The sequence below is a fragment of the Abramis brama genome (assembly GCF_963993115.1).
Source record: "Abramis brama genome assembly, chromosome: 16".
Lineage (NCBI taxonomy): Eukaryota > Metazoa > Chordata > Actinopteri > Cypriniformes > Leuciscidae > Abramis > Abramis brama.
In genome coordinates, this window is record NC_139978.1 from 11,238,483 (window position 1) to 11,372,176 (window position 133,694).

At 39.7% G+C, this 133,694-nt stretch overlaps 2 protein-coding genes across 3 annotated transcripts; one reads left to right on the forward strand and one right to left on the reverse strand.

Moving 5' to 3' along the window:
* The first annotated feature begins 41,696 nt into the window (after positions 1-41,696).
* ywhabb (tyrosine 3-monooxygenase/tryptophan 5-monooxygenase activation protein, beta polypeptide b) lies at positions 41,697-77,161 on the forward strand. 2 transcript variants are annotated; one of them, XM_084087440.1, is made up of 6 exons: positions 41,697-41,846; positions 44,481-44,780; positions 56,871-56,994; positions 75,851-76,014; positions 76,347-76,442; positions 76,522-77,161. In XM_084087440.1, exons 2-6 carry the CDS (start codon positions 44,487-44,489, stop codon positions 76,570-76,572), a joined length of 729 nt encoding a protein of 242 aa, XP_083943566.1. In that variant the 5' UTR covers positions 41,697-41,846; positions 44,481-44,486; the 3' UTR covers positions 76,573-77,161. The 2 variants fall into 2 exon arrangements, with proteins under 2 accessions (XP_083943566.1, XP_083943567.1); XM_084087441.1 differs by having other exon boundaries at positions 41,728-41,822.
* Positions 77,162-78,774: 1,613 nt separating this feature from the next.
* LOC311066313 (L-rhamnose-binding lectin CSL3-like) lies at positions 78,775-88,372 on the reverse strand. The gene is made up of 7 exons (XM_084087442.1): positions 88,293-88,372; positions 87,638-87,753; positions 86,994-87,038; positions 86,715-86,853; positions 86,366-86,475; positions 85,829-86,215; positions 78,775-79,093 (listed from the first exon to the last, which is right to left on the reverse strand). Coding segments are annotated over exons 3-6 (288 nt in total). The 5' UTR covers positions 87,031-87,038; positions 87,638-87,753; positions 88,293-88,372; the 3' UTR covers positions 78,775-79,093; positions 85,829-86,213.
* Between the last annotated feature and the right edge of the window lie 45,322 nt (positions 88,373-133,694).

Here is a 133,694-nt window from a genome sequence, read left to right on the forward strand (position 1 = left end):
ATATCTCAAACGGTTTTGCTATGGCGAGGGATTAAATAATGTCCAAAAAGGAAACACTAAAAATCTTCTAAAAATGTAATTATATACCATTTATTTCTATATAAAAGTATACAAATATCACAACTAAACCCATTTTATTCTGTTTTTGCAATTCAAGAAGAATGAAAAAGTTAAAACAGGCTATTTAGTGCTATTTGGTTCAACAAAAAAGCAAACATAGGGCTATACTGCCCTCTTGTGTCCAAAAGGACATCAAAATAGTATATAAAACTTTTTACCAGGTAGGCCAATATTGTATTTAAATATACATGTATTAGGTATGTGTCTGAGGATATTTTCCCACCGGTTAATCGACGTGTGACACGAGTGGGTGCTTTTAAATCGCTAATATAATAGTGTAAGAAAAATAATGATAATGTTGCACACACAAATCACACACATGTGGGAAAGAATGATGCTTTTAAACAACACTAAACCGCCATTAGGTGTCGCCAGGCATCCATCTTAATAAGCGAGTCATTGATTCATTCGTTCAAACGATTCGTTCGAATGAGTCGATCATGATTAAGACAGATGTTTATGGATTGATCATTCAATCTTTGAGTCAACCGATTCGTTAAAAATGCTGAATCGTTCAGTTATGAGAAAACACGTGATGCGTGATGGTTCTGCCGTGATCTTTGTTTAACTATTTTCGCTGCTGAAACAGAACAAAAACAGTCAACATTGCATCTAAAATGTAAGTGACTTAATTGTAACTGTTTATTAACCTGTTGTATGAAATCTAGGGGTGGGAGAAAAAATTTATTCTTAGATGCATCGCGATGCGGACGTGGACGATTCTGAATCGATTCACAAATGTCAAAAAATCGATTCTCTAAAAAAATATTTTTCTAATAACGTAATATTGACGGAAGGCAAAAGGCGGAACTCTAAGCGGACGTGCGTGCAGTCTGTGGCGCGCACATAACAGAGAAGTTTCTTCTGCTCACCAAGGCTGCATTTATTTGATTAAAAATACAAACAAAAACAGTAATATTGTAAAATATTATTCCAATTTAAAACAGCTGCTTTCTATTTTAATATATTTTAAACTGTTATTTATTCCTGTGATCAAAGCTGAGTTTTCAGCATCATTACTCCAGTCGTCACTGTCACATGATCCTTCAGAAATTATTCTAATATGATGATTGATACTCAAGAAACATTCATTATTATTTTAAATGTCGAAAACAGTTGTGTACAGTCTTTGATGAATAGAAAGTTCAAAAGAACAGCATTTATCTGAAATCTAAAGCTTTTGTAACGTTAAACACTACCGCTCAAAAGTTTTGGGTTAGTAATAATTAAAATTTTATTTTTTGGGGAAATAAATAAAATAAATCAGTACTTTTATTTATGAAGGATGAGTTAAACTGATCAACAGTTACAGTAAAGACATTTATAATGTTAAAAATATATATATTTGAAATATATGCTGTTCTTTTGAACTTTACATTCATCAAAGCATTTTGAAAAAAAAAAAAATCTGTACACAACTGTTTTCAACATTGAAAATAATAATGAATATTTATTGAGCATCAATCATCATATTAGTATGATTTCTGAAGGATCATGTGACACTGAAGAGTGGAGTAATGATGCTGAAAACTCAACTTTGATCACAGAAATGAATTACTATGTAAAATATTTAAAAATTGAAAACAGCTGTTTTAAATTGGAATAATATTTCACAATATTACTGTTTTTGTTTGTATTTTTAATCAATAAATGCAGCCTTGGTGAGCAGAAGAGACTTCTCCTAAAAACATTAAAAATCTTACTGACCCCAAACTTTTGAACAATAATATATATATATATATATATATATATATGTATGTGTGTGTATATATATATATATATATATATATATATATATATATATATATATATATATATATATAAATATAGCTGCGAGCAGCGATGGAGGGCCAAAGCCGGCGGTACCGCCACCCCGGTGCCTTTAGGTAACTAAAGGCACCGGGGTTGCGGTGCCACCGGCTTGGGCCCGTAATCGCTGCTCGCAGCTATATTTATTATTATTATTATTATTATTATTATTATTTTGTCAACCTTTCGGGCACTTTTGGGGCCCTTAACATGCTCGAAAACTCTTGAAATTTTGCACACACGTCAGAACCCGCGGCCATCAGGGCCGGACTGAAGCTGGTACCCGGGCGTGGCAGGGGGGCTCGACAGCGCCCCCTGGAACGGGATCCAAACACGTGTCCATAAATCAAACACGCTTGCATGTAATAATATGAAACTCGGTACACATATAGATCTCATTGGGCCGAACAACTTTCGTGCTCTAAGTTTTACGCCAGCCAAACAGGAAGTTGGCTATTTAGCGTTGTTTGGAAACGCATGCTGTGGAATTTAATGTACTCCTCCTAGGGAATTCATCGATTCGCCTCCAAACTCGGTGTGCATGAAGTCAAGACATTGAGGATGCTAAATTGCGGACGGATTTTTGATATCTCGAACGGTTTGGCCGTGGCGAGGAAACAAATTTATGGCGAAAAAATGAAACAGGAAGTGTGTTATAACTTCTGCATACATTAACTGATCTTGATGAAACTTCAGCAGTGTGTTCGTTGTAAGAGGCCGATCACATGGATGTGACTATTGTGAGTCAAAGTTATAGCGCCACCAACAGGCAGCAGGAAGTACATCACTTTCAAAATGCTTTGAAATCAGTGTCTTATTTTTACCCGATTTGCTTCAAACTTTATGCGTACAATGTAGACACACGGCAGATGTAAACCTGTGAAAGGATTATTGATATCTTAGATACTGTTGCCGTGGCAACGCATCAAACTTTAATATTATTTTTTGATGCTTTTGAGACTCTTAACATACTTGAAATTGCATGAAACTCAACAGACACATCACATTTATTAGCCCGTAGACATGTGCAAAGTTTCAGAAACGGGCGTGGTGGAATGGCTCAGTAGCGCCACCTTTAGTCAAAAATGGGGGCTTAGTTTTTCCTAGAATCACAAAACTTGGTATGTGTATTGTTCTCATCAAGACGGACAACTTTCTAATTTACATGAACCATCTCCGACCAACAGGAAGAGAGATATTTTGGTTTGAATGTGGATTTTCTGAAGAATTTTCTCTCCCTCTCTCTGTGTCTGTGTGTGTGTGAGGGGAGGGGGGGATTTGACTATTGCTTTTATATTGTTAATCAAGGTTTCAGGGGCTTTTGGGGTCCTTAACGTGCTCAAAAACTCTTGAAACTTTGCACACAGGTCAGAACCCACGGCCATCAGGGCCGGGCTGAAGCTGGTACCCGGGCGTGGCTGGGGGGCTCAACAGCGCCCCCTTGAACGGGGTTCTAAAACTTGATCCATATATCAAACACGCTCGCATGAATTAATATGAAACTCGGTACACATATAGATCTCATCGGGCCGAACAACTTTACCCCGGTCAAGTTTTACGCCAGCCCAACAGGAAGTCGGCTATTATGGGTTGTTTGGAAAACGCTTGCTGTGGAATGTGAAATACTCCTCCTAGAAAATTCACCGTGTCCCCTTCAAACTCGGTGTGCATGTAGTCAAGACTTTGAGGATGCTAAATTGCGGACGGATTTTTGATATCTCGAACGGTTTGGCTGTGGCGAGGAATCGAATTTATGGCGAGAAAAGAGAAACACGGAAGTGGAATAACTTCTGCATACATTAACTGATCTTGATGAAACTTCAGCAGTGTGTTCGTGGTAAGAGGCCGATCAGATGGATGTAGCTATTGTGAGTCAAAGTTATAGCGCCACCAACTGGCAGCAGGAAGTGTGTCACTTTCAACATGCTTTTGACAAAAGTGGGGGGGTTAGTTTTAACTACAGTAAAGAAAAAACAGTTTGTATATTGTTCTCATCAAGCCGGACAACTTTCTAATTTACATTCAATAGCTCTGGCCATCAGGAAGTCAGATATTTTGGTCTGAATGTGAATTTTTTTGCAAAATCAGCCTCTGAATTTTTAGCCACTCCTCTTAAACTATTTATTTTATTCGTACCAAACTTTTTCAACATGATGAAACTACATTAAATATGCTAAATTGTGAATGGATAATAAATATCTCAAATGGTTTTGCTATGGCGAGGGATTAAAGTAATGTCCAAAAAGGAAACACTAAAAATCTTCTAAAAATGTAATTATATACCATTTATTTCTATATAAAAGAATACAAATATCACAACTAAACCCATTTTATTCTGTTTTTGCAATTCAAGAAGAATGAAAAAGTTAAAACAGGCTATTTAGTGCTATTTGGTTCAACAAAAAAGCAAACATAGGGCTATACTGCCCTCTTGTGTCCAAAAGGACATCAAAATAGTATATAAAACTTTTTACCAGGTAGGCCAATATTGTATTTAAATATACATTTATTAGGTATGTGTCTGAGGATATTTTCCCACCGGTTAATCGACGTGTGACACGAGTGGGTGCTTTTAAATCGCTAATATAATAGTGAAAGAAAAATAATGATAATGTTGCACACACAAATCACACACATGTGGGAAAGAATGATGCTTTTAAACAACACTAAACCGCCATTAGGTGTCGCCAGGCATCCATCTTAATAAGCGAGTCATTGATTCATTCGTTCAAACGATTCGTTCGAATGAGTCGATCATGATTAAGACAGATGTTTATGGATTGATCATTCAATCTTTGAGTCAACCGATTCGTTAAAAATGCTGAATCGTTCAGTTATGAGAAAACACGTGATGGTTCTGCCGTGATCTTTGTTTAACTATTTTCGCTGCTGAAACAGAACAAAAACAGTCAACATTGAATCTAAAATGTAAGTGACTTAACTGTAACTGTTTATTAACCTGTTGTATGAAATCTAGGGGTGGGAGAAAAAATGTATTCTTAGATGCATCGCGATGCGGACGTGGACGATTCTGAATCGATTCACAAATGTCAAAAAATCGATTCTCTAAAAAAATATTTTTCTAATAACGTAATATTGACGGAAGGCAAAAGGCGGAACTCTAAGCGGACGTGCGTGCAGTCTGTGGCGCGCACATAACAGAGAAGTTTCTTCTGCTCACCAAGGCTGCATTTATTTGATTAAAAATACAAACAAAAACAGTAATATTGTAAAATATTATTCCAATTTAAAACGGCTGCTTTCTATTTTAATATATTTTAAACTGTTATTTATTCCTGTGATCAAAGCTGAGTTTTCAGCATCATTACTCCAGTCGTCACTGTCACATGATCCTTCAGAAATTATTCTAATATGATGATTGATACTCAAGAAACATTCATTATTATTTTAAATGTCGAAAACAGTTGTGTACAGTCTTTGATGAATAGAAAGTTCAAAAGAACAGCATTTATCTGAAATCTAAAGCTTTTGTAACGTTAAACACTACCGCTCAAAAGTTTTGGGTTAGTAATAATTACAATTTTATTTTTTGGGGAAATAAATAAAATAAATCAGTACTTTTATTTATGAAGGATGAGTTAAACTGATCAACAGTTACAGTAAAGACATTTATAATGTTAAAAATATATATATTTGAAATATATGCTGTTCTTTTGAACTTTACATTCATCAAAGCATTTTGAAAAAAAAAATCTGTACACAACTGTTTTCAACATTGAAAATAATAATGAATATTTATTGAGCATCAATCATCATATTAGTATGATTTCTGAAGGATCATGTGACACTGAAGACTGGAGTAATGATGCTGAAAACTCAACTTTGATCACAGAAATGAATTACTATGTAAAATATTTAAAAATTGAAAACAGCTGTTTTAAATTGGAATAATATTTCACAATATTACTGTTTTTGTTTGTATTTTTAATCAATAAATGCAGCCTTGGTGAGCAGAAGAGACTTCTCCTAAAAACATTAAAAATCTTACTGACCCCAAACTTTTGAACAATAATATATATATATATATATATATATATATATATATATATATATATATATATATATATATGTGTGTGTGTGTGTGTGTGTGTGTATATATATATATATATATATATATATATATATATATAAATATAGCTGCAAGCAGCGATGGAGGGCCCAAGCCGGCGGTACCGCCACCCCGGTGCCTTTAGGTAACTAAAGGCACCGGGGTTGCGGTGCCACCGGCTTGGGCCCGTAATCGCTGCTCGCAGCTATATTTATTATTATTATTATTATTATTATTATTATTTTGTCAACCTTTCGGCCACTTTTGGGGCCCTTAACATGCTCGAAAACTCTTGAAATTTTGCACACAGGTCAGAACCCGCGGCCATCAGGGCCGGACTGAAGCTGGTACCCGGGCGTGGCAGGGGGGCTCGACAGCGCCCCCTGGAACGGGATCCGAACACTTGTCCATAAATCAGACACGCTTGCATGTAATAATATGAAACTCGGTACACATATAGAACTCATCGGGCCGAACAACTTTCGTGCTCTAAGTTTTACGCCAGCCCAACAGGAAGTCGGCTATTTAGGGTTGTTTGGAAACGCATGCTGTGGAATTTAATGTACTCCTCCTAGGGAATTCATCGATTCGCCTCCAAACTCGGTGTGCATGAAGTCAAGACATTGAGGATGCTAAATTGCGGACGGATTTTTGATATCTCGAACGGTTTGGCCGTGGCGAGGAAACGAATTTATGGCGAAAAAATGAAACAGGAAGTGTGTTATAACTTCTGCATACATTAACTGATCTTGATGAAACTTCAGCAGTGTGTTCGTTGTAAGAGGCCGATCGCACAGATGTGACTATTGTGAGTCAAAGTTATAGCGCCACCAACAGGCAGCAGGAAGTACATCACTATTAAAATGCTTTGAAATCACTGTCTTATTTTTACCAGATTTGCTTCAAACTTTATGTGTACAATGTAGACACACGGCAGATGTAAACCTGTGAAAGGATTATTGATATCTTAGATACTGTTGCCGTGGCAACGCATCAAACTTTAATATTCTTTTTTTATGCTTTTGAGACTCTTAACATACTTGAAATTGCATGAAACTCGACAGACACATCACATTTATTATCCAGTAGACATGTGCAAAGTTTCAGAAACGGGCGTGGTGAGGGGCTCAGTAGCGCCACCTTTAGTCATAAGTGGGGGTGTTAGTTTTATCAACAGCAACAAAACTTGGTATGTGTATTGTTCTCATCAAGACGGACAACTTTCTAATTTACATGAACCATCTCTGACCAACAGGAAGAGAGATATTTTGGTTTGAATGTGGATTTTCTGAAGAATTTTCTCTCCCTCTCTGTGTCTGTGTGTGTGTGAGGGGAGGGGGGGATTTGACTATTGCTTTTATATTGTTAATCAAGGTTTCAGGGGCTTTTGGGGTCCTTAACGTGCTCAAAAACTCTTGAAACTTTGCACACAGGTCAGAACCCACGGCCATCAGGGCCGGGCTGAAGCTGGGACCCGGGCGTGGCTGGGGGGCTCAACAGCGCCCCCTTGAACGGGGTTCTAAAACTTGATCCATATATCAAACACGCTCGCATGAATTAATATGAAACTCGGTACACATATAGATCTCATCGGGCCGAACAACTTTACCCCAGTCAAGTTTTACGCCAGCCCAACAGGAAGTCGGCTATTATGGGTTGTTTGGAAAACGCTTGCTGTGGAATGTGAAATACTCCTCCTAGAAAATTCACCGTGCCCCCTTCAAACTCGGTGTGGATGTAGTCAAGACATTGAGGATGCTAAATTGCGGACGGATTTTTGATATCTCGAACGGTTTGGCTGTGGCGAGGAATTGAATTTATGGCGAGAAAAGAGAAACACGGAAGTGGAATAACTTCTGCATACATTAACTGATCTTGATGAAACTTCAGCAGTGTGTTCGTGGTAAGAGGCCGATCAGATGGATGTAGCTATTGTGAGTCAAAGTTATAGCGCCACCAACTGGCAGCAGGAAGTGTGTCACTTTCAACATGCTTTTGACAAAAGTGGGGGGGTTAGTTTTAACTACAGTAAAGAAAAAATAGTTTGTATATTGTTCTCATCAAGCCGGACAACTTTCTAATTTACATTCAATAGCTCTGGCCATCAGGAAGTCAGATATTTTGGTCTGAATGTGGATTTTTTTGCAAAATCAGCCTCTGAATTTTTAGCCACTCCTCTTAAACTATTTATTTTATTCGTACCAAACTTTTTCAACATGATGAAACTACATTAAATATGCTAAATTGTGAATGGATAATAAATATCTCAAACGGTTTTGCTATGGCGAGGGATTAAATAATGTCCAAAAAGGAAACACTAAAAATCTTCTAAAAATGTAATTATATACCATTTATTTCTATATAAAAGTATACAAATATCACAACTAAACCCATTTTATTCTGTTTTTGCAATTCAAGAAGAATGAAAAAGTTAAAACAGGCTATTTAGTGCTATTTGGTTCAACAAAAAAGCAAACATAGGGCTATACTGCCCTCTTGTGTCCAAAAGGACATCAAAATAGTATATAAAACTTTTTACCAGGTAGGCCAATATTGTATTTAAATATACATGTATTAGGTATGTGTCTGAGGATATTTTCCCACCGGTTAATCGACGTGTGACACGAGTGGGTGCTTTTAAATCGCTAATATAATAGTGTAAGAAAAATAATGATAATGTTGCACACACAAATCACACACATGTGGGAAAGAATGATGCTTTTAAACAACACTAAACCGCCATTAGGTGTCGCCAGGCATCCATCTTAATAAGCGAGTCATTGATTCATTCGTTCAAACGATTCGTTCGAATGAGTCGATCATGATTAAGACAGATGTTTATGGATTGATCATTCAATCTTTGAGTCAACCGATTCGTTAAAAATGCTGAATCGTTCAGTTATGAGAAAACACGTGATGCGTGATGGTTCTGCCGTGATCTTTGTTTAACTATTTTCGCTGCTGAAACAGAACAAAAACAGTCAACATTGCATCTAAAATGTAAGTGACTTAATTGTAACTGTTTATTAACCTGTTGTATGAAATCTAGGGGTGGGAGAAAAAATTTATTCTTAGATGCATCGCGATGCGGACGTGGACGATTCTGAATCGATTCACAAATGTCAAAAAATCGATTCTCTAAAAAAATATTTTTCTAATAACGTAATATTGACGGAAGGCAAAAGGCGGAACTCTAAGCGGACGTGCGTGCAGTCTGTGGCGCGCACATAACAGAGAAGTTTCTTCTGCTCACCAAGGCTGCATTTATTTGATTAAAAATACAAACAAAAACAGTAATATTGTAAAATATTATTCCAATTTAAAACAGCTGCTTTCTATTTTAATATATTTTAAACTGTTATTTATTCCTGTGATCAAAGCTGAGTTTTCAGCATCATTACTCCAGTCGTCACTGTCACATGATCCTTCAGAAATTATTCTAATATGATGATTGATACTCAAGAAACATTCATTATTATTTTAAATGTCGAAAACAGTTGTGTACAGTCTTTGATGAATAGAAAGTTCAAAAGAACAGCATTTATCTGAAATCTAAAGCTTTTGTAACGTTAAACACTACCGCTCAAAAGTTTTGGGTTAGTAATAATTAAAATTTTATTTTTTGGGGAAATAAATAAAATAAATCAGTACTTTTATTTATGAAGGATGAGTTAAACTGATCAACAGTTACAGTAAAGACATTTATAATGTTAAAAATATATATATTTGAAATATATGCTGTTCTTTTGAACTTTACATTCATCAAAGCATTTTGAAAAAAAAAAAAATCTGTACACAACTGTTTTCAACATTGAAAATAATAATGAATATTTATTGAGCATCAATCATCATATTAGTATGATTTCTGAAGGATCATGTGACACTGAAGAGTGGAGTAATGATGCTGAAAACTCAACTTTGATCACAGAAATGAATTACTATGTAAAATATTTAAAAATTGAAAACAGCTGTTTTAAATTGGAATAATATTTCACAATATTACTGTTTTTGTTTGTATTTTTAATCAATAAATGCAGCCTTGGTGAGCAGAAGAGACTTCTCCTAAAAACATTAAAAATCTTACTGACCCCAAACTTTTGAACAATAATATATATATATATATATATATATATATGTATGTGTGTGTATATATATATATATATATATATATATATATATATATATATATATATATAAATATAGCTGCGAGCAGCGATGGAGGGCCAAAGCCGGCGGTACCGCCACCCCGGTGCCTTTAGGTAACTAAAGGCACCGGGGTTGCGGTGCCACCGGCTTGGGCCCGTAATCGCTGCTCGCAGCTATATTTATTATTATTATTATTATTATTATTATTATTTTGTCAACCTTTCGGGCACTTTTGGGGCCCTTAACATGCTCGAAAACTCTTGAAATTTTGCACACACGTCAGAACCCGCGGCCATCAGGGCCGGACTGAAGCTGGTACCCGGGCGTGGCAGGGGGGCTCGACAGCGCCCCCTGGAACGGGATCCAAACACGTGTCCATAAATCAAACACGCTTGCATGTAATAATATGAAACTCGGTACACATATAGATCTCATTGGGCCGAACAACTTTCGTGCTCTAAGTTTTACGCCAGCCAAACAGGAAGTTGGCTATTTAGCGTTGTTTGGAAACGCATGCTGTGGAATTTAATGTACTCCTCCTAGGGAATTCATCGATTCGCCTCCAAACTCGGTGTGCATGAAGTCAAGACATTGAGGATGCTAAATTGCGGACGGATTTTTGATATCTCGAACGGTTTGGCCGTGGCGAGGAAACAAATTTATGGCGAAAAAATGAAACAGGAAGTGTGTTTTAACTTCTGCATACATTAACTGATCTTGATGAAACTTCAGCAGTGTGTTCGTTGTAAGAGGCCGATCACATGGATGTGACTATTGTGAGTCAAAGTTATAGCGCCACCAACAGGCAGCAGGAAGTACATCACTTTCAAAATGCTTTGAAATCAGTGTCTTATTTTTACCCGATTTGCTTCAAACTTTATGCGTACAATGTAGACACACGGCAGATGTAAACCTGTGAAAGGATTATTGATATCTTAGATACTGTTGCCGTGGCAACGCATCAAACTTTAATATTATTTTTTGATGCTTTTGAGACTCTTAACATACTTGAAATTGCATGAAACTCAACAGACACATCACATTTATTAGCCCGTAGACATGTGCAAAGTTTCAGAAACGGGCGTGGTGGAATGGCTCAGTAGCGCCACCTTTAGTCAAAAATGGGGGCTTAGTTTTTCCTAGAATCACAAAACTTGGTATGTGTATTGTTCTCATCAAGACGGACAACTTTCTAATTTACATGAACCATCTCCGACCAACAGGAAGAGAGATATTTTGGTTTGAATGTGGATTTTCTGAAGAATTTTCTCTCCCTCTCTCTGTGTCTGTGTGTGTGTGAGGGGAGGGGGGGATTTGACTATTGCTTTTATATTGTTAATCAAGGTTTCAGGGGCTTTTGGGGTCCTTAACGTGCTCAAAAACTCTTGAAACTTTGCACACAGGTCAGAACCCACGGCCATCAGGGCCGGGCTGAAGCTGGTACCCGGGCGTGGCTGGGGGGCTCAACAGCGCCCCCTTGAACGGGGTTCTAAAACTTGATCCATATATCAAACACGCTCGCATGAATTAATATGAAACTCGGTACACATATAGATCTCATCGGGCCGAACAACTTTACCCCGGTCAAGTTTTACGCCAGCCCAACAGGAAGTCGGCTATTATGGGTTGTTTGGAAAACGCTTGCTGTGGAATGTGAAATACTCCTCCTAGAAAATTCACCGTGTCCCCTTCAAACTCGGTGTGCATGTAGTCAAGACTTTGAGGATGCTAAATTGCGGACGGATTTTTGATATCTCGAACGGTTTGGCTGTGGCGAGGAATCGAATTTATGGCGAGAAAAGAGAAACACGGAAGTGGAATAACTTCTGCATACATTAACTGATCTTGATGAAACTTCAGCAGTGTGTTCGTGGTAAGAGGCCGATCAGATGGATGTAGCTATTGTGAGTCAAAGTTATAGCGCCACCAACTGGCAGCAGGAAGTGTGTCACTTTCAACATGCTTTTGACAAAAGTGGGGGGGTTAGTTTTAACTACAGTAAAGAAAAAACAGTTTGTATATTGTTCTCATCAAGCCGGACAACTTTCTAATTTACATTCAATAGCTCTGGCCATCAGGAAGTCAGATATTTTGGTCTGAATGTGAATTTTTTTGCAAAATCAGCCTCTGAATTTTTAGCCACTCCTCTTAAACTATTTATTTTATTCGTACCAAACTTTTTCAACATGATGAAACTACATTAAATATGCTAAATTGTGAATGGATAATAAATATCTCAAATGGTTTTGCTATGGCGAGGGATTAAAGTAATGTCCAAAAAGGAAACACTAAAAATCTTCTAAAAATGTAATTATATACCATTTATTTCTATATAAAAGAATACAAATATCACAACTAAACCCATTTTATTCTGTTTTTGCAATTCAAGAAGAATGAAAAAGTTAAAACAGGCTATTTAGTGCTATTTGGTTCAACAAAAAAGCAAACATAGGGCTATACTGCCCTCTTGTGTCCAAAAGGACATCAAAATAGTATATAAAACTTTTTACCAGGTAGGCCAATATTGTATTTAAATATACATTTATTAGGTATGTGTCTGAGGATATTTTCCCACCGGTTAATCGACGTGTGACACGAGTGGGTGCTTTTAAATCGCTAATATAATAGTGAAAGAAAAATAATGATAATGTTGCACACACAAATCACACACATGTGGGAAAGAATGATGCTTTTAAACAACACTAAACCGCCATTAGGTGTCGCCAGGCATCCATCTTAATAAGCGAGTCATTGATTCATTCGTTCAAACGATTCGTTCGAATGAGTCGATCATGATTAAGACAGTTTATGGATTGATCATTCAATCTTTGAGTCAACCGATTCGTTAAAAATGCTGAATCGTTCAGTTATGAGAAAACACGTGATGGTTCTGCCGTGATCTTTGTTTAACTATTTTCGCTGCTGAAACAGAACAAAAACAGTCAACATTGAATCTAAAATGTAAGTGACTTAATTGTAACTGTTTATTAACCTGTTGTATGAAATCTAGGGGTGGGAGAAAAAATGTATTCTTAGATGCATCGCGATGCGGACGTGGACGATTCTGAATCGATTCACAAATGTCAAAAAATCGATTCTCTAAAAAAATATTTTTCTAATAACGTAATATTGACGGAAGGCAAAAGGCGGAACTCTAAGCGGACGTGCGTGCAGTCTGTGGCGCGCACATAACAGAGAAGTTTCTTCTGCTCACCAAGGCTGCATTTATTTGATTAAAAATACAAACAAAAACAGTAATATTGTAAAATATTATTCCAATTTAAAACGGCTGCTTTCTATTTTAATATATTTTAAACTGTTATTTATTCCTGTGATCAAAGCTGAGTTTTCAGCATCATTACTCCAGTCGTCACTGTCACATGATCCTTCAGAAATTATTCTAATATGATGATTGATACTCAAGAAACATTCATTATTATTTTAAATGTCGAAAACAGTTGTGTACAGTCTTTGATGAATAGAAAGTTCAAAAGAACAGCATTTATCTGAAATCTAAAGCTTTTGTAACGTTAAACACTACCGCTCAAAAGTTTTGGGTTAGTAATAATTACAATTTTATTTTTGGGGGAAATAAATAAAATAAATCAGTACTTTTATTTATGAAGGATGAGTTAAACTGATCAACAGTTACAGTAAAGACATTTATAATGTTAAAAATATATATATATTTGAAATATATGCTGTTCTTTTGAACTTAACATTCATCAAAGCATTTTGAAAAAAAAAATCTGTACACAACTGTTTTCAACATTGAAAATAATAATGAATATTTATTGAGCATCAATCATCATATTAGTATGATTTCTGAAGGATCATGTGACACTGAAGACTGGAGTAATGATGCTGAAAACTCAACTTTGATCACAGAAATTAATTACTATGTAAAATATTTAAAAATTGAAAACAGCTGTTTTAAATTGGAATAATATTTCACAATATTACTGTTTTTGTTTGTATTTTTAATCAATAAATGCAGCCTTGGTGAGCAGAAGAGACTTCTCCTAAAAACATTAAAAATCTTACTGACCCCAAACTTTTGAACAATAATATATATATATATATATATATATATACATATATATGTATGTGTGTGTATGTATGTATGTATATATATATATATATATATATATATATATATAAATATAGCTGCGAGCAGCGATGGAGGGCCCAAGCCGGCGGTACCGCCACCCCGGTGCCTTTAGGTAACTAAAGGCACCGGGGTTGCGGTGCCACCGGCTTGGGCCCGTAATCGCTGCTCGCAGCTATATTTATTATTATTATTATTATTTTGTCAACCTTTCGGGCACTTTTGGGGCCCTTAACATGCTCAAAAACTCTTGAAACTTTGCATACATGTCAGAACCCGCGGCCATCAGGGCCGGACCGAAGCTGGTACCCGGGCGTGGCAGGGGGGCTCGACAGCGCCCCCTGGAACGGGATCCGAACACTTGTCCATAAATCAAACACACTTGTATGTAATAATATGAAACTCGGCACACATATAGATCTCATCGGGCCGAACAACTTTCGTGCTCTAAGTTTTACGCCAGCCCAACAGGAAGTCGGCTATTATGGGTTGTTTGGAAACGCATGCTGTGGAATTTAATGTACTCCTCCTAGAGAAATCATCCAATCCCCTCGAAACTCGGTGTGTATGAAGTCAAGACATTGAGGATGCTAAATTGCGGACAGATTTTTGATATCTCGAACGGTTTGGCCGTGGCGAGGAAACTAATTTAGGGCGAATAATGGAAACAGGAAGTGTGTTATAACTTCAGCATACATAAACTGATCTTGATGAAACTTCAGCAGTGTGTTCGTTGTAAGAGGCCGATCACATGGATGTGACTATTGTGACTCAAAGTTATAGCGCCACCAACTGGCAGCAGGAAGTGTGTCACTATCAAAATGCTTTGAAATCACCCTCTTATTTTTATCCGATTTGCTTCAAACTTTATGTGTATAATGTAGACACATGGCAGATGTAGACCTGTGAAAGGATTATTGATATCTTAGATACTGTTGCCGTGGCAACGCATCAAACTTTAATGTTCTTTTCGGATGCTTTTGAGACTCTTCACATGCTTGAAAATGCATGAAACTCGACAGACACATCACATTTATTAGCCAGTAGACATGTTCAAAGTTTCAGAAATGGGCGTGGTGAGGGGCTCAGTAGCGCCACCTTTAGTCAAAAATAGGGGCTTAGTTTTTCCTAGAATCGCAAAAATCGGTATGTATATTGTTCTCATCGAGCCGGACAACTTTCTAATTTACACTTATAAGCTCCAACCAACAGGAAGTCAGATATTTTGGTTTGAATGTGGATTTTCTGAAGAATTTTCTCTCTCTCTCTGTGTGTCTGTGTGTGTCTGTGTGTGTGTGGGGGGGGGGTTGTCTATTCCATTTAATCTTTGTTTTTCAAGGTTTTAGGGGCTTTTGGCGCACTTAACGTGCTCAAAAACACTTGAAACTTTTCACACAGGTCAGAACCCACGGTCATCAGGACCGGGCTGAAGCTGGTACACGGGCGTGGCAGGGGGGCTCAACAGCGCCCCCTTGAACACGGTCTGAAAACTTGGTCCATATATCAAACACACTTGCATGAATTAATATGAAACTCGGTACACATATAGATCTCATCGGGCCGAACAACTTCCGCACTCTAAATTATTAGCTCCGCCCAACAGGAAGTCTGCTATTATGGGTTGTTTGAAAAACGCATGCTGTGGAATTTGAAACACTCATCCTAGAGAATTCATCCGATCCCCACCAAACTCGGTCAGCATGAAGTCAAGACATTGAGGATTCTAAATTGCGGACGGATTTTAGATATCTCGAATGGTTTGGCCGTGGCGAGGAAACGAATTTATGGCGAGAAAAGAGAAACACGAAGTGTTATAACTTCTGCATACATTAACTGATCTTGATGAAACTTCAGCAGTGTGTTCATGGTAAGAGGCCGGTCAGATGGATGTAACTATTTTGAGTCAAAGTTATAGCGCCACCAACTGGTAGCAGGAAGTGTGTCACTTTCAAAATGCTTTTGACAAAAGTGGGGGGGTTACTTTTACCCACAGTTACAAAAATCAGTACGCATATTGGTCTCATCGAGCCGGACAACTTTCTAATTTACAGTCATTAGCTCCGAGCAACAGGAAGTCAGATATTTTGGTTTGAATGTGGATTTTTTGGATATGTCAGACTCTGAGTTTTTAGTTACTCCTCCTAAGTGGTTTATTTTATTCACACCAAACTTTTTCAACATGATAAAAATACATTAAAGATATATATATATATATATATATATATATATATATATATATATATATATATAAATATAGCTGCGAGCAGCGATGAAGGGCCAAAGCCGGCGGCACCGCCACCCCGGTGCCTTTAGGTAACTAAAGGCATCGGGGTTGCGGTGCCACCGGCTTGGGCCCGTAATCGCTGCTCGCAGCTATATTTATTATTATTATTATTATTATTATTATTAGGGCCCAAGCCCTGAAAGGGCGAAGGCCCTATTGTTTTCGTTAGGATTATTAGGGCCCAAGCCCTGAAAGGGGGATTTGACTATTGCTTTTATATTGTTAATCAACCTTTCGGGCACTTTTGGGGCCCTTAACATGCTCGAAAACTCTTGAAATTTTGCACACACGTCAGAACCCGCGGCCATCAGGGCCGGACTGAAGCTGGTACCCGGGCGTGGCAGGGGGGCTCGACAGCGCCCCCTGGAACGGGATCCAAACACGTGTCCATAAATCAAACACGCTTGCATGTAATAATATGAAACTCGGTACACATATAGATCTCATTGGGCCGAACAACTTTCGTGCTCTAAGTTTTACGCCAGCCAAACAGGAAGTTGGCTATTTAGCGTTGTTTGGAAACGCATGCTGTGGAATTTAATGTACTCCTCCTAGGGAATTCATCGATTCGCCTCCAAACTCGGTGTGCATGAAGTCAAGACATTGAGGATGCTAAATTGCGGACGGATTTTTGATATCTCGAACGGTTTGGCCGTGGCGAGGAAACAAATTTATGGCGAAAACATGAAACAGGAAGTGTGTTATAACTTCTGCATACATTAACTGATCTTGATGAAACTTCAGCAGTGTGTTCGTTGTAAGAGGCCGATCACATGGATGTGACTATTGTGAGTCAAAGTTATAGCGCCACCAACAGGCAGCAGGAAGTACATCACTTTCAAAATGCTTTGAAATCAGTGTCTTATTTTTACCCGATTTGCTTCAAACTTTATGCGTACAATGTAGACACACGGCAGATGTAAACCTGTGAAAGGATTATTGATATCTTAGATACTGTTGCCGTGGCAACGCATCAAACTTTAATATTATTTTTTGATGCTTTTGAGACTCTTAACATACTTGAAATTGCATGAAACTCAACAGACACATCACATTTATTAGCCCGTAGACATGTGCAAAGTTTCAGAAACGGGCGTGGTGGAATGGCTCAGTAGCGCCACCTTTAGTCAAAAATGGGGGCTTAGTTTTTCCTAGAATCACAAAACTTGGTATGTGTATTGTTCTCATCAAGACGGACAACTTTCTAATTTACATGAACCATCTCCGACCAACAGGAAGAGAGATATTTTGGTTTGAATGTGGATTTTCTGAAGAATTTTCTCTCCCTCTCTCTGTGTCTGTGTGTGTGTGAGGGGAGGGGGGGATTTGACTATTGCTTTTATATTGTTAATCAAGGTTTCAGGGGCTTTTGGGGTCCTTAACGTGCTCAAAAACTCTTGAAATTTTGCACACAGGTCAGAACCCACGGCCATCAGGGCCGGGCTGAAGCTGGTACCCGGGCGTGGCTGGGGGGCTCAACAGCGCCCCCTTGAACGGGGTTCTAAAACTTGATCCATATATCAAACACGCTCGCATGAATTAATATGAAACTCGGTACACATATAGATCTCATCGGGCCGAACAACTTTACCCCGGTCAAGTTTTACGCCAGCCCAACAGGAAGTCGGCTATTATGGGTTGTTTGGAAAACGCTTGCTGTGGAATGTGAAATACTCCTCCTAGAAAATTCACCGTGTCCCCTTCAAACTCGGTGTGCATGTAGTCAAGACTTTGAGGATGCTAAATTGCGGACGGATTTTTGATATCTCGAACGGTTTGGCTGTGGCGAGGAATCGAATTTATGGCGAGAAAAGAGAAACACGGAAGTGGAATAACTTCTGCATACATTAACTGATCTTGATGAAACTTCAGCAGTGTGTTCGTGGTAAGAGGCCGATCAGATGGATGTAGCTATTGTGAGTCAAAGTTATAGCGCCACCAACTGGCAGCAGGAAGTGTGTCACTTTCAACATGCTTTTGACAAAAGTGGGGGGGTTAGTTTTAACTACAGTAAAGAAAAAACAGTTTGTATATTGTTCTCATCAAGCCGGACAACTTTCTAATTTACATTCAATAGCTCTGGCCATCAGGAAGTCAGATATTTTGGTCTGAATGTGAATTTTTTTGCAAAATCAGCCTCTGAATTTTTAGCCACTCCTCTTAAACTATTTATTTTATTCGTACCAAACTTTTTCAACATGATGAAACTACATTAAATATGCTAAATTGTGAATGGATAATAAATATCTCAAATGGTTTTGCTATGGCGAGGGATTAAAGTAATGTCCAAAAAGGAAACACTAAAAATCTTCTAAAAATGTAATTATATACCATTTATTTCTATATAAAAGAATACAAATATCACAACTAAACCCATTTTATTCTGTTTTTGCAATTCAAGAAGAATGAAAAAGTTAAAACAGGCTATTTAGTGCTATTTGGTTCAACAAAAAAGCAAACATAGGGCTATACTGCCCTCTTGTGTCCAAAAGGACATCAAAATAGTATATAAAACTTTTTACCAGGTAGGCCAATATTGTATTTAAATATACATTTATTAGGTATGTGTCTGAGGATATTTTCCCACCGGTTAATCGACGTGTGACACGAGTGGGTGCTTTTAAATCGCTAATATAATAGTGAAAGAAAAATAATGATAATGTTGCACACACAAATCACACACATGTGGGAAAGAATGATGCTTTTAAACAACACTAAACCGCCATTAGGTGTCGCCAGGCATCCATCTTAATAAGCGAGTCATTGATTCATTCGTTCAAACGATTCGTTCGAATGAGTCGATCATGATTAAGACAGATGTTTATGGATTGATCATTCAATCTTTGAGTCAACCGATTCGTTAAAAATGCTGAATCGTTCAGTTATGAGAAAACACGTGATGGTTCTGCCGTGATCTTTGTTTAACTATTTTCGCTGCTGAAACAGAACAAAAACAGTCAACATTGAATCTAAAATGTAAGTGACTTAATTGTAACTGTTTATTAACCTGTTGTATGAAATCTAGGGGTGGGAGAAAAAATGTATTCTTAGATGCATCGCGATGCGGACGTGGACGATTCTGAATCGATTCACAAATGTCAAAAAATCGATTCTCTAAAAAAATATTTTTCTAATAACGTAATATTGACGGAAGGCAAAAGGCGGAACTCTAAGCGGACGTGCGTGCAGTCTGTGGCGCGCACATAACAGAGAAGTTTCTTCTGCTCACCAAGGCTGCATTTATTTGATTAAAAATACAAACAAAAACAGTAATATTGTAAAATATTATTCCAATTTAAAACGGCTGCTTTCTATTTTAATATATTTTAAACTGTTATTTATTCCTGTGATCAAAGCTGAGTTTTCAGCATCATTACTCCAGTCGTCACTGTCACATGATCCTTCAGAAATTATTCTAATATGATGATTGATACTCAAGAAACATTCATTATTATTTTAAATGTCGAAAACAGTTGTGTACAGTCTTTGATGAATAGAAAGTTCAAAAGAACAGCATTTATCTGAAATCTAAAGCTTTTGTAACGTTAAACACTACCGCTCAAAAGTTTTGGGTTAGTAATAATTACAATTTTATTTTTGGGGGAAATAAATAAAATAAATCAGTACTTTTATTTATGAAGGATGAGTTAAACTGATCAACAGTTACAGTAAAGACATTTATAATGTTAAAAATATATATATTTGAAATATATGCTGTTCTTTTGAACTTAACATTCATCAAAGCATTTTGAAAAAAAAAATCTGTACACAACTGTTTTCAACATTGAAAATAATAATGAATATTTATTGAGCATCAATCATCATATTAGTATGATTTCTGAAGGATCATGTGACACTGAAGACTGGAGTAATGATGCTGAAAACTCAACTTTGATCACAGAAATGAATTACTATGTAAAATATTTAAAAATTGAAAACAGCTGTTTTAAATTGGAATAATATTTCACAATATTACTGTTTTTGTTTGTATTTTTAATCAATAAATGCAGCCTTGGTGAGCAGAAGAGACTTCTCCTAAAAACATTAAAAATCTTACTGACCCCAAACTTTTGAACAATAATATATATATATATATATATATATATATATATATATATATATATATATATATATATACATATATATGTATGTGTGTGTATGTATGTATGTATATATATATATATATATATATATATATATATATATATATATAAATATAGCTGCGAGCAGCGATGGAGGGCCCAAGCCGGCGGTACCGCCACCCCGGTGCCTTTAGGTAACTAAAGGCACCGGGGTTGCGGTGCCACCGGCTTGGGCCCGTAATCGCTGCTCGCAGCTATATTTTTTATTATTATTATTTTTTTTCTACTTCTCGGGCACTTTTGGGGGCCTTAACATGCTCGAAAACTCTTCAAACTTTGCACACAGGTCAGAACCCGCGGCCATCAGGGCCGGGCTGAAGCTGGTACCCGGGCGTGGCAGGGGGGCTCAACAGCGCCCCCTTGAATGGGGTCCGAAAACTTGGTCCATATATCAAACACGCTTGGATGAATTAATATGAAACTCGGTACACTTATAGATCTCATCGGGCCGAACAACTTCCGCGCTCTATGTTATTAGCTCCGCCCAACAGGAAGTCAGCTATTATGCGTTGTTTGAAAAACGCATGCTGTGGAATTTAATGTACTCCTCCTACAGAATTCATCCGATCCCCACCAAACTCGGTCAACGTGAAGTCAAGACATTGAAGATGCTAAATTGCGGACGGATTTTTGATATCTTGAACGGTTTGGCCGTGGCGAGGAAACGAATTTATGGCGAGAAAAGAGAAACAGGAAGTGTGTTATAACTTCTGCATACATTAACTGATCTTGATAAAACTTCAGCAGTGTGTTCGTTTTCAGAGGCCGATCACATTGATGTGACTATTGTGAGTCAAAGTTATAGCGCCACCAACTGGCAGCAGGAAGTGTGTCACTTTCAAAATTCTTTGAAGTCACCCTCTTATGTTTACCCGATTTGCTTCAAACTTTATGTGTATAATGTAGACACACGGCAGATGTAGACCTGTGAAAGGATTATTGATATCTTAGATACTGTTGCCGTGGCAACGCATCAAACTTTAATATTCTTTTCGGATGCGTTTGAGACTCTTAGCATGCATGAAATTGGATGAAACTCGACAGATACATCCCATTTATTAGCCAGTAGACATGTGAAAAGTTTCAGAAACGGGCGTGCCAGGGGGGCTCAACAGCGCCCCCTTGAACGGGGTCTGAAAACTTGGTCCATATATCAAACACGCTTGCATGAATTAATATGAAACTCGGTACACATATAGATCTCATCGGGCCGAACAACTTTCCCTCTGTCAAGTTTCACGCCAGCCCAACAGGAAGTCAGCTATTATGGGTTGTTTGGAAAACGCTTGCTGTGGAATGTGAAATACTCCTCCTAGAAAATTCATCCCATCCCCACCAAACTCGGTGTGCATGAAGTCAAGACATTGAGGATGCTAAATTGCGGACAGATTTTTGATATCTCGAACGGTTTGGCCGTGGCGAGGAAACAAATTTATGGCGAGAAAAGAGAGACACGAAGTGTTATAACTTCTGCAGACATTAACTGATCTTGATGAAACTTCAGCAGTGTGTTCGTGGTAAGAGGCCGGTCAGATGGATGCAACTATTGTGAGTCAAAGTTATAGCGCCACCAACTGGCAACAGGAACTGTGTCACTTTCAAAATGCTTTTGACAAAATGGGGGGGTTAGTTTTAAGTACAGTAAAAAAAAAATAGTTTTTATATTGTTCTCATCAAGCCGGACAACTTTCTAATTTACATTCATTAGCTCCGGCCATCAGGAAGTCAGATATTTTGGTCTGAATGTGGATTTTTTTTGCAAAATCAGCCTCTGAATTTTTAGCCACTCCTCTTACACTATTTATTTTATTCCCACCAGACTTTTTCAACGTGATGAAAATACATTAAATATGCTAAATTGTGAAAGAATAATAAATATCTCAAACGGTTTTGCTATGGCGAGGGATTAAAATAATGTCCAAAAAGGAAACACTAAAAGCCTAAAATCTTCTAAAAATGTAATTATATACCATTTATTTCTATATAAAAGTATACAAATATCACAACTAAACCCATTTTATCCTGTTTTTAAAAAGAATTTTATTCTAATTTTATTCTAAAATTAAAAACAGTAAATTAAAAAAAAAAAAAAAACAAGTCATACATAGGGCTATACTGCCCTCTTGTGTCCAAAAGCACATCAAAATAGTATATAAAACTTTTTACCAGGTAGGCCAATATTCTATTTAAAGATACATTTATTAGGTATGTGTCTGAGGATATTTTCCCACCGGTTATTCGACGTGTGACACAAGCGGGTGCTTTTAAATTGCTAATATAAAAGTGAAAGAAAAATACAGACTTCCACACTGACATTGATAATGTTGCACACACAAATCACACACACGTTGGAAAGAATGATGCTTTTAAACAACACTAAACCGCCATTAGGTGTCGCCAGGCATCCATCTTAATAAGCGAGTCATTGATTCAGTCGTTCAAACGATTCGTTCGAATGAGTCGATCATGATTAAGACAGATGTTTATGGATTGATCATTCAAACTTTGAGTCAACCGATTCCTTAAAAATGCTGAATCGTTCAGTTATGAGAAAACACGTGATGCGTGATGGTTCTGCTGTGATCTTTAACTATTTTCGCTGCTGAAACAGAACAAAAACAGTCAATACTGCATCTAAAATGTAAGTGACTTAATTGTAACTGTTTATTAACCTGTTGTATGAAATCTAGGGGTGGGAGAAAAAATTGATTCTTAGATGCATCGCGATGCGGACGTGGACGATTCTGAATCAATTCACAAATGTCAAAAAATCGATTCTCTAAAAAAATATTTTTCTAATAACGTAATATTGACGGAACGCAAAAGGCGGAACTCTTAAGCGGACGTGCGTGCAGTCTGTGGCGCGCACATAACAGAGAAGTTTCTTCTGCTCACCAAGGCTGCATTTATTTGATTTAAAAATACAAACAAAAACAGTAATATTGTAAAATATTATTCCAATTTAAAACAGCTGCTTTCTATTTTAATATATTTTAAACTGTTATTTATTCCTGTGATCAAAGCGGAGTCACTGTCACATGATCCTTCAGAAATTATTCTAATATGATGATTGATGCTCAAGAAACATTCATTATTATTTTAAATGTCGAAAACAGTTGTGTACAGTCTTTGATGAATAGAAAGTTCAAAAGAACAGCATTTATCTGAAATCTAAAGCTTTTGTAACATAACACTACCGCTCAAAAGTTTGGGGTTAGTAATAATTTAAATTTTATTTTTGGGGGAAAGAAATAAAATAAATCAATACTTTTATTTATGAAGGATGAGTTAAACTGATCAACAGTTACAGTAAAGATATTTATAATGTTAAAAAAATTATATTTGAAATAAATGCTGTTCTTTTGAACTTTACATTCATCAAAGCATTTTGATAAAAAAAATCTGTACACAACTGTTTTCAACATTGAAAATAATAATGAATATTTATTGAGCATCAATCATCATATTAGAATGATTTCTGAAGGATCATGTGACACTGAAGACTGGAGTAATGATGCTGAAAACTCAACTTTGATCACAGAAATTAATTACTATGTAAAATATTTTAAAATTGAAAATAGCTGTTTTAAATTGGAATAATATTTCACAATATTACAGTTTTTGTTTGTATTTTTAATCAAATAAATGCAGCCTTGGTAAGCAGAAGAGACTTCTCCTAAAAACATTAAAAATCTTACTGACCCCAAACTTTTGAACGGTAATATATATATATATATATATATATATATATATATATATATATATATATATATATATACATAAATATAGCTGCGAGCAGCGATGGAGGGCCAAAGCCGGCGGTACCGTTTTTACCTAAAGGCACCGGGGTTGCGGTGCCACCGGCTTGGGCCCGTAATCGCTGCTCGCAGCTATATTTATTATTATTATTATTATTTTGTCAACCTTTCGGGCACTTTTGGGGCCCTTAACATGCTCGAAAACTCTTGAAATTTTGCACACACGTCAGAACCCGCGGCCATCAGGGCCGGACTGAAGCTGGTACCCGGGCGTGGCAGGGGGGCTCGACAGCGCCCCCTGGAACGGGATCCAAACACGTGTCCATAAATCAAACACGCTTGCATGTAATAATATGAAACTCGGTACACATATAGATCTCATTGGGCCGAACAACTTTCGTGCTCTAAGTTTTACGCCAGCCAAACAGGAAGTTGGCTATTTAGCGTTGTTTGGAAACGCATGCTGTGGAATTTAATGTACTCCTCCTAGGGAATTCATCGATTCGCCTCCAAACTCGGTGTGCATGAAGTCAAGACATTGAGGATGCTAAATTGCGGACGGATTTTTGATATCTCGAACGGTTTGGCCGTGGCGAGGAAACAAATTTATGGCGAAAAAATGAAACAGGAAGTGTGTTATAACTTCTGCATACATTAACTGATCTTGATGAAACTTCAGCAGTGTGTTCGTTGTAAGAGGCCGATCACATGGATGTGACTATTGTGAGTCAAAGTTATAGCGCCACCAACAGGCAGCAGGAAGTACATCACTTTCAAAATGCTTTGAAATCAGTGTCTTATTTTTACCCGATTTGCTTCAAACTTTATGCGTACAATGTAGACACACGGCAGATGTAAACCTGTGAAAGGATTATTGATATCTTAGATACTGTTGCCGTGGCAACGCATCAAACTTTAATATTATTTTTTGATGCTTTTGAGACTCTTAACATACTTGAAATTGCATGAAACTCAACAGACACATCACATTTATTAGCCCGTAGACATGTGCAAAGTTTCAGAAACGGGCGTGGTGGAATGGCTCAGTAGCGCCACCTTTAGTCAAAAATGGGGGCTTAGTTTTTCCTAGAATCACAAAACTTGGTATGTGTATTGTTCTCATCAAGACGGACAACTTTCTAATTTACATGAACCATCTCCGACCAACAGGAAGAGAGATATTTTGGTTTGAATGTGGATTTTCTGAAGAATTTTCTCTCCCTCTCTCTGTGTCTGTGTGTGTGTGAGGGGAGGGGGGGATTTGACTATTGCTTTTATATTGTTAATCAAGGTTTCAGGGGCTTTTGGGGTCCTTAACGTGCTCAAAAACTCTTGAAACTTTGCACACAGGTCAGAACCCACGGCCATCAGGGCCGGGCTGAAGCTGGTACCCGGGCGTGGCTGGGGGGCTCAACAGCGCCCCCTTGAACGGGGTTCTAAAACTTGATCCATATATCAAACACGCTCGCATGAATTAATATGAAACTCGGTACACATATAGATCTCATCGGGCCGAACAACTTTACCCCGGTCAAGTTTTACGCCAGCCCAACAGGAAGTCGGCTATTATGGGTTGTTTGGAAAACGCTTGCTGTGGAATGTGAAATACTCCTCCTAGAAAATTCACCGTGTCCCCTTCAAACTCGGTGTGCATGTAGTCAAGACTTTGAGGATGCTAAATTGCGGACGGATTTTTGATATCTCGAACGGTTTGGCTGTGGCGAGGAATCGAATTTATGGCGAGAAAAGAGAAACACGGAAGTGGAATAACTTCTGCATACATTAACTGATCTTGATGAAACTTCAGCAGTGTGTTCGTGGTAAGAGGCCGATCAGATGGATGTAGCTATTGTGAGTCAAAGTTATAGCGCCACCAACTGGCAGCAGGAAGTGTGTCACTTTCAACATGCTTTTGACAAAAGTGGGGGGGTTAGTTTTAACTACAGTAAAGAAAAAACAGTTTGTATATTGTTCTCATCAAGCCGGACAACTTTCTAATTTACATTCAATAGCTCTGGCCATCAGGAAGTCAGATATTTTGGTCTGAATGTGAATTTTTTTGCAAAATCAGCCTCTGAATTTTTAGCCACTCCTCTTAAACTATTTATTTTATTCGTACCAAACTTTTTCAACATGATGAAACTACATTAAATATGCTAAATTGTGAATGGATAATAAATATCTCAAATGGTTTTGCTATGGCGAGGGATTAAAGTAATGTCCAAAAAGGAAACACTAAAAATCTTCTAAAAATGTAATTATATACCATTTATTTCTATATAAAAGAATACAAATATCACAACTAAACCCATTTTATTCTGTTTTTGCAATTCAAGAAGAATGAAAAAGTTAAAACAGGCTATTTAGTGCTATTTGGTTCAACAAAAAAGCAAACATAGGGCTATACTGCCCTCTTGTGTCCAAAAGGACATCAAAATAGTATATAAAACTTTTTACCAGGTAGGCCAATATTGTATTTAAATATACATTTATTAGGTATGTGTCTGAGGATATTTTCCCACCGGTTAATCGACGTGTGACACGAGTGGGTGCTTTTAAATCGCTAATATAATAGTGAAAGAAAAATAATGATAATGTTGCACACACAAATCACACACATGTGGGAAAGAATGATGCTTTTAAACAACACTAAACCGCCATTAGGTGTCGCCAGGCATCCATCTTAATAAGCGAGTCATTGATTCATTCGTTCAAACGATTCGTTCGAATGAGTCGATCATGATTAAGACAGATGTTTATGGATTGATCATTCAATCTTTGAGTCAACCGATTCGTTAAAAATGCTGAATCGTTCAGTTATGAGAAAACACGTGATGCGTGATGGTTCTGCCGTGATCTTTGTTTAACTATTTTCGCTGCTGAAACAGAACAAAAACAGTCAACATTGCATCTAAAATGTAAGTGACTTAATTGTAACTGTTTATTAACCTGTTGTATGAAATCTAGGGGTGGGAGAAAAAATTTATTCTTAGATGCATCGCGATGCGGACGTGGACGATTCTGAATCGATTCACAAATGTCAAAAAATCGATTCTCTAAAAAAATATTTTTCTAATAACGTAATATTGACGGAAGGCAAAAGGCGGAACTCTAAGCGGACGTGCGTGCAGTCTGTGGCGCGCACATAACAGAGAAGTTTCTTCTGCTCACCAAGGCTGCATTTATTTGATTAAAAATACAAACAAAAACAGTAATATTGTAAAATATTATTCCAATTTAAAACAGCTGCTTTCTATTTTAATATATTTTAAACTGTTATTTATTCCTGTGATCAAAGCTGAGTTTTCAGCATCATTACTCCAGTCGTCACTGTCACATGATCCTTCAGAAATTATTCTAATATGATGATTGATACTCAAGAAACATTCATTATTATTTTAAATGTCGAAAACAGTTGTGTACAGTCTTTGATGAATAGAAAGTTCAAAAGAACAGCATTTATCTGAAATCTAAAGCTTTTGTAACGTTAAACACTACCGCTCAAAAGTTTTGGGTTAGTAATAATTAAAATTTTATTTTTTGGGGAAATAAATAAAATAAATCAGTACTTTTATTTATGAAGGATGAGTTAAACTGATCAACAGTTACAGTAAAGACATTTATAATGTTAAAAATATATATATTTGAAATATATGCTGTTCTTTTGAACTTTACATTCATCAAAGCATTTTGAAAAAAAAAAAAATCTGTACACAACTGTTTTCAACATTGAAAATAATAATGAATATTTATTGAGCATCAATCATCATATTAGTATGATTTCTGAAGGATCATGTGACACTGAAGAGTGGAGTAATGATGCTGAAAACTCAACTTTGATCACAGAAATGAATTACTATGTAAAATATTTAAAAATTGAAAACAGCTGTTTTAAATTGGAATAATATTTCACAATATTACTGTTTTTGTTTGTATTTTTAATCAATAAATGCAGCCTTGGTGAGCAGAAGAGACTTCTCCTAAAAACATTAAAAATCTTACTGACCCCAAACTTTTGAACAATAATATATATATATATATATATATATATATATATATATATGTATGTGTGTGTATATATATATATATATATATATATATATATATATATATATATATATATATATATATATATATATAAATATAGCTGCGAGCAGCGATGGAGGGCCAAAGCCGGCGGTACCGCCACCCCGGTGCCTTTAGGTAACTAAAGGCACCGGGGTTGCGGTGCCACCGGCTTGGGCCCGTAATCGCTGCTCGCAGCTATATTTATTATTATTATTATTATTATTATTATTATTTTGTCAACCTTTCGGGCACTTTTGGGGCCCTTAACATGCTCGAAAACTCTTGAAATTTTGCACACACGTCAGAACCCGCGGCCATCAGGGCCGGACTGAAGCTGGTACCCGGGCGTGGCAGGGGGGCTCGACAGCGCCCCCTGGAACGGGATCCAAACACGTGTCCATAAATCAAACACGCTTGCATGTAATAATATGAAACTCGGTACACATATAGATCTCATTGGGCCGAACAACTTTCGTGCTCTAAGTTTTACGCCAGCCAAACAGGAAGTTGGCTATTTAGCGTTGTTTGGAAACGCATGCTGTGGAATTTAATGTACTCCTCCTAGGGAATTCATCGATTCGCCTCCAAACTCGGTGTGCATGAAGTCAAGACATTGAGGATGCTAAATTGCGGACGGATTTTTGATATCTCGAACGGTTTGGCCGTGGCGAGGAAACAAATTTATGGCGAAAAAATGAAACAGGAAGTGTGTTATAACTTCTGCATACATTAACTGATCTTGATGAAACTTCAGCAGTGTGTTCGTTGTAAGAGGCCGATCACATGGATGTGACTATTGTGAGTCAAAGTTATAGCGCCACCAACAGGCAGCAGGAAGTACATCACTTTCAAAATGCTTTGAAATCAGTGTCTTATTTTTACCCGATTTGCTTCAAACTTTATGCGTACAATGTAGACACACGGCAGATGTAAACCTGTGAAAGGATTATTGATATCTTAGATACTGTTGCCGTGGCAACGCATCAAACTTTAATATTATTTTTTGATGCTTTTGAGACTCTTAACATACTTGAAATTGCATGAAACTCAACAGACACATCACATTTATTAGCCCGTAGACATGTGCAAAGTTTCAGAAACGGGCGTGGTGGAATGGCTCAGTAGCGCCACCTTTAGTCAAAAATGGGGGCTTAGTTTTTCCTAGAATCACAAAACTTGGTATGTGTATTGTTCTCATCAAGACGGACAACTTTCTAATTTACATGAACCATCTCCGACCAACAGGAAGAGAGATATTTTGGTTTGAATGTGGATTTTCTGAAGAATTTTCTCTCCCTCTCTCTGTGTCTGTGTGTGTGTGAGGGGAGGGGGGGATTTGACTATTGCTTTTATATTGTTAATCAAGGTTTCAGGGGCTTTTGGGGTCCTTAACGTGCTCAAAAACTCTTGAAACTTTGCACACAGGTCAGAACCCACGGCCATCAGGGCCGGGCTGAAGCTGGTACCCGGGCGTGGCTGGGGGGCTCAACAGCGCCCCCTTGAACGGGGTTCTAAAACTTGATCCATATATCAAACACGCTCGCATGAATTAATATGAAACTCGGTACACATATAGATCTCATCGGGCCGAACAACTTTACCCCGGTCAAGTTTTACGCCAGCCCAACAGGAAGTCGGCTATTATGGGTTGTTTGGAAAACGCTTGCTGTGGAATGTGAAATACTCCTCCTAGAAAATTCACCGTGTCCCCTTCAAACTCGGTGTGCATGTAGTCAAGACTTTGAGGATGCTAAATTGCGGACGGATTTTTGATATCTCGAACGGTTTGGCTGTGGCGAGGAATCGAATTTATGGCGAGAAAAGAGAAACACGGAAGTGGAATAACTTCTGCATACATTAACTGATCTTGATGAAACTTCAGCAGTGTGTTCGTGGTAAGAGGCCGATCAGATGGATGTAGCTATTGTGAGTCAAAGTTATAGCGCCACCAACTGGCAGCAGGAAGTGTGTCACTTTCAACATGCTTTTGACAAAAGTGGGGGGGTTAGTTTTAACTACAGTAAAGAAAAAACAGTTTGTATATTGTTCTCATCAAGCCGGACAACTTTCTAATTTACATTCAATAGCTCTGGCCATCAGGAAGTCAGATATTTTGGTCTGAATGTGAATTTTTTTGCAAAATCAGCCTCTGAATTTTTAGCCACTCCTCTTAAACTATTTATTTTATTCGTACCAAACTTTTTCAACATGATGAAACTACATTAAATATGCTAAATTGTGAATGGATAATAAATATCTCAAATGGTTTTGCTATGGCGAGGGATTAAAGTAATGTCCAAAAAGGAAACACTAAAAATCTTCTAAAAATGTAATTATATACCATTTATTTCTATATAAAAGAATACAAATATCACAACTAAACCCATTTTATTCTGTTTTTGCAATTCAAGAAGAATGAAAAAGTTAAAACAGGCTATTTAGTGCTATTTGGTTCAACAAAAAAGCAAACATAGGGCTATACTGCCCTCTTGTGTCCAAAAGGACATCAAAATAGTATATAAAACTTTTTACCAGGTAGGCCAATATTGTATTTAAATATACATTTATTAGGTATGTGTCTGAGGATATTTTCCCACCGGTTAATCGACGTGTGACACGAGTGGGTGCTTTTAAATCGCTAATATAATAGTGAAAGAAAAATAATGATAATGTTGCACACACAAATCACACACATGTGGGAAAGAATGATGCTTTTAAACAACACTAAACCGCCATTAGGTGTCGCCAGGCATCCATCTTAATAAGCGAGTCATTGATTCATTCGTTCAAACGATTCGTTCGAATGAGTCGATCATGATTAAGACAGATGTTTATGGATTGATCATTCAATCTTTGAGTCAACCGATTCGTTAAAAATGCTGAATCGTTCAGTTATGAGAAAACACGTGATGGTTCTGCCGTGATCTTTGTTTAACTATTTTCGCTGCTGAAACAGAACAAAAACAGTCAACATTGAATCTAAAATGTAAGTGACTTAATTGTAACTGTTTATTAACCTGTTGTATGAAATCTAGGGGTGGGAGAAAAAATGTATTCTTAGATGCATCGCGATGCGGACGTGGACGATTCTGAATCGATTCACAAATGTCAAAAAATCGATTCTCTAAAAAAATATTTTTCTAATAACGTAATATTGACGGAAGGCAAAAGGCGGAACTCTAAGCGGACGTGCGTGCAGTCTGTGGCGCGCACATAACAGAGAAGTTTCTTCTGCTCACCAAGGCTGCATTTATTTGATTAAAAATACAAACAAAAACAGTAATATTGTAAAATATTATTCCAATTTAAAACGGCTGCTTTCTATTTTAATATATTTTAAACTGTTATTTATTCCTGTGATCAAAGCTGAGTTTTCAGCATCATTACTCCAGTCGTCACTGTCACATGATCCTTCAGAAATTATTCTAATATGATGATTGATACTCAAGAAACATTCATTATTATTTTAAATGTCGAAAACAGTTGTGTACAGTCTTTGATGAATAGAAAGTTCAAAAGAACAGCATTTATCTGAAATCTAAAGCTTTTGTAACGTTAAACACTACCGCTCAAAAGTTTTGGGTTAGTAATAATTACAATTTTATTTTTGGGGGAAATAAATAAAATAAATCAGTACTTTTATTTATGAAGGATGAGTTAAACTGATCAACAGTTACAGTAAAGACATTTATAATGTTAAAAATATATATATTTGAAATATATGCTGTTCTTTTGAACTTAACATTCATCAAAGCATTTTGAAAAAAAAAATCTGTACACAACTGTTTTCAACATTGAAAATAATAATGAATATTTATTGAGCATCAATCATCATATTAGTATGATTTCTGAAGGATCATGTGACACTGAAGACTGGAGTAATGATGCTGAAAACTCAACTTTGATCACAGAAATGAATTACTATGTAAAATATTTAAAAATTGAAAACAGCTGTTTTAAATTGGAATAATATTTCACAATATTACTGTTTTTGTTTGTATTTTTAATCAATAAATGCAGCCTTGGTGAGCAGAAGAGACTTCTCCTAAAAACATTAAAAATCTTACTGACCCCAAACTTTTGAACAATAATATATATATATATATATATATATATATATATATATATATATATATATATATATATACATATATATGTATGTGTGTGTATGTATATATATATATATATATATATATATATATATATATATATATATATATATAAATATAGCTGCGAGCAGCGATGGAGGGCCCAAGCCGGCGGTACCGCCACCCCGGTGCCTTTAGGTAACTAAAGGCACCGGGGTTGCGGTGCCACCGGCTTGGGCCCGTAATCGCTGCTCGCAGCTATATTTTTTATTATTATTATTTTTTTTCTACTTCTCGGGCACTTTTGGGGGCCTTAACATGCTCGAAAACTCTTCAAACTTTGCACACAGGTCAGAACCCGCGGCCATCAGGGCCGGGCTGAAGCTGGTACCCGGGCGTGGCAGGGGGGCTCAACAGCGCCCCCTTGAATGGGGTCCGAAAACTTGGTCCATATATCAAACACGCTTGGATGAATTAATATGAAACTCGGTACACTTATAGATCTCATCGGGCCGAACAACTTCCGCGCTCTATGTTATTAGCTCCGCCCAACAGGAAGTCAGCTATTATGCGTTGTTTGAAAAACGCATGCTGTGGAATTTAATGTACTCCTCCTACAGAATTCATCCGATCCCCACCAAACTCGGTCAACGTGAAGTCAAGACATTGAAGATGCTAAATTGCGGACGGATTTTTGATATCTTGAACGGTTTGGCCGTGGCGAGGAAACGAATTTATGGCGAGAAAAGAGAAACAGGAAGTGTGTTATAACTTCTGCATACATTAACTGATCTTGATAAAACTTCAGCAGTGTGTTCGTTTTCAGAGGCCGATCACATTGATGTGACTATTGTGAGTCAAAGTTATAGCGCCACCAACTGGCAGCAGGAAGTGTGTCACTTTCAAAATTCTTTGAAGTCACCCTCTTATGTTTACCCGATTTGCTTCAAACTTTATGTGTATAATGTAGACACACGGCAGATGTAGACCTGTGAAAGGATTATTGATATCTTAGATACTGTTGCCGTGGCAACGCATCAAACTTTAATATTCTTTTCGGATGCGTTTGAGACTCTTAGCATGCATGAAATTGGATGAAACTCGACAGATACATCCCATTTATTAGCCAGTAGACATGTGAAAAGTTTCAGAAACGGGCGTGCCAGGGGGGCTCAACAGCGCCCCCTTGAACGGGGTCTGAAAACTTGGTCCATATATCAAACACGCTTGCATGAATTAATATGAAACTCGGTACACATATAGATCTCATCGGGCCGAACAACTTTCCCTCTGTCAAGTTTCACGCCAGCCCAACAGGAAGTCAGCTATTATGGGTTGTTTGGAAAACGCTTGCTGTGGAATGTGAAATACTCCTCCTAGAAAATTCATCCCATCCCCACCAAACTCGGTGTGCATGAAGTCAAGACATTGAGGATGCTAAATTGCGGACAGATTTTTGATATCTCGAACGGTTTGGCCGTGGCGAGGAAACAAATTTATGGCGAGAAAAGAGAGACACGAAGTGTTATAACTTCTGCAGACATTAACTGATCTTGATGAAACTTCAGCAGTGTGTTCGTGGTAAGAGGCCGGTCAGATGGATGCAACTATTGTGAGTCAAAGTTATAGCGCCACCAACTGGCAACAGGAACTGTGTCACTTTCAAAATGCTTTTGACAAAATGGGGGGGTTAGTTTTAAGTACAGTAAAAAAAAAATAGTTTTTATATTGTTCTCATCAAGCCGGACAACTTTCTAATTTACATTCATTAGCTCCGGCCATCAGGAAGTCAGATATTTTGGTCTGAATGTGGATTTTTTTTGCAAAATCAGCCTCTGAATTTTTAGCCACTCCTCTTACACTATTTATTTTATTCCCACCAGACTTTTTCAACGTGATGAAAATACATTAAATATGCTAAATTGTGAAAGAATAATAAATATCTCAAACGGTTTTGCTATGGCGAGGGATTAAAATAATGTCCAAAAAGGAAACACTAAAAGCCTAAAATCTTCTAAAAATGTAATTATATACCATTTATTTCTATATAAAAGTATACAAATATCACAACTAAACCCATTTTATCCTGTTTTTAAAAAGAATTTTATTCTAATTTTATTCTAAAATTAAAAACAGTAAATTAAAAAAAAAAAAAAAACAAGTCATACATAGGGCTATACTGCCCTCTTGTGTCCAAAAGCACATCAAAATAGTATATAAAACTTTTTACCAGGTAGGCCAATATTCTATTTAAAGATACATTTATTAGGTATGTGTCTGAGGATATTTTCCCACCGGTTATTCGACGTGTGACACAAGCGGGTGCTTTTAAATTGCTAATATAAAAGTGAAAGAAAAATACAGACTTCCACACTGACATTGATAATGTTGCACACACAAATCACACACACGTTGGAAAGAATGATGCTTTTAAACAACACTAAACCGCCATTAGGTGTCGCCAGGCATCCATCTTAATAAGCGAGTCATTGATTCAGTCGTTCAAACGATTCGTTCGAATGAGTCGATCATGATTAAGACAGATGTTTATGGATTGATCATTCAAACTTTGAGTCAACCGATTCCTTAAAAATGCTGAATCGTTCAGTTATGAGAAAACACGTGATGCGTGATGGTTCTGCTGTGATCTTTAACTATTTTCGCTGCTGAAACAGAACAAAAACAGTCAATACTGCATCTAAAATGTAAGTGACTTAATTGTAACTGTTTATTAACCTGTTGTATGAAATCTAGGGGTGGGAGAAAAAATTGATTCTTAGATGCATCGCGATGCGGACGTGGACGATTCTGAATCAATTCACAAATGTCAAAAAATCGATTCTCTAAAAAAATATTTTTCTAATAACGTAATATTGACGGAACGCAAAAGGCGGAACTCTTAAGCGGACGTGCGTGCAGTCTGTGGCGCGCACATAACAGAGAAGTTTCTTCTGCTCACCAAGGCTGCATTTATTTGATTTAAAAATACAAACAAAAACAGTAATATTGTAAAATATTATTCCAATTTAAAACAGCTGCTTTCTATTTTAATATATTTTAAACTGTTATTTATTCCTGTGATCAAAGCGGAGTCACTGTCACATGATCCTTCAGAAATTATTCTAATATGATGATTGATGCTCAAGAAACATTCATTATTATTTTAAATGTCGAAAACAGTTGTGTACAGTCTTTGATGAATAGAAAGTTCAAAAGAACAGCATTTATCTGAAATCTAAAGCTTTTGTAACATAACACTACCGCTCAAAAGTTTGGGGTTAGTAATAATTTAAATTTTATTTTTGGGGGAAAGAAATAAAATAAATCAATACTTTTATTTATGAAGGATGAGTTAAACTGATCAACAGTTACAGTAAAGATATTTATAATGTTAAAAAAATTATATTTGAAATAAATGCTGTTCTTTTGAACTTTACATTCATCAAAGCATTTTGATAAAAAAAATCTGTACACAACTGTTTTCAACATTGAAAATAATAATGAATATTTATTGAGCATCAATCATCATATTAGAATGATTTCTGAAGGATCATGTGACACTGAAGACTGGAGTAATGATGCTGAAAACTCAACTTTGATCACAGAAATTAATTACTATGTAAAATATTTTAAAATTGAAAATAGCTGTTTTAAATTGGAATAATATTTCACAATATTACAGTTTTTGTTTGTATTTTTAATCAAATAAATGCAGCCTTGGTAAGCAGAAGAGACTTCTCCTAAAAACATTAAAAATCTTACTGACCCCAAACTTTTGAACGGTAATATATATATATATATATATATATATATATATATACATAAATATAGCTGCGAGCAGCGATGGAGGGCCAAAGCCGGCGGTACCGTTTTTACCTAAAGGCACCGGGGTTGCGGTGCCACCGGCTTGGGCCCGTAATCGCTGCTCGCAGCTATATTTATTATTATTATTATTATTTTGTCAACCTTTCGGGCACTTTTGGGGCCCTTAACATGCTCGAAAACTCTTGAAATTTTGCACACACGTCAGAACCCGCGGCCATCAGGGCCGGACTGAAGCTGGTACCCGGGCGTGGCAGGGGGGCTCGACAGCGCCCCCTGGAACGGGATCCAAACACGTGTCCATAAATCAAACACGCTTGCATGTAATAATATGAAACTCGGTACACATATAGATCTCATTGGGCCGAACAACTTTCGTGCTCTAAGTTTTACGCCAGCCAAACAGGAAGTTGGCTATTTAGCGTTGTTTGGAAACGCATGCTGTGGAATTTAATGTACTCCTCCTAGGGAATTCATCGATTCGCCTCCAAACTCGGTGTGCATGAAGTCAAGACATTGAGGATGCTAAATTGCGGACGGATTTTTGATATCTCGAACGGTTTGGCCGTGGCGAGGAAACAAATTTATGGCGAAAAAATGAAACAGGAAGTGTGTTATAACTTCTGCATACATTAACTGATCTTGATGAAACTTCAGCAGTGTGTTCGTTGTAAGAGGCCGATCACATGGATGTGACCATTGTGAGTCAAAGTTATAGCGCCACCAACAGGCAGCAGGAAGTACATCACTTTCAAAATGCTTTGAAATCAGTGTCTTATTTTTACCCGATTTGCTTCAAACTTTATGCGTACAATGTAGACACACGGCAGATGTAAACCTGTGAAAGGATTATTGATATCTTAGATACTGTTGCCGTGGCAACGCATCAAACTTTAATATTATTTTTTGATGCTTTTGAGACTCTTAACATACTTGAAATTGCATGAAACTCAACAGACACATCACATTTATTAGCCCGTAGACATGTGCAAAGTTTCAGAAACGGGCGTGGTGGAATGGCTCAGTAGCGCCACCTTTAGTCAAAAATGGGGGCTTAGTTTTTCCTAGAATCACAAAACTTGGTATGTGTATTGTTCTCATCAAGACGGACAACTTTCTAATTTACATGAACCATCTCCGACCAACAGGAAGAGAGATATTTTGGTTTGAATGTGGATTTTCTGAAGAATTTTCTCTCCCTCTCTCTGTGTCTGTGTGTGTGTGAGGGGAGGGGGGGATTTGACTATTGCTTTTATATTGTTAATCAAGGTTTCAGGGGCTTTTGGGGTCCTTAACGTGCTCAAAAACTCTTGAAACTTTGCACACAGGTCAGAACCCACGGCCATCAGGGCCGGGCTGAAGCTGGTACCCGGGCGTGGCTGGGGGGCTCAACAGCGCCCCCTTGAACGGGGTTCTAAAACTTGATCCATATATCAAACACGCTCGCATGAATTAATATGAAACTCGGTACACATATAGATCTCATCGGGCCGAACAACTTTACCCCGGTCAAGTTTTACGCCAGCCCAACAGGAAGTCGGCTATTATGGGTTGTTTGGAAAACGCTTGCTGTGGAATGTGAAATACTCCTCCTAGAAAATTCACCGTGTCCCCTTCAAACTCGGTGTGCATGTAGTCAAGACTTTGAGGATGCTAAATTGCGGACGGATTTTTGATATCTCGAACGGTTTGGCTGTGGCGAGGAATCGAATTTATGGCGAGAAAAGAGAAACACGGAAGTGGAATAACTTCTGCATACATTAACTGATCTTGATGAAACTTCAGCAGTGTGTTCGTGGTAAGAGGCCGATCAGATGGATGTAGCTATTGTGAGTCAAAGTTATAGCGCCACCAACTGGCAGCAGGAAGTGTGTCACTTTCAACATGCTTTTGACAAAAGTGGGGGGGTTAGTTTTAACTACAGTAAAGAAAAAACAGTTTGTATATTGTTCTCATCAAGCCGGACAACTTTCTAATTTACATTCAATAGCTCTGGCCATCAGGAAGTCAGATATTTTGGTCTGAATGTGAATTTTTTTGCAAAATCAGCCTCTGAATTTTTAGCCACTCCTCTTAAACTATTTATTTTATTCGTACCAAACTTTTTCAACATGATGAAACTACATTAAATATGCTAAATTGTGAATGGATAATAAATATCTCAAATGGTTTTGTTATGGCGAGGGATTAAAGTAATGTCCAAAAAGGAAACACTAAAAATCTTCTAAAAATGTAATTATATACCATTTATTTCTATATAAAAGAATACAAATATCACAACTAAACCCATTTTATTCTGTTTTTGCAATTCAAGAAGAATGAAAAAGTTAAAACAGGCTATTTAGTGCTATTTGGTTCAACAAAAAAGCAAACATAGGGCTATACTGCCCTCTTGTGTCCAAAAGGACATCAAAATAGTATATAAAACTTTTTACCAGGTAGGCCAATATTGTATTTAAATATACATTTATTAGGTATGTGTCTGAGGATATTTTCCCACCGGTTAATCGACGTGTGACACGAGTGGGTGCTTTTAAATCGCTAATATAATAGTGAAAGAAAAATAATGATAATGTTGCACACACAAATCACACACATGTGGGAAAGAATGATGCTTTTAAACAACACTAAACCGCCATTAGGTGTCGCCAGGCATCCATCTTAATAAGCGAGTCATTGATTCATTCGTTCAAACGATTCGTTCGAATGAGTCGATCATGATTAAGACAGATGTTTATGGATTGATCATTCAATCTTTGAGTCAACCGATTCGTTAAAAATGCTGAATCGTTCAGTTATGAGAAAACAAGTGATGGTTCTGCCGTGATCTTTGTTTAACTATTTTCGCTGCTGAAACAGAACAAAAACAGTCAACATTGAATCTAAAATGTAAGTGACTTAATTGTAACTGTTTATTAACCTGTTGTATGAAATCTAGGGGTGGGAGAAAAAATGTATTCTTAGATGCATCGCGATGCGGACGTGGACGATTCTGAATCGATTCACAAATGTCAAAAAATCGATTCTCTAAAAAAATATTTTTCTAATAACGTAATATTGACGGAAGGCAAAAGGCGGAACTCTAAGCGGACGTGCGTGCAGTCTGTGGCGCGCACATAACAGAGAAGTTTCTTCTGCTCACCAAGGCTGCATTTATTTGATTAAAAATACAAACAAAAACAGTAATATTGTAAAATATTATTCCAATTTAAAACGGCTGCTTTCTATTTTAATATATTTTAAACTGTTATTTATTCCTGTGATCAAAGCTGAGTTTTCAGCATCATTACTCCAGTCGTCACTGTCACATGATCCTTCAGAAATTATTCTAATATGATGATTGATACTCAAGAAACATTCATTATTATTTTAAATGTCGAAAACAGTTGTGTACAGTCTTTGATGAATAGAAAGTTCAAAAGAACAGCATTTATCTGAAATCTAAAGCTTTTGTAACGTTAAACACTACCGCTCAAAAGTTTTGGGTTAGTAATAATTACAATTTTATTTTTGGGGGAAATAAATAAAATAAATCAGTACTTTTATTTATGAAGGATGAGTTAAACTGATCAACAGTTACAGTAAAGACATTTATAATGTTAAAAATATATATATTTGAAATATATGCTGTTCTTTTGAACTTAACATTCATCAAAGCATTTTGAAAAAAAAAATCTGTACACAACTGTTTTCAACATTGAAAATAATAATGAATATTTATTGAGCATCAATCATCATATTAGTATGATTTCTGAAGGATCATGTGACACTGAAGACTGGAGTAATGATGCTGAAAACTCAACTTTGATCACAGAAATGAATTACTATGTAAAATATTTAAAAATTGAAAACAGCTGTTTTAAATTGGAATAATATTTCACAATATTACTGTTTTTGTTTGTATTTTTAATCAATAAATGCAGCCTTGGTGAGCAGAAGAGACTTCTCCTAAAAACATTAAAAATCTTACTGACCCCAAACTTTTGAACAATAATATATATATATATATATATATATATATATATATATATATATATATATATATATATACATATATATGTATGTGTGTGTATGTATGTATGTATATATATATATATATATATATATATAAATATAGCTGCGAGCAGCGATGGAGGGCCCAAGCCGGCGGTACCGCCACCCCGGTGCCTTTAGGTAACTAAAGGCACCGGGGTTGCGGTGCCACCGGCTTGGGCCCGTAATCGCTGCTCGCAGCTATATTTATATATATATATATATATATATATATTTGTAATTTAATTCTTGAAATCTGGAAGTCATAGAAAGTATACATTTATTTCTTAAAATCTTCATATTTTGTTTATCTTCATTCATTAAAAAGTGTTCTATCATTATTAGGTATACACAACAGTCAATCATCATTCAAATAAATCATTAAAATAAATCAACAGAAAATGCATGTCTACATTACAATTTAGAGGGATATGTCATCAGAGGTGACTGTGTCCGACTCCAAGTTATGTATTTCAGAAATGTACAAATCACAAAGTTAGCTAATAATGTATTAATTTAAACAATGTATTAAAGGCCGAAACAATTAGCTCATTGAAGTAATGAATAAATGTTTGTTAACAAATGCAGGATATATAGAAAAATGTATCACTGGTGCATGCTGATTCAGAGCTTGCTTCATCTGAAGTCCTTGCAGGAGCTGGCATTCTCTCTCCACATTACAATTCAAGCCTAATTGTTTTATTGAAACGATGAAACCTGGAAGCCATAGAGAGAACGTATAATTTTTTTAACAACAATATAGTACAATATTTGTAATTAAAATTGTACATTTAGTCTTTATTCTTAAACATGCATTATATCAGCATCAGTCTTATTACAATTAAATCCAAAATTATTATAATTGGTAAAACGTGAAAGCAAAAAATACTTTTTTTTAAAAATTAAAAAAAAAAGAAAGAAAGAAAGAAAACATCTATATTGTATATTTTCTTTAGGCAATATACAATAGGCCTACTACTCAATATTATTACGCCTATTATTAAATACTACAACACATTTACTGATGGTTATGCCGTAAATGGATCCCACCTATCACGACATTCCCTACTCGGACTTCTCTTGGATAAAAAAATGTAGGCTACCATTGTAAAATCTATATATGTCAAAAATAAAAATAAAAACTATTAGCGTAAAATGCTGAACATTAGAGGACAGGACTGCGTACAGCTTTTACGCTTCTCTGTTGGCTACATGGTTGGCTATAAGTGGCATTGGTTGAAATTAGGGTTAGGGCTCTCCGACTGGCTTGCACGCAGGAAGCGGAAGTGTCAATGTAAGCGAAAGAGGTACTGCCCAGAACAACCGAAGAGCAAGGCGGAGCACGGAAACAGAATTGTGTCTTTTTAGCGATTAAAGTAAGAGTAAACGCCGTTCAGAACGTGAGTGTACTTTCCTTTTTCGTTATATCCCTCCCCATGTGTCTTGCATAACGTGTTTTCATTCCCTTGATTGCGTAACTGTCATATTGCCCCTTTTTTTTTTTTGCGGGCAGCGAAGGGATTTAGCAGGTTGCTAAGTGCTTCAGGCCTCACTGTCTGCCAGACGCGGTGAATAGTTACAATGAAATATACGAGCTTACTGCTTGTATTTTGTGTTTTATTATAGTATAATGTTTAGCAGTATTGTTTTGAAGGTTGACAATCATTACACATTCTATAAGAATTTTGTTATTTTTTAATGAGGATGTGTGGTTAGCCTGCTAGTTCACGTCAGCAGAGCATGACTGAGTTAAATTGAATCGAGTGGCTGAACTTCACGACCGAGAAACTGACAAATTATGAAAGTTGCGGCACAGTCCTATTCAAATAACGTTACGCATTTTTCATGTTATTTGCCCTTAAGCAGACTTTTTAAATGTAAATGTGTGACAAGTGAGTAACTTCGTTTGTCGTTCAGATGAACTTTGCAGACATTTTACATTCATAAACCTATATATTATACACTGCATGAAATAATAATATTCGAAAAAGCATAATGGGGGAAGTTAAACATGATGCCATAATGTTTTCTGCTGGTATCGCATTACATTTTTGTCAGTTTCCTCTCACTTTCTTCTCTGTGACTGTGAGAGATCACAAACCTGTGTAGGGATGGGTATTGACAGATTTCACGATTCGTTTCCGATTCACAAGCTCATTCGTTTTAGTTATCAATTTGTTGGCGAACATCCCTACACCGCCCATGGTGCTGGTAGCTGTTAAACGTTAAACATGTGCTGCACGCTTTTCTTGCTATAACAAAATAAAGTAGGGATGCACTAATATGATAATTTTGGCATATATCTATAATTATTTATATTAAAAAGTAATTAACCAATATATTGGCTGATAAAGCTAATTCCAAATTTTTATATAATTTTTTGAAAACCTGATTACAAAAATAAGGCTCACCATTAAAAGCCATGTCCCAAGCGCTTCAACTTCAACATAAATAGTACAGTAGCCTATTGTGAACCAGTGTAAGATTACTTATCTTTTAAAATGATTTTTTACACTCCTGTGGCCAACTTTCATTATCATAAAAACTAAAAACTTTTGCCTTACAAAAAAAGCCAGAATAATGCAGACATGTAAATAAATTACTTGCATATAAAGAATCAAAATGCATGTGCAAAAATGAAATGGAATAGCCCATGCACAGAAAATAATGAAATGATTTGAATTAAACCACATTGTTAATTAAACTATGAAATATTTTATAAAAAATAAAGATCTAAAATTAATATTACTGTTTCAAATAACAGCACTAAGCTGAAGCTGAAAAATGAACACCGGTAAACTGAAGTGCTTTGTGGGTTAATTATCTCAACGAAATGCATCCTATATGAGATTAAAGGGTTAGTTCACCCAAAAATGAAAACTGTCAGTAATTACTCACCCTCATGTTGTTCCAACCCCGTAAGACTTTCGTTCATCTTCGGAACACAAATTAAGATATTTTTGATGAAATCTGAGAGCTGGCTCACTTCTTCATAGGCTTCTGGGCAATTTCATTCTGCTGGTCCAGAAAAGTTAGTAAAAACATCGTTAAAATAGTCCAAGTGATTACAGTGGCTCCATTCTTAAGTTTATCAAGTGACAAGAATACTTCTTGTGTGCACAAAACAAACAAAAATAATGACTTTATTCAACTATTCATTTTCTTCTGTGTGGGCCTCTGACGTGAGTTCACTAGAGCGCCAAGATGCACGCGCGAGAACTGAGAAGATGATGCTCACGATCATTTGATGGGAAAGTGTGAAAGGTAAGCCATTGATTTTGCGACATTTGTAAGGCACTTTTACGTTTTCTTGTTGGTTTCTCACGATTCGGACATCCAGGAAATGCACATTTTAGAACCTTTTTAAACGCTACATCGGGACCCATCTGTGTCATCATCTCAGTTCTCGCACATGCGTCGTGGCGCTCTCATGAACTCCCATCAGAGGCCCACACAGAAGAAAATGAATAGTTGAATAAAGTCGTTATTTTAGGGGTTTTTTTGCGCACAAAAAGTATTCTTGTCACTTGATAAACTTAAGGTTGAGCTACTGTAGTCACTTGGACTATTTTAACGATGTTTTTACTAACTTTTCTGGACCGGCAGAATGAAATTGCCTAGAAGCCTATGGAGTGAGACAGCTCTCAGATTTCATCAAACATATCTTAATTTGTGTTCCGAAGATGAACGAAAGTCTTACTGGGTTGGAACAACATGAGGGTGAGTAATTATTGACAGAATTTTCATTTTTGGGTGAACTAACCCTTTAATCGGCTATTTATACAACATAATATTACAACTTGTATCTGCACAAAATGACAAGCTGTTACAAACTCCAAACGAACTTCCTTTTGGCTTGATTTTATTAAAATTTGTCACACCAATGCTTTCTTTGGTTTTTTTTCGCTTGAAATTTATCGGGGTCTTGAGTGTGTTGCATGTTTCTGTCTTGTGCTTTCAAAACCTTAAATTCCATTTAATTTAGTGGTTTATGTGAAATACTGTCCTCATACCAAGTCGTATCTGATTCTCAGTGTAAAATGGACAAGAGTGACCTGGTGCAGAAAGCCAAGCTCGCTGAACAGGCCGAGCGCTATGATGACATGGCAGCAGCTATGAAGGCTGTTACCGAGGGCGGCGTGGAGCTTTCGAATGAAGAGCGCAACCTGCTCTCCGTGGCGTACAAGAACGTGGTAGGCGCCCGCCGCTCCTCCTGGCGTGTCATCTCGAGCATTGAGCAGAAAACCGAGGGGAATGAGAAGAAGCAGCAAATGGCACGCGAGTACCGTGAAAAAATTGAGACTGAACTGCAGGACATCTGCAATGATGTGCTGGTATCTTCATTTCTTTCTCTTGACTTTCTAAACCTTTTATGATGACATCAAATGTAGGGCTGCAAAAACAAATCGATTATTACCGATAATGAAAATAATCAACAATGAATTTGATTATCGATTAGTCGCGTCTGCAAGCTGTGCTCGGAAACCATCATCCAGTCAAATTGCTTTACAGTGCTGAAAAAGTAATGATCTATTTCTATAAGTGGTCGACCGATATATATATATTTTTTTTATGCCCGATTCCGATATCTTAGAGAGCAGGGTGGCCGATATAGCCTCTATAATTAAAAAAAATAAAAAATTATACAATATTTAATAAATTAGAAAACAAATATTTACCGACCGTCACTCGCAGTAACACGTTTATGAGAGCTGGCTCACTCCTTCATAGGCTTCTGGGCAATTTCATTCTGCTGGTCCAGAAAAGTTAGTAAAAACATTGTTAAAATAGTCCAAGTGATTACAGTATATTAATATTAAATATTTGGTCGGTAACAAAATATTTACCGACCGTCACTCGCAGTAACACGTTTATGCAGGCTACAAATGCACCCTTCACAAGATATCACAGCTGGATTCCATTTAATCTGCAAGCTTTGTTAAATTAAATGTTTATTAGATATTCAGAGATTTGTTTAAATGATGTAGATGCGCATTTGCTGAATGTTGATGGTAAATGAGAAAGTATTTTAGCCTGATTGTTTGCCTTTTCTGTTACAAATAATATAAAAGCAAACGCTTTAATTTTTCGCATACCATTTACTTTTTGTTTACCAGTTCTATGGAAGTATAATAATGACAAATGTTTTTGAAACAAAAGCTTGTTGAATTGCACTATTTGAAAATGCATTGCATTAACCCTGCTTGCATTTTTAAGCATTGTATTTTCAGGGCTTGCATTTTTATGGGCTGAAATTCAACATGGTTGTATATTTAAGCTGGGAATATTTCAATTCAAAACATTTCACTCACATTTTCATTATTAAAAATTCAATAATCCATATTCACCTTTCAGATTTCACTTCCAAAATGTTCATTCTGTTTAAAAATACAACCTATAATATTCGACCGGCAATTTTCGGTCCATTTTATTTCGCTTTACAAATTCACTTCCACAAATTCAGTGGTTCAAATTCGACAGAAAATTCAACATTTGACATCCGGGAACGGCAGGAATATCAGTAGATTGCCGATTGATGATCTCCATAGCTGTTAGTTGGTCTCACCAGCAGGGGGTGCAAGCGGCTGTTGACGAAGAAATCTATAGAGCTACGGGTGAGAGACTCATTCATTCGTTGAATTACAGAAATGGAGCAAGCAGTAGGCTATTTGTGACTATTATCAGGGCGATGAATTGTGATGATTATCATATGGAAAAGCTGATAAAGACACAAAAGCTGTGTTTACATTGAAGTCTTCACTGTTACTTTTGTACATGTAAGTTTTGCACAGCTTTCTCTGTCGTGACCGAAATTATGTTATTCCCCGATGCTGATGTACAGATCAAATGTTAAATCTGAGGTAGTAGACACATATTTCTCTTGGTTGTTTAGTTTTCTTAACTTTATATTGAGGCGCTGTGTTGCAGAACTGGGTATTCCCTCAATACATCACTCTCCAGGATTCCCCTGCGGTCTCAGGACGCTCAAAGTAACTCAATGGACAAAATACAGTGATACGAAAGACCAAACTCCCACCTTATTGGGGATGTAGGCTATATTAATAGTAGGGCTGCAACAAACGATTAGAACGATTAATCGACTAATCGTCGATTATTTTGCTGACTAATCAGTAAGTTTGGAACGATTATTCAGCCTTTTCAATTAGTTAAAACACTGAGTTATACATATTCTAACTATAATACTGTATAAAAAAAGAAAATCACTTCAGCTTTTGAAATGGTTGTTTTAATGAACTTTGAGCCAACTAAACAGGTCATTCTCTTTAAGTTTTCAGATTTCTGTCCAACTCAAATCACACACAAATGCTCTCTAAGCATTGGTTAAATATTCTGTTCTCTTTAAATAGAAAAAAAAAATCCAAAAAAAAAATTCAGCTGCATTACAGACAAACTTAATCTGCAAACAATTATTATAAGAATTCAAAAAAAAAATTGACATGACAATTGAGCTGAGCTGACAGAGACATTCTCATTCACCTTTTAAATTACAGTATAAAAAATTAACTGACATGATATTCTTCATAACATCTTTTGTAAGTCTTCATGAATATGGAACAAAATACAGGCAAGTGATAAGACTGTAATAACGTTACCTAATAGAGTTACAATAATAAAAACAGCCCTGACTCCTATATTATTATTGTTAATATTATTGCTATTATTAGTAGTATTGCATTCTCTAATAAAGAGATTTACTGCTAACGTTAGTTATTTAGCTCCAGCTGGAGAACATTCACCTCTCACCAGCTCGTCTTGTGCCGGGGTGTTTCTTCTTTAAGTGCTTTAACATGCATGTTGTGCTCCCGTGAAAAGCAAGTTCAACCTAGCATGTATTGCACACGACAGCATTCTTGGTTTGAAGTTTTGTGAAACTTTCACACACCTTGCTAGTTCGGATTCGTTTGCACTCCGTCATAATTCGCACTGTTCTCTTACGAGAGGTTCTCTCGTATTGCGTAAGTTTAGCTTACACTACGGGAAAGTTGTCTTTTCTCGAGATCTGAAGCCAAAAAATTATCCTTAATTTTGTATTTATTGTCAACGCAGTGTGACGGCCGGCAGACCATGGCAAGCTACGTAAGCGTGCTCATTGGCTGTCCAGCGGCAACTGCTCGAGCCTACCAGTGAGCCCTATGTGACGTCACGCTCAATGAGGAAGCCGGCCTTCAGCCATCCGTGCCTGCTACGCCATCCGGCGACATATCCTTTTCTTTGCTGTGTGTGCTCGCCCCTGCGTCACACACCTCTCTCACTCTCTAAAAGAGCACGAGGCGTTTTTCTCAAAATGCCTCGTTTTTCCTGTGCCTCGTGCCGCGCCCCGCTCAGCAACGGAGACCGCCACCTCATCTGCGCTCTCTGCCTGGGCCGCGAGTACGCCGCCACCGCACTCTCTACGGGCGGCTGCCCCGGGTGCGAAGAACTTTCAATGTCGACCCTGCGGGCTCGACTTGAAGTTTTTGACCAAGCTGTCGCTCCGCCTACCTCTGCCGGGCCGCACAGATAGAACAGCGAGAACTGGTCCACCGCTTCCTCATCAGTCCAGGATTCCGGCCGCACTCGAGCGGGCGAGGACGCAGAGCTTTTGCGCCTCCTCACCAAGGCCGTTGACCAGCTGGGCCTCGAGTGGTCTCTTCCAAAAGAGCCAGCGCCGAACAGACTCGACGGCTGCTTTCTGCATCGCCGCCGCCGAACACCGGCATCCAGGACTGCACCCTTTCTGCCTGAGCTCCACAGCGAGCTTTCTAAATCGTGGAATGCACCATTCTCCGCGAGAGTCTCTTCCCACACCTCATCGACGCTCTCACAGGTTGACAGCGCCCTTGAGAAGAGGTACAATGCCATTCTCCCCGTGGAAGAGGCGGTTGCAGCGCACCTTTGCCCGCCTTCTGGATGGCGCTCAAAGGCTGCCCTCCCGTCAAAGGCTTGCAGGACCACATCAGCCCTCGTCGGCCACGCTTTTACCGCCGCCGGACAGGCTGCATCCGCCTTGCACTCTATGGCCGTGCTGCAGATTCTCCAAGCTGATCTTCTCCGTGATCTGGACGAGAGAGGCTCGGAGTCTGCTTCCATTACGGATCTACGTAGCGCGACGGATCTTTCACTTCGCGCCACGAAATCCACTGCCCAGGCCTTAGGAAGGTGCATGGCCTCTCTGACGGTGACAGAGAGGCATCTCTGGCTGACGCTCGCCGACATGAGAGAGTCAGAGCGCGCTGTGTTTTTAAACGCTCCTCTCTCCCCCACCGGTCTGTTCGGCCCAGCGGTAAACGGGATCGTGGACCGCTTCTCGGAGGTGCAGAAGACCACCCAGGCAATGAACCTCTTTTTGCCTCGACGCTCGAGCTCAGCTGCACGCCGTCCTCTCGACCAGCCCGCGCAACGCTCCACACAGCGCCCTGCTCGACCTCCGTCCTCGCAGCGACGACAGGGCGGCCGCCCTAGATCGCGCTCGACCAGCCGAAACAGACCGCCTCCCCCGCGGGGACCCCGGCCGAGGATAGCGGTGAAACCTGAGCCCGCGAAGTCCTCCTAGCCCGAAGAAGAAAAAGACGGTTGAGTCCCGCTGCGGCCGGACCACCGTCAAAGCTTCACGCTCTGTCAGTCCCCGTTGCCACGGCTACTGCAGATGTTTATCTCGCAGCCAACGAGCCGGTAAAACTACCTTCTCGCCTGCACACAACCCGAAGAAGGTTTCGGGTTCTGAAACCCAGAGAAATCTCAAAAAGAGTACAATGTCTGGTTGCACGGCTCACGCCGCATGTGTTTTAAGTGTAGTGAATGTGCCCACGTTTCTGTGTTCACCCCTGCACAAAAGCACTATAAATCCCGTGTCTCTCACAGAGCCCACTCTCATAAAGCGGACAAAAGCCGCTCGAGTGTTAGAAGTAGGTCACGTGTCTCACTGCCCGCTCTGTCACACGGCCTCTGCGAGCTGCCGTATTCAAGCACCGAGCGCGCTTGCTGCGCCCACGCCTCCATATCAAGCTCTCGAGCCCGTGACGCGCGGCAATTAGAGCCCGGAGACCATTCTGCCTCTGGCGGCACACGCGAAAGCGTGGGAAGCTATTCCAGGCGCGTCAGAATGGGTGCTGAGCACAGTAAAAAATGGCTATACTCTGCAGTTCGCTCGCCGCCCCCCGCGCTTTCTAGCGCGAACCAAGACGAGAGTGAATGGGGAAGTAGCACATCTACTTCGAGCAGAAATGGCGACACTTCTGTGCGAAGGGGCTATAGAACCGGTATCCCCTTCTCTGAGCGAGTCAGGCTTTTACAGCCGTTATTTCCTCGTTCCCAAGAAGGATGGAGCTCTCAGACCAATTTTAGATCTGAGACATTTGAACAAAGCTCTTATGAGAAGACCTTTCAAAATGCTCACAACCAGGCAGATCCTCGTGCAGATTCGCCCGAGAGACTGGTTTATTTCCCTCGATCTGAAGGACGCTTACTTTCAGATCCAGATAATACCCCGTCACAGGCCATTCTTGAGATTCGCCTTCGGCAGTCAGGTACATCAATACACCGTCCTGCCGTTCGGCCTGTCTTTAGCACACCATACATTCACGAAGTGCATGGACACGGCTCTCGCTCCCCTGAGGGGTCAGGAAATGCAAATTTTGAACTATTTGGACGATTGGCTCATTCTAGCACAGTCAGAGGGAGAGCTTATCGCTCACAGAACAGTGCTTCTCAGCCACCTGGAAAGCCTGGGTCTCACGGTCAACTGGACCAAGAGCTCTTTACTGCCCAGTCAGTCAACCTCCTTCCTGGGTATGGAACTGGACTCTGTGGCAATGACGGCCCGCCTGTCGACACAGCGTGCGCGCTGTATCCGACACCTGGCCGCGTCTTTCCAGTCGGGCAGCACCGCACCTCTCAAGACATTTCAGAGGATGCTGGGATGTATGGCTTCAGCTGCAGCAGTGCTTCAGCTGGGTCTACTGCAAATGCGCCCGTTGCAACGCTGGTTGAACGCCCGAGTGCCTCACAGAGCCTGGGCCTCCGGCAGCATTCGAATCAGAGTGACTCAGAGCTGCGTTTCAGCACTGAAGCCCTGGTTAGCGGCCGACTGGTACCAGCGGGGAGTGACAATGGGAGCCGTCTCGCACCGCAAAGTTATCTCGACGGACGCATCCAACTTAGGTTGGGGCGCTCTTTTCGAGGGCAAACCGGTCTTTGGCCTGTGGTCAGACCAGGAGAAATGCCTCCACATAAACTGTTTGGAGATGATAGCGGTCGAGAACGCGCTCAAGCGCTTCCTCCCACTCATACGGGATCACCACGTGCTAGTCCGTTCGGACAACATGTCCGTGGTGTCCTATGTGAACAGACAGGGCGGTGTCAGATCCAGGAACCTCTGCAAGCTGACAGAACGCCTTCTCGTGTGGGCTCATCACTCGTTGCGCTCGCTGAGAGCTGCGCACGTGCCGGGCCACCTGAACGTCGGCCCAGACAGACTGTCCAGAGACAACATTCCCCCGGTAGAATGGTCTCTGCACCCTCAGACAGTCCAGTCACTCTGGCGCCTATTCGGCAGGGCGAAAGTCGACCTCTTTGCGTCAAAAGACAACGCCCACTGCCCGATGTTCTTCTCGAAAAGCGAGGACGCGCTGGCCCAGACCTGGCCCAGCCTCCCGCTGTATGCTTTCCCTCCGATCTCCCTGTTACCACAGGTCATCAAGAGGATCAGGGAAACACACCACCCAGTGCTCCTAATAGCCCCGCGGTGGGAGAACCAAATCTGGTACCCAGAACTAGTGAGGCTGTCGCACTTAGCCCCATGGCCGATCCCGCTGAGAAAGGATCTCCTCTCTCAAGCCGGTGGATCAATCTGGCATCCCCATCCAGAGCGCTGGTCTCTGCATGCGTGGTTAATCAATGGATACCCGTTGATCTGCCAGAAGGAGTCATAAACACGATCACGCAGTCTAGAGCCCCTGCCACAAGAAGGCTCTATGCGTCTAAATGGTCTGTGTTCTCTGAATGGTGCGCTACTAAGTGCCTGGATCCACGTACATGTGGGGTCCCACGGGTGCTCTCCTTCCTACAAGAGCTGTTGGACAAGGGCAGGTCCCCCTCCACGCTCAAAGTATATGTTGCAGCTATCGCAGCGTTCGTAGAGACGACGCGCGGCCGCACAATAGGAAGAGATGAGCTTATCATCCGCTTCCTCAGAGGAGCCAGACGGATGAACCCACCGCGGCCCCCCTCGGTTCCTATTTGGGATCTGTCCTTGGTCCTGGAGGCCCTGAAGGCTTTTCCCTTTGAACCGCTTGAATCCGTGGATCTGAAATACCTCTCGTTCAAAACCGTTTTTCTGATAGCTCTGTCTTCAGTAAAACGCGTGGGGGATCTACACGCGCTGTCTGTTAACCCCGCGTGTCTTGAGTTCGGACCTAATGACTCTAAAGTCATCCTCAAACCGAGACACGGTTACATCCCCAAAGCGATGGGTACTCCCTTTAGGGCGCAAATCATCTCCCTGTCGGCTCTGCCAGTATCCGATAGCGAGGACGGTGATAACCTCCTTTGCCCCGTCAGGGCGCTGAGGGTTTACATCACGCGCCACCTTTAGGCGTTCTGAGCAGCTCTTTGTTTCGTTTGGTGGACGCACCAAGGGTCTCGCCGCCTCGAAACAGAGTTTGTTCAGGTGGATAGTGGACGCGATCACGCCAGCTTACGCCTCCAAACACCTGCAGTGCCCTATGGGCATCAGAGCCCACTCCACTAGAGGCATGGCCTCGTCGTGGGCTTGGTCCAGGGGGATTTCTATTCACGATATTTGCATGGCGGCGGGCTGGGCCTCCCCATCTACATTCGTGAGGTTTTATAACCTGGAAGTTCCCGCTCTGCAGGCTAAACTGTTATCAGTATAAGTGATATGTATGTTCTGCCCAGTCACGCATGTGCAGACTACGTTCATGTACTGTTAATATACTTCTGGTAATGACACCAAGGGAAGAGCCTTGTGTACACAGACCGGCTGGGCCGCTCTGTCTTTTTTGCCCCCTTATGCGCACGTGTATTAGTGCGGGCCCGCGCTGCTGGCCGCCTATTCTTCACTCGGTTGCGCTGGGGATTATTCTCTCTATACATAGACCGACGAGACTGCTCTATTTTCCCCTATAATGTGCTTATGTATTATGCTGGCCCGCGCTGCTGGCCACATCGTATGAATTGATATATATCTTATATGAAGTGTTTATTACATGTGCTGGCCCGTCTCTCCGACTGGCCACCTGTTCTAGCATGTGATTTTCCCTGGTTCCCCTGGGACTCATGCACTGATGCTCATGCACTGATGCTCGGCGCACACGACGTTGACAAGGGGTTCCCGTAGCGTAAGCTAAACTTACGCAATACGAGAGAACCTCTCGTAAGAGAACGTACTCGGTTACCTAATGTAACCCTCGGTTCTCTCTAGAAGAGGGAACGAGTATTGCGTAACCTGCCGTGTCGCGCCACGAGCTTTTGTGCTTCAGACTGTGAAAACCAGATATTCAGCCTACGAGCCCTTGCTTATATACACGCTAGCCACGCCCACCTTGACGGTTAGAGGGGCGCGGAGGGCGCGAAGCGCCCTCATTGAGCGTGACGTCACATAGGGCTCACTGGTAGGCTCGAGCAGTTGCCGCTGGACAGCCAATGAGCACGCTTACATAGCTTGCCATGGTCTGCCGGCCGTCACACTGCGTTGACAATAAATACAAAATTAAGGATCATTTTTTGGCTTCAGATCTCGAGAAAAGACAACTTTCCCATAGCGTAAGCTAAACTTACGCAATACTCGTTCCCTCTTCTAGAGAGAACCGAGGTTACATTAGGTAACCGAGTACGTTTTCTTCTACCGCAATAACATTTGTAACGGCTGCATTACACTCTAGCGCTACAGCGCCGTAGCGGTCAAATCGCGATATTGCAGGCCCTTACATTAGGTCACGTGAGATCAAACGACTACTCGACAACAAAGATATTTGTCGACAATTTTTTATTGTCAACTAATTGTTTCAGCCCTAATTAATAGGCTACAGGCAAGCAGATGGACCAGAATATGAACGCAACGTGCAAAGTTTCATGCTAAGTGATTCCCAGTGAAGTACTGACATAAGTTCACCTGACACTGGATATTCGGACATTTAGGGACCGTCTCTAAAGTTACATATGACATTGGTACACACGTTTCTAACTTCAATAATATTTGAAGAGAATGACTTAGTGATACAACCAACTGTAAAGTGTTCATGTAGGTGTCATGATGCACACTTTTTTAGATAGTTGATATTAAAATAAATATGAGCTCATGTGGTACTGAAAAAATAGCAATATGTAGGCCTACACATGATTTGACAGTTTATTTGATTAAATATCAAAAATTTAAAAGTGTGCATCATTTCTGGCACCAACATGACCACTTTACAGTTCAATGCTATTGAAGTTAGAAACGTGTGTACTTTATGTAACTTTAGAGATGGTCCCTAAACGTGCGAAATATCCAGTGTCAGGCGAACAGTATATCACTGGGAAATGCTTAGCGTGAAACTTTGCACGTTACGTTCATATTCTGGTCCATCTGCTTGCCTGAAACCTATTAATATAGCTTACATCCCCAATAAGGTGGGAGTTTGGTCTTTTATATCACTGTATTTTGTCCATTGAGTTACTTTTGGCGCTTTTCCACTACACAGTACCGCCTCGCCTCAACTCTGTTTTGTTTGGTTTTCCACTGTGTAAAAGTTGTACCTGTACCTGCTTCCAGGTACTTTTTTTCGTACCACCTCCGGCGAGGCTCTGAGCGAGCTGAGGCGATACTAAAATGTGACGTGAAAACACGGCTTGACCATGGATTGGTCAGAGAGAATCGTCACTATTCACTGCGTCATCATTGCACGCGCCAGACCGAGTATCCTGAATAAAAAAACGCAAAAACAAAAACATCCAAAACAGCATACACTCAATTTCCTCCAATGTCCTGTGTGTGTGGGTAGCGGGTGTGTCTCGCGTAGAAGATTTAAGTCATGGCAGTTTCCTGCGGCGTCGCTATGACGACCAGGTACTATTGTGGAGGTACTATCTGCAATGGAAAACGGAGCGAAAAGTGAGCCGAGTCGAGTTGAGCTGGTACAGGTAATGGAAAAGCGCCATAAGAGTGTCCTTAGACCGCAGGGGAATCCTGGAGAGTATTGAGATGTATTGAGGGAATACCCAGTTCTGCAGCACAGCGCCTCAATATAAAGTTAAGAAAACTAAACAACCAATAGAAATATGTGTCTGCTACCTCAGATTTAACATTTGATCTGTACATCAGCATCGGGAATAACATAATTTCGGTCACGACAGAGAAAGCTGTGCAAAACTTACATGTACAAAAGTAACAGTGAAGACTTCAATGTAAACACAGCTTTTGTGTCTTTATCAGCTTTTCCATATGATAATCATCACAATTCATCGCCCTGATAATAATCACAAATAGCCTACTGCTTGCTCCATTTCTGTAATTCAACGAATGAATGAGTCTCTCACCTGTTGCTCTATAGTTTTCTTCGTCAACAGCCGCTTGCACCCCCTGCTGGTGAGGCCAACTAACAGCTATGGAGATCATCAATCGGCAATCTACTGATATTCCTGCCGTTCCCGGATGTCAAATTTTGAATTTTCTGTCGAATTTGAACCACTGAATTTGTGGAAGCGAATTTGTAAAGCGAAAATAAAATGGACCGAAAATTGCCGGTCGAATATTATAGGTTGGATTTTTAAACAGAATGAACATTTTGGAAGTGAAATCTGAAAGGTGAATATGGATTATTGAATTTTTAATAATAAAAACGTGTATGAAATGTTTTGAATTGAAATATTTACAGCTTAAATATACAAACATGTTGAATTTCAGCCCATAAAAATGCAAGCCCTGAAAATACAATGCATTAATATGCAAGCAGGGTTAGTGCAATGCATATTTTTTCGAGTAGTGCAATTCAACAAGCTTTTGTTTCAAAAACATTTGTCATTATTTTACTTCCATACAGTTCTGTCTAACAAAGTATTAGATATGACTGACAGAGATGGTAAACTAATGAAGAAGGATACTGCGAGTGGGCGCTGTGTGATCAGGCGCTGCCTTTCTCTTCTCAGGGGGTGGTGTTCTTAGCGCCAGCCGTCAAAATAAAAGTCTGGAGCGACTCTCTTCCAACCCTCTTCCAACACATCAGCCAATTAGAAAAACTTATCGGCTGATGCCGATATTTAAAAAATGGCAAATATCGGCCGATACTTCGGCCTTGGCGATATATCAGTCGACCACTAATTTCTATTAACAAAATGCATATGGAAAATAGCAGCGGACACAGAGTGAGCTGCTGTACATGATCCAAGTTGTCCGAAACATGAGAATGCTTTATATTTGTTTACCACCTTGCTTTGTCGTGCTTTGACAGATGAGTGTGCTGTTTAACTTAAACTTTATGGTTATATCCTTTTAGAAAGTCCTGTGATGATTTCCTATTAGCATATTCGGACTTCAAGGGTCTTGTTAAACTTCAGTGTTCAATGAACGAGTGTCGGTGGGTGCATGCGCGTCAAACAGACGGAGCACAGTAGAATAGAGCGCAATAATTATAAAATACACATTTTGCTAAAATATTTTATTTAATTCTACATGTAACCCAAGTAATCATATTGATGAGAGCAGTAACAGTAAATACACTATTGTATTAGTCTGACTAATATACACATTTTGCTAAAATATTTTTTTTGTTAGAAATAAGTGTAGGTTTAAAATTCTTCATGTAACAAGTAATCATATTAATGAGAGCAGTAATAAATGCACTGTTGTTGGAATAGCACATTAATGTAATATTGTGTGTTCTTCATACATCATATAAGTTCAGTTTTTGTGCTTTTGTTTATCATCATTTTTAATTTAGTTGTTTTAATTTTTGCATTAAAATAGTAAGCAATCAGTTGATTTTAGGTTTAGAATGTAATGTTTGAAAACATGTAATGTTTGTAACAAATTTCTTTCTTGTAATGAATAGTATAGTCTACATAGATACATTCACTATATTTGTTTTCATAGCCTTAATATTACAATTTGTTTGGAAGACGACATTGGCATGATGTTGGATAACGTTTAAAATAATGGATTAATTTGGAAAATTAATGGACAGATTAATCGATAATCAAAATAATCATTAGTTGCAGCCCTGATCAAATGATTGTGAATATGTTCATTCTTAAACACATTTTCTTAAATAAAATATATTTCTTGTTCAGTTGTCAAAGAACACTTAATTTCATTTTAATTTAACAATAAGATTCAAATGTCATTCATTATTTTTAACCTTCCTAAGAAAGATAGGGACATTTTCCACAATATTAGCCATCCTGATGCTCCCAACTTGTCTTAACAGGGTCTTTTGGAGAAGTTCTTAATTCCCAATGCTTCTCAAGCAGAGAGCAAGGTGTTTTATCTGAAAATGAAAGGTGATTACTATAGATACTTATCTGAGGTTGCATCTGGAGAAACTAAGACCGGTAAGTGCATTGTAAAATTGGTTTCACTTTTACTTAAATAAAAATGGTCATTGGTTGATTCTCTCTCTCTCTCTCTCTCTCTCTCTCTCTCTCTCTCTCTCTCTCTCTCTCTCTCTCTCTCTCTCTCTCTCTCTCTCTCTCCATCTATAATCATTTATCGGTCTATCTATTAGACAGATGGCGTCATACGGTAATACGTTATATCACGTTAATAAACATGCATGTTATTTTTATCGTGGACACTAGTGCTGTCATGATACTGAAATTTCTATATTTCGATATGATACCATGAAAAATATAAATATTCTATAATATTTCTGATCCCATAGGGAAAACTGGAATATATATACATATATATATATATATATATATATATATATATATATATATATATATATATACTGCCATACAGATATTTTTATTATCTCTTATACTACAGGGCCGTTGAATGCTTGAATCTAATTGGTTGACAAACGTTCTAAGATGTGCATTATTTTCAGGGAAACGCACAGCTAAAGTAGTTCCAGGCAGGTCTTGACCGCATTACAGTTCCATATCACTTCGCGTAGTCAACTGTAATAACGGAAAATAGGATACAATTCATAACAAGAAAAAACATTTAGCCCCATGCGTTTGATCTGCAATTTTCAATGTCTAGCTTCACAATCAATGGAAACATGCAGTTTAATTTTAATAAATAAAGTATACAGTCCTATAATCAATAGAAAATTAAATTGAATATAGGCTAAATAAATGGATAGTCCTGCAGCACGGATTTTTATTGCAGATAATATAACAAATAAATAATTATTGATAAGGCCTACTTGTTAAAAGGGCTTTGTGTTTCATTTATTTGGCTAGTCTAGGTACTGTCAATAATAGAAAAAAAAAGAATGAACGAATTAATTAAAACGAATTGAATTAATAAATAAATAATAATATTGACGCACATGCTTTTCTGTCTCATTATTGCAACATCTCTCTCTAATAACTGCATTAATAACTGCATAAAGCCGGGGACACACTTTAAGGCCGGTTATGAATGTAATTTGATACTTATGACTGATCATGGCCAAACGCGTGTTCAATGCTTTCAGTCTGTGTTCAAAGTCGGTGTTTAAAATCTGCTGCAGTCGATGATGTCAGCTAGTCATGTGTCCCCAGCATTAGTCTGCTATCAGTGGCTCAAACCTCCGTTACTAACTCTAAAATGACGTTTTGGAATTGGCAACGGAGGCATGGGATTAGATGCGTAAGAAATTAGTCCTACATACAAGAGCGTTTTAATGACAAAAACTTTACAAATGTCTTGAAATACATAATCTGAACAATGTTTCGAGGTGTGGTAACTGTAGTATAAGCGGAATAATTGACTTCAAGCCGTTGAATTATTAGAAAAATAATGCACACCCGAGGTGTAACGGCCACTCCGCTTCGTGACTGCATTAACCACCTCGGGTGTGCATTATTTTTCTAATAATTCAACGGCCTGTCGTCAATTATTCCTTACATATTTCTTTTTATAATTTGGGTAATTTGTTGCAATGGCTTACACAGAGCACAGGTTTTATTTGAAACTTTGAACTAAATTTACAAAAAAAAAGTAAACTGTCAGTAATAAAATAAGAGCAAATATCAAACAATAGCACAATCATGCAGTACATTACAGTGCATTTTTGTTACATTGTGACAATTTTGTTGCAAAATAGCTGACACGGCACAAGCCTAATTTCAATTGTTGATTTGAATGAAAAAAAAAACAAGTAAACAGTTAGTAATAAAATAAGTACAAATAAACAGAAGCAATACAAATAAATAGAATGCAAAACAATAAAGATGCAAATGAAATACACAGTGCTTTAAGTTGTTTTGTTTTTTTCCAGGTAGGTCTAACAGTAGTATTGAATAAAGAATCAAATGTAAAATAAAATACTGGATAGTCTTCCCTGCATAAATTAAATGGTTAAATCCTTAAAATTAAAGTTACAAATGTTAATCATTCAAGAGCAGTGTGCAGAGTGTCTTTATTGTTAACCAAACATCAAAAGACAAAGAGAAAATCAGAGAAAATTCCATCAGAGCTGGCCCATTGCATAAGCGAACTAAGTGGCTGAGAGCATAATTTTTTGCATGTGCTTTGGTGGTTAAGCATTTTGTTCACGTGCTCTTCTGACATGCGCTTTTTCTGAGTGTGTACACACGAAGCGCACGCTCACTAGAAGCCTATCAAACAGCGCCCGATTACAATTTTCGCGACTGATTGCTTTAATACTGTTAAACTACACAGTTGACAGAAAATCGGATGCTTATATGCAAGTTAGGTGCATGCAGGTCTTAAAGTGACATCAGCCTAATAGTAAACATGGTGCCCCTTGTCCTTAAAGGGGATAGTTCACCACAAAATGAAAATTTTGTCTTTATTTACTCGCTCTCATGTTGTTCCAAACCTGTATTCATTTCTTTCCTGTGCTGAACACAAAAAGAAGATAATTTGAAGAATGTGGGTAACCAAACAGTTGTTGGTCCCCATTGACTTCCATAGTATAAAAATATACAGTGGGGGAAATAATTATTTGATCGCTTGCTGATTTTGTAAGTTCGCCCATTTACAAAGAAATGAAGGGTCTATAATTTTTATGGAAGGTTTATTTTAACGGATAGAGACAGAATATGAACCAAAAATCCAGAAAAACACATTATATATATATATATATATATATATATATATATATATATATATATATATATATATATATATATATGTATGTATATATATGTATATATATATGTATGTATATGTGTGTGTTTTAAATTGGGCAAACTTACAAAATCAGCAGGGGATCAAATAATTATTTCCCCTACTGTACTTTGGAAGTCACTGGGGACCAGCAACTGTTTGGTTACCCATATTCTTCAAATAACTTATGTTCAACAGAAATAAAGAAATTCAAAATAATTCCTTTGTTAATAATTTGTTACACAGAACTTTATTATATTAAATATTAATCAAAAATGATTCACACCTTCACAAAATCCAAACATTCAGTGTAAGAACATTATTTATAATAAGTTGACGCTGCCAAACTGCCGAGGAGAGGCTTCAGTGTTAGAATTAGCACACAAAAGCATGTTAACCATATTTGCATGCTAAGCTATCTTAATGCTAATGTAGCTTATGGTTAACCTGATAGCTGAAGAGCCACATTGCATTCGTAAAGTGTAGCATTTAATATCATGATATTATATTGTAATTAATGGCAATGTCCTTGTTTTCTATTATAGCGCCACCAAGGGGTGCAGTTCTACCGCTTTTTGTATGTGTTCTAAGAGTGAGTCCATACGTGTCAATTTTGGTGAATATCAAATTTTGTTTTAGAGTTATAGACATTTATATGAATGAGAGCATAAATTACCCATGGGCGACTTTGATTAGATTTATTTGCCACTTACTATCCAGGTGTGCCTGACCTCAGTAACAATAATCAGACACACCTGGATTAATCAGTTTGTCCAATAATGGCCGACAGGAAACAGAGGAGCTGGCTGAAGTTCAGGAAGTAGTGCAGCTGGGCATAAAGCCAATTGCTGCATTTTGAAACGTAAGTGGGGCTAATGTCAATTAACAAGGATGAAATACTACAACTATGGTAATTTCCAAATAAGCCTACAACAAACTATTGACATTTGCTGTACACTAATGAAACAATGAATAATTTTATTATTAAATAAAGAAAATTTGGTTAATGTTTCAACAAACGATACATACATATAGACTATTGTTTGAACGAACAGCGAACTATTATAATAATCTGATTATTAAAACACACAAGGTCTTGTAAAAAACTTCTTTTTTTTTTAGAAATAATATCGTTTTTTTTTTTAAATTGCCTATTAGGCTACAACAGAATTAGTTACATTTAACGAAAGCAAAAGTTCAATATGTAAAATTACATTTTAAACGAGAACAATCTTAGAACAGAAAAATAGAATAAAAAGTTAAAAATAGAGATGACAACAATATAGCCTATTTCATACTGTAGACATCGGTGGGCAACAGAAAAATCATAGGCCAAATAAATTGGTTGCAATGACGGTGATTATTTTTACTATTCTATTGAGGAATGTGACAAATGAAGAGCACTTTTCTGTTGTGTACACGGACACACTGACTGATGGACAACCGAACTTCTGGGCTTTCTAGTAAATTCGTGGTCGAGTAGTATAATTTAGGTTTCAGTAATTTAGATGACACTGGTTCAAATCCCAAACAAACATGGGCTACTGTAATTTTTATTTTTATTAATGCAGAGATTCGTCTAGTTCTAAAACTGTTACACCATATAGTTTGCTGTTTGCACCATATATATTGCTTGTATTTATAAAATAAAATGATCATGCATTTCCATTTTACACTAAAGAACAAATATTATCTAACAGAATGACTGAATTTACATTTGTATAATAATTTCAATCATAATTTCAAAAGCAGTTCTGTTAAAAAAAAAAATGTATGGGGTTGGTAAATCGCAAGGTGCGATTTGCCAGGGGGGGACGGGGATTTCCATTTGGTCTAAATATCCTTGCTTCTGCTGAATTATTTGTACCACGACGAGTGGCGCTACGCGTTGTTCTAAAATCTGGTTTTATTCTGGCATGTTGAATTAGCGTTCGACAGACGCAGCGTCGCTTTCATTTGGATTTATTTTTCTCATAACAGCTAAAAGAACCTAATATACTCTGCCATTTTTTGTTCTTACAGATAAGAGTATATCATTCAAAACTGTAAACTTTTAGTCATGTACACTCACAATAGGCTAACAACAAAACGTTTTCTGTGGTCTCTGTCTCCGGGAACTGTGCGTCACAAGAATGAACCGAAAGCCACTTGCCTCAGCTCAGTCAGAATAAGAAATGTCAAAAGCTTTAAATGTCTAAATATTTAATAAATGTTATCTGATTTTATAATCAATATGAAACCGAGAGGTACAGAGGATCTGCTCAAACATGTTTATCATGTGTATGAAAGCGTCCCAATGAGGAAAGGACAAGGTAAGAGTGAAAATCTCACTCTAATTAAATGTAAAATCAGATCATTTATTTGTCGAAATGTTGCGATATTGTTTCATTTAATTGTGTTGCAGGCCTCTGCTCAGGAGACCGATCTGACAGATTAACAAAGCAGTAATACCAATATTCATAATGAGATTTAGTATGAATTTACTTCATATGTACTGTGAAAGTGTGTATTTCAAAAGATACTTGCTTCTTAAAACCATTGTGAAACACAATTCACTCTTTTACTTGCATAGGAGTGGATTTATGATGGATACACAGAGAGTTAGTGGCTTTCTATGCTCTCTTCAGTGCCTGGTCACGTGACTGGCAAGCACGCCAAATGCGATCACAGAGTGAGCATCAAAGATGCACTTAATGCTACCTATTAACTCATTAACATGAGCAAACAAACTTTTTATGATCCAAAAACTATTAATACAACTAGGGATGTTAACCGATGACCGTTTGACCGATGGTTGACCGTATCAACGTTAACCGATCAAAGTTGTCGGTAGTCGGTTAAAAAAAAAAAGAAGTGATCTCTAAATTAGGCTATTATAGACAGTGGACTAAACGCTAATACAGTTAGCCATCTCATTCCAAGATCTTTTTGTGTGAAGTGAACAAATACCTCAAACTCAATTTTTCATAACTCGTCTGTTTGTATTTAATAAACCAATAAAAACATTTGCCGCGAGGGTTTTGGGTTCGCGCGTTCACAAGGTTTGCGAAAAGTACAGGCTAAAACACTCGAGGTTAGAGCCAGGGCAGACAACAGGATGAAGCGTGCAAAGAAAAGTAGTGTGTGGGACCATTTCACCAAAAAGAATGACACAGATGTAAGTTGCAACTTGTGTGATACAGTGCTTAAATACAGTAGTAGCACATCATCTATGATGTATCACCTGAAAACGCGACACCTGATGATCATCATCTTTCTTTATTGTTGTTAGCACTACCTCAAACTAAAGCGGCGTCTCTTCGTCTGTCATTTTCTTAAATGAGCCGCGGCAATGTTTCAAATGAGCTTCTAACGCTAGACAAATGCCTTTATTTTTAACGCGATCAACTTGTACCCAAACCATTTCGAAACTAAGGAGCCATTTGTCCTCCGATTACATACAAGCTCCTCTGCGCCGCGTTTGCGGGACTCATGTTTCGCGCTGTAGGGGATTTAAAAAAACGTGATGTGAGTGGAAGGGCCGGGAGGCAGAGCGGCAGAGAGATGCGACAGAGTTGCGAAATTGCAGGCGCGGCTCGAAATGGCTGTTATTTCAAATAGAGTAGCATATTGTAAACTAATCGGTTAACCGGTTTCAACCGGCTAATGAGGTTTGGTGGTCGGTCAAGAAAATTTTTAGTTTTCGCCATCCCTAAATACAACACTAGTTACATATAATGACCACTGGAGCATACTTGTATAATTTTCCTCATATTATAGTGAGCATATATCAAGTCCAACTAAAACAATTTTAACACTTTACATTCACCATACATGGTAATAGTGCAATCACTGTCGTATAGTTAAAGGTTCCTCTTTTGAATGTCCATGTTTTTTTTACCTGTAAAACAGGATAAAATGTGAAGAACGAGAAGGTCGCGTCTGCTCTTTCACAGCTCCTCTGCAGATATGAGGGAGCATGTGCAGTTCACTGTTCTGTTTGCGACTCTCCAACTAAAATATCAAAATAAGAGTCTTTTTTTTCTGTCCATTTAAATGTAAATATACATTTGTTAATTTGCACATCAACACTGCATAAGAAAATAATGCAATCATTTTACTCATAACAATATACATATTCAAAGAAGAAGCAAAGAAAAAAAACACAATTGTATACATACTTTATCACACTCTCCCTGACAAAATAAGAAAAGCTACAGTGGTCAACCTCTTACCTCCCATATGTGCAATCAACACACAGGCACAGTGAAATTGTAATTGTGTGAGGAGTGTATGAATTGGGATAACCAATTTGTGGTAAGTAACTATTTATACCCCATACAGGTATATGTGTGATCAGATAAGCTGTCACTGCATTAAGTGTTTGCTATGGCTGTAGCACAGGCTGACTTAAAGCGTCATAAGTGTAAATCTGTCGTGGCCTTTTCTCTTTAGTAGACATTCTCACTGCAGCTTCAAGGATTCTGACAAGCACTCGGTCTACCACTTTCAGTTCCACTCCTCTCGCCTTTCGGTCGTATTGAGCCTTCCCTCTCACACTTACTTGACGGCTATTTCCTTCAGCAATCTTGTATGCCTCAGCCATCCGCGCCGCCCACAGATTTGCATATCCCTTTGGAGCGACTCTGTCCATTGGCTCCACCAGGCCGAAGATCAGGTCTACTGGAAGGTGAGGATGCCGCCCGTACAACAGGTAAAAGGGAGAATATCCAGTGGACTCGTGCCGCGTGCAGGTGTAGGCATGCACAATTTGAGGTAAGTGCTCTTTCCACCTTTCTTTTTCTTTGTCTGCCAGTGTCCTCAACATCTGTAGTAGGGTCCGATTAAACCTCTTGACTGGGTTTCCTTGGGGGTGGTTTGGCGACGTTCGAGAGTGGCTGATACCAGCGAACTGTTGAAGAGTGCGAAAAAGTTCATTCTCAAACTCACGACCCTGGTTGTGATGTAACTTGGCCAGATATCCAAAGCGCGGAATGTAATCTTGGAACAAGCGCTCAGCTGCAGTCTGCCCTGTCTTGTTCTTGGTTGGGTAGGCTTGGGCAAACCTTGTGAAATGGTCCATAACGACCAGGATATATTCAAATCCTCCACGGCTCGACTCCAGGTGCATGTAGTCAATGCAGACCAGCTCAATAGCTGAGTGTGTTGTGATGTTACCCATGAGTGCTCGTACATGTAGAGTCGGTTTCTTCTGTTTTATACACGGGCACTTTCTGGTCACATATTCTTCCACTTCAGCTTTCATGTATGGCCAGTATGTCAGGGGGTGGTTGTTGGTGTACACTGTGAAGTGTGGGGCGTAGAACAGGTAGTCTCTGAACTTCTCGCACACTGCCCACTTAAATGCCAGGAACTCAAGTTTACCACTGTGTAATCTGTAGTTCCTCTCCGTCATTGTCAATGTTCTGGATCCGTACCCTGTTACTCTCAACCTCCCGTCTTGTCGCTGGTATAGGATGGTACCTGGATGCCATCCTATACCAGCGACAAGACGGGGTGTTGAGAGTCCTTTCGGATGATTAAGTGTGGATTGTGAAGGATAAGTTGAAGTCCGGATATGACAGTATAGGTGTGCTTGCTAACATATGATCTGGCGGTGGTCCCTGGTCCATTCTACTGGAGTTCTGGAGGGAATTTGTGGGCCTTTAGCTTTCTTCCTGCTGTGAGTATCCTATGTTGTTCCAGACTTTGCCTGCAGCAGTTCGTACAAGGGTGTTGCTGTCCTGGAAAAGTCTTGAATGAAGGCACTGTAGTAGCTGAGGAACCCAAGTAACCACCTCACATCACCTACTGTCTGGGGAGTCCTGATTGTTAAGGACCAAACAGCCTCCAGGTCCTTAGAATCTATCCGCATTCCTTCTGCTGACACTAGCCGTCCTACGTACCTGACTTCACTCCGGAACATTTCACACTTTTCAGGTTTCAGATTTACACCTTGATACTGGAGGGCCCTCAACACTCTACGGATACTCTCAACATGCTCCTCAAAGGACCTCGCATAGCATAAGACATCATCTAAATACGGAATGCAGCACTCATCCCTGAGCGAGTCAAACATTTCTTCCATACTGCGTTGGAAGGCAGCAGGTGCATTGGACAACCCAAAGGGGATTTGGACCCACTCATAAAGCCCCCAGGGTGCAATGAATGCTGTCATGTGTCTGAATCCCTCTGCAATGTATTCCTGGTGGTACACTTTGCCTTGGTTGAGAATGTTGAACCAGGAGTATCCCCCAAGGGTGTCATTCAGATCCTGTATCCTTGGTAATGGGTGATGGTCAGAGATAGTTTTCCTGTTCAGGAGATGGTAATCAACACAGAGCCTCAGCTTGCCATCCTTCTTGCAGACAAAGACTACTGGAGCAGTGTATGGTGACTTTGATTTGACTATCCATCTTTTTGCTAGGGGATCCTGTATGTAGCTCTTCACCTCGTTAAACAGGTTTTGGTACTGATGAGTACGCCCTCTAAACTGGGATGTCGTCCATAAGTGTGATTGGCATCTGCAAGTTGGGTATGCAACCAACGTAATTGTCATCTCTGCTGAAGGCACCAGACTCCTCTTACAACATCCTTTGAACAACCTCTCGTTGGCCCTCTTCCAGGTTGAAGGTTGAATGCCACGATGATGCTTTCACCTCATCCTCTCGAGTGGTCGCAGCTTGGATCATTGTCTGCCTTGGCTCACTTGTTTCACCAGGCTCCACTAGTATCCTCTCAATCCGCTGTAATGTTCCAATCACTGTGCCACGTGGCAGGGTCACATCACCCACTGTGCTATTTCCGATGGGTATGGAAAACACAAGGGTCACTTTGGGGTTGTAATCCTAAGAGCCCCTCTCCAATGTCCAAGAATCTTAATGGTCACTATTTTCATGAGGCTCAAATAAGACCACCGAGTCAGACTGTGCCATCTTCAAAGGGATTCTGCACTTCATGTCAAGTCATGTCACCTTCATTCATATAGCGCTTTTAACAATAAAGCAAGCTTTACAGTGATAATAGAAATTACAGTAACAGATTGTTTTGGCTTTACAGCAACTCTAGGATAAAGTTACTGTCCAGCTAAAGTTAGTTTTGATTGACTCACTTCCGTTGTGAAGATCATTAGTTATTAACTTAGGGGCCGCTAACACAACACCGTTCTAACAGAAAACCCTCAACGCGCTCCAGCTGTGCATCCACACAAAATGGAAGAACGCACTCCCGGAAATAGGTTTCAAGGTGCAAATGATTATCAGTTATCTCTGCGCAAACCTACACAACCTCTGCACAAACACTGACGTCGCAGACATGCGCATCACATGTTCAGTCCATAGGTATGCGCGTTTGAATATATGTGTGCAGGCGTGTAGTCCTTCTTTAAAAAGTCTTTTTACAGAACCTTCATCAGATCTGGATACAGCCTGGATCCGGCAGACTGCAGTAAACCTCGGGATAAACAGAGAGACTAATATTAGCGTAGACGCCATCCTTATGATGTAACAAGTACATCAGGATTTATGGGAAGTGTTCCCGGTTCCGACTGACCTAAATTATGCTGCCTAACATTGAATTGTATGAGTCTGTAATGAGTTGTGTATACTAGGCCAAAGATGTGTGTTTTTAGTCTAGATTTGAACTGACAAGTGTGTCTGCTTCCCGGACAATGTTGGTGCTAAATAGGAAAAGGATCTACCGGCAGCAGTTGCTTTTGATATTCTAGATATTATCAACTGGCCGGAATTTTGAGATCGCAATAGACGTGAAGGACTATAATGCGTTAAGAGTTCGCTCAAGTACTGGGGAGCTAAACCATTTAGTGCTTTGTAAGTAATCAGCAATATTTTAAAATCTATACGATGTTTAATAGGGAGCCAATGCAGTGTCGACAGAACCGGGCTAATATGGTCATACTTCCTGGTTCTGTTGAGAACTGTAGCTGCTGCATTTTGGACCAGCTGTAGTTTTACTAAGTATACAGGGCAACCACCCATAATAGCATTACAATAATCTTGCCTTGATGTCATGAATGCATGAACTAATTGTTCCACATTTGTCATTGAGAGCATATGATGTAATTTAGATATATTTTAAAGATGGAAAAATGCGGTTTTATAGATGCTAGACACGTGACTTTCAAATGAAAGATTGGTATCAAAGAGCACACCCAGGTTCCTAACTGACGACAAAGACTCGACAGAGCAGCCATCAAGTGTTAGACAGTATTCTAGGTTATTGCGTGTGAAAGTTTTTTGTCCAATAAATAGAATCTCTGTTTTTTCAGAATTAAGTAGTAGGAAATTACTAGTCATCTAGTTTTTTATAGTCATCTATGCATTCCATTAATTTTGTGAATTGGTAAGTTTCATCAGGGCGTGAAGATTTTTTCTTCACCCTAGTTACCTGTCCTGCTCGGATAACTACTCCTCTTGGACCAACCTTCAAGTGCCCATCTCCGTCATCATCTTCAGCAGCTTGGATCACCTTGACTAAAGTTTGTGCCTTTTCGCGAGGGATTATCAATGGCTCCAGCTAGTAGTGAGGTAAGTGTTGGCATCAACTGCTTTAGACTGCCCTTCAATCAGTTCTTCAACTGAGTTGAAACCTAGGAGTGGTCTCTCTATTGGCATCTTACTTACCAGGAATGGGACATTAATAGATAGACTTAGGTCCTCATTTCCTAGCAGGTGATCGCCCAGTCGTCAAATGGGATAAGATTTCCATTTACAGCGTAGACTTTCAGATCATTTTGACACCCAAGAAGCTCCCGAAGCGGCCTCACCTCAACACTTTGCCGATATTTCTCTTTCCACTCATGGTTCACCTTGCTTACTTGGGCACCTGTGTCGAGTAATGCCCTTACGGTTAAGCCATTCAAATTGCAATGGGTCAGTGCCTTGCTTCCGATCAGTTTGATGTTGTTATTTTTGGACTTACAGGGGCCCAGAACACTTGCTCCTTGACTCATGTCGCCTTGGCTACTGCAGTTCATTGGAACGAAACCGTAGCCAAGGCGACATCTAGTGTATATATCTATACCCGCCCGCGCCCTCAGATCATTTGGACGCGGCTGTGTTCAAGAGGTAACAACGATATAAATACTGTTCGTTTTCTCACACAAACCGCTCGTTTCGTGTCTTAGGCCATCAATGTGTACTTACGATGGGGAATTGTTTAATTTGGACGATGTGGAATTGTTTTAATTTGGACTCTGTGCTTACTCTTTGAGGTGGTGACCATAGACCTGCATTATTTGACTGACAGACAAGAACGGTTTGACCTAAAAATATCAAAATTGAAACTACTGCGGAAAAAAAGACACCTACATCTTGGATGCCCTTGAGGTAAGCTAAAACATACCAAAATTTAATTTCAAAGTGAACTATCCCTTTAACAGAAGTCGCCTACATCGAACGGCCCGTTTGGACTACATCCCTCTACTTCCTTCTTTAATGACGTCAGTAGAACAGTTTTTTGACTAACCTCCGCCCACAGGAATGCTCCCTCAACTCTACCGAAATTCGTTTATGTACTTGCGCACTTCTTATAACTTACTGTTTACTCAGCTCTTACGGTGATTTTCTGAAGTAAAACTGATGCTTCATCTTTTGTGTGATGTACAATAAACTTTATTAAACTCATCAGTATATGTTTGATCATCATTCGGACCTGGTCCGAAACAGCAGACTTGTAGGCTATTAATAAATAATGGATACATACAAGCAGATGACAAATACGTTATAATAACCGTAATTAAACTACTAAACTATACCTGTTCCATCTCTATACAGCACTCTGACTCTGTAGGCATTATTGTCCGACTCGAAATGAACACCGTTACTGAGAGTTTCTGATATTATCATCATTCCGTGAGATGAAATTGTCCTGAGAGACTGAGCGCGAGCTCATGAAGCTCCGTCCCCTGGGTCGTCCAGCAGCTTATTTGCATTTAAAGGGCACACACTAAAACAGCGTGTTTTTCTGAGCCCCAAAAAATGACAATTTAAACATGCTGTAAAAAATGATCTGTTGGGTATTTTGAGCTGAAACTTCACATACACACTCTGGGGACATCAGAGACTTATTTTACATCTTGTGAAAAGGGGCATAATACGGGACCTTTAATAATTCGTTACCTATTTAAGCATCAAGAACGGTAAAACATAAATGCTATCAGCCAACATCGGTTAACAGCATAGGCTATGTTATCGTCAAAACGCATATTGATAAAAATGAAAGACCTTTAATAACAAAGCTCCGAAAAGTGTTTCGGATGAATAAATTAACATTTCAGAAGGTTTTTTTTTTTTTTTTGACAAATATCCTATTAAACTAGAAACAAAATAATGAAGATGGTAGAGCTGAGATTTGAACTCGGACCGCTTGAAAGCACCGCAAAGCACGTTGAAGTGTGGACCACACAGCTATCGTCTGAACGCTGTAATATGAGCATGAGCTTAACGTCTTATGCTTACGCAAAGCCTCATTAATGTGACGTTTTTCTATTGCAATGTTTAATGTTGAGATGTTTTAATTATTTATCATAACCTACTGTAAGCCTATTTAATTCTTAATGCTAAAACACGACTAACATAGTTTAGCAAGTCCTAACAGTTTTTTCATTTTATGATAATTTAGTTTATTTTTTGTACTTGTACAAATTTGTACTGTAATTACAGTATTGGGATTGAGTTCGTTTAACTACAATGTTTCACTTGAACTTATCTGCTAGCAGTTCTCAATGTGCCGTGGCAGATTACGCAATAGAATAAACTGACACTTTTCAAAGTTTGTGATTGTAGCGCCTCTTAGCAGTAAAAGGCAGCAAATACATCCCGTTTTACAGCTGCTGTAAAAGTATTATTCTGGTTGAGTGCCAACTGTACATTAGACCCTCACAAACAAATGAGCCCGCCTCCAAGTTTTCTTCAAAATAGGGCAGCAGTTTTACTTATAATTTCCAAGCAGTGCTGTCGGATTTTGTGACATTGAGAGGCATATTCTATTCCCATTGTCATTGTAGTAATTTTGACGGACAAATCTTTTAGCCAATGTCAAGATGATTCCAACAACGTGTACTGTTTATTTTCCGCATAGAGGCGGTTTTATGATTATTTACAGCTGTCTGGGCCATTCAGAAATCAGAGCTCATTTGACAGCTGCATCTGTCACTAGTCACGTCACAGTTATTGTCACAACATGTCTGTATGTATTGAGAAGACCAATTTTTTTGGAGACTAAATGCTGTCTTTTGCCTGAATGATTGGCCATCGATGAGATAATAGTTTGTATAGCCTCCAATTTTTTTTGTTTTTTTTGTGTAAAGCTATGTTTGTGTGAATTTAGTAATGAACTCACTAAAATCGTGTACACAGATTTAAAAGTAAAAAATAAATAAATAAAAAAACGATCAAGTGGCACTTTAGAGCTCCAAGTGGCCATTTTTCAAGACACTAGTCAGAGGAAAAACCTTGCAAGAACTTCAAAGCGCTCATTGCAAAGTATATGTCCTTCGTGTCAGTATGTCATAAATTGAACGAGGCATCAGTTTACTGTCGGAGATTTGTCACTCGCGACCACATTCAGTGTAGACAGAATCACTGTTTATTATAAGTTGTATTGCTTTTAGTCGTGCTGCTCACGTCTGATCAAAGTCCCTTTCAAGTAAAGTCTGTTCTCTCGCCACCCATATTTGCAACGCCTCTGGGCAGCTATTTCGAGCATCCAAGACCAAGTTCTATTTATTTGAATGGGGGAATCCTGAAATCTCAAAAACTGCTTTCCGAGTTCACAATTAAAAAATAACGTATTTCAAATCAGCAACAAAATCTGACATGAACTGTCCCATAAATGTTGTTTCTTATGCTCAAATAGCGTTAAAAAAGCTTTGCAGTCCTAATTAAAAAAAAAAAGTCTTGTGACGGCAGCTGCAGTGGCGCTATAACTTTACCAATCAACGCATGGCTCTTTTACTTTAGAAAGTGGGACTATTCCGTCATATTGCGCATTGCGGTTTCTCCCATTCATGAGTAATAGGAGTGAACAGTCTTCCTGTATCTATAGTCTTTGGACAAGGTATGTTTTTTTTTTGTTTTTTTTTTACTTGTATTTAGGGATGCACCGATCCACATTTTTTCACTTCCGATCCCGATACCTGAATTTAGATATCGGCCGATACCGATACTATTCCGATACCAGAGCTGTGTTTGCTTTAATATTTTTGTTATCATTATTGTTTATTTTATATGATGCTGAAATAAACTTCTCTCAACATGCAAGTATGATATGTATGTATGTATGCATGTATGTCCCAAAAGGCAACTTGAGGTAAATTATAAGGTCAGAAAAGGAAGTAAAAAAACAGGAAATACTGTTAACAGGAAAAATCCCATTCTGAAAACAAATATGCAACTTTAAGGGTTTCAAATTGATTGTAATGTCAATATTTATTACATTCACAAAATGTCAAATACTAGAGTCTTGAAATATAAGAAAAGTGCAAGTGTAAACAGCTTACACACACACACACACACACACACACACACACACACACACTATCTGAAGGGTGATCCTCGCTCCGATGCAGTAACTCTCTCGATGAATGCTCGATCAACATCAGCATCTTGCGAACAGACGGATTTCACCTCAGACGCGCGTCAATTTCGCACTGGACGCGCGAATGGATTCAAAATATTCAAGCGTCCAACTAGACGTGAATTTGACGCGCTATTCGCGTTTGGTGTGAACGCACAGTAACGTAGTGCTTTTTTAAATGTTTGCGTTCGCTGTGTTGTACGACGCGAGGGAGCTTTAAAGAGCTCTGAATCACGGCTTTGCAAACATTGCATTTAACGTTAGCTGCTAGCTGTCTTGCTCTGCGGCGTTTCCAGTGTGAAGTATTTACACAAAGCGGACATGTGGCTAGCCGCAAACTGCGGAACGGATTTCTCTCATAACTCTGTGTCTCATTGAGCCGCGCCTCCGTTCAGGAAATCCATTCCGCAGTTTGCTGCCAGCTAGCAGACTCGCCGGCGGGAATGACTTTGAGTCATTTCAGCAGAACATTAAAGCGCAGACATGACTCATGGATATCGGATATCTCCGCAGGTTGGATCGGGAAAATCCGATACGTGAATTACGCTGGTATCGGGTCCCGATACCGATACTGGATCGGATCGGCCCCATCCCTACTTGTATTAATTCTGAAACTTGGAAAATAAAGCTACATTTGTCTTCTTTAAAATTATATCGCAAAGGAAAGACAAGCATTTGAGTTCAAGCATGTCATTTTCCTGTTTTGGGCTTAAAGGGGTTTTGTGCTTGAAGGGGTTAAGTGTCAAGTCACCACAGATTGTATCAAAGCAGCTTCACATTGATAACATGAAAATAATACAACAGTTTGTTTCTAGAAGAAAATTGCATCATCGTCCACCCTAAATAAGGCAGATCAATAATATTGTTGAATATTAAACAATATTTTAGTGTCTTTGTGAATACAAAATGGATAAGCTACTACAGGAAAACATGTCAGCAATGTTGATGCACTTTTTTGTGACCAAAAATGATGCTAATTTGCAATATCAGGGTGTCCGCGCGGTAGTAAAAAGTAGTAAAAGGTAGTAAAAAGAATCTACCAAAATTAAGGCCCTTGAAAGGTAGTAAAAGGTAACAAACGCAATTTGACTTGGTAGTAAATTTTTCATCACCACCTCAATATATGAGTTTCCATTTTTTTGCTTAATATTTGTGTCTCCATATTTTAACTTAATCTAGCATAATTTAAAAATATATACGGTGCTAACAACAACAGGACCTGACGGGCTCGACATTAACGCTTGTCCGGGACAAGTGGATTTTTTTGAAGGGACAAGTAAAAGAGAATTTTACTTGCCCGACCGGACAAGTAGCCTGATTAAACGTCAATAACAAAAAAAAATAAAAATAACTAGGGAATCACTAAAATGAGAGAATGATTCTGTTTGTATTATTATATTTATTGTAAGTTGCGATCGATAGTGGATAAGTATTACTGACGGTAAGGTTGCACTGTTGAGGCTTGCGCAGCCTCACGAGCAGAAGTCCAAACAAATGTAAACTCAGTTTAAACTCAGTTAACAACATACTGCCAGTGCCAAAATTCAAAATGTGTTTTAATATTTTTAACATATGATACAGTTTAGCAACCTCACACGACGAGTGCCGTTTTCCTTAATACCATCACGACTGAAAATGTGACATTGCTTTCATACAACAGTTCAATAAACAGTTCGAATTAAGTCACTTACATTTTAGACACAATATTGACTGTTTTTGTTCTGTTTCAGCCGCGAAAATAGTTCCAAACAAAGATCACAGCAACACTTAACCGTGTTTCATTACTGAATGATTCAGCGTTTTGAACGAATTGGCTGAGTCAAAGATTCAGTGTCCCATTCATAAACATGTCTCATTCTTGAATGAATCAGTTGTTTGAACGAATCGTTTGAATGAATGACTCAATGACTCGCTCATTAAGACGGTCGTCTGCCGCCTCCTACTGGCGGTTTACTTTCATGTTTAAAAGTATCATTCTTTCCAACGTTTCTTATTTGTATATTCCAAAATATTTAAAACGATCTCATATTCATAACATTATTTAATGCAGTTGTACATTTTCAGTGTAAATGATTTAATTTGATCAGCCCTACCTAGGGTAACAACAGCCCTATATCTTATTAGGATATTCCAATTTAATCTATTGATAAAATTTAAAACTAAAGATGAAGCATACATTTAATAAGATTTGGGGGGTGGGGTGGGGGCACCATATCTGCACCTTTAAAGCCCTTTAAAGGTGCAGATATGACAATATGCAGATTTAAATATATCAGAGCTGATTGAACACAGATGAGGATATTTCTTCAGAATAAATTATATTTACAGCACACACACACCAAAAAAATTCCGGACAAGCAACTTTTTTACTCGGACAAGTGAATGACAGATTTACTTGTCTAAAGGACAAGCACATGAAAAGGCTTAATGTCGAGCCCTGAGTGAGTCGGAGTTGATAGCAATGACAAAGTGGCAAGGTTATTATTCACCTTATTAGGGCTAAGGGCTATGGTTAGGATAACTCAAGGGCTAGGGTTAAGATAAGGACAACTGAAACTCAACTCGACACTACAAAAAAAAAACATAATTGACAATGACAATACTTAATGATCACAATTAAACATTAGTGTACCTAATATGTATGATGGGTGTGGTGCTTTGCATACCCCTCCCACCCCCCCAAAAAAGGTCTGCTGCTTGATGTCGTGTTGGTAGTAAAAAATATTGTGGAGGTGGTAAAAAAGGTAGTAAAAGGTAGTAAATTCATCTCTATGATTCCTGCATATACCCTGAATATGTAACATTTGTTCAGCTGAAATATATAAAGGCGGATTGTTGTCGAAGATCTTCACTACGACTGGTTTAATTTATCACCTGAGAATACAATCCCCTGAACATCATGAAGAGTTCAGTTACCCAAATTTAATTCAAGATACTTTATTTTTGGTTTTTCAGCTAAATGTAAACTCAACTTTTGTTTTCTGCAAAAGAAATCACTATTGTGTCTCTATTATTCATTTGACAGTATTACATTTTCATGTTATGATAATTGCTATAGCTGAAATTTAAAAATGTTTAAATATGAAAATAAATAATTTGCTATTAAATTTAAGTTTGGTGCTGTGATGAACACCATTGCGAATTCAAAAATCCAAATGGCTGTTTAAAACATTTAAATACTGTTCAGAAACAGAATGTAGCACAGCTGCTTTGTTTATGGGGGTTACTGGGGTAAAATCTGCATTTCTGCTGTTCCATAAGAGAGTGAACGTGCATTTTTATTCAGTTGCACCTCCACTCGATCTGCTGGCCTCCCATCCGTGTTCTAAAAATCTGAATAATTCGTAAGGTCCACTATAGAGATCCGTACTAGTGCCCACAATAACAGTACAGTGTATGTTTATTATCGTGCTATATTGTATTACCTTATATCAGGAAATGTCTCCTATCTGTCTCTCTGTGTAACATTTACACTAAATTAATTATAAAGTATATTTGGCTTTTATGAATGTGATCAATACAAAATTATTTTGTTCTTCTCAGCCACAGTTGAGAGCTCTCAGAAGGCTTACCAGGATGCTTTTGAGATAAGCAAGAAGGACATGCAGCCCACGCACCCCATACGGTTGGGTCTTGCCCTCAACTTTTCAGTTTTTTACTACGAGATCCTCAACTCTCCTGAGAATGCCTGTCACCTCGCCAAGACAGTTAGTATCGAAATGACTAGCAGCATAAGGGCTGTTCACACAAGTTCTTGTCTTTAACAAAAGCTGTATTTTTTTCAACTTGCCAAACATTGAGACAAGGGACAGTCGCCAAAAACAGCCATGCATGTTTACATTTTGTTTTGTTTTTATCTCAGATAGATGTAACAACTCATCCTGTGTTAACAGCCTCTAGTCTATACACTTCATCACATAAATGTGTATTTTATTCCTTTTACTACATTGAATGATTTTTTAGCTGTGTCCATTAGAAGCACCTGTATATTTCACTCATTTAGCCCAAATGAGAAATTTGAGCTTTTTTTTTATTACAGGCTTTTGATGAAGCTATTGCTGAGCTTGACACTTTAAATGAGGACTCCTACAAAGACAGCACATTGATCATGCAGCTTCTAAGGGACAACCTCACTGTGAGTCCTCCATCACACATACTGCACCAGTTATGTTTAAGTGCTTTATTAATTAATATATTGATTCTTATGCCTGCAGCTTTGGACGTCAGAAAACCAAGGTGACGAAGCAGGCGATAATGAGAACTAGGGGAAGCTGCACTGATCTCCAAACACTCACACATCCATTTTAAATACACAAATGGCTTCCACCAACCCTTCACCTCATTCCACCCAAAACCACCCACCCCTCTCCATTCAGTACCTAGCCCCTTCCCCTATACCTTCTGATTGATGATCAGCACCCACAGAAAGATGCTCAGCAAAGCCCATTACAGACACCAGTGGCTGGGAGGGGGGTGGGTCACAGGGAGACATGCTGACATTATAGCAGGTCCAGTCATTTTGTTTGTGAATTTAATGTGTACTGATTATTTAACCCTGTCCATTATGTGTCTCTGAGTGTCTGTAAGTGACTATTGCTAACAGAGAGTAACTGAGTGGCTGTGTGAGTATGTGTGTTTGTATGTAGTGAGTGTAAGAGTGAGTGTATTGGGGATCAGGGGTTGTGAACTCTAATCGTCCTTCCTGATAATTCCCTTTGTTCCACTTTAGCTGGTTGTGTATTATTTTTTTTTATTTTTATTTTTTACAATCATATTTTTTAGTATAATTCATTGGTATTTACAGGTTTTATTGTATGGTTATTAAACTGGCAGTTTATTTTCACCAAATACTAATTCTGACTTCTCTGCTTTCTTGTTTGAATCTGTTCTGATTAAGCTGTATTTTTTTTACTTCATATTTGAATCTGTTCTGATTAAGCTGTATTTTTTTACTTCATATTCTTAAGCACAAGTCATTTCATTTTTTAACATTGATAAGAGGACACTATTGTATTTCATATACTATTTAAATGGTAGTAACTTGAATGAGTAAAGACAGCTTTTAAGTTCTCTTGCAAACAAAAGCCCTATGTGTTAAATAGTTTCTGCTTCGACATTATACTCATATAAAACCTGACAGTCAATATAAATCAACAGAAGTTAAATATTTAAACATGTTTTAACATGAGGCTGGAATGACGTGTTTGAAAAGTCCCATATTTTTTGCCACTAGGTATGAGTTCGATTTCTATTTTGAAAGAAATTACTACTTTTATTCAACACAGATGCATTAAATTGGTCAAAAGGGACAGTTTAAGATATTTGTTACCAAAGATTTCTATTTTAAATAATTGTTTTAAACATTGATCATTATTTTATTTTATATATATATATATAATTTTTTTTTTTTTTTAACATTAGAATGATTTCTTTATTGTAAGGATGCTTAAAACTCAGCTTTGTCATTACAGGAATAAATTAAATCTTAAAATGTACATAAATAGAAAACAGTAGTAAACAGAAAATAGTTATGTTAAATTGCTATATTTCACAATATTACTATATCAAAATAATATCACAATATCAAATAAATGCAGTCTTGGTGACCATACAAGACTTCTTTCTTAAACATTAAAAAAAATCTTACTGACCCCAAATGGTAGAGTAAGCTGGGGTACTCTGGGTTCAGGCCGAACTCCGAGCTCGAAGCCCTCCCCCCGGACAGAACGCCAAATACGCATTAAACTTTACCCCCTTCTAATTGTATGGAAGTGTGAACTCATGAAACAGTGCCTGGTGGCTCGAGAACGCAAACCTAACCTATTTGGGTTAAAAGGTGCAAGCCTTGAACATGTGCGCAGGCGTGCAGTCCTTTACAAACCAACCCTCAACAAACTACTTGTCTGGCCTTAAAAATGTATAATGGGCAATTCCGCGCAAAACTGTCACATCCATAACACCAACACAATGCCATTGTATTTAGTTGGCGTTATGGATGTGACCGTTTTGCGTGGAATTGCCCTAATACAGAATTATTTATCGCTTCCGCGTAGCCACGTGAACCGGAATTATCTCGACAACGTTTTATCTGTACAGAGATAAAGGGAAGGAGGCCTTCACAGGGGAGAGACTAGTTGACACGTCAGGACTGCGTTGTCGTCGTGTCCAGTTGCACGATATAAAAAAGTTCGCAAGGTTGAACCTTACAGCTGGCATTTAGTTTTTCTTAGACAATCAAAGATATGTTTGTGATGGGAATGATTTGCACTTCATATGTAATAGGATATGTTGGCTGAATTTCAACCAGCTTTATGTTGTTCCAATGTCAGTAGTAGGCCTATATGTAAATCAAGTAGCTTTACAGTGATTACAGGAAAATTATGCATTTCGGCTGTTGTTCAGCTGAAGTCAGTCCAGTGTTAATTCAGTTCTGTTGATTAGTTCAGTGTGCAAATTTTTTATTTTAATTAATTAATTAATTTTATTTTTTATTGTCATCGTCCAGCTCGGTTCATTTCTCATACAACAGCATCAGTACAGACAGATCATTAAAACTGTTGAATATTAAGTGTCCCAAATTAAAGCCAGAGGTACATAAATAAACAGTGTACTCTTTTAGATTCTATTTCTAAATACTTGCTAAATGACAAAGCTGGTGTGTACAAACTCTGTGCTTAAAAGTAAAAAGTAAAAATTAAAAAAATCTTATATTGTTATGGATTGTTGCAGAATATATTATAAATTATTTATGTATGCACATTATTATTATTTCTTTAATTCATATGCCTGGCAGGTGTAAGAATTGATAAATTAGGAAATTCCAAACAGTCTGTTTTGGGGGTGACCAGGCCCTGAGAGGACAAAAGGACCTCTCTGGAGATTAGCATTTGAACTGGCCCTCGTGCACCATCGAGACGAAAGTCTCACCTCCGAGTCATCTAATCTACATCTCTTTCCCTATCCCCTCACCCCATCTCTCTCATGCTCAAATGATCACCTGATTTCTCCCAAGAAAATGTATAGTTTAATGTAAATGATTATCACAGAGTATTTTCATGTTTGGTATCATTTAAAATGTCACAGTGCGACTGGTACAGATGTCCTATTTCCAGAATAAGTAAAACACAAGGTAATAAGGTTTTTGAAGGTTTATGGATAACTAGCATACAAGGAGGGGTTGGTCTCTCAAGCAAATGGTCACGCACCCCCAAGAGGTGCTACAGAGTACCTCTGAATGCAAATTTCTATTGTTAGTGCTCACATGGTTCCAGGTGAAAAGGCTTGTCTATTTAAGGAAGTGCAGCAGGGAGATCGGGGCCTTTTTCTGTATTTCAGATGGGTCCGTTAGGCTGGGAGATGTAGATCTCTCAGCCTAACGTATTTCTTAAATGTTGGGTTTGCATCTTATCTCTATTCCAGAGCATTTGATGTTTTGTATCGATTATCTTTGAATTGATTATGAAATTGGCATGATACATTTACCTGACATAATAAATTGTTACATTTGATTATTCTAACTGACTTTGACATTATTTTCATTGAAGAGTTAAACGGAATAGTCAAACATTCGCTCACTTTTAGTGAGGCACAGATATTATTAAACCCTTTCATTTATGGAGTCAGATGAATTAACGAGAGAATACATAACTAAATGTATTGTAAATTTAACCAACCAATATTCTGCACGAGTAAGGACAGAACACGTGAGACCTTCCCCGTGTATTGGCGAACCGGCAGATTGGACCAATTTCACGGGCCTTACAAAATGGTGACCTCGCGACGTGATCTCAAAACAGATCAAAACAGTTTCACGAGAAACGTCCTTTCCAGCAAGTATTGGGATTTTAAAATCAACAAGAGGTTGAGAACATCTTCTCTTTCTTCTGCGGTTGTGGTAAGTCCATTTTCTTTGCATTTTTAGAAGTGTTGAAGGAATGTTTGATGCGGCAGCCAGATGAAGATTGATTAGATTTTAAAGATCTCCTTGTTTTGCCTTAAGCAACAGGAAGCAAAATCTAAAATAAGAATAACATCTTCCAAATAATTAATAACTCGATGAAGAGCTGAAAAAAGTAAAGCCTAAAAAGTTTTAAAATCAGCCGCATGTTTTCCGGCCATTGTTGTATCTGGGCTTGTTAAACAAACCAGCAACACGTGAAGAGAATGAGCAAACTAACAAGAAACAGAGAAAGAAAAATCTACGTTTGTAAACAATCAGAAAACACATGATTTTATAAATAAAAAGGCAGATCGATGCATTGTTTATGGAAAGAAAATTTTGGGAAAACAGGATGATATGATGTACAGGCTAAAACTCAAATATCAAGGATAATGCTAAATGCTATTGTCCATGTTGCTTTCAAAACGCTCAAGGCTACGCTAAATGCTAAAGCCATGCTGCGCTCAAGGCTAACGCTAAATGCTATTGTCCATGCTGTTTTCAAAATGCTCAAGGCTAATGCTAAATGCTAAAGCCATGCTGTGTTGGTTTGTGTCACTGGCTGACTGATAGGCAATATCCTATACTAAACCAAAACTAATCTTGACAAACTCTATATTGAATTTAAAAGCTTAAACTTTAACATTGATGGAATTAAATTAAGATATTCAATTTAATTTGGCTTATTTCAGTTCCTCTGAAAAGTAAACCTCTAAAGTATTTGATATGCTATCTAGTCAAAAATTCGGGAAAATTAGAAAATTTTGCTTGGTTATCACTGTTAGGTGGTTGGGGATATGGCGAGACTGTAAAAACGATGGCAGAGTAATCTCTAAAATATATCCAACACAACTGACAGGAGCTGTTAAATGTGGCGAGTCTGTAAAAACGATGGCAGAATAAACTCTAAAACATTGTAACACGCTGGGGTAATACAAGTATAAAAAGGCGCCGTTATAACTAGCTATGATCACGCGCATCCTGATTTTGATGTCAAGCTGTTCAAATATTTGAGGATACTATTCTGAGCGATGCATATTCTGTTTGGATTTTCAAATTTGTAGTTGTGCTTGACACATTGTGCTAGAACACACTTTATAGTTGTTTGTGCTACGAAAATGTGCACATAGGCTAGTTGAGTTTATTCTTTAAAAACACAAGATTGCTTTACTGTAAGTGTTGTAGAAAACACTTAGGTAAAAGGTTGTAGATGCCATGCATGCTAGGCCACGTGTCTTGTGTAAACTGGATTAAATATCAAGTGTGTTTGTTGAATTTGTTTGTCTCCTAACAGGAGCATAGGATTGCCATGTGGCCACAATGTAAATCATAAGACAAACAAATCGGAAAATCAGAAACGAATGCATCTCATTAATCCTGAAACAAAAACCTTTTTATATTTAAGGCTTCAGAGAACTAAATATTGTTATGTTTGAATGTATTCTGAATTACTCTTGAGATTTGTTTTTTCCAAAATAGATTACCGGATTCGTATATTTCCACAAGTTTGCGTCAGACATTAGTGACGACTAATACTGGATATCAGATTCAAGTGTACTTGAATGAGGGGGACGAGTTAATTTCCGTCCAGAATCAGCTAATGCTGTTTGATCAACCTGGATTCGGGTGCGTTCCATAACCTCTGTTCTAATTTAATGTTCTTTTAGATAAGTGTACGTGGGTATCCCACGGGCTTGACTAAACCAAAGCCATTTTAAGAAAAGTAAGTTGATCGGCTAACGTCTTTTAATGGTGGTCTTGACCTCTACTAATTGAAACGATTGAATTAAGTTCCTGAGGTGGCATTCAAGGGGGCTATTAAAGTGTCTGTTATTTTGTACGTGTGAATACGGCAGATTCCAGATATTTAGCCAATTACCTCTGTTTTGGTAAGTCAGACTGGCGAGATTGTGTCGTGCATCCTTAGGAGAAGGACTGCAAAGCGATATAGTTTCCTAAATCTATAAACGGAAAAATATAAAGTAAGAGCAAATAGAATAATCAAACATTAAAATGGCCATTTAAAAAGACTAAATGAGAAGAAAAGGTATTTGAAACCTAGCAAAGAAAAAAGAGAAATAGCGAATGTACATCTTATCAGCCCAGAGCCAAAAAAGCCTTTTCATATTCAAATGTATTGACATGAGAACAAGCTGAGATTTGACCATGCGTTGTTGTTCCAGAGACTCTTCAGAGACCGAAAACAATATAATTTGACTTGTATTGTTAAAGAATATAATTATATTATAACTTGAATTATAATAAACATTATATTACACTCGCCGAGCAGGACAATAATTGGAGAAGTGTGACTTTCGTCATTAAAATTGAATTTCTGAAACAGAATTTTATTTGTGTGCTACCCAGTGCCAAAAAAGGGGAGGGGTATGCCTTTATTTTTCACCGTTAGAAAACACGGCTAGAATTGTGGCACAGGTAATAGCAAACCAAATTGTGCAACAACTAAAATGTAATCTAATCAGAGAAGTAAATTTACAAGGAGGGAGTGAAATGCTAAACAGCAGACAGAAGTACCACAGTCTTTTGCAGGTCAAAAAAAAAAATATCTGCACTAACTAAAATGTGTGAACGACACCATAAACAGCAAAATGCTAACCAGACAACCCAGAGATCTGGCTGTAATGAGAGAAAGCAATGAGCATTGCACATGCAGCAGACTGAAGGCTGAACTGAAAAAGCAGCTTCAGGTGTCACAACACACTGAAACAACAGCAACAATTCAGACGTGGTCAATGAAACTCGGTTTCATGTGACATCTGGAATTAAAATTGCAACTGACATGATAATGGAACAAGTAAAAGAATTCCACACGTCTGAATTTAATGTTTTTGAAATATTGGAATTATCTGTCTGTGGTTCGCTCTCCTCTGTTTTATGTCTCAGGTTTACTTCTGCAAATTCCTCGAAGGACGGACGCCAGGATGGGCCGGACCCCACCTGGATCAAGGCCAGGACAGCGGAATTGTTAGAACATAACCTCGGGAGATGGGTGAAAAGACACTTCAAGAGGCCATTCACACTCACAATAGTACATCACTGAATAAATATGGCCTCCCAGTTTAGAACTGGAACTAAATTTACAACACAATTGTTATAGATTAGATTACACCCATCTCCTAGAAGTGAACACTGAACACACACCTCCATCACTATACCCTCACAAATGAACACTACACATAATAAGAAGATGTGTCATCTTCACACAAACAGATCCAGATAGCTTCACACACATAGGTTGGTCATGACAGTCTAAAAGAGACAAACATAGCATACGCTATTCACAACACACTGCCAACTCATTGAAAAACACTGAAATATACATATGAATGACTACAGTCACAAGTCAATGATGCAAAGTATAAAGCAGAGACAGACCTGCTATAAAATTTAAAAATGTTCAAACTTTCTGATTGTTATTAAGGTGGTTGGAAAATCAGAGGGCCCCTGATTTCTCAACTTACCACTAATAACAGAAATATCATAAAAACGGATAGATCTGAAGTGTGAGCACTTCAATCAATTACAAAATTTACAATTTAGCCCTGTCATCGACTGTGACTTAGCCAGCTCTCTCTCTCTCTCACTCTCTCACACACACACACACACACACACACACACACACACACACACACACACACACACACACACTCACACTCTCTCTCTCGCACCAACACAAACACACACACACACAACACTGTTGCAATGAATGAACAATCTCCATTCTTATATGCTTAAACATGTTCCAAGTCACTTCTTAGATCTGCATAGGTGGCTTGCATTGGAGGATTCATGAACAAAGTGATTATTATATTGAATATTATTATTGCTGTTATTTATTTAGGTTACACCGACCTCTTGCTGCATTTCCTTTGAATAATTCAGATCAAGAATAATTAAATTCCACTACCATTTAACATCACAGTGGTAGTGAAGAATTGGATATTTAAAAATGAGACCATTCTACATGACCCTGAGAAACATTTGAGACCAGATGTACCATTCGCACTTGCTGACATGAACATGATAGTTTATATAAGGCATGACATGATTTTGTTTTGTTGCATTATGTGTTCCCATGCATTTCCATACGACTTCAAGTTCATAAGTGCTCAATCGTGAAGTGGACATTTAAGATGCTTTTCAGGTGTCTCAAGCTTTTCACACAAAGCAGTGTGAACCAAGGAGAAGCCCTTCATCCACTGAGGTCTGCCCAGACAACCGCACCGCTGGAGGTCACAGGATTGGTCAAGAAGGGTCAGATCATCATCGTGGAGAAGGTGCCAGAGAAGCAGAAGTTTCTCCATGGAGGAATGACACGTCAACTGAACAAGTCACAAAGGTCCAGATTGACTCTACGAATTTTGCTCGCATCACAGGAAGAGAACCTGAATGCATTCATCCACCTGCTGGACTCAAGCAACATACACCTGGTGAGACCAGGTGTTCTGCAGGTGAACACAGCCCTCTGCAAGCTTCTACAGATGCTAACATTGAAAAGACAATTTTTGGGTGACATCTCAAGAATGACAACAGACGTTTATCAGTGACTCCATAGGAGCTCATTTGAATTTGACCCACGGAGTCAAGGAGGGAAAACTGTAAGAATTGATAAATTAGGAAATTCCAAACAGTCTGTTTTGGGGGTGACCAGGCCCTGAGAGGACAAAAGGACCTCTCTGGAGATTAGCATTTGAACTGGCCCTCGTGCACCATCGAGACGAAAGTCTCACCTCCGAGTCATCTAATCTACATCTCTTTCCCTATCCCCTCACCCCATCTCTCTCATGCTCAAATGATCACCTGATTTCTCCCAAGAAAATGTATAGTTTAATGTAAATGATTATCACAGAGTATTTTCATGTTTGGTATCATTTAAAATGTCACAGTGCGACTGGTACAGATGTCCTATTTCCAGAATAAGTAAAACACAAGGTAATAAGGTTTTTGAAGGTTTATGGATAACTAGCATACAAGGAGGGGTTGGTCTCTCAAGCAAATGGTCACGCACCCCCAAGAGGTGCTACAGAGTACCTCTGAATGCAAATTTCTATTGTTAGCACATGGTTCCAGGTGAAAAGGCTTGTCTATTTAAGGAAGTGCAGCAGGGAGATCGGGGCCTTTTTCTGTATTTCAGATGGGTCCGTTAGGCTGGGAGATGTAGATCTCTCAGCCTAACGTATTTCTTAAATGTTGGGTTTGCATCTTATCTCTATTCCAGAGCATTTGATGTTTTGTATCGATTATCTTTGAATTGATTATGAAATTGGCATGATACATTTACCTGACATAATAAATTGTTACATTTGATTATTCTAACTGACTTTGACATTATTTTCATTGAAGAGTTAAACGGAATAGTCAAACATTCGCTCACTTTTAGTGAGGCACAGATATTATTAAACCCTTTCATTTATGGAGTCAGATGAATTAATGAGAGAATACATAACTAAATGTATTGTAAATTTAACCAACCAATATTCTGCACGAGTAAGGACAGAACACGTGAGACCTTCCCCGTGTATTGGCGAACCGGCAGATTGGACCAATTTCACGGGCCTTACACAGGGATATCAAAATAAAGTTCTGCCCTATGTTTTCTCTTGTTTGAGAAACCGTTTCAATCGGATGTGTCACAATAGGGAAGAAATTACTATCACAACTTCTGTTTCATGCAAACTTTCAGAACAGGGATGCACACAGATTCTCATTTTCAAAGCATTTATTGTGAGGAAATTAGTGTAAGCAAAGAATCAGAATAGCATACTATTATTCTACTATTACTATTTCTGCTATATCTTTACATTAGGAAAGATGTCATATTTTATTTCCCAAGACGGCATATTACAGAGGCGTTAACAAGAAATTGATTTAGTTTCAGCTCATCAAAAGTGGAAAAGATATTGATAGAGAACTGAAGAGCCCAAATCCTTAAGAACAGCTAACGTATTCTGCAAGACAAGAAAAAAATATCATCAGTAATAATCAATCTAGCCTGATAAGTGAGTTCAGGAGTTGGCTAAAACCAAATCAAAACTAATCAACAGATTAGAAAACTATCTCAAGTATGCAAATTCATTGCTCTGTACAGTAACACTTACACTTGGATACGCAGGAGTATGAGATATACAGGTATTTGAATGTGCCGACACACGGATCCGAGAAGACACTGTTGGAGGCTAAAATGGAGCATCCGTTTTTCCCTTCACATCTACACCATAAAAATACCAATTGATAAACAAAAACTTGATTAAAAAACTTAGCTTGATTCTATTATTGTTAAAATAATTGTATTACCCTGCTGGGAAGAAACACTTAAACTAGCCTATAGGCTGGTCTTAGGTGGTCTCCCAGCCTGATCAGCATAGTTTGGTTTGTTTGTTGTTTGTTTTTATCAGAGCAAAGACTGAATTACCTGTGGAAATGTGTACATTGTGTATGTAAACTGACCCATTAGTGACTATTGTCTGTGAATTTAAGGCGTAGCAGTCAGTTCTGGCAAGCTGAGAAACAGGTCGTCCAGTAGAACACGTGCTGCTATCAGTTCGCCCCCAGTTAGCGCTGTGAATGTGTATGGCTGTTCCATCCTCTGAAAACAACAGTTCCACCTTTTACAATCTCTTGGATGAAAAAAAGTAATGATATACTATACGTTTTACCATTTAGTAATAAACTCTGGATTAACAGATGAAACAGTAAAAATAAGCAAGTCAACAACGGAACACACACCACCCTTCAAGTCATTAGTCTCTTGTTCACAGACCATACTTGAACCTACAGAAAAAGGAGAGATGTTGTAAAGCAATAAAAAATAAAGTATATTTCAAATAGAAGTAAAACAGTCTATGTGAGTTATTGTGTATACTGTGATCATGCCTTTTAAAAGCATATCAAATGGAGACTGTGGTTTATGTGTTTTATCTAGTGAAAAAGAAGTGTGCTTAGCTGTACTGATTGTGCACTTGTAGTGTACTTCAAATCTTACTTTTTTTTTAAACTGTACTTGCAGATAATGTAATATTAATTAAATTAAAGGCCAGTTAAGTACAAGAGAGAACACTTTCATGACTGTTTTTTTTATAGCACACAACACAAAATGAAGAAAATGCACTTTGTAATAATCTAAAGTTAACAGTCTTACTTTACACATTAACCATATTTCAAAGATAACAGTAATTTAATTTATATGTAATATTTAAATTACATTTAAAGCTGTACTTAAATCCTACTTAAGTTGGCTAAAAATCATCATAAAGATCAGTTAATTGAATTTAAGCTATTTAATTGCAATTAAAATGCAATTAAGTAGCTAAAAACATTGCATTCTGTGCAAACAGGATAAAACAGTAGCTAACAGGTTAAGAAATACTCACGAATTTCAGGTGGAAGGCAAAAATAGGAGATTGTAAGGTACTTGTATATGCCAGGGCAGGGATCAGTAAAGACCGTATCTGTCACAAAAACCTCACAGCTTTTCAGGCCATTGCAGCTTTACATGTCAAAGAAAGAGGCTTACATTAGTCATTGCATATTTATACCAACTAACAAAATATGCTTGAAGAACATTTAAAAACATTATTTCTGAATGTTCTCTGAATGTTTTTAAACATGTCATTCAACGTTAGAGAAAACAATATAGGAATATTACTTTTAAATGTTTCAAACTGAGGCACAGAATCAGTTTTCCACATTTGTGAAATCAGCCTCTTGGCAATTATTATACCAAATAATATAGCTTGTCTTTCATGTATATCAACCTTCTCGAAATTACCAGATATCCCAAGAATAGCTGAGAGTAGACTTGGTTTGATTATTATTATTATTATTATTTTTTTATACTTCAGAAAACAATGAAACAATGAATGTTCTATTAACGTTACTGGAGGAACGTTTGTTCATAACTTTGAGAGAGCCGTGCCAGAATGTTTAGAGAATGTCCCTTAGCTGGGATGGTATTTGAAGAAGACCAAGAATATAAATGTACCTACAAATTACCAAATTAAATTTAAAGCATGTTGATCCATCTACCTTTTCGACACAGGAGCCAGTGCATTGGGAGAATAGCACTTGTTGTTTTGGAGCTCAATGGATGGACGTCCTTCCGAGCATGTTATGCAGGTAAGAGAGGACCCAATAGCGAATTAACAAAAATAGTCTTTAATGAGAACACAGGGTAGCAACACTGGGTGGCAATAATGTAGAACACAAATCCTCTTCTTGAGAGATAATGGCAAAACAGGCAACCCGCAGAGAGGGCGATATAAAACAAAACAAAAATACTTTTGTGAAAGAAAAATCAGAAAAGATCAAAAAGAGTCTTGTTGTGGAAAAATTCATCTTTTCTTTGTATTTTATTTTCAACGATTTAACAAACGAATGCCATGCGTTCTTTGGCTGTATTTTGAGTTTCTTTTATGATATTGATACAGCTGCAGGGTGTGTGTGTGTGAGATTTCAGAGGTAAGGAGATTCCCGTGCTGGGGAGGGGTCAAGGGGGGTCCCTTTTGTTCCTTGTGCTGTGAAGGGTGACAAGAGATAACACTATAAAAATGCTGGCCAACCTCTGCTCTGGGTCTCATTCCGCCTGCAGCTGGACTGTGGATGGACTGGGAACATTCTTGCAAGAATAAATATCTTTTAAGGACAATTTGAATCCTGATGTCTCTTATGCCTGATGCTATTTTGTTAGTTACTTGTTTTTGCCTCAACAAGTTGGTGTCAGAAGTGCGAACCATGAGGTTTCTTCTGGCCCTGAGAAAGCGTATTGACGGACTGATCACCCTAAAGCACAAAAGGCTTTAGTCTTACCTCGCCGAATTGAGAGAGAAGAGCCAAAACTGCTATCAGGGCCAGGAGGAACCCACTGGATTCAGAAAGAACTCGGAGGCAGTAAAAGCATCTAGGGTAAGAGACAGTTAAATTATTTTGATAATTGTGAGTGAACGTGAACCATGTTGGCTGAGTTTTGCTTTTTTGGTACGAGCGAGAGGTGAGTCAGTTAATCACAAATGTTTATGGGGAGAAATTGATCTGACAAAGCAGACCAGTTTCTGCCTCACTTAGCTCGTTAGTGGACAGGGGATCCACTGGTGATTCAGAGAAATCACAGCTGCTGAGATGATTACATTCTACTCGAAATTTATGTAAGCCTTAGAGAAAGTTTCTGGGTAATTGTGTGCTACTCAAGGTTTCACCACATTGAATTAAGTCAAGCGAAAAAGCGCAGGTGAGAGAACTTTGAGTGGAGCGTAATTACAAGACCAGGTTGAATTAATCAAGTAAAACAGAATTGAGCAAGCGAATAAGCGCACGTGAGAAAACTTTGGGTAGAACGTAAACAAGCAGAGGTCCGTCCGATCTCGGAGTAAAAGATCGGGTCTGTCGAAGACGTTTGACAGATTCTGTAAGACACGTGTCGAATTGTGAAATCCAGAAAAGAGGAACTCAGCCAAAATGGGGTCATCTAACAGTAAACCAGATCGTTTTTATACACCAATTTATCATCAAATATCACGATTTTCCCGAAGCGGAAACCTTGAGTAAGATAAGACTTAATGTCGTAAAAGAGTCAGTAGAAAAGAACGAGGGAAAACAGAATGGCTGCTGTGTGTGTGTTAAACGTGTGTAAAAACTGTGAACGGACAGTGAATTGTTGGATGGGAAAGAAGCAGATAAAAGAGAACAGAGTCGATGCAGAAGGAACTGGCATGTAGGGGAAGATAGGATGTTTTTCCTGATGGAAAAAGTGAATTGTTGGATTGAACAGATACAGAAGGAAGTGGCATGTAGGGAAAGATACAATTCATATTTACAGTATGAACGCCTGTTAAGTCAAATTAAGTTGAAATTGTATGAAGTGAATTTTAGATAAAATAAGGCATTGAGTATGATTAACAGGGATTAACATGATATAAAAGATAAGGAATCATGTACGCAAATGTAAGCAAAACGGGAAAAATTCTATATTTTAGAGATAAAATAATGATTGAAATTACGATGTGAATGCTTTATTGTATTAATGATATGAAACCAAGAGTATTGAAGAATAGATTGCCATATTTTTGTAAAAAGAGTTGAAGGTGCAAGCATCTAGGATAGCTGTGTGTAATTTAGAGACTGAGAACAAGATTTAGGGAATCTTGTGGTTTCTGTGAAACAGTAGAGATAAGTGGGACTGAATAATTATAATACAATTTTGTGATTTAAGTTGAATCTGCAAACTAACCATTTGATAGAAGAATAAGCTTTTAAAACCAGTGTTGATGAAATTAATGACACGTTAAAGTTTTAATACTGTATGAAGAGTAACTGAACAGTCCTGATAAATAGTGAGATAAAAGAGAGCAAATGCTGTAAGCAGTTCTGCTCATGCTCTGAAGAGATTTGCAGATGATGTTTAGTAAAAGTTTGATTGTAATTGGAAAGATAAACAATAACTTAACTGGCTCCAAAGAAAGAAAGTGCCAAAATGACACAAATTTAAAGAAAAGTCTGTGTTAATATGGGTTAGAAAGTAGATCAATGTTAATATGATGAAGATTATAATTTGGCTATTGTAATTGAATTTGCAACTGTAAAAGAAAAGACAGAGAACTGCTTATCAATGGCTCTGTTTGCATTTCCTGAATACAACACAATGTTTCAGAAGTGCAAAATAGGGTGAAGCTGTTAGAAAGATAAAAGGCAGAATAACAGAGAGTGTTTTATTGCAGTCAGCTGGGTCATTCAGTGACTGTATGCGCACTGTATGACTGTAAAAGTAAATGAGGGAGAAATAAAGTTCATAGTTGGAACTTTTGAAAGTTGTAAGAAGATTGAAAGATTTAAGTGTAAGGAATTCCTTTTGAAAGGAAAGAACTATAAAAAGTACCGGTTGACGTAAAATTACGGATAAGACTAAATGAGTTGCAAAATATTTTAAAAGTACCGGTCACTAAAAGGATGATTGTGTCTTGAATGAAACGCTTTGATAAGGTTTTAGATGGTATGGAGAGACAAATCTAATGAATGATTTATAATGATAATCAAAAAAAATTTTTATCACAAGCAGAGAGCGCAGCCTCAAAAGTTGAATCATAGAAGCAGATTGATAAACTCCTAGAGAAAACATTGAAGTCAGGTATTAAATTATGGCAATTGAAAACCTGACAACTAAAATTGAAATGAAATTGTTATTAAGAACTAGAATAATTCTTATTATTTCTTTAAGATAAAATAAACAGAAGCAGTGTTACAGGATTAACAGTTGCTAAATGTAAAATGTGTAAAAGGCATTTGATTAAACAAAGGCTTGTTAATGTTGATTTTAAAAGATAAGAATGTGATTAGGCCAAAACAGGTTTGCTTATCTAAATCTGGCATGTGCTGTGACTGAAACTGCCACAGTTTCAGTGCAACAGAGACTCATTCTGAGTGGAAATTTGTAATGTCTAAATTACAATACATGTAATTTATGGAAAAAATGCCTTAAGATGGGCTACAGTTAAAGAAAAGATGGCAGATAAAGTCTGATGTTAAAAGTTTATGAGAATGCAGTGTACCAGTCCTGATGCCTCAAGAGTCTCTCTCTCTCATTCAATGTCAGCTGAAAGCTGTTGTCTGAGCCTGTGTAAAGCACAGTGTTTCAGTTGAACAGATTCATAGATGCGGAAAAGCTAAAACAAATCATGCTACAGGCAGTTCAGATTTGACAAATTTAGAGGACAATTTGTAAATGTTTTAGAAGTAAACCTGAATGACTTTAGAAGTCTTTACAATAACACTGTTTAGGACTTGCTTATTTTAGGACCAGAGACTTTTAGCTCTCATTTTAGCTTCCACCATAAAACAGGGTCGATGGCTCCGGCTATAGAAGTAACAGTACACTGAATGTACGATTGTGATCTAAATTCACTGACTATAATCTAAGCAGGTTGCTACCTTTAAGATGATTAATGAATTTAAGTGATTAAATACTGTTGTTATTAACTTGTCTCCCTGTGAGCACTATTAGGTCCGAATGGCTCTGATGACTCTTGAATGCGCCTTTTCCTAAGCTCCAGAAAACAACAGATTATGTTGAAGAAAACGGTCACAGATTCTGTGATGGGAAAGAGTGGTAACCAAGTGTGTACGAAGTGTTTACCCCAGAGACGGGTAAGACCCTCTGGCCAAAGGGCAACCTAAGACAGGGGAATTCACGCCACAAACACTGGGCATCTCCTGATGGAGGTGTTTTTATGTGAGAAAGGTATTAGAGTTGAGCGGTGACTGTGAGGCCAGCAGCATCAGCAAATCATTGAGAGGCGAGATGAGCTGTAAGAAGTTACGGCCGTCTGACCCAGAAAATGTGAGTTCCTCTATATACCACTCACCAGAAACCGCGTTGATTGTATGGCTTGTTTTTCTGACAAGTGTCTGCAACTATGCCAGGGGACAACACCCTGAAGAAAAGACAATTATAGGTTAAGAGCTGATCTGAATGGGCATTCAGGAGCCAGCAGAGACCATTGAACTAATGGTTATCTGTTGTGGAGACAGTTAAAAAAAAAAAAAAAAAAAAAGTTGTAATGTTAGTTGCCTGATGGGCAAGGAAAACACAGAGATTTGTGTTGATGCTGAACTAATGTGTCAGTTCTGACTCCTGTAGATCATTTAGACATGACAAAGGACCACTATAAGACATGGTGGTGGCTAAAGATGACTCAAGAGAATTTTCTGGAAAACAAAGGTTAGGTAAATTGAGTATTTAAACTAAAGATAACCTTAGAAAAGATCATAGAACGATTGAATATGACTATGATTATTTTAGTTACAGTCCTAGGAGGCTGTTGAAAAGATTATTTGCTTATAGTGAGAGTGAAAGAGACTGCTTGGGATGGTACTCTGTCTGTTCTTCTGTTATCAGTCAGCCAAAGAAAGCTGAAGCAAAGTAATAATTATGCACCAAAACAATCCAGCTGACTTTTCTAAAATCAGATGGATAATGAACAGACATGCTTTGAAACTGGTTAAGAGGCCATAAAAACATTAGATAAAAGATACAGGAAAATGTAAGGTTAAAATGTCATTTAAAATTTAAATCTTTTTAGAGAAAAGATATGAATAAGAAATATGAGCAGTTCATAGTCAGGGATGAGTGTGAGTGTTAATTCATGTTTTGTACAGTATGTGTAAGTTTAGGACAACTGTTCTGTCTGAATAGTGTGTATAAATTTGTCATTAACCTCTGGAAAGAGTGTTTTAGCATTATAGATGGGTTAAGGCAAATGACAAATTTGAAAGTAAGCTGAGGATTGTGAGTCAATCTGATGAGAAGGCAACACAGAACAGGATGAGCTTTAAGTTGATTGATCATCGAGCTCTGTCTGTTAATTATTATTTTGGTCATTCATGATGTGCAGTAGATTTGAATTACTTTCTGGACAGGTTTAAGTATTGATAAATTAGAATTGTGAAGTCGTAGATAGCCGTCAGTCATGTGTTGAGAAAAAGTTATAGATTTGACAGCAACAAAACACGTAGGCTAAGTAAATATCAGATTATCCAGAGAGCCCTTAACAGTTATGTATTGTAAAAAAGGGGGAGATTGCTATTCGACTGACGTTGACGAAGTGTGCACACCACGACCTGACCTGACCAATTGATGACCTGGAGAATGTTCGTAGATGACAGTTGCTTAAGAGACCAAACAATAGGCCTGAAAAGCAAGAAACGCTGTGAAACTAGGGGCCTTAAAACAATTTGATAAGAAGATGAAATTGTGGCTTTAAGTAATATTTTTATTTCAGAGGCAGAGAAAGATGTCTAAAAGAAATTTGGCTTAAGGACAACGTTTGGGTTAGCAAACTTTATCCAAACAAATGTTACCAAATAAATATTAACAAATATTGCAGGTTTTCCTATAGCTCAAACAGTAGAGCGTTAGCGCTTGTAACGCCAAAGTCATGGGTTCAATTTCCGAGGGAAAGCAAGAATTGATAAGAATGTAAATGTGTACCTTGAAATGTAAGTCGCTTTGGATAAAAGCGTCTGATAAAAGTAAGAGAATTTTATTATGTTAAATTTATGCACGAGATGGGTGTTGTGCATCAAGAGGAGGATGAATATGCTCATGGCGGGAACAAGAGAACGCACAGTAAAACAAGTGGTCAGATGAGTCTTTGAACTTTTTAGTATGGATAATTTGTATTCAGGCCACAAACAAAGACATTTCGGCCTCACAGGTGGGAAAACAGTAAATCCAGGGGGGAGGGCTAAACCCATTGTCTTCACAGCAGGCTGAGAGGTTATCTAGCTTTGACCTCATCGGTATATGAGGACAGTAAAAGTCCAGGAGGGGTTTATTTGAAGAACTTTATTTGTATTAACCAGCTAGATCTGGTTTACTAAGGGGTTCACATTTGCTGAAAGCCATCGCACAGGTGGGAAGATAAATGTTGGGAGGACATTGGGTTTAATTGTGTGCATTGTTTGTATTTTAAGTGTGCTAATAACAAGAATTGTTTTGACAGGAAACGCCGGAGCAGATGTGGCAGCACAGCAGACAAAAGAAAACTATGTGACAATAACCTCAACATTTGTTTTTCTTTACAGAAGATGCAGACTTTTGCGCATGGCATGAGCAAAGTGAAGAAACAGTGCCTAACCCTGTGTAATGCCTAACTTAAAATTTTCATTTTGCAGGATGTCAGGATGGATTGAACCAAACAGAACTGATTCTGTATTGTTTTTTTAACATGAACAACATGGGTTGAATGTTTTTTTTCAGGGGAACAAGGACCCTGAGTGCTATTCAATGAGCAAGAAATTATCCGGTGATATGTTTCAGGTTGAAAATTTCACAGGTCACACCAAAGGGACGACAAGACACGCGCTCACTAACAAAATCACTTAAGGCCTCCATTCGCAGGTGACAGTAGACAGTAAATGACTCATTCCAGTGGGGGTGCGATCGTGATCTAAGGGAAAATCTTGTAAGGATTTGAAAATGATTGAAGGATGTTAGACCTGGGTCCAAGCATCTGACCTAAACTATACCAACCAACATCAACAACCTCACACGCCAGCGCAAAGAATAAAGTAGGGGATCAATGATATGTGCTAGAAACATATCTCCCCTGCCGTTGGAAAAAAAAAAAAAAAAAAAATCCTCTCTACGGCATGCAAAGTGTCATATTGGTGAAGATGGAACGTCCATGAGGCAACGAGATGATCAACATATCTGGAGAAAATGTTGACCAATTAATGGTTGAAGAAAAGTTTTGCGATTTTATTTGATTGAATCAAATTAGGGCTTAGTATTGATATACATGAAGGGTAAAACTGTTCTTGAATTAAGACTTGAATTAATTCTATTCTTAAAGATTTAATAGTATAATGGGTTTGATTAGAAAACAAGAGTGAATTTTTCTATGTTGTTTATCAGAGAATGATAAAGAGGAGGAATTGTTGTGGAAAAATTCATCTTTTCTTTGTATTTTATTTTCAACGATTTAACAAACGAATGCCATGCGTTCTTTGGCTGTATTTTGAGTTTCTTTTATGATATTGATACAGCTGCAGGGTGTGTGTGTGTGAGATTTCAGAGGTAAGGAGATTCCCGTGCTGGGGAGGGGTCAAGGGGGGTCCCTTTTGTTCCTTGTGCTGTGAAGGGTGACAAGAGATAACACTATAAAAATGCTGGCCAACCTCTGCTCTGGGTCTCATTCCGCCTGCAGCTGGACTGTGGATGGACTGGGAACATTCTTGCAAGAATAAATATCTTTTAAGGACAATTTGAATCCTGATGTCTCTTATGCCTGATGCTATTTTGTTAGTTACTTGTTTTTGCCTCAACAGTCTCTTTTGACAGCAGACAGAGATGACTGTGATAGCGGTGACAGGCTGCGGGTCTCTCAGTGTAGACAAGGCTCAGATCACAACTGTGGTTACCAGATCTCTTTCAGCATCAGATGAACTGGACAGAATACAAAGATCAAGATGATTACTATGGTATAGATCGCGCTCACCAGGCAGATGCCAACAGGACAGGACAGGACTCGGACAAGACAAACAGGACTGTTGTTCATTTCTTGCATGAGAAAATCAAGTGAGAATCCGACAAGGAAAGAAGCAGAAACAGACAGAGAAATAGGGACCTAATCAGAGGGGAGAGGGAACAGGTGGGAAGAGAGTAAACGAGGTAGTTAGAGAAGATGAGGAACAGCTGGAGGAAGGGAGAAGGGAAAGAAACAGTAACTCCAAAACCCCAGCAGAGGGAGACAGAGTAGAGACAAAGATCAAGAACAAGACATAACATGACAAGACATGACAATACATGACAGTATCCCCCCCCGTCAATGAGCGCCCCGTGGCGCTCCCGAGGAGGGAACCTGGTGGCTACGGAGGAAATCATCGATGAGAGACCGGTCCAGCACGTCCCGAGAGGGAACCCAACTTCTCTCCTCGGGCCCGTACCCCTCCCAATCTACCAGATATTGATGACCACGACCCCGGGGACGCATGTCCAGAATCTTGCGGACCCTATAGATAGGAGCGCCCTCGACAAAAATAGGGGCGGGAGGGAGGACGAGTGGGAGCACGAAGAGCGGGTTTAACACAAGAGACGTGGAAGACCGGGTGGATACGGCGAAGGTAACGAGGGAGAAGAAGTCGCACCGCGACAGGACTAATGATCTGAGAAATACGGAACGGACCGATGAAACGCGGGGTCAACTTACGAGACGCAGACTTAAGAGGAAGATTGAGAGTGGAGAGCCATACCTTCTGGCCACGAGAATATCTAGGGCTCTTAGTTCTACGCTTGTTAGCAGCTCTCACACTCTGATCTCTATAACGGCAAAGAGCAGATCTGACTCTCCTCCACGTGCGCTTACAACGTTGGACAAAAGCTTGAGCGGAGGGAACGCAAGAATCGGCGAGCTGAGACGAGAACAGCGGAGGTTGGTACCCAAGACTACTCTGAAAAGGTGACAGACCGGTCGCAGACGAAGGAAGCGAGTTATGGGCGTATTCAGCCCAGGGAAGCTGCTCTGACCAAGACGCAGGGTTACGGAAGGCAAGGCTGCGTAAAATGCGACCAACAGTCTGATTAGCCCGTTCGGCTTGCCCATTAGATTGGGGGTGGAAGCCGGACAAGAGACTGACGGAAGCCCCAATCAAACGAGAAAACTCCCTCCAAAACTGAGACGTGAACTGCGGACCTCTGTCCGAAACGATGTCCGACGGGAGACCATGAATTCTGAAAATATTTTCGATGACAATTTGCGCCGTCTCTTTAGCAGAAGGAAGTTTTGCGAGGGGAATAAAATGAGCCGCCTTAGAGAACCGATCTATAACCGTGAGAATAACCGTCTTGCCCACCGACGGAGGAAGTCCGGTTATAAAATCTAAGGCGATGTGTGACCACGGTCGTGAAGGAATTGGATTGCCTGCTAATTTGGAAGAGTGGGCCCACTGAAGAACGGCCAGACGAGTCGGGACAGGAACAAAAAGAAGGTTCTTCGGACAGGCGCGCGGCGAGGGAGTGTGAGCGAGCGCTCGTTTAACTTGCCTCTCAATTCCCCAGACAGTCAATCCGACGACACGCCCCTCAGGGATAATTCCCTCGTGGTCCATTGAGACTTCAGAGGAATTAAAGAGACGAGATAACGCATCAGGCTTGGTGTTTTTAGAGCCTGGACGATAGGAAATTACAAATTCGAAACGAGCAAAAAACATTGCCCAACGAGCCTGACGCGCGTTTAGTCATTTGGCAGAACGAATATACTCAAGGTTCCTATGGTCTGTCCAAACGATAAAAGGAACGGTCGCTCCCTCCAACCACTGTCGCCATTCGCCTAGGGCTAAGCGGATGGCGAGCAGTTCGCGATTTCCCACATCATAGTTACGTTCAGATGGCGACAGGCGATGAGAGAAATACGCGCAAGGGTGGATCTTGTTGTCAGAGAGAGAGCGCTGAGAAAGAATAGCACCCACGCCCACCTCTGACGCGTCGACTTCAACAATGAAATGTCTAGAAATGTCAGGTGTAACAAGGATAGGCGCGGACGTAAAGCGTTTCTTGAGAAGATCAAAAGCCCCCTGGGCAGAATCGGACCAACAAAAGCGCGTCTTGACAGATGTAAGAGCTGTCAGAGGGACAGCCACCTGACTGAAATTACGGATAAAGCGTCGATAAAAATTAGCGAAGCCGAGAAAACGCTGAAGCTCGACGCGTGACTTTGGAACGGGCCAATCAATGACACCTTCTGCAGAAATAACAGAACCGAGAAACGTGACGGAAGAGGCATGAAAAGTGCACTTCTCAGCCTTTACATAAAGACGGTTCTCTAAAAGGCGCTGGAGGACGCGTCGGACATGCTGGACATGGATCTGGAGTGACGGCGAAAAGACCAGGATATCGTCAAGGTAAACGAAAACAAAAATGTTCAGCATGTCTCTCAGGACGTCATTTATCAGTGCCTGAAAGACAGCTGGAGCGTTGACGAGGCCGAAAGGAAGGACCCGATATTCAAAGTGCCCTAACGGAGTGTTAAACGCCGTCTTCCACTCGTCCCCCTCCCTGATGCGCACGAGATGGTAAGCGTTACGAAGGTCCAGTTTAGTAAAAAATTTAGCTCCCTGCAAGATCTCGAAAGCTGATGACATAAGAGGGAGCGGGTAACGATTCTTAACCGTTATGTCATTCAGCCCTCGATAATCGATGCAAGGACGTAAGGATCCGTCCTTCTTTTGAACAAAGAAAAACCCTGCTCCGGCGGGAGAGGAGGAGGGAACAATAGTACCGGCGTCGAGGGCTACGGATAAATAATCTTCGAGAGCCTTACGTTCAGGACCTGACAACGAGTATAGTCTTCCCCGGGGGGGAGTAGTTCCCGGGAGAAGATCTATACTACAATCATACGAACGGTGTGGAGGGAGAGAAGTGGCCCGGGACCTACTGAACACCGTCTGGAGATCGTGATACTCCTCCGGCACCCCCGTCAAATCACCAGACTCCTCCTGAGAAATAGAGACAGAAGAAATGGGGGGGAATAGCAGACATTAGACACTCAACATGACAAGAAATGCTCCAAGAAAGGATAGTATTCTTAGCCCAATTAATCGAGGGATTATGACGGACTAGCCAGGGATGGCCTAAAACAATAGGAGTGAAAGGTGACTGAAAAATTAAAAAAGAAATGGTCTCGCTATGATTACCAGAGACAGTGAGGGTTAAAGGCAGCGTCTCACGCTGAATCCTGGGGAGAGAACTACCGTCCAAAGCGAACAGGGCCGTGGGATCTTCTAATTCCTTGAGAGGAATATCATGTTCTCGAGCCCAGTTCTCATCCATAAAACAGCCTTCCGCCCCAGAGTCTATCAAAGCGCTGCAAGTAGCCGACGGTCCAGCGGAGATGGACCGAAAAAGTAGTGCTGGACCTTGAAGGAGAGACCAGAGTAGTCGCGCTCACCAGTAGCTCCCCTCTTACTGGTGAGCTCAGCCAATGTGAGTGATTCCTTCAGAGTGAACACGGGTGAATCTGACTGCAGTAGATGTGAAAGATATGAATAAAAATGATGTTATTTCAGCCAGCGCACATACCTGTATTTACATCCTGTTTTCGGTCGAAGTCCATAGTAATCGATTGTCGAGTTCACGCACATATATAGGTTTAGTTACCTATGATCACGCGCGTGAACTCGACAATCGACTACTGTGGACTTCGACCGAAAACAGGATGTAAATACAGGTATGTGCGCTGGCTGAAATAACATCATTTTTATTCATATCTTTCACATCTACTGCAGTCAGATTCACCGTGTTCACTCTGAAGGAATCACTCACATTGGCTGTGCACTTGTAATGACACATCAAGGATGTTAAGAGGCTAAAAGCAGGTTTAAAACTGGCCCCATTGAAGTCAACAGGGTGCAAATTTTAAAAAGAGGATAACACGGTGTAGGCAACACCGATTTTTGTCGTTGTTCTCTGTATTGACAGCACTCCAAATTTACAAAAAAATGAGCTCAATGTTAAAATTGACCGGAGTTCTCCTTTAACTCACACTCTCTCAGTCCATCACATCTTTTAAAGGATAATAAATAAGTCAATATCACTAACAAATCAACTAACTAACCACAGAATAATCTGTAACGACTGAGACAAATCAGACACAAATATTTGTTATAGTTTAACAAATAATATTTAAAACTCACTCTGGGATCTGTGGTCCCATCCCCCCAACAAGGGCAAGAAGGTCTTAGTTACCATGACCACGATCAGATAAGTTGGTTTTATGGCTGTTAAAAATGTGTCACTGGTCAAGACAGAGACAATGGGGAAGACAGAAACAGACTTTAAAACAGACTTTGCTGCATTAATCTGATCTATAAATGAACATGCATCCCAGTAAATTGTGTGAATGATTTACTGTCTTGTGTAGTGTTTTTAATTCTATAATTGTTTTGATACTGTGTATTTTATGATAGAACCAATGGTCATGTAACCTCACCTATACCATGTTTGGTCTCTATAAATTGGTACTTTGAAGATCGAAATGATTGTGTACATGATATGCCGATAGCTGCGCAACATATTAGTATTACAAGAATCTTTCTTAGTTTCTTCATCAGAAACCAATCCAGCTGCACATGCAAATGAGCACGCTTAAAACAAAGATTCATAAATCAATCACAGAGGAATTTTCCCGCTTGGAAATTCCACCCTTCTCATTGGTCAAGCAAACTCGGAGAGGTGTGGCCTTTCTCAGGCTTTATTAGAGACAAATTCACAGTGATCCTCCTCTCTCTTCTTCTGGCTCTCTACTGCTGCTTCTTCGGGGTTGATGTCTGTGGGGACCCCCACCGACTACCGCCCGCTATGCTTTCACTCTCCCAAAGTAGTCAGACTGTCTTTTCTTCAATCCAACTCAGAAGAAAACTGCAACCTTACCATCACTGAATGGGCAACGATCAACTCTTGGCCTTCACAGTACGTTCAGGGTGCCGTGCTGTCCAGCGTGGCCTCAGCAGGTCCCAGGGCAGCAGGCCTTGACTTACAACCAGCCATGTGCTCATTCAGGAGAGAGAGGACTCTCTCAACCACAACAGAATCAAGGACAACCTCAGGAGTTTGGCTCAACGTCTTCTTTCAATGCAGAAGAAGTCCATCGCAACTCCCACCATTTACTCTGCGTGTCCTCTCCGGCCCAGGGCCGGCAGGCCACAATCTGCACTCCAACCAGAACAGAGTCGAACTATCCATGCAAGTTCATCATATCTTCTTCATCCAATGGAGAAGAAAACGATTGCAACTACAATGTTTGACACTCAAAGGAAACATCAACATCCTTTTCCACGATCTTCAAGAAATGTGTCCGCTGCAAATGCCATGCAAGTATATACATTTAATGAGGTACTTTGAAAATTATAAGCTGATGGTTATTTTCATAGTTAAATGGATCTTTCCCATAGTTCCATTTCCTGCTTCCGATTCCATTCTGTCACTCACCCTTTTACCCGTATATGTATGTATGTGTTTAGATTAGATATGTTTGTGATTTAGTTAATGAAACTTGTGCACAATACATGATTCTGATTCTCTGCTTGCAACAAAGTTTACTTTACGATTTACTTTATGATTTAGATTTTGACTACAGGCTCTTAGTACTGTACAGTAAGAAAGACATTTCCCTTCCCCGGAAATGAATATTTCTTAGAATTAATAAACAATTTACGCTGAGTGTTCACGGGACGAACAGGTGGGTTGATTGTAATATGAATTTTACTACATTAAGTTAATTATATTAACTGATCCAAATATTCATAATCAATTATAACCAAATATTATTGATTATTAATATTTCATAGAGCTAATTCATTACAAAGCAATAGACTCTAATCTGGAGTCACAAGCAAAAAGACAATGAAAAAGATCATTACAGTTTAGAGACCGCAGGAACATCAATTGAACACTGAGTATTAGATGTTTCACCTTGTGGTCGTCCAACACTGCAAATGTTGCTGCATGTGCAGCCATATGTTGCTGATTGTACACTGATCACACCAGAGTCTGAATATAAGAGAAGCATCATTAATGGATTAATGTTAAAACAATAACAAAAATAGTATATGTAATAAATAACTTAGTTGATTGTAACTACAGCATCTTACCACAATTGAGAGGCTGGACAGACCCATAACACGTAACTATTGTCTCTGTTAAAAAAATTAAAAATTAAAAATTTAAAAGCCCACCTTGAAGGTATTATTTGTCATTTGTAACAAGGTGATTGGCAAACTATACTATTGATTTGAGTATTCAGTTCCCTTTCAAAACGGCCTCTTACGTTGTGTGAAGATGCTTATGGGGAAGTTTACCCAGTTTACTCTGAATACTGTAGCCTGATTTGTTAACGTTTGTGTATCTGCATGAACAAATGGCATTTCAGCTCGAATAAATGGGTGGAGCACACTGCCAAATGCCATTATATCAGAATTTTCACCTTCAGCATGCGGACTCTAATCACCATTGAAGAGCCCGGGAGGCGGAAAGACGCTTCTCTTCAGCGCTTCTCCCCTGCAGCCATCCAGTGATCTCAAAGTGCAAATTTCCAGAGTAAATTTCAGCTGTTATTTCAAATGTCACGCCAAGAGTGTGGCTCAAGTAGAACACCCCTGCACGCTTTAGACGGGCACAGTAAGTACGTCGCTTGCCTGGGCCGCTCCCACGATGAGGCTCCGCTTGCTGAGATGGACTGCTCTCACTGCAAAAGCATGAATCTCTCTTGAACCTCTTTCCTAAGAGCTAGGGCCCCCGTTGGACCCTGTTCCGTACAAACATCGTATAAGTTTAAAAATATTGCTGATTACTTACAAAGCACTAAATGGTTTAGCTCCCGAGTACTTGAGCAAGCTCTGAATATCTAGAATATCAAAATCGACTGCTGGCGGCAGATACTTTTACTGTTTAGCAGCTAAACTTTGGAACAATCTTCCTAACATTGTCCGGGAAGCAGACACACTCTGTCAGTTTAAATCTAGACTAAAAACACATGTCTTTTACCTAGCATTCACATAACACATTATCAACTTCTATTATTCAATAATAGGTTGCATAGATTAGGTCAGCCGGAACTGGGAACACTTCCCATAAATCCTTATGTACACGTGGCATCAAAAGAAGAATGATGCCACGAGCTCTACGCTAATATTAGTCTCTCTGTTTACCGCGGTCCGCCGGATCCAGACTGTATCTGATGAAGGACCTGCGCCTGGACACGACGAAGTGTCAACTAGTCTCTCCCCTGTGAAGGCCTCCTTCCCTTCCCCTTACCTCTGTACAGATAAAACGTTGTTAAAATGATTCCAGTTCACATGGATACGCGGAAGCGACAAAAAATTCTGTATTATGAATTTTTAAGGCCAGACAAGTAATTTGGTGAGGTCAATTTGTAAAGAGAGACTACATGCCGCCTGCGCACATATATATTCATATGCGCATACCTATAGACTGAACACGTAATATGCATGTGCATGCCGTCAGCGTTTTCACAGATTCGTGTTTTTGAAGCTTACGTGGAGATGATTAAGTTTTTCAAACTTTTCAACGCTTGCACCTTGGAAGATATTTCAAGGTTTGCGTTCTCGAGCCACCAGGCACTGTTGTTGTGCAAATGAGCAGACCGGATCGCATTAAGGGTTTTCTGTGAGAACGGTATCATGTAAGCAGCCCCCAAGTTACTGGGTTCTGCAGACTATAGAACGAGGCTACTCACTCCAGTTGGCCCGCAGACCCCCTCGTTTCAGAGGTATTATTTGAACTTCGGTTCAGAACAGTGATGTACACGTTCTCCAATCCGAAGTGCACAGTCTGTTATCAAAACGCATAGTGGAGACGGTTCTGCCAGCGAGTAGTGAGTCAGGATTTTACAGCCACTACTTCCTTGTTCCCAAGAAAGACGGTGGGCTCAGGCCCATCCTTGATCTCAGAGACCTGAACCGTGCCCTTACGTCTGTGGTCATGAAGTTGTTTAAAAGACTGGTGTTGGCCTACCTGAAGAACATTTCTGGACCCTTGCCTACGGAGCAAACAGGTCTGTGGATGATGCAGTCAACATGGGACTGCATTATATCCTGCAACATGTGGACAGACCAGGGACTTATGCATGGATCCTGTTTGTGGACTTCAGTTCAACGTTCAATACCATCATGCCTGATCTTTTCACAGCCAAACTGACCCAGCTCTCCGTGCCAACCCCAATCTGTCAGTGGATCATGTTATCTTTATATTATTTTCAGATTTAATTTTTACTGTGTAACTCCTATGCATGTCTGCACTATCATGTATGTCTGTACTTCTGCACTGGAAGCTCCTGTCACCAAGATAAATTCCTTGTGAGTGTAAACATACTTGGCAAATAATGCTCATTCTCATTCAGCGGGTCGCTTTCCTGGGAACAGTTATCGTTCATTTCTCTTCCCCTCAAATCATTGCAGAGGATGCTCGGCCTGATGTTGGTTGCCTCCTCTGTGATTCCACTGGGCCTGCTTCACATGTGGCCCCTTCAATTTTGGCTCAAGGCCCATGTTCCGTAAACATTTGCTGCCTTGGACACCTTCGCCTGAAGGTGAACCAGCTCTGTATCAGAGCTGTGACCTTTTCACCAGTACCAAACAGGCAACCAATTGGGACTGACCTCCAGAAGGAAGGTGGTTATGACAGATACCTCCAACTCAGGTTGGGGAGCTCTGTGTGAGGGCAGACCGGTGTTCAGCTCTTGGTCCAGCCTTAGAGCAGATCCTGCATATCAACTGCCTCGAAATGATGGCAGTTTTTCTGGCCCTAAAAACCTTCCTGCCAGCCCTAAAGGGGCACCACATCCTTGTCTGTTCAGACAACATGGCGGTGATGGCCTTCATAAATCACCAAGGCGGCCTCAGGTCTAAGTCCCTCTACAAGATGGCAAGACGCCTACCTACTCACACACTACAACCTCTTCACAGTACAAAGTCTTCGGGAGGGTAGAGGTGGACTTCTTCGCCTTAGAAGACAACTCTCACTGCCAAACATTTTACCAAAGGGCCGAGATGCCCTGGCCCACGACTGGCCCAGTGCTCACCTGTATGCTTTCCCTCCAATTGCCCTACTCCCTAAGGGTCATCAGATGAATCAGGGAAGTCAGAGGCTCTGTGCTCCTGGTGGCCCCACTCTGGCGGAACCAGACGTGGTTCCCCAAGTTAATACAGCTGCAGCCTGCAGCCCCTTGGCCGATCCCGTTGAGGAAGGACCTTTTCTCGCAAGCGAGAGGGGCGATTTGGCATCCCCAGCTGTGGTGCCTGCACGTTTGGCCACTCGACAAGAGTCTTTACAGCTCTATGCAAGTGTAACTAACACCATTTTGAAGGCTAAAGCTCCATCTACGAGGCACCTCTATGCCTCTATATTTTGTCTGACTAGTGTACAGTCCGGAATGAGGACCCGTCCTCATGTGATGTGTCATCTATTCTAACCTTTCTGCAAGAGCTGCTGGACAAAGGGTGCAACCCATCCACGCTCAAAGTATATGTGGCAGTCATTGCGGTGAATCATGCTCTCGTGGCTGGCCAGTCATATGGCAAATGCGAGGACTTGCTTCTTCGGTGAGCATCCATTATAAAACACCCACTGAACATTAATTATGACAACTACACAAATATATTGAACTGTGTTCATGCAGAAATACGAAGTTAAAGCGATCAGAGAGCCGGGAGCGCACATTAGAGATGCGGATGGCGGGCGGGTGCGGTTTTGAAAATTGGTAAAAAACGTTGGTGCGGATGGATGGCGGCCGGATGATGAGTTTTGTGATGCGGTTGCGGATGAAATAATATCCCATCCGCGCATCTCTAGCGCACATACACGGTTTGTTTGCGCATCAGTAATAACGGGCTCGTGCATGCCTAATGTACAACTCCTGTATGTCATTGTAATAATCTTTACGTTTATTATAATCTTAATAAAGTGGTCTGCAGCCCACAGGTTGAAAACCACTATGTGCTATGTGACTCTCAGAACACGCCTTGTTCTCCGTAGTGTTGTGAAACGTCATATGATAATAATAATAATACATTTTATTTATAAAGCACTTTACAATTTAAAGACAGTTTCATAGTGCTACAAAAGAGGTAAAATAAAATAGCCTTAGTCCTAGGGAGATGGAGCCGATGAGTGTTTGTGGAGCGGAGAGAACGTGCTGAGATCTGTGGAGTAAGGAGTTCTTTAAGGCAGGGGTTCTCAAACTATCTGGAGATAGGGACCCCTCATAGGGCAGAAAAAATTCCAAGGACCCCCTTATAACCGCAACACAAATGTAATAGCTAAATCATGTGTGTGTGTGTGAGAGAGAGAGAAAGATGGGAAAGGAGCAGGGGCGTTTCTAGGTTTTAAAAACATCAGGGGCTAAGCCCGAAACATCAGGGGCTGGGGGTGGGTTACAAGATAACATGATTCGATACAGAGAATAATGTATATTGTATGTCTATATGCAGGGGGCAGCCACACCAGCCCACATTACCCCACAGACACGCGCATTCAAATGTGAGTTGGGGGGTTCGGGGGCATGCTCCCCCGAGAAAATTTGGATTTCTCGGACCTACATATGTGCATTTTAAGGTGTTTGAAGGCCAACATTTTTTGATAACAATAGCTTTAAAAGCATGTCAGTGGGCAGTAGCAGAAATTATTTGTCAAGCAGATAACAGATTCTTAAACATGAGAATGAGGATAAATGTTGAAATGAATGATCCACAGTACAAAATGGAAATGCAGAATGTTTCTGCTTATTGTTGACACAATCACATATTCCAAACAGGAATGGCCTTAAATGAGAAATCTTTTAAGGATTATTTTGCATATAGATGTTAATCAAACACCAGTGCAATCTTTTGTTTGTTTATTTTATAAATATATATTTATGCTTATATTTTGCTTATAGTTTCTGTAATTAGCAAAGAACATCTGTGTTAAAGGAATACATTGTAATAATGTTAATCAAGCTGCCTAAATCACATGACTGTGCAGCAGTTCACACTCACAATAAAAATACAATATAATTTTAAAACAAAGACAAGCTCATTATACAAAGGAAATAATATTACAGATCTAGACAAATTGGGTTGCTTATAGTTAAAAGAATGTCAAGAACGATAATTTAGGCTAGATGTATTTTTCACATTTTTGGTCACAAAATATTTTTTTTATGACACGAGTCAGTTTTGATGGCTTTGCAATATTGATAAAATGTTAGAATATTAATAATGAAAAATGACACAATTTTATTCTCCCTTTTGGTTATTTCAATACTTAGCCTAATTGACGACAGAACACGACGTACATGCTCATAGTTTCTTTTGCGTGACACAGGGCGCGCTGCATTTGCGCTTGATATTGAAGAGTGCGCGCTGCGAGCACACGGCTGATACGACAGGAAAGTTTTACTGACATATAGCCTGACAACATCTGGTCTGACAGAGGATTGTGCGGCGGTGCTGACTGCGTTATTTATTCTTTTTTATTTATTTTTATTATTGCTGTGAGATTGTTTTCTGTTGCGCAAATCGAGATATTCTAGGCTGAAATCACTCACGTGGTGCGTCTGCAGAGACAGATTTCAACAATCACTAGTCAGAGACAGCAGCAAAGCCAAAGCACAATGAAATAAGGCAACTTGTGATTTCGGGGGTTTACATAGGCTACTGTCCAGTTTCATTTTTGTCAGTCAACTTTTCAAAAAACAATCGGGGCTACACTCAAAACATTCGGGGCTGAAGCCCCGGCAAAATCGTTAACGCATGTGCTGAGGGGGTGCTAGATCATTGACAGGGGGGGCTGCGCAATATATATATACACGCACTATTAATAAATTAGCAAAACTTGGCCACTAAATATTTAATATTAAATTATTTTAATGATCACAATTAAAGTTTTAATTTTATTAAATTGAACAAGCGCAACATTCAGCATTCAATCAAATATTCTAAAAGATGTATTAATTAATAATAATGTTACATAATATGTGTGCGTGCAACAAGCAAGATGTGCATGTAAATCCGGTGATGCGTGCATTGATTTTTATTACAGTGTCAGCTGCAAAGATGAAGTTGACGATCTTCGTAGTGAACGCGCCTATAGAGAGAAATGCACATCATGGATTACATAATCAGAGCCTTTTTCTTTTCGTTTTGAATTATTTCGTTTAAAGGCATTTCAAGCTTTGTGTATTTGATGTATTTCTCATGTCTGTGTGAGGCATACACTGAGTTTCGTTAAGTTAGGATGAGATGCGCTCCAGTTCACGTGCAATGCAAGTGACCGCGTGGGCGCCTCCATGATTATGGTTATATTTGTTATATTGGTTGATGAAAAATGTATTAAAATTAAGATACAATTTATACAAAACGAAATTCACTTTAAAGAAATGCTTTCTACAAAACAAACTTAATGAAGTGGTCAAAATTATGTCTGACCCGCTCCATGTCTCTTGATATATTGCGCATCCTATCTTACTCATGCTGTTCACTTTTCATAAATCAACATAAATGGAAACAAAATAACATCATAATATTTTAACAAATATGAAAATGCGCTTATTTAATGGCTACAACAGTATAGTAGGCCTACAGACTCTCTACAAATTGCTGCACATTCATTTAATTCTGAATTTTGCACAAACAAGTTGAAAGGCATTTGTTCAAATCAAGTTCACGGATAATTGTGCATGCATTTATTAATCATTATGATACTAAAATCATAACAAAGTATAGGCTATGCTATGTAAATCAGATGAGCCCAGAATATGAACGCAACGTTTAATTACACGTTAAGCATTTTCCTCCCATAGAAAACCATTATAAGAACGCTTAATGTGGCTTAATGCAGATTAGAATGTCCCCTTATTATGTCGAAATTACGAGATGTCGAAATAACGACTTTGACAGATTGACGTAATGTAACAACAGAGTTTCTATTGGCCCAAAGTTAAAGCGGGGGGAGTGCTGAACACAATGCGCCTGTTTAATTGGCTTTCATTTATTCATTTATTAGCTGTGAGACGTGAAGTTAAAACCTAAGGGAAATGTTTTGGTAGACTGACGTAATGTAAAAGCCGAATGTTCATTGGTTTAACGTTACAGAACGCGGGAGTAATGAATGACGATGGGCCCTGCACTTTCTCCGGGTATGTTTATATTTTATAGCAAACTCTCCACGGACCCCCAGGCAGTGCGCCACCTTTGAGAACCACTGCTTTAAGGTAAGTGGGGGCATTACAATGAATACACTAATACATGTGTGAGGAGAGAGACTTTATAGTCAAGTCAAGTCACCTTTATTTATATAGCGCTTTTTACAATACAGATTGTATCAAAGCAGCTTCACAGTGATAACATGAAAATAATACAACAAAGTTTGTTTCTAGAAGAAAATTTTGTCATCGTCCACCTTAAGTAAGGCAGATCAATAATATTGTTGAATATTAAATGTCCCCAACTAAGCAAGCCAAAAGCCAAGGCAACAGTGGCAAGGAACCAAAACTCCATCAGGTGACAGAATGGAGAAAAAAACCTTGGGAGAAACCAGGCTCAGTCGGGGGCCAGTTCTCCTCTGACCAACAAACGAACAGTGTATGATTATGATTCAGGCAGCATTACAGGTCAGAAGTCAGATTGGATCAGAACATTCAGAATATTTATCCAGTTCCATCTGGTTGGAAGTCGGAGTCATCACGTTGGTATGGAGACGAGTTTGTTGAGGATCAGTGCCGATAGCTGTTGTGTTGATGAGGCCTTCACAGGGCTGATGAAGCTGGCACTTCAGGGATGCGTTGTGGATGGGCCCAGGCGCAGGTCCAACATCAGATCTGGATACAGCCCGGAAATGGGAAGCCAATGTGAAGACTGAAGAATTGGTGTGATGTGTTCATATTTACGCACTCTCATCAGGGTTACAATAATCCAGTCTCGAGGAGACAAAGGCGTAAACGAGTTTCTCAACATCATGTAGGGTGAGGTGGTGAAAAGATGTTTTGCAGAGATATTTAATGTGGGCCTCAAAGGTTAAGTGTGGGTCAAACCTGACGCCGAGATTGTGACTAATGGTGATAGGGGAATGTCCTGGCCAGAGAATGTAATACAGGTTATGGTGGATGATCTGGTCTGATGAGGGGAATCAATGAGGATGGCTACTAATATCAGCTTGAGAATGTTGTGATTCATCCACACCCTTATCTCTACCAGACAGGCAGTGAGTGTAGGTAGAGTTGTTGATAATGACGATGACGATGATGAATGAGTATCAGTTTTCATGCATAATTGTGTATCATCAGCGTAACAATAGACAGGAATTCCCAAGTGACTGATGACTTTGCAGAGAGAGGGAGCATGTAAGGAATGAATAAGATAGGTCCTAGAACTTAGCCCTTTGGTACCCCGCAACCAACCGCATGTGAACGGGACCTTGAGCTTCCCATGGCCACATATTCAGAACGGTCTGTGAGGTATGACTCAAATCAGTGCAAGACGGTGTTATAAAGTCCAATAGAGTGATGCAGTCATTTGAGAAGTATACCGTGGTCAACGGTGTCGAACGCTGCAGAAAGGTCCAGGAGGATAAGGAGTGTTGGTGAACCAGCATCAGCTGTCATTAGCAAGTCAAGTCAAGTCACCTTCATTTATATAGTGCTTTTAACAATATAGATTGTTTCAAAGCAGCTTTACAGTGATAATAGGAAATTAAAGTAACAGAGATCGTTTTGGCTTTACAGCAGCTCTAGAATAAAGTTGTTGTCCAGCTAAAGTTAGTTTTGATTGATTCACCTCCGTCGCAACGAACATTAGTAATTAACTTAGGGACCGCTAACAAGACATCGTTCTAACAGAAAACCCTTAAGTTCTCTCTGCGCAAACTTTAAAAACGCGAACCTGTGAGAACGCTGATGACGTGCACATGCGTATTATGTGTTTAGTCTATAGGTATGCACGTTTGAATATATATGTGCGCAGGCGTGTAGTCCTTCTTTACAAACCAACCCTCAACAAACTACTTGTCTGGCCTTAAAATGTATAATACAGAATTTTTATCGCTTCCGCGTAGCCACATGAACCGGAATTATACCGACAACGTTTTGTCTGTACAGAGGTAAAGGGAAGGGAAGGAGGCCTTCACAGGGGAGAGACACTTCAGGACTGCGTTGTTGTCGTGTCCAGGCGCAGGTCCTTCATCAGATCTGGATACGGCCTGGATCCGACGGACTGCGGTAAACTTCGGGATAAACAGAGAGACTAATATTAGCATAGACGCCATTCTTCTTATGATGTAACAAGTACATCAGGATTTATGGGAAGTGTTCCCGGTTCCGGCTGACCTAATCTATGCAGCCTAACATTGAATTATATAAGTCTATAATGTGTTATGTGTATGCTAGGTCAAAGAGATGTGTTTTTAGTCTAGATTTGAACTGACAGAGTGTATCTGCTTCCCAGATAATGTTAGGAAGATTGTTCCAAAATGTTGGTGCTAAATAGGAAAAGGATCTACCACCAGCAGTCGAGTTTGATATTCTATGTATTATTAACTGGCCGGAATTTTGAGATTGCAATAGATGTGAAGGACTTTAATGCGTTAAGAGCTCACTCAAGTACTGGGGAGCTAAACCATTTAGTGCCTTGTAAGTAATCAGCAATATTTTAAAATGTATATGGTTTAATAGGGAGCCAATGCAGTGTTGACAGAACAGGGCTAATATGGTCATACTTCCTGGTTCTGGTAAGAGCTCTAGCTGCTGCGTTTTGGACCAGCTGTAGTTTGTTTATTTAGCAGGTCATTTGTAACTCTCACTAAGGCTGTTTCCATGCTGTGGGTGTGACGGAAGCCAGACTGAAAATTTTCAAAGATGTTGTTGTGTTTGAGGTGGTCCTGAAGGTGCCTAGCAACTACTTTCTCCAAAACCAAAAAAAATAAATGGCAGGTTGGATATGGGCCTATAATTAGCAAGAGTTTGAGGATCAAGGGTAGGTATCTTGAGTAATGGTATGATTATAGCAGTTTTTAGGTCAGACGGTGTGTGACCAGACTGAAATGATTGGTTTATTATCATGGTGATAAGGGGACTGATTTATTATCATGGTGACGAGGGCACAGGTGGAGGATCTCATCCTCCTGATAGTGTCCTCAACCTCAAATCGAGTACCTTCTGGGAAGCAGCAGAGAAGCCTCGAAATACAGAACTGCGGGTCAGCAGTTGGAACAGACGAGGAAACAGAAAGGGATGAGCGAATTTTAGCAATTTTGGTTCTAAAAAAGGTCATAAAACCATTACATTGTTCTTCTGTAGCTCCAATGAGTGGAGCAATTTGAGGTTTAAGGAGATGATTTATGGTGGAAAACAACCGTTTGGAATTGCCAGGACTATTTTGAATAATACTTGAATAGTACTGTGACCGTGCTTCTTTGATGGACTTCAAATAAGCTTTTTGGTGGTCTCGATAGCCCAGCTTGTGAACAGTTAGTTCAGAAATTTTATACCGTAGTTCAAGGGCACATCCAGCTGCCTTCATTTTCCGCAGGTCACTTGTGAATCAGGGAACTGAGCGGGAAAACGTAAGTGTTCTAACTTTGATGGGTGCATAGAAATCCAAAATGCTGCTCAATGTAAAATTATTACAAAATAATTTATTGTAAACTTATTGTAAAATTCCACATGTTGAAGACTTGAGCTCAGGTTTTCTGTGTTAATGTTTTTCAGGTTTCTGAAATGTAATTCACGTTTGGGCTTGATGTAGGAAGACAAATGCATGGAAATTACCTCATGGTCAGATACACCCAGATCATACACAAATGGTGCACTTAGAGGGGCAGACTCAGTAATGAACAGATCAAGAATGTTCCCCTTGATGTGTGTTGGTACATCAACATATTGTCTGAGGTTTAAGCAGTCCAGTAACTGCAAGAATTGAACATGAACATGAATGTTAAAATCTCCAAGTATAATTATATTGGAAGAGGCTGCACAGAAAGTTAAAAGAAATTTGTACAACTCTGAAATGACGGAAGGAATGGCATCAACAGACCGGGAGTATACAAACTATCGCAGAGCGCTTCTGTGGATATAATGGGGTCGATGTAGAAGTCCAAGTTCTAAATGTTGTAGTTGTTATATTCCATCAGTTAAGTGTCCGAGTAGTTCATTATACCAGCCACACAGGCTCGACGTCTGTTGTTAACTGCTAGCCACAGAAGACGAACTCGGCACCAAAAAATCATCCATGACGTAGCTGGAGCAATCGAGACCAGAAGAGGTGGATCATGGTAAGCATCATAAGGAGCTGTAAGCGCTGGGGAATGCAGGCAAAGCTAGAACAAGCCGTGGCCGGTTAGCTACACAGCTAACTGCAGGCACTTGCTACCAACCGCTACCAGCCGAGTGGAGTCATCTGAGTCGGTAATATCTGTAAAACAGTCCCAATTATAATTCTGATGGATTTTACTGGTTACAGTCATTAAGATAGTCTAAGTTAAAATAAAACACAGTTAAAACTCGAGTGGAGAAGCGGCGAACATACAGTGTCAGCGTCCTCTCCCCAAAAGTTTGGACATAGTGGGCCTCATTTATCAGTCCAATGTAGAATTGAGTACAAATCCGAGCGCAGAAATCATCTTACGACAGGGTTCACATGTGATTCATTAAACATTCGTATGCCGCCAATCCCATCGTACGAATAATCGTACCTTGATAAATGTGGCGGCTGAAAACAATTGTCATTTAGATATCACGCCCCTAAAATGCATGGTTTATAAGCCTTGCCCCTAGAGTTTACAACATGGAGAAACATAACCCGACCAAGAAGAGGAACTTCTCCGACCTAGAGATTGAAACTTTGACCATGCAAGTTCAGTCGGACCAACTTGAAAAAAGGAATCAAAGGAAGTCAGAAAAATCCAGTTTGGAGCGAGATCACTGCTGCGGTCAACATCGTTGGGATGGTTTGAATATTGAATTGACTAATGTTTGTAAATATCATTATAATTATTATTCAATTATATTATTAATATTTCACTCTTAGATATACTCTGTAAAATAACTCAAGTTCAAGTTGCTGACAGTAGCCCAGAAGCCTGTCTTACAACGTGCCTTAAAGTCACATGCTAGGAGGCCATGATGGACAGAGGCCAAGGGGCAAATTTGGCCAGGTTGTCGGGGTTACACCCCTACTCTTTTTCGAAGGACATCCTGGGATTTTTAATGACCACAGAGAGTCAGGACCTCGGTTTAACGTCTCATCCGAAGGATGGAATATGTGTAAACAGCAAACTAGGTAGACTTATGCAACAACCATAGACTCCTCCATTTTCTCACTGACAGAAATGGCTTGAGTAAATGCCAAAATTGCAGTACACAAAATCAAGAAGAAACAGAACATAACTTTTTATCAAGTCTTCGTCATCAGTTAGAAAACTGGGTGCTATTTGAAAGCAATCTTTCTTTTTACAATGATTTCTTGCATTGGTAAAACCTATTTTCTATCTTAAAAATATCTCTTAATTACAACATATGATCTCAATGTCAAATGCAGAAAAGTTAATTTATGCATTCATGACCTCAAGGCTAGATTACTGTAATGCTCTAGTCTACTGGGCTATTGCCCTGCACGCTTATAAACTTGTAATGTAATGTTAAGTAAGACTTAAGCAATAGCAATAGCAAGTAAAATTATGATTTATTGAACAGCAGTTCACACAGGAAAACTCAGAACAGGCAGATGATCGCTTGATGATGAAAGTCAGACCAGGAACACAGACAGCAGGAGAGCGGTGACACAGGGACTGAAATGGGCGATCCAGGGGTGAGTGAAGCAGAGAAGATAATCCAGAGGTGAGAACGGGAGTGAAGCAATCCGGTATCCAGTGAGAACGGGAAACACAAGGAATACAGGAAACAGGCACGAATACAGGAAGCTTCAACAACGATCTGACAAACACAAGACGAAAGATAGGCCATTCTCTTAGGTTGTGGCCATTATCAGCCATTAAATAGGTTGGCTGGATGGTTTTCAGCTGCCGCTGATGATGATAATCAGCGGTCACGTCCACACGAAACAATCAGTGCAAACGAGACACACACATAAACACAAACACACAAAGACCAGAATGAGACAGCGGATCTACCAACCGTGACAGTACCCTCCCCCCTAGGAACGCCTCCTGGCGTTCCCAGACGAACCTACCTATGAATCTCTATGAAATTGATGGCTGAATCAGGAGGGAAAAGTTCAGAACTTTGGAAACACCTAAATATTTTAACTAATCGAGTGCCTAAACAACAAAAATTAATAGCGGAATTAAATATAGATGGAATCGTCAGTAATGAAAGGACTGAAATTGCAAACCAATTTAATAGATTCTTTATCCAATCAGCTGAGGAATTGGCTGACAATTTTCAACCAGTACAATTAAAACACATACTGAGAGACCAAACAACATCTATTTGTATAAAAGAGGTAGACCAGAGTGAAACTGCTGAAGTTTTTAGACAGTTACGGCAATCTAAGGCCAAGGATAACTTTGGCTTGGATACAGCTTTTATAAAAAAAAACACAGTTCTCTCCTCTTAATGCCAGTTACACATGTAGTAAATTTATCCATAAGAGCAAATGAATTCCCTCAGCAATGGAAAACGGCTATTATAACTCCAGTCTTTAAGTCTGGAGCATCTGACCAGGTCTCGAATTATAGACCAAATTCAATTTTACCTGCACTTTCAAAGGTTCTTGAAAAAACATTTGCCAAACAACTTGTTGATTATCTTGAAAGTAATCATCTTCTACATGCCAAGCAATTTGGGTTTAGACCACGGTACTCAACAGAGTTGGCAAACTGTTACCTCACTGAAATGATAAAACAGTCATTAGATGAAGGTAATGTAGTGGGAGCAGTATTTCTGGACTTGAAAAAAGCCTTTGATACTGTGAACCACGAAATTCTTTTAAATAAATTAGAAAATTGTAACTTGTCACATGATGCAATAACTTGGTTTAGATCATATCTAGAACACAGGCAGCAGTGCGTTAAAATAAATTCCAGTCATCTATTCAAACTTGTCGAATCGGAATTCCACAAGGTTCAATTTTAGGCCCTTTACTTTTTAGTTTATATATAAATGATCTTCCAGACAGTTGCAAAAGGGTAAAATGCCAAATATATGCAGATGACACAATTATATATGTCTCAGCAAAAACCCCTCAGATTGCAGCTGAGATTCTTTCAAAAGAACTGGATGGTGTATCACAGTGGCTCCGAAATAATCATCTGACCCTGAACTATGATAAGACAGTCTCTATGTGCTTTTCAATAAAAAGAAAGGTCAATGAAAATTTTAGAATAAAGATTGATGAGAAGGAGATAGATGAGGTACATGAATTTAAATTTCTAGGGGTTACTTTAGATTCTCATCTTAAGTTTGATAGTCATGTAAAGAGACTGTGCAGAACTGTCAAGACAAATTTAAACTGCTTCCGATTAATAAGACAATATATACCCATTAAGGCAGCACAGCAGTTTATGCATTCTATGATATTTTCTCATCTATCATATTGCATTACTGTTTGGGGTCAGGCCAATCAAACAACAATTACACCCGTTAGGTCATTATAAAAACAGGCATTAAAAGTAATGGACCAGAAACCTGTAAGATTGCACCATTGCCTCATTCTAAGGAAGCATAATGTTTTGACAGTTTTGTAAATTATTCATTTCTAAAACTACTTTTTAAGTGTGTGAACAATCTTGCACCAGAAATATTCTGTCAACTAGTAGCGAAACAAAAGAGTGGAATAAGAACTAGAGGCACAGTAAGTGGAAACTGTATAGCCGCAAAACGTAAAACAACATTTGGTCAGACATCATTTTCAGTAAGAGGCATAAAACTGTGGAACGCCTTACCATCAGAAATTAAAACACTGACAGAACTCAAGGTTTTTAATACACATTTAAAGCAATGGCTGAAACTGAAACAACTCTGTGAACACTGACTGTGCAGGATACAACACAATGCATACAAACATAAAGTTGCATATGTTAGCATGCACAGACATATGCATACTTTTCTGTTTTTGTATTGTTAAATGTGTCTAGACTTTGTTTTATAGTGATTTCTACATCCATTTAAGCCCATATCTTATTTCATGTATGGGATGTATTTATTGTATGTATTTTAATAGTTATAATTTTTAATTCAATACTCTGTAATCTCTGTTTTAATTTTACAAGCCTAACCAGGGACAGGGGTTGCAAATTAGTCATGGCTATAAACCTGTATGCATGGCATCTACTTTGTATTTTTTATAAAGCAATGTTCTATGCATTTGTCCCTGTCAAATAAACATTAAATAATAATACCTGTCGATTGTAATCATCGATAAGGGAGTGATCCAGGATGTCCCTAGCAGGTACCCAACTCCTCTCCTCCGGACCGTAACCTTCCCAGTCCACCAAATACTGGAATCCGCATCCCCTCCGTCTCGAGTCCAGAATACGTTTTACCGAATATGTAGGTTCCCCATCTATGAGGGGGGGGGGACCGGGGTCGGCGGATTAATGCGAGAGTAAAACACGGGCTTGATCTTTCACACATGAAAGGCGGGATGAATTCTCCTGTACGCCGGAGGAAGTTTGAGTCGGACTGTCAACGGACTAATAATCTTGGTGACAGGGAATGGGCCAATAAATTTGGGAGCTAACTTGTTGGAAATGGAATGGAGCGGAATGTTCTTGGTAGAAAGCCACACTTTTTGACCCACGACGTATACGGGAGGCCTTGACCGGTGGCGATCGGCCTTAGCCTTAGTGCGCGCCCCCACCTGGAGCAGAGTCTCGCGGGCTCTGGTCCATGTGCGCTGACACCTCTGGACGAAGGCGTGAGCGGAGGGGACCGCGACCTCCGATTCCAGACTTGGAAAAATTGGTGGCTGGTACCCTAAACTACACTCAAACGGAGAGAGGCCCGTGGATGACACTGGTAACGAGTTATGAGCATACTCAACCATAGAAAGTTGTTGGCTCCAGGATGAAGGATTCTTGGATACCAAACATCGCAACATTCTCTCCAAATCTTGGTTGGCTCGCTCGGACTGACCATTACTCTGGGGATGATAACCCGAAGACAAGCTGACCGTAGCTCCTAATAACCTACAAAACTCTTGCCAGAATTTGGACACAAATTGGGAACCTCTGTCAGAAACCACATCCATTGGGAGGCCATGTAACCGAAAGACGTGATCAATTACAGTAGGGATGTCCCGATCCGATCACGTGATCGGAAATCGGGCCCGATCACGTGGTTTCAGACTCGATCGGAATCGGACGTTACCTCCCGATCAGGACTCGGATATATATGTATATATATTCTCATTATTATTTAACACATCTATAGTTATGCGGTGGCACAGAGTTACGCCGGTTTCACACTGCACGCGTTAGCAGAGCGTAAGCAGCGCAGGAGCAGTGCGTATGGTGAGCAGGAGCAGGACATGCGCGTTTTGCTTTCACACTGGCAGCGTTTGTCACGCGCGGCTGAACCGCGGGTTGTGTAGGCTACAGACAGAGTAGCCTACTCTATAATGGATAAGTTGGCATTGCTTTATTTCGTTTTCGAATACATTTAAGAGAAAATACTTGTCAAGAAGCTTATTTTATTAATAATTTCATAAATATAACTTTTGGTTCATCTTTGTTTTTATTGTTCTGGCAACAAGTTTGTTTATGGACATTTGTTTTCTTTTTAAATTGCTGTTGGTCATTTGATCGACTGTTTAAAACACAATAGATATCATCAATGCACTTTTTGGATAAAACTGCGGTGTATTTTGGCCATGATCAAAGCATAACACTTTAATTCAGCGTAGGCGGCGCAGCAAAAATAGACTCTGCGCTGAAACGATCGCGGCACTGCTGCTTCTGCTCTGCTCCTGCTACGCGCTGCCGCGCCGCCTCTGCGTGCGGTGTGAATGCTCTAATCTGTTAACATGGGCGCCGAAACCGGTGAGTGCAGTTCCTAAAAGCACATTACTGGCTTTGCAAACACTGTGGCACTTTATTTTTTTATTTGTTTACATGCCTGCTGGGTATTTTAAGTTGAGGTGCTATTTGTTTAAATATTAGACTTTTTTTATATTTACTGTTGCACTAAGTTCAAAAGTGAAGAATTTATGTTATTTATTACTTGATTGTTCAAGCTACCTCACAGAAGTGCTCTGTTTGTTAACAGAGTTGTTGAATGTTAAAATAAGGTGAATTAAATAAAAAATAAGGAACATCCTGGATCTGTTTTTTGCTCTTCTTTATTCTTTTTTATGTATTATAGAAGTATCGGATCGGGACTCGGTATCGGTAGATACTCAAAATCAAATGACTCGGACTCGGACTCGAGGGCAAAAAAACCTGATCGGGACATCCCTAAATTACAGTAACCGCTGTCTCCTTGGCTGAGGGTAATTTGGGCAAGGGAATGAAATGTGCCGCCTTCGAGAACCGGTCCACTACGGTTAAAACAACCGTCATGCCATTAGAGGGCGGGAGGGCGGTGACAAAATCTAGCGCAATGTGGGACCAGGGTCTTGAAGGGACAGACAGCGGTTGGAGTAACCCATCAGGAGGTCGGTTAGACGTCTTACCACTGGCACAAACTGAGCAAGCCAAAACAAAATCGTGAATATCGCGAGCCATTAATGGCCACCAGAATCGTTGCTTTACTAAACAGCTAGTGCGATTTACTCCTGGATGACAAGCCACGTTGGAGCAATGACCCCATCGAATAACGTCGGACCGTAACCCCTCCGGAACAAACAATCGATTCGGTGGGCAACCGGGCAGAGGCGTTACCCCTTCTAAGGCCATCTTGACCTTCGATTCGACCTCCCATATGAGTGTGGAGATAACTACCTTCTCGGGTAAAATGCACTCGGGAGTAACCGGGCGTTTGGATGGATCAAAAATACGAGATAAGGAATCGGGTTTGATGTTCTTGGAACCCGGGGCGGTACGAGAGAGAAAAATCTAAACGTCCGAAAAAAAGTGCCCACCGAGCCTGCCTGGAGTTGAGTCTTTTAGCAGATCTAATATATTCAAGGTTCTTATGATCGGTCCAAACGATAAAAGGTACCCCCGACCCCTCTAACCAATGACGCCACTCCTCCAATGCTAACTTGACGGCCAACAACTATCTGTTACCAATGTCATAGTTACGTTCGGCAGGTGATAAACGATGGGAGAAAAACGCGCAAGAATGCATCTTGTCATCTGAGAAAGCGCATTGGGAAAGAACTGCACGTACCCCCACCTCTGACGAACTGACGTGTGGGATCAGGGGCGACTAAGATGGGAGCCGAAACGAAGCGGCTCTTTAGGTTGGTGAATACAGCCTCAGCTGTATCGGACCACCTGAACATCGTTCTGGGGGAGGTCAAGGCGGTCAGAGGTGCGGCTAGTTGGCTGAAGTTGTGAATGAAACGCCGATAAAAATTGGCGAACCCCAGAAACCGCTGTAGGGCCTTACGGGAATCCGGACTTGGCCAATCTATCACAGCCTTAAACTTGTCAGGATCCATACAGAAGAGACAATGGCCCTCATTTATCATTCTTGCGTAGAAACGGGCATATATGTTGGCGTAAGATTATGCTTACACTCCTCTCACCGCCTAATTTATGAAGCTGTGCGTACCTTTGAAATCCAGGTGTACGCAATACCTGCCCTTGATAAATGCCGCGGCTGAAAACGATCGTCATTAGAATAACACGCCCCTATATATTGAAGTCTCCGCTTCCCCCACGCCCTCATTTTACGTCATGGACACACGGAAGACGGCAAAGAAGAGAAACTTCTCCGATGTGGAGATCGAGACCATCACCAGGGAAGTGGAAAGAAACAAAATTGTTTTATTTGGGAGTTTAAAGAGTGGGAATACGGTGGAAATCCAGTTTAAATAGCTGTTTGGATGAGCAAATTACCTATCACAATGCATTATTTTACAGCACGTGTTTTGAAACAATTAGCATTTAATTTCGTATCACGTCACATGTATTGGGGTGTACAATAGTGATGATGATGTGATGTGGAGTACCATTCATTCACATTAATAATTGCATGACAATTTGTAATATTTTTATTATTATGATTTTTATTATTAATGACGCTTATTGTTATTTATTACATGGCTTGGTTGAATTCCAATGTAGAATGCGGTCAGTTATTTATTGATAACAGACCGCTGCGAAGTATAACACACCGTTGCCATGAAAAACAGAGCGTTGCTATGGACGCGGAACGGACTATTTTCTTTAGCGGAAGCAATACAATCGTTTTTAAATCAATAAACTCCTTTTTAAATCAATATTTTGTGTCAAATTATTGATTTATTTTGTAGGTAGCCATGTAATAAGCGGGATAATGTATAGCGAGGCGGTTGTTGTGAATAACAACCCCTTCAGGCTGATCCAGTTCAGCCTGTCGGGGTTGTTATTCGCTATAACAACCGCCTCACTATACATTATCCCTTACTTAGAAGAAGAATGTCGTTATTATTATTATTTGTATTATTATTATTTAAAAGAAGAAGAATGTCATTGTTATTATTTTGTCAGTCTGAATTATTTTTTGGTCATTGAAAGCCTTTCATTACTGAACCTAGTCCGTGCGCACCTGCCGGGCCTAACCCTGAAACGTCAGGTAAAGCGCACAGGCTCGCAACTGAAGGAATACATATGCCTACAAATCAAATGCTTTGGTAAAGTCACACAAATTAAACATTGAAGTCCATGTTGCACAAAAATAAACACTGAAGTTTATAATTACTATGTTGTTGTTTTTTTACAGTGGGTCATAATATATCATATCTTTTAGTTTGTCAGTGCGTTTTGTGGTGTTAGGAATTGTTTTTCTGCGCATTTCCGCACTAACTCAAATTTAGGATTTGAGCGTGCCGTACGCCAACATCCATATTGATAAATCTCAAAGTCACCTTGGTTTTGGGTGTATGCCAGGTGTACACTGGAAATTTGGTGTATGCACTTTTGATAAATGAGGGCCAATGTTACCTAGGAAAGAAACAGACTGTGCATGAAAAGCGCATTTCTCCGCCTTGACAAAAAGCCCATTCTCTAGCAACCTCTGAAGCACTCGTCTGACATGTTGAACGTGTTCCTGGAGAGACGAAGAAAAAATCAATATGTCATCCAGGTAAACATATATGAACTGATCTACCATGTCTCTCAACACGTCATTGACGAGTGCCTGGAAAACCGCTGGGGAGTTGGAAAGACCTAACGGCATAACCAAATATTCAAATTGCCTCCTGGGGGTGTTGAACGCGGTCTTCCATTCATCCCCCTTCCTGATGCGAACCAAATGATAGGCATTACGTAAATCCAATTTTGTGAAAATGGATGCTCCCTGCAACCTCTCGAAAGCTGAAGACATCAACAGCAAAGGATACTGTAAGTATTCTTCACCGTGATGTTGTTCAGCTCTCGGTAATCAATACAAGGTCGCAGAGAACCATCCTTCTTACCAACAAAAAAGAACCCCGCCCCCGCAGGAGAAGAAGAAGGTCGGATGAACCCCGTTGCTAGAGAATCAGAAATATATTTCTCCATGGCCTCCCTCTCAGGAACAGAAAGAGAGTAAAGTTTGCCTTTAGATGGAGACTTACCTGGCAGTAACTCTATAGCACAGTCATAGGGACGATGCGGAGGGAGAGAAGCAGCACGAGACTTGCTGAACACTTCCTTCAGGTCCAGATACTCCGCGGGCACGTTTGACAGATCCGCTGCCTTCTCCTGAAACACAGAACCAGACACAGATGAACAAGCAGACACAAGACAGGACTCGTGACAGTGTTCGCTCCACATAGCGATGGAGTTCGAGCCCCAATCCACACGGGGATTATGCTCCACTAGCCATGGGTGGCCTAAAACAATGGGTGCAACAGGGGAGTCCATGAGGAGGAAGGGGATAGTCTCAGTGTGATTGCCGGAGGTGATGAGGGTTATGGGGCCAGTAGTAAGTGAGATGTTGGGGAGTTCTTGACCATTAACCCTCTGGGGTCTAAGGTGTTTTTGGGGTCCTTGAGATGTCTGACATGCCCTGACATTTGTGCTTTTTTCAGTTGCTTATAAACATATTAATGGCACAAAAAAAATTACACACTATTTAGCACAAACAGGGCTACCATAATATGTGAGCAACAAGAATGTACATGTCTGCATTTTTGAGAGAATAATGTTTATGCGTGGTTATTGAAAAAAATAAAAACTAAAGTTTCTGAAATAAGGCCACAAAACACATACTAAATATGTGCCAATAAGACTTTTGTCTAATGGATGTCATCGCCTAGTGTTTTTTCTTCAAAATTATGTGAAAATCATCCTGCCTAATCATTCACATAACACAATACATTGATTTGAATCTTGCAAAGCACTTTCTGTTTGGAAAGGCAATATGCGGAGTGGGCGTCAACGATCATGCATATTTAGTGGTTCACACCTAAGGAGACAATGGGGCCCGCATACTTAATGAGCCATTCATTCAGGTGAGTCACTGAGCCACAAGAATGCAAGAGCAACAGTTGGAAGCATCTCTATTCTTTTTTATTTTTCCACAAATTGTGCTTGCAAATTGGCCTATAATATCCAAGGAAAACATGTCTAATAATTGTGCAGTTAATTCTCATACTGTATTTTCAGTTTTGGAATATTTATCCTCTCCCCAAATTTGTCACTAATAAAACACAATAAAAATTATTTAAAGAAAAGGCTTATATTTACCTTTTAATAGTTTGTTTACATCTACCTTGTAAATATATTTTTTTATTAAAAAGGTTACAATTACAACAACAATTCAAGTGTAATCTTTCTTTGTAAAAACTAAAGTATACATTTTATCATACATATTTCAAAGTTAAGGATTTGATTGATTATTTGATTACTTTATTTTTGACAAAACATACTATATTTAACATATGAGCAAAAATTGGCAAACAAAAGCTTATTTGAGGTGGCAGATATTTTACAGTAAAAATGTATAATCTATCCAAAACTAATCAACGAAATGTTGTCTTTCATATGTCTGTAACATAGGTCTTTCATTTTTATTATAAGAAATATAAATGTTAATTTGTGATTTTAATACGTTGCTTATACAAATACATTTATTTCAACATATTTCAGTCGATTTTTACTCAGTATAGCAATACAGTTTGCTAAAATCGAACGCCTGACTGTAACGTTGTTTTTATGAAATATTAGGGCATATAAATGTTAATTTGCAGTTTTATACGTTGCTTATACAAATAGCCTCAACATATTTCAGTCGATTTTTACTCATCTCAGTATAGCAATACAGTTTGCTAAAACATCATCATTCATTCACACACACACAGAAAGGCGATTTAAATTTAAACTGTCTTTTTGCGAGCTGTGGTAAACAGCGTGCATCTCTGCCGTTCATTCATTCACAGAAACGCGATTAACTTGAGAAGGAAAAAAAACTTACTACAGTATTCGGATCCTCGCTCCTCGCAATACCCGCACTCTGAGGTAGATTTTCCATTATTATTATTCCTCACAGCGCTGCCAGATGGTGTAAACACGTAGGCTACAATGATATGATTAAACTTGTGTTTTCTCGAGCTGATATGGGGGGCGTTCACAGGTTTGCCTCAGTGAATAGCACGCGCTCTCCGTGGGCGGAGTCACATTACTTTTGAATGAGCTCTAATTAGCTCGACTGGAATCGCTCTCTTTTAATACAGATTTCACAAGATGAGAATATTTGTTTTTTATATAAATTACCTCATTTAAAAGAAGAGAATTCAAGCTTCATGCCTGTGTGTCTGTATGCCTGTTTGACTGAGTATTCGCTGAGTTACAGTTCATTTTCGGACGCGTTTCAGAATGGACTACACTTACAGAGAGAAGGCAGAACTCGCATCACGTTTATTTTTCTTTATTTGGCAAAAAGCACAACACTTTGTTTTTATTGTGAGTATACACAAAAATAATACACATTTAACAGAATCAATTGATGTATGAAACTTGCTTGTAATATCAAAGTCAACAGAGCAAAATTAATTTCTTTTGAACTGAACTGAAAAAAAGCGAGCTGGTATCACCGGCGATACCACCGACCTCAGGGGGTTAAGAGCACTGACGGAGATCTGGTGGGAGAGAGGCGTGTAACTTGAAGGTGTAACTTGTGCGCAAGATGTTGGTCCATAAAATTACCCTCAGCTCCGGAGTCCAGAAGTGCCTGACAGGTGTAAGTGTTGTTGGCCCATCTCAGTCTTACCGGAAGGAGAGTAGACGGTGAGGACTTCCCGGCGGAGATCCCACCCGATAGTAGCCTCAACCTTACTACCGGGCTTGCTCTTTTACCGGGCAAGAGTGTAAAAAATGTCCAGAGCCACCACAGTAAAGGCAGAGTCCACGGAACCTCTGCCTTTCTCTCTCCTCCCGGGAAAGCCGAGCTCTCCCCACCTGCATGGGCTTGTGATCGACAACGGGACCGACCGTGTTCTCCTCACTGCTGCCTCGAACCCCAGCGCCTCCGGGAGTGTGAGTGGGTCGAGCGTGTTGCTCCAGCCGACCGATGCGGGCATCAACCCGTAGAGCCAAGGCAATGAGTCCGTTGAGTCTAGGAGGTAGGTCCAGCATGTATATTTCTCTTTGAACACGGTCGGCCAGCCCATGCAGGAACATATCCCACTGCGCCTCCTTGTTCCACTTGCACTCTGCCGCCAGCGTGTGGAACTCAATCGAGTAGTCAGCAACAGAACAGTCACCCTGTTTGAGATCCGCGAGTCTTCTGGCAGTCTCCTTGCCGGCTACAGCTCGATCAAAGACCCTCCTCATTTCGGCGGCTAGTGCATGGAACGAGGCGCAGCATTGGTCCTGGTTCTCCCACACCGCCGTTCCCCACAAGGCTGCACGTCCCGTAAGTAGCGTGAGAACGAAGGCCACTTTGGACTCCTCCGTCTCGAACGTTCTGGGCTGCAGCAAGAAATGCATCTAACATCTGGTAAAGAATGCTCTACAGAAATTCGTCTCACCGGCATAACTCTCTGGAACAGGTAGGCATGGTTCCGGTCAATGACTCGTCTCTGGTACGGCGAGGGCAACGGGCGGTGTGGGCGGCGCAGTGGGAATGCTTAGTTGTTGGATCTGCTGGGTGAGCTCGGACACCTGCGCCACGAGCGCTTGAACTGCATGTCCGGTGTTGGAAATGCTCTCCTGCTGCTGATCCATCCGGGAAACGCTATGGTTGATGAAATCTGTCAGCGAGGTTGCGCTTGCTGCTTCCATAGTTGGTCAGATCGTTCTGTAATGATAAGTAAGACGGAAGCAATAGCAAGTAAAATGATGATTTATTGAACAGCAGTTCACACAGAAAAACTCAGAACAGGCAGATGATCGCTTGATGATGAAAGTCAGACCAGGAACACAGACAGCAGGAGAGCGGTGACGCAGGGACTGAGATGGGCGATCTAGGGGTGAGTGAAGCAGAGAAGATAATCCAGAGGTGAGAACGGGAGTGAAGCAATCCGGTATCCAGTGAGAACAGGAAACACAAGGAATACAGGAAACAGGCACGAACACAGGAAGCTTCAACAACGATCTGACAAACACAAGACGAAAGACAGGGCATTAAATAGGTTGGCTGGATGGTTTTCAGCTGCCGCTGATGATGATAATCAGCGGTCACGCAAACACAAAACAGGGGTGGGTGTTGTGAGGTTTTCGCGTGCAGCCGTCATAGGCAGCCGTGCACGAGCGCAAAACCTCACAACACCCACCCCTGTCGGTGATTGGTTGGAACACTATTTATTTTGGTTTTGAGTGTTGGTGAAACCAACTGTTTTTGTGTGCAGATCTCAGAGCCTAGGCTGCCTACAGAGACGTGTTTTTTTGACGACCTGCTTATGGGGTGGGCAGCTAGCGGATCGTTAGGAAAGATTAGATGAATGTGATCATTTATGTTTGGGCCTGAAATCGCTGATACAACCTTTAAGCAAACTCTTATTGCTTTCAGTTTCGTGTAAAGTTTCGAAGTACTGTTACTGTAATTAAGGAGCCTTTTCCTCCCAATTGTTGCTTTTTTTTATATTTAAATTTTTTGAAACTTAATTTTACTTTGCTACATTTTTAAGCCAAATAAATACTTTTTACTCCTCTTGTTACCTGTCTAAAGAGTTTTGTTCCCAGAATTCCATCTAAAGTCATATCACCACCTTATATCTGGACGGGGTGTAAAGTAATGGTTTGAGTCTTGGATATTTATTTTATATCCATAGTAAGAATTATATATTATTAGAAAGGTCAATTTTGGGATAGACTCAGGTTAATCTCTGATTGAAGTCCCTTTATCTCTAAAACCTCTCTTATTCTTGCACCAAAGGTTCAATAAAGTGAGTACATAGATTAGGGCTTAAGGTGCAACCCTGGCACTGCTCTATTCAAGTGGATCGTTCATAATAGGTGTCCATTAACCTTTATCCTAGCTACTGGTGAGGAGTAGCTGTTTTATATGAAACCAGTTTGGTCAATATCCACTTACTCAGTGATAATGACCTCCAGTCTCCTAGATTTAAAGTCAACATTTATGACTGAAACAGGTCTGTATGATGAGCTCATCCATTCTTATTCTTCCCATTCCTCTGGTATAATTGAGAGGACTGATTCTCTCCATGATTGTGGGGTGTTCCCTGTTCTCAATATATGGTTAAAGCAATTATGTAACATTACATTTACATTTGTTAATTTAGCAGACGATTTTATCCAAAGCGACTTACAAATGAGAACAATAGAAGCAGTTAAACTAACAATAGGACAACAATATGCAAGTGCTATGACCCTTTCCAGTTTAATCTAACGCAGTACATGTACTTTATATATATATATATATATATATATATATAGATATAGATATAGATAGATAGATAGATAGATATAGATATAGATATAGAATGGAATATAAAGTGTTAGTATTAATGGATCAAGTGTTAAAAGGTGCGTCTTCAGCTATTTCTTTAAAATGGCCACAGACTCAGCAGCTCTGGTTGAGTTAGGCAGATCATTCCACGGGCATGGAACAGACCAGATAAAGGTCCGAGAAAGATATTTTGTGCCTCTTTGAGATGGTATCACAAGACGACGTTCACTTGCAGAGCACACGTTTCTGGATGGCACGTAAGTCTGAAGTAATGAGTTTAGGTAGAAGGGAGCAGAGCCGGTTGTTCTGTAGGCAAACGTCAGTGACTTGCAACATAGGTGTTATTTGGGGTCTAAAGGTTTTATAAATTGTATTCTTTGCCTGGTGTTTTTGTTTCTCCAAGATAAGAGTTTCATTGCTTTAGGCCCTGTCTCATGCATGCTTGACAAACTTGATCAGCCTTTATATTTACTCATCATATAAAGTCTTGTTTAACTTAAGTTTATTTGTAGGTATGAGTCATTGCTGCAGTGAAAGTGTCCTGGTCCTTCTTGTACACAACGCAGAGAGTACACAACTAAAGGCCAAAGCCAAAGGTGACTGACCATGGGTAGCCTAACTTACTTTGCATAGATAACCAACAGAAAAGTACACTCTGGAGACAAAACACAACTATCTTAAAGGTGGGGTATGTGATTTGCAAAATGGCCAGCAGATTTTGAAAATACACAACTCAAATGGTCCTACCTTCTTTCCTTTGACTCCACCCATTCAAAGAACATGAGGGGGATGGGGGGAGGGGGGGATGGTACGACCGTTTGATTGACGCACTTACTGTCCAATGATTCTAGGTGGTCTTGGAAATGATTGGCTGGAGTTTTTCCGAGTTCCACAGATGATTAAATTGCTTAATTTTCATTTCAGTGCTTCTAACTCAGTGGCTGTAAGGGGGTTAGGAATAGGATTTCAAGTGATTTTGAAAAAATGGCCAAAAAAGAGAATTACATACCCCACCTTTAAATGACAGATCAGTACAGAAGCAGATTCTGTACAAATTTGACTCTCCAAAGCAATGATAATGGAGAAGTGTCTCCAAGCACTCTAGGACACAGCAAAGGTACTGTCACAGTTTTTCTTAGTTTCACCCTCATGAAGATGAAGATAAGAGTTTCACTGTTGGAGTTTTGGTTCCTTACCACTGTCTGCTTTTTTTTTTTTTTTGCCTTTGTCGCCTTTTTCACCTTTGTTGCCTTTGGCTTGGCTTGCTTAGTTGGGGACATTAAATTTAACATTTTATTTGATATTCAACAGTAATATTGATCTGCCTGCATTGACACTATTATGCAATAACTGAACTGAGCTGGACAGTGACATCACGGTTTACTCCAGAGAGGCTATATATATAAATGAGCTAAATTAATAACTTTTTTACAACAAAAATTAAACATCACTGAACTTAACTTAACTTAACTTAACTTAAGATGGACTGTGACGTTAATTTCTTCTGGAAACAAACTTTTTTGCATTATTTTCCTGGTATCTCTGTAAAGCTGCTTTGAAACAATCTGTATTGTAAAAAGCGCTATATAAATAAATGTGACTTGACTTATCATGTTAGCTAGTTAGATTACCATGGAATTATTTTACCGTAGCTTACCATACCATTACCATACAATACCGTAGCTTACCGTGGAATTATTTTGCCTAATTTCTTAAACCAGCTAAATATGGGGGTGTTATGTTATGTTTGGTTTACTTAGAATTTTGTTGTGGCTACGACATATTAATCGACATATTAACTCGACCCCTGGGATTATCAGAAATGGAGATTATTAAAATAGCTTATTAACATTTAATTTTGTATTAAGAATGACAAAGACAGTGCAGCATTAAGACATGATACATATGCATACCAGTCGTACATGACAGCATTTGAATGAAGTTTGAATAGGCTAATTCAAAAGGCCGGTTCAAAAACCCTGATGATGCATATAAATTCAAGGACCGTGACGTCGCCCGGCATGGCGCAGCCGGGGCCCCACCCTGGAGCCAGGCCCGGGCTTGGGGCTCGTATGCGAGTGCCTGGTTGTCGGGCCTCCCCCCATGGGGTCCGGCCAGGTTCAGCCTGAAGGAGCGACGTGGGGCTCCCTCCTGTGGACCCACCACCTGCAGGAGGGACCGTAAGGGGCCGGTGCTAAGTGGATCGGGCGGCAGTCGAAGGCGGGGGCCTAGACAAGCCGATCCCTGGACGCGGAATCTAGCTCTAGGGACATGGAACGTCACCTCTCTGGCGGGGAAGGAGCCTGAGATTGTGCGTGAGGTTCAGAGATTCCGACTAGAGATAGTTGGGATCACCTCTACGCACGGCTTGGGCTCTGGAACCACACTCCTCGAGAGAGGATGGACTCTTCACCACTCTGGAGTTGCCCATGGTGAGAGGCGGCGGGCTGGTGTGGGTTTGCTTATAGCCCCCCAGCTCAGCCGCCATGTGTTGGAGTTCACCCCGGTGAACGAGAGGGTCGCTTCCCTGCGCCTTCGGGTCGGGGATAGGTCTCTCACTGTCATTTGTGCCTATGGGCCAAACGGCAGTGCAGAGTACCCGTCCTTCTTGGAGTCTCTGGGAGGGGTGCTGGAAAGTGCTCCGACTGGGGACTCCGTCGTTCTACTGGGGGACTTCAACGCCCACGTGAGCAGCGACAGTGACACCTGGAGGGGCGTGATTGGGAGGAACGGCCCCCCTGATCTGAACCCGAGTGGTGTTCTGTTATTGGACTTCTGTGCTAGTTACAGCTTGTCCACAACGAACACCATGTTCAAGCATAAGGGTGTCCATCAGTGCACATGGCACCAGGACACCCTAGGCCGGAGGTCGATGATCGACTTTGTGGTCGTTTCATCCGACCTCCGGCCGTATGTCTTGGACACTCGGGTGAAGAGAGGGGCGGAGCTGTCAACTGATCACCACCTGGTGGTGAGTTGGATCCGATGGCGGGAGAGGAAGCTGGACAGACTCGGCAAACCCAAACGTACTGTGAGGGTCTGTTGGGAACGTTTGGCCGAATCCCGTCAGAGAGATCTTCAACTCCCATCTCCGACAGAGCTTCGACCAGATCTCTGAGATCTGGGAGTCTGGAGATATTGAGTCCGAGTGGACCATGTTCTCCACCTCCATTGTCAACGCGGCCACTCGGAGCTGTGGCCGTAAGGTCTCCGGTGCCTGTCGAGGCGGCAATCCCCGAACCCGGTGGTGGACACCGGAAGTAAGGGATGCCGTCAAGCTGAAGAAGGAGTCCTATCGGGCCTGGCTGGCTTGTGGGACTCCTGAGGCAGCTGACGGGTACCGACGGGCCAAGCGGACTGCAGCCCGGGTGGTTGTGGAGGCAAAAACTCGGGCCTGGGAGGAGTTCGGTGAGGCCATGGAGAAGGACTATCGGTCGGCCTCTGGCAAACCGTCCGGCGCCTCAGCAGGGGGAAGCAGTGCCCTACCAACGCTGTTTACAGTGGAGGTGGGCAGCTGTTGACCTCGACTGGGGATATCACCGGACGGTGGAAGGAATACTTCGAGGATCTCCTCAATCCCGCCGTCACGTCTTCCATTGAGGAAGCAGAGGCTGAGGGCTCGGAGGCGGACTCGTCCATCACCCGAGCTGAAGTCACCGAGGTAGTCAAGAAACCCTGAGTACCTCAAGTCTCTGGATGTTGTGGGGCTGTCTTGGCTGACACGCCTCTGCAGCATTGCGTGGCGGTCGGGGACAGTGCCTTTGGACTGGCAGACCGGGGTGGTGGTCCCTCTTTTTAAGAAGGGGGACCGGAGGGTGTGCTCCAACTATAGGGGGATCACACTTCTCAGCCTCCCCGGGAAAGTCTATGCCAGGGTACTGGAGAGGAGAATCCGGCCGATAGTAGAACCTCGGATTCAGGAGGAACAGTGTGGTTTTCGTCCCGGTCGTGGAACACTGGACCAGCTCTATACCCTCTACAGGGTGCTGGAGGGTTCATGGGAGTTTGCCCAACCAATCCACATGTGCTTTGTGGATTTGGAGAAGGCATTCGACTGTGTCCCTTGCGGCATCTTGTGGAGGGTGCTCTGGGAGTATGGGGTTCGGGGCCCTTTGCTAAGGGCTATCCGGTCCCTGTACGACCGGAGCAGGAGCTTGGTTCGCATTGCCGGCAGTAAGTCAGACTTGTTCCCGGTGCATGTTGGACTCCGGCAGGGCTGCCCTTTGTCGCCGGTTCTGTTCATAATTTTTATGGACAGAATTTCTAGGCGCAGCCAGGGGCCGGAGGGGGTCGGGTTTGGGGACCACGCGATTTCATCTCTGCTCTTTGCGGATGATGTTGTCGTGCTGGCCTCATCAAACCAGGACCTCCAGCATGCACTGGGACGGTTTGCAGCCGAGTGTGAAGCGGCTGGGATGAGAATCAGCACCTCCAAATCCGAGGCCATGGTTCTCAGTCGGAAAAGGGTGGTTTGCCCGCTTCAGGTTGGTGGAGAGCTCCTGCCTCAAGTGGAGGAGTTCAAGTATCTTGGGGTCTTGTTCACGAGTGAGGGAAGGATGGAACGGGAGATTGACAGACGGATCGGTGCAGCTTCTGCAGTAATGCGGTCGCTGTACCGGTCTGTCGTGGTGAAGAAGGTCACCACGCCTTCGCCTTGCGGCTCAGCTCTCGATTTACTGGTCAATCTACGTTCCTACCCTCACCTATGGTCATGAGCTGTGGGTCATGACCGAAAGGACAAGATCCTGGATACAAGCGGCCGAAATGAGCTTTCTCCGCAGGGTGGCTGGGCGATCCCTTAGAGATAGGGTGAGAAGCTCGGCCACTTGGGAGGAGCTCAGAGTAGAGGCGCTGCTCCTCCACATCGAGAGGGGTCAGCTGAGGTGGCTCGGGCATCTTTTCCGGATGCCTCCTGGACGCCTTCCCAGGAAGGTGTTCCGGGCATGTCCCACCAAGAGGAGACCCCGGGGAAGACCTAGGACACGCTGGAGGGACTATGTCTCCCGGCTGGCCTGGGAACGCCTCGGTGTCCCCCCGGAAGAGCTGGAGGAAGTGTCTAGGGAGAGGGAAGTCTGGGCATCCCTGCTGAAGGACTGCTGCCCCCGCGACCCGGTCCCGGATAAGCGGAAGAAGATGGATGGATGGATGGATGGATGGATAGGCTAACTGTTATTATCAATATATTGAATGAATGAATATAAGAGCACAAAATAAAATAGGTTTGGCTACAACAAAAAACTTTTATTCAAATCCCACATTCTTTTAAATCCATTCACTGACGGTTTCTTATTTTTATTTAATATTTTAATATATATTATAATTATATTTATATTTGTATACTCTTCATTTTCTCTTTGGCCAATTAACATTCTATAATATCTATGTAATACTTAATGTACCATAAATGTTTTGTAAATACTGTAAACACAGGGGCAGGTTTACCATTTGGGGAGCA

Bases quoted from the DNA above. Each gene is read 5' to 3' on its own strand.
- ywhabb (XM_084087440.1), top strand. From the start codon at position 44,487: ATGGACAAGAGTGACCTGGTGCAGAAAGCCAAGCTCGCTGAACAGGCC. The intron at 44,781-56,870 runs GTATCTTCATTT...TTGTCTTAACAG, and splicing joins ACATCTGCAATGATGTGCTG to GGTCTTTTGGAGAAGTTCTT. The intron at 76,443-76,521 runs GTGAGTCCTCCA...TTATGCCTGCAG, and splicing joins TTCTAAGGGACAACCTCACT to CTTTGGACGTCAGAAAACCA.
- LOC311066313 (XM_084087442.1), bottom strand. From the start codon at position 87,030: ATGGTCTGTGAACAAGAGACTAATGACTTGAAGGGTG. The intron at 86,854-86,993 runs GTGTGTGTTCCG...TGTTGTTTTCAG, and splicing joins GACTAATGACTTGAAGGGTG to AGGATGGAACAGCCATACAC. The intron at 86,476-86,714 runs GTCAGTTTACAT...TTTATGGTGTAG, and splicing joins CAGACAATAGTCACTAATGG to ATGTGAAGGGAAAAACGGAT.